The 141917-nt window shown below is 43.0% G+C and overlaps 6 protein-coding genes and 3 long non-coding RNA genes across 24 annotated transcripts in view; 7 read left to right on the top strand and 2 right to left on the bottom strand.

Moving 5' to 3' along the window:
• The window catches only part of MAL (mal, T cell differentiation protein), a 23038-nt gene extending 20964 nt beyond the window's left edge, over nucleotides 1-2074 (top strand). The window contains exon 4 of the mRNA XM_025453990.3: nucleotides 1502-2074. Coding sequence (XP_025309775.1) covers nucleotides 1502-1576 — 75 coding nt within the window. The 3' untranslated portion in view covers nucleotides 1577-2074. The remainder of the gene's footprint in view (nucleotides 1-1501) is intronic.
• A 24833-nt stretch (nucleotides 2075-26907) lies between these two features.
• MRPS5 (mitochondrial ribosomal protein S5) lies at nucleotides 26908-52729 on the bottom strand. Of its 2 annotated transcripts, none has more exons than XM_025454001.3 (12): nucleotides 52471-52729; nucleotides 49326-49406; nucleotides 47435-47572; nucleotides 43918-44043; nucleotides 42280-42513; nucleotides 40581-40615; nucleotides 37721-37811; nucleotides 34626-34672; nucleotides 33891-33948; nucleotides 33520-33582; nucleotides 30355-30491; nucleotides 26908-27281 (listed from the first exon to the last, which is right to left on the bottom strand). In XM_025454001.3, exons 1-12 carry the CDS (start codon nucleotides 52526-52528, stop codon nucleotides 27057-27059), a joined length of 1293 nt encoding a protein of 430 aa, XP_025309786.1. In that variant the 5' UTR covers nucleotides 52529-52729; the 3' UTR covers nucleotides 26908-27056. The 2 variants fall into 2 exon arrangements, with proteins under 2 accessions (XP_025309786.1, XP_025309787.1); XM_025454002.3 differs by lacking the exon at nucleotides 52471-52729 and adding an exon at nucleotides 52032-52239.
• On the top strand, nucleotides 31387-42206 carry LOC125752862 (uncharacterized). 2 transcript variants are annotated; one of them, XR_007403348.1, is made up of 3 exons: nucleotides 31387-31506; nucleotides 32474-32540; nucleotides 41931-42206. It is a non-coding gene; the product is annotated as an uncharacterized LOC125752862 (long non-coding RNA). The 2 variants fall into 2 exon arrangements; XR_007403349.1 differs by lacking the exon at nucleotides 31387-31506 and adding an exon at nucleotides 31514-31617.
• A 120-nt stretch (nucleotides 52730-52849) lies between the features above and the next one.
• On the top strand, nucleotides 52850-56864 carry LOC118351146 (uncharacterized). Its single transcript, XR_004806010.2, has 2 exons — nucleotides 52850-52983; nucleotides 53094-56864. It is a non-coding gene; the product is annotated as an uncharacterized LOC118351146 (long non-coding RNA).
• On the bottom strand, nucleotides 52975-73666 carry ZNF514 (zinc finger protein 514). 2 transcript variants are annotated; one of them, XM_049096166.1, is made up of 5 exons: nucleotides 73015-73666; nucleotides 71481-71569; nucleotides 67086-67212; nucleotides 66663-66746; nucleotides 52975-53235 (listed from the first exon to the last, which is right to left on the bottom strand). In XM_049096166.1, the coding sequence occupies exons 1-5, from the start codon at nucleotides 73061-73063 to the stop codon at nucleotides 53048-53050; spliced, it is 537 nt and encodes a 178-aa protein (XP_048952123.1). In that variant the 5' UTR covers nucleotides 73064-73666; the 3' UTR covers nucleotides 52975-53047. The 2 variants fall into 2 exon arrangements, with proteins under 2 accessions (XP_048952123.1, XP_025309777.3); XM_025453992.3 differs by lacking the exon at nucleotides 52975-53235 and adding an exon at nucleotides 61634-64298.
• Nucleotides 73667-73733: 67 nt separating this feature from the next.
• On the top strand, nucleotides 73734-74094 carry LOC112664431 (uncharacterized). The gene is made up of 2 exons (XR_003139708.1): nucleotides 73734-73848; nucleotides 73946-74094. It is a non-coding gene; the product is annotated as an uncharacterized LOC112664431 (long non-coding RNA).
• A 371-nt stretch (nucleotides 74095-74465) lies between these two features.
• LOC118351145 (zinc finger protein 2-like) lies at nucleotides 74466-96091 on the top strand. 6 transcript variants are annotated; one of them, XM_049096172.1, is made up of 6 exons: nucleotides 74466-74837; nucleotides 77950-78057; nucleotides 88928-88999; nucleotides 90280-90406; nucleotides 92313-92426; nucleotides 92912-96091. In XM_049096172.1, exons 3-6 carry the CDS (start codon nucleotides 88967-88969, stop codon nucleotides 93967-93969), a joined length of 1332 nt encoding a protein of 443 aa, XP_048952129.1. In that variant the 5' UTR covers nucleotides 74466-74837; nucleotides 77950-78057; nucleotides 88928-88966; the 3' UTR covers nucleotides 93970-96091. The 6 variants fall into 6 exon arrangements, with proteins under 6 accessions (XP_048952129.1, XP_048952128.1, XP_048952131.1 ...); XM_049096171.1 differs by having other exon boundaries at nucleotides 77942-78057; XM_049096174.1 differs by lacking the exons at nucleotides 74466-74837; nucleotides 77950-78057 and adding an exon at nucleotides 78250-79477 and having other exon boundaries at nucleotides 92963-96091.
• A 3550-nt stretch (nucleotides 96092-99641) lies between these two features.
• LOC118351144 (zinc finger protein 2-like) lies at nucleotides 99642-110559 on the top strand. Of its 4 annotated transcripts, none has more exons than XM_049096168.1 (6): nucleotides 99642-99747; nucleotides 102250-102608; nucleotides 104037-104121; nucleotides 105233-105359; nucleotides 107233-107346; nucleotides 108762-110559. In XM_049096168.1, the coding sequence occupies exons 3-6, from the start codon at nucleotides 104089-104091 to the stop codon at nucleotides 109817-109819; spliced, it is 1332 nt and encodes a 443-aa protein (XP_048952125.1). In that variant the 5' UTR covers nucleotides 99642-99747; nucleotides 102250-102608; nucleotides 104037-104088; the 3' UTR covers nucleotides 109820-110559. The 4 variants fall into 4 exon arrangements, with proteins under 4 accessions (XP_048952125.1, XP_048952126.1, XP_035556440.1 ...); XM_049096169.1 differs by having other exon boundaries at nucleotides 99687-99845; nucleotides 108762-109932; XM_035700547.2 differs by having other exon boundaries at nucleotides 99705-100751.
• On the top strand, nucleotides 105235-130965 carry LOC112664990 (zinc finger protein 501). Of its 5 annotated transcripts, XM_035700543.2 has the most exons (6): nucleotides 105235-105359; nucleotides 115786-116825; nucleotides 117620-117708; nucleotides 120998-121103; nucleotides 121597-121683; nucleotides 124517-130965. In XM_035700543.2, exons 2-6 carry the CDS (start codon nucleotides 116807-116809, stop codon nucleotides 125785-125787), a joined length of 1572 nt encoding a protein of 523 aa, XP_035556436.2. In that variant the 5' UTR covers nucleotides 105235-105359; nucleotides 115786-116806; the 3' UTR covers nucleotides 125788-130965. The 5 variants fall into 5 exon arrangements, with proteins under 5 accessions (XP_035556436.2, XP_048952122.1, XP_035556438.2 ...); XM_049096165.1 differs by lacking the exon at nucleotides 105235-105359 and having other exon boundaries at nucleotides 115786-115920; XM_035700545.2 differs by lacking the exon at nucleotides 105235-105359 and having other exon boundaries at nucleotides 115894-116825; nucleotides 117537-117708.
• The last annotated feature ends 10952 nt before the right edge of the window (nucleotides 130966-141917 follow it).

Genomic DNA, 141917 nt, shown 5'->3' with positions numbered 1-141917 from the left:
CAGCCAGGAAATGAGGAGGAACCTCAAGACCTTCTCCCTCACATTCCTGGCCTTTGGAAGCATCTGGCCTGCCTCTCCCCATCTCTGTGTTACTTAGTTGGAGCTGCCTCAAAAGCTAACTTTTCCCTCTATTCTTTGCTGGCAGCAGACAGTGTGTGCCAGAGGGATCCCGGGGATTGGTGGGAATTACTGAGGGCAGCTGGAAATTTCTACAGAAATCTGGAGTAACACGAATGGCAGCCATCATTATGGAGAGGGGATTCTGAAGACCCAAGGCTATGCATTCATGTCCCTGGCTCTTAGTGTCCCACTGTGCCATTGCTTGACCTCACTCGGAAAATAAGTGTTTCCTGTTACTGCCGGGGACATCTGAGGTGCTCTTGCCAAGGGTTCTCATTGGGTCTGGAATTCCCCAGACACTAAACTGCTCCCCTCTGACAGGGAGAGGTGTTCTTTTGGGGTGGGCCACTCATTCACATACAACTGTGCCTTTTAGACAGTGTTCAGGGGTTCCCAGATGAGTTCTCTTACATTTGTTATTAAATAACTCGGCTTACTCATCGCCTCTGGCCAATAAGGGTGAAGGGTTCGCCCATGTGTGGAGGCAGGGAGAGAGCAGGCACGATGACCGCTAGTGTTTATGGGCATTTTCAAGAGTCATGGAACCGTAGCTGCCCTAATGTTGTGCCTGGGTTGGAAACTCTTGACCTCACACCCAAGGTCACAAATCCAGGTGCAGATATTTGACGTGGGGACAGGAAAGCCTTCAGGGAGGCCAGCCACGCAGAGCAGGGTGGTAGGAATAGATGGTGCCCACATGAACACAACAAGTCAGGGACTTGACAGGGACAAAGTGACCATTTGCCCCATTTCCAGGGCCTTTGTTCCCAGCATCAAAACACCAACCGGATCTTTCCAACAGCTTTCTCAGTAAGCCCCCTTCCTTTTTGCAAAAGCTCCCATCCCTCCTCCCTGTTCCAGTCCCTCACTTCCTGTGAGCCTGGCACACCCTTGCCCATGCTTATGAAATTAAGATTCCTGGAGTAAAATTCTAGTAGGGATCTGAGGATGACCAGACAGCATCAAGACCTTAACCAGAGCCAGCAAACCCACATGTTCATATTCCCTTAGCCAAGGCCAGTGGAATCACAGCTGGTACACTCTAGCCTTAGTGGTGTGGGAGAAGGAAAATTTCCATTAAGAGCAGTATTATTTGAAGGGTCTCTGGGGGTCTCCATTTCTAGTTGGGTCACATCAGCACGATGACATGTGATGGCAGGTAGTTGACCTTGCACCCCACGTCCTATGCATCAGTAAGTCACCCAGAGCTCTGTGCTGAAAGCATTATGGGACCACAGAACAAATGTCTATGGGAATGACGAGAAGCAGCGGCGGCCCATACCCTTTCAGGCCATCGTCCCCAAACACCATGGGAGTGTGGACAGCCCACGCATTGCCCCCCCAATGCACCCCCATTAATTGTTGTTTATCTCGGTTTCAGGTGTTTTCATATGTGGCCACTCTGCTGTACGTGGTCCATGCAGTGTTTTCTTTAATCAGATGGAAGTCTTCATAAAGCAGCAGAACTTTTGCTGAAAACCCAGACGGTGTTAACTGATCAGCCTGCCTTCCAGCATAACATTTTAGAATGCACAAATACTCTCGATGGTGGAAAAAAGAAAACAAAAAAGCGATGCTCTGTTTCTTGTGGGTGTTATGTTTACTCTCCCATATACCTTCATGTCAGGGCTGGGGGCCTGTATGTTTAAACTCCAACCACTGAGCTGTCTTTCTAGAGCTGTTTCCTATTTGTGGAAGGGGGCTGTGGGGCTGGGAAATAGGGACTGTGCCCACGAAACAAAGATCCCCTGGTGACCCCTGGACCGGATCTTGAGAACTGTCTGTTGGACTTCCCACAAGCTCTTTTGAGTACCCATCCTGGGGCACGTTTCCAAGTCTTCATGGATAGTCTCCCTGTCCTGGGGAGTAAAGGTCACCCAACAAGTATCTGCAGATGTCCACAGTGGAAGATGATAAACCTTTGAAATACTTTATAAAATGCCTTTATGCTCAATACTTTTGTGGGGTGTTCTGGGGGTTTTGTTTTTAATTTCCTAGTTTCAGGGACTCCATCATTTCAGCCTACTTTCTGAGGAATCCTTTGCCTTATACTGAATCTCTAAAGGCAGCCATCAAATGGCAGTTCAGATGACAGCTGTGTATGCTTGGCCACCGCACTGCCGGAGAGCCCGTCACTGGGTATCCCACCCTCCCCAGCTACCAGGTGCAGCAGACAGCTTCACCCTTTCTGAAGACTCGCCAAGTACCAGCCTGGGGAACTCCTGTCTAATGCAGCACAGACCCCTACAATACAAAGGAATCTGTGTTCCATTAGAAAGTCCTAAACCCGGGAGCACCTGGGTGGCTCAGTTGGTTGAGCAGCCAACTCTTGATCTCAGCTCAGGTCTTGATCCCAGGGTCATGAGTTCAAGCCCCACATTGGGCTCCACACTGGGTGTGGCACCTACTTGTAAACAAAACAAAACAAAACAAAAAAACAAGTATTTAAGCCAAAAGAAAACAAGATGCAAAAGTTTCTTCTCCTTATGAAGCTGATCAGAAATCCTCTGGGCAATGTGCTTTGTGTTTTGTTCCAATTAGGGATATGGATAATAATAAACTGTTTTTGGAATTTCTCTGGGCCACTCCCAAGGAGGGCAAGGGGACTACTGAGGGAAGGGAAGTAAGAAGACAAGTGGTGAGTGCCATGTTTTAGGTGTAGGATGTCTGGATTGAAAGGAAAGGAGACAGGAAGGAGGGCACTCAGTTAGGAATCCTTAAAGCCTAGTTTCCATTTAAAAATGCTGCTTTGTCCCTTTGCTCAAAGAATTTAAAGATATTCCACAGGGGCACAGAATAGATACCTCAAAAACTGGTCACCTCCCAGCTATGGAGGTGTACAGCAGAGGCTAGCAGCCACATAGGGCAAAGATTCAAGCCTCAGGCAGAGGTTTAGCGAGTTGACATTTTACTCCCCAACCACCTTGGGGACCCCTGACTACATGGGGTCTCAGCAGTATTTTCAGGAGATCTGTTATTCCAGGGTAATTGTACCAGAAAAAGGTCACTGTTAGTGAGTCCACTTAAAATTTAAATAAAATTTCATAGCAAATTAGGGGCAAAATGTTTGAAAAAATACAAATTAGAAATCATTAGGAAATGGTAGGAAGTTTGTCATGTATTTAAAAAAATTTGCAGTCAGGTACTGATTGAGGGAAATAGGCTTTTTTTTTTTTTCAACAAAACTCCCTGATTGCGTGCTGGTGAGTCAGAAACATGATGCCAATGGTGGAGCATTTTTTGACCCCCATCGAAAAAGAGAAACCAAAAAAAAAAAAAAAAAGAAAAAGAGAAACCAAAGGCTTGGTTGAATTTCCCAAAGGTTCCTCAATGTTTTGGAATTTTAATCATTCTCTTTAAAGGAATTTTGATTTGTTCTTTCTTTTTCTCATTTTCAATTGCATATTGGTCTAACGATAAAAATCCTCGTTAGTCCAAGGCTTTGCAGATGATTCTATGACAGGACTTCCTCATTCCTCCCATCCTCAGTCTTTTTTTTTTTTTTTTTAATTTGCAGTTTCATCTGGCATTTGATTTGCATCCTGTTTTCATTGGATGTTAATGGATGGCTAGCTTCCAAAAATGCCGTCTCCTGGTCTTGCTTTTCTGTTCACCCAGACCCTCCTCTCCACCCCCTCCCGCCACCCTGGTCTAGTTTCTTCCCTCCAGCGTCTCACTGCTCAGCTCTTCTGCATCCTGCTGTTTAGGAAGTGTTTGCAAGGACAAGAGCTGGCTGTTGGGCAGGCCTTCCTGCTAAGGGCACTGATCCTCTGGAAACCCATAATGCCTGGGGAGGGGGCACTTAAGAAGTCTGCTGGGCAATAGCCGAATGGTCCTTGGACCCCACAGAATGAACACCGACTAAGCATCTGTTTTCCTGGGACTGTTGATCCCTGGAGATGTGGGATGATGTCTGCCCCCATAAAGCTTCTTGTGGTTGGCATGCCTCACCTCTTCGCCTCTGCGTCTTGAACAGGAGAGGTCCTTCTCTGGGGCATATCTTGGTTCCAGCCCAAGAGGAGATGGGACATTCCTTAGATACTTTCCGCTTGGTGTCCCTGATGGACCAAAGGTAAGGTAGCACCAACACCCTGAACATGACCACCCAGAGGACCACATTTGCATCTGTGTGGCCATTTGCCTCCCATTTCTGGAGCTCTTGCCTTGGGCCAGGCACTGCGTAAGCTCTGTACAGTGTATGTATATAGCCTCCTGTCATCCCCATGGTGGCCACAAGAGCTAGCTCATACTGTTGTTTTTACAGGAGAGGAAACAGGCCCACTCAGCTAGTGAAAACTAGAGCTGGGTTTCTGGCCAGCTCCTCCTGCTTACTGCTCTAGGGTCCCTAGACTGGTCCTCATGTGATCTGTCCTCCCACCTTTCAGGAGGCAACAATGAGACATGCCCTTGTGGTGCTCCTGATACCAGCAGGCAGGGGTCTTCCCTGGGACAGCTCAGACTACTAGCAGGGGTCTGCAGGAGGCCACATAGGGCTATACTGAAAGGGGCTGGTGGCTCTGAGCTGCAAAGTCACGACAGTGCCAGTCCAGGCAGACACCACGTTCCTCTTAGGAGCCTTCAGAGAGCCAAAGGCCCACCGGATCTAGTTGATCCTTTGTGGTTTCTTTGTTTTTGTTTTTTTAAAGATTTTATTTATTTATTCATGAGAGACACAGAGACAGAGGCAAAGAGAGAGAGGCAGGCTCCTTCTGGGGAGCCTGATGCAGGACTCGATCCCAGGACCCCAAGATCACATCCTGAGCCCAAGACAGATGCACAATCACTGAGCCACCCATGTGCCCCCCAGCTGATTCTTTGTAAAGAAGGTGAATAACTGGATGTTTTTAAGGTCCTGGAGTAAAGAGAACACCTCCATGGATCTGAGAAAAGATTAAGGAGCTGATTATCTGTGACGTGACTAAGAGCCAAAGCTTGCAGAACAGTCACCCCAAATATGTGGTGAGGGCATGCATCACGGGAGGGCAAACAGCAACAGACGTGTGTAGAGCAAATCCAACCAGAGCATTTTGGAGACTCTTGTCTGTGACTTCAATGGCTGTGGCATTCTCCTGGTGGCCTTCCCTGTGGGAGACAGGGTGGCCTAAGAGGGGTCATCTTAGGCCTAAGAGGGGAACCATCTGCATATGGTTCTCCTCTGCAAACCAACCCTTGACCACGCCCTCATTCTGCTCACTGTGGGTCCCCACTGCATCTGCCCTCCTCCTAGAGGGAAAGGACAGTTTATAGGAGCTGAGCTTCATCTACATTCCAGAACCAAACTCTAAAAAACACTTAGTATCAGAACCCTGGCAGCAGCCCACATGGGGGATTTCAGACCTCTTTATGCTGACCCTAAAGAGACAGCAAAGGGTTCGCACTGCCAGCCGAGAGCCAGAGCCAGCAGGCCTTCAGGGCCCATACAAGGGCCTGTTGTTCCGGGAATCACTCGGGGCCGGTTCGGGGGTCACAATGGGGCCTTTCAAGGGACAAAGCGCCTCTGGCCCAGCCAAGTGTCCCCTGCACACATGGACATCTGCCCGGGGCATTTAAAATAACATGATTTGGAAAAACAGATTTAAAGTGATGTTGCCTACTCTTTGCATCATTCAAGGCCTTTGTTCTGTCTCCGTCACACTTGGCCATGGCAGCCACAGTGCTGTGGGGCTGGGGGTAGATGCCAGGGCTCCCTCTCAGGTAACCCAGGGACAATCACTGTGCCAGGCTCTGTGGATTTGATACACACAGGGTGCTCAGCTTCCAGGGCTTCTTTCAGCCAATGCAAGGTCAACAAAAGCCTGCTAGGACAGACAGACACCCAGGGACATGAAGGGGAAGAAAACTTGCCAACCACACCAGTGCCCAGTGCTGCATAAGTCCTAACTTCCTCACATAATCCTCATGACAACTCTATGCGGTAGACACCATTAAATGGGGAATCTGGGGGCGCATAGAGGTTAAATGCCTTACCCAAGGCCACACAGCAAGTAAATGTGATCCCAGTTCCAGGGGGCTAGCTTCAAAGCCCCAAAGATACCTGTCATGTGCCACGTCTCACCATGATAGGGTCTCTGTCCCTCTGGGAGCAGGGAGCACAGACATGCCAAGCAAGTTCTTCACATCCCACAACACTGACAGATGATATAAGAAGGTTCCAACCTACACACAAGGCATGTGGGGGAAACAGCCAGAAGTCCAACCTGCCTGGGAGGTATGTCTGAGATGAGGGAGACTTTGTTAGGCAAAGATGGTAGGACGAGCTTTCCTGGGCAGAGCCAGGGTGGGGATCCAACCCAGGGCGGGTGGGGAAGGAGAGGTCTCAGGAGGTGATGAGGGCCTGCCTCTGAAGGTGAGGCAGCAGCCTGGCTTTTCTCCAAGGAGCACTGGTGGTAGACTGTGTGTTGGCAGATGTCCAAGTGGGAGATGCTGTGGGTCTGGACAGCAGCAGTGGGGTGGGCAGCCAGGCTGGGGCGGGGCGGGGTGGGGGGATAGATTTGACCAGGCTTTGGTGAGCCAAGAGCTGGTGGAGGGAGTGGTGGAGGGCTCCCCAAGCTAGCCCAAGTGTGTGGTCTCTCTCTCAACTTCATATTCCTTGCCCAAGGAAGTGCCAGCTGTGGTCACCATTATGGGAATGATGGGAAAGGTCTAGAATGATCCTGAAGTTTCTAACTTGGGCAGATGATGGTTGCTGGCTTTGTCTTTATTCTTTAACCACGTTCCTGACATCAGAAACTTGAATACTTTGCTTTCCCCCCACAGAACTGAACGTTTTATTAGCCATGACATAGTTTAAAATAGCCTGAGTGGCTCAGTCAGTTAAGCATCCAAGACTTGATTCCGGCTCAAGTCATGATCTCAGGGTCATGAGATCGAGCTCCGCATCCACCCCCAGCATGGAGTCTGCTTGGGATTCTCTCCCCCTCTGCTCCACTCCCTAAGCTTATACATGCACTCTTTCTTAAAAGAAAACAAAAACAAAAACCTGCATTTAGTAAACCAAACTTCAGTCCCTTGGAAGGAGGCCATTTCTTCTAGAGCCCTACTGACAACTACATGAAGTGCACCGTGAGGGCTGGAGAGGGTCACAGTCATCCAACCAGAGCCCTGGGTCCCGTCAGGTTCCTGGGCATGAGTAGCCAGGCCTGAGCCTGAAACCCCCATCCCCCTGGGTGCGGGCGGGACAGCAGTGCTAGGAAGGATCAGAGAAGTTGCAGGTGAAGAACAAGAGACCCCAAAGATCAAGAGACCCATTCAGCACCCAGCAAGTTAGTGCTGGAGCTGTCATTCAGCCTCAGGGCCCCAGGGTCCCTACCCTGTTAGCCACCTTCTCGTCTTTCTGCCCCTGCTGCCCTCCTGGTTCTCCTATTTTTATTAAGATGTAATTGTCATATAACATTGTACAGGTCTAAGGTGTACACCACAATGATTGAATCTGTGTATATATTGTAAAATGCTTATCACAATGAGTTTAATTAATATCCATTATTTCATGTAGTTACATTTTTTTCCTTGTGCTGAGATCTTTTAAGACTTACTCTCTAAGCCACTTTCAAATATACAGAGCGGTGTTGTTAGCTAGAGTCACCATGGTGTACATCACATCCCCCAAAGTTATTCTGTAACTGCAAGTTTGTGCTTTTGGACCACCAGCACCCAATTCTCCTGCCCCCTACCCCCTCACCATTTGCAACCACTAATCTCATCTGTTTCTATGTGCTTGTTGCGGGGTTTTTTTTTAGATTCCACACTTAAGTGAGATCACATGGTATTTGGCTTTCTATAACTTATTTCATTTAGCATAAGGAAGTCACTAACCCAGATATCAGGATCCCCCCTGCTCACAGCAGCAAAGACATGGAAACAACCTGGGTGTCTGTCATCAGACAAATGGGTTAAGAATGTGATACAGAAAGGAACATTATTCAGGGGCACCTGGGTGGTTCAGTGGTTGAGCGTCCGGCCTTTGGCTCAGGTCATGATCCTGGGGTCCTGGGACTGAGTCTTGCATCAGGCTCCTTGTGGGGAGCCTGCTTCTCCCTCTGCCTATGTCTCTGCCTCTCTCTTTCTGAGTCTTTCATGAATAAATAAAATCTTAAAAAAAAAAAAAACATTATTCATCCATAAAAAAAAAAAAAAATGGAAATCCTGCCTTTGCGACAACATGGATAGACCTCAAGGGCATTATGCCCTGCTCTTTGAAGATACCTCACTGCTTTCTGCCACTTGCACTGAGGTGAACAGAGAGGGGCTGAATTAGCAAACTGCACTGGTGACATGGCAAGGGGGTGGGGAGAGGAGCCAGTCCTGTGAGTGTGGGGGTAAATACCCAGGCTCCACAGCCCATGGGGAGACCCCGTGGCCTTCAGTTGCTGGTGTTAGAACTGATGACAACCCTGAGCATCACACAGGACACACATCCACCAATGGCTTGAGTGAGGGGCATGGTTGTCCCCAAACATCACTCACAAAGCACCTAGTACACTCTGTGTACATAGTCCTATGAATGTCAGCAACGATGATGATGAGAGTGATGATGGTGGCAACGATGCCATCCACCAGTCTGAACCTGCCGCATCCTCCAGGGCACTGTCCCCACACTCGGCTGGCTCCTGCTCCTGGGTATCCTGGCTACACACCCCCAGCCTCTGCTCCTTAAGCCTGAAAGCACCCCACTTCCCAGGCAGGATACCTGACCAGTTTCTCTGCAGAAACCTGTACCCATCCCCCACAGGATAGAATGAGGCCAGAGGGACCGAGGGCTTCTATGCAGCAACCAGGATGGAAAGTGGCCAAGGAAGGAGGGAGTGAACTGGCCCCGAGGGCCTCTCCGTACCTACCATCCAGACCAGGAAGTGATGGCCAGCAGGGGAAGCGCAAGTCCATCTCCATGGATCTCTCACATTTAAAAGCAGGGCTGGGGCCCCCAGTTTTGGCCTCTGCCCTGCTTTGTGTAAATAATAACCGGAACGCATACTGAGACAGCGTGCCCAAGGAGCAGGCCTCAACAGCCAGCTGCTTTGGCAGGGCCGCCCTGTCCTTCACCCCACTTCCCTGAGGCAGGCAGCTTCCTGGCCCCGCTGCTAATGGGGAAAACCATGTTGACCCTTTCAGGGGTGGCCCCACAGGGCGTCCTCTGGGCTCTGGTGCAGCCCCTCTCATCCCAGCTGTAAGGGAAGGGGCAGGGGTTTCTGGGCTCACTAGGCAGGAAGGTGAGGGGAGAGGAGTGATGGAGTGGCAGAGAAAGCTGCCCAGTGGTCATCACTGGCTGCCTGCCCCCGTCCTGCTAGCTTTGTCCCCTGCTGTGTTACATGTGGGTCCTCAGTGGAGCACATTCTCAGTGTGGGACTGACTGAAGCGAAGAGGTCCCCACATGTTCTTTGCTGTCCCGTCTCAACAATCCTATAGGTAGATGCTATGATCACGTCCATCGTGCAGACCAGGAAACAGGCTCTCGGACACAGAATAATGACCATCTGAATAGTGCCCAGGCTGCGCCCAGCCTTCAACCGTGGCAGGCCCACCCAGAGCCCAGGCAGAGATGGAGCTAGCCCTGCAGAAGTGTCACATGGACTAATGCATCTATGACAACCCCCTGCCTCCGTCCAGCACTGTCTCAACCACAACATCCACCCCCCAGGCCTGGCTGGACACAGGTTCTCAGCTGCCCTCCCTTTGTTTTTGGAGCTTAAAAGGGCTACTGCTCCAAAGGATGCTTGCACTTTAGCAGGAGACCCTTGCAAATCTGAGAGGAAGGTTTTAATGGTGCTGTGTCAGACACATAATCCCACTCTTGCACGTCCCAAATCTTTTCTACCAGTGAGGATGTTGCTCCTGCTGGAGTGAGAGACAACAACCCACCCTCCCAGTCTTGAGGAGCAATAAGAAGTCCCCAGCTTGCCTAAGTAAGCTCTATCCTCTTTAGGCCCAGATAAATTATTTCCCAGACAGCTGTGAGAAAGAACAGATGCGGCCGCAGAAGCCCTCAGGGGCTGAGAGCTGTCAGGTGGCCAGGAGAGGCGCAGGGGACAAGGATGGGTAAAGGATCCCCCCTTTCTTTCTTGGATGTGACCACATGGCAGACATGGGTTTGGCATTCTGCTTTCTACATGACCTTCATTCCCTCCAAGTCTCCACGTCAGCCCTGGGACCAAGGTCACCTGCCAGAGCACTCCCCTGCCCTCTGCCCAGAGGGTGGGTATCAGGGACCCTTCCTTCCTCCCTGGTCAAGGAGAAAGGGCTCTCCGTCTCCTGTCCTCCTACCCAGGGTGCTGAGAACACTCTGTGGTTTTCAGAGCTGCTGCGTCTGACCATCACCTCCCTGAGCAGGACCTCCACGTGCAATGGAGGCCCGTCCACAGCCTGAAACAATGTGATGCTCACATCTCTCCTCCAGCCCATTTCTGTCACTCCTTTCCAGCACAGTGAGAGACCTCATCTCCTACTTCCAAAAATTTTAAAGGAAGAAAAAGAAGAAGCCCATCAGAGAAACTTCCACATTGCCTGTCCTTTCTGGGCTCCTTCTTCCTGCCCCGTCCATCCTCCTCTATGAACCTACCTCCATCCTGCTGGCCACGTACAGCTCCTTCACCTGCGCAAGGCCAGCCTCTCCCACACTGCCAGACCCCACGCCTCCTCCCAGCATTCCCCACTCCTAACCTTCTGTGGCTGCTCTGCTCCCTGCTGGGGCTTCCACCTCTGCCCACACAAGCTCACATACCTGCCTCCTCTGAGACAACGCGAACACCAACAGGAAGCAGAAACAGATCAAGAAAGAAACAAGCAAAACTAAAATACAAGAAATTATCAACAACCCAAATGAAACCAAACCAAACCAAACCTGTCCAACAACTCTCCTCTGCCTCACAGCCAGATTTATGCAGGACGTGCCCCCTTGAGCATTCAGAGAGGACAAGTAAAATTATTTCACCAACTTTACTGAGGGATAATTTGGATATAATAAAATTACCCATTTTACACATACAATTTGACAAGTTTGACCAACATACACACCCGTGTAACAATTACCTTGATCAAAATATAGAACATGTTCCCCACATACAAAAGTCCCCTTATGCCCCTTTCAATCAATATCCCTACTGCTCCCACCGCTCGGCCCCAGGCAACACTCATCTGCTTTCTGTCTCTGTGGATGGACTTGTTATTTCTAGAGTTTCATATAAATAGAATCTTACAGATTGCACTCTTTTATACCTGGCTTCTTTTGCTCATCATGATATCTATGAAATTCACCCATGTTATTGAGTTTTAAGGAATTTATTCTTTTTTTATGGCGTTTTTTTCTAGTATTCCATTGTATGAATATGTCATAATTTGTTTACCCGTTCATCTGTCAATGGACATTCGGGTTGGTTCAGCTTGAGATAATATGAATAAAGCTTTGTCTTTGTGTGAACACGTTTTCTTTATTCTTGGTAAAAACCTAGTTGTTGGATAACTGGGTCATGTGGTCAGTGAATATTTAGGTTTATGGGAAAACCATTTTACTTTTCAAAATGGTTGCACTATTCTGCACTCCCACAGAAACTTATGAGTCCCAGTTCCTCCTCCCATTTCCCAATACTTGATATTAACAATCTTTTTAAATTGTAGTCATTCTGGGAGGTGAAATTTTAATATGCATTTTCCTAATAACTACTGATGTCAGACAATATTTCGTGAGCTTATTGGCCATTGTATATCTTCCTTTGTGAAGTGTATGTTGAAATCTTTTTCACATTTTCTATTGGGTTCTGTGTGTGAGAGATATATATTTGATTTTCATTTGCAGTATAGTATGTTCTATAAAGTCACCACAAACACTGACTTAACAAATACTGAGCTCCTGCTCTTACGGTAAATACAGGATTAATTTCTATGAGTCTCTGGTCACAGCATTTTTGTCATCTAACAAATACATAAACTTGTTTTTTTTTAAGATTTTATTTATTTATTCACAAGAGACAGAGAAAGAGGCAGAGACATAGGTAGAGGGAGAAGCAGGCTCCCTGCAGGGAACCCAATGCAGGACTCTGGGATCAGACCTGAGCCAAAGGCAGACACTCAACCACTGAGCCACTCAGGCACCCCCATAAACTTGTTTTATGTGTGTTTCTGTTTAAAGACATCTTATTTTATATATTTTGTCAGTTCATTAGCATTGAACTCATAGCCAACAGCATTATAATTTATTCCTGAAAGTCATCTAACACAGGGGTCCCTCGGTGGCACAGCTTGTTAAGCATCTGACTCTCGGTTTTGGCCCAGGTCCTGATCTTGGGACCAAGCTCTAGGCTGGCCATACCTTGAGTAGGGTCTGCTTGAGACTCCCCTTGCCTCTCCCCACCACCACCACCCCGGAGCTTTCTTGAACATGCTCTCTCTAAAATAAATTTTAAAAAATTTTTTTAAAGAAAAGAAAATAAATTATCTAACACATGTAATTTCTCTATAAGGTACATCACCCCTTTTTTGTATTGGCCAGCACTATAGTTGGCCACCATTTTGAAAAGCAAAATCACTAGCAAAACACATAACTGCAAGACACATGGCATAACACAGACCACAGAAAGGCCATCTGGTTACAGTACAAGGGCTGAAACAAGAAGCAGAGCATCTGCTTGGCAACCTCAGCCAGAATATGCACATCCAGAAACCCAAATTTTGTTGTCACAAGTATTGAATTCAGGGTTACAAATGAGTTTTAGTGAGTAGATGAAGTTGTGGTACAGAATCCACACTTAATGAAAAGTAACTATGTACAGTCAGAGGAATACAGGACCCAAGTTGGATACAAGACCTATGTTAAATGTATGTAGTGTCAATATTTGCTCCCAGCCTAGAGCATGTGTTTTGAAAAGCAGATTTTAATTTTATGAAGATGGTTTATCAATGTTTCTTTTTATCATTTGTGCTTTTTGTGTTTCTCAGACACATCAGTCTTTGCCTAACCCAAGGTCTTGAGATGTTCTCCTACATTACCTTCTAGGAGTTGTATTGAGCTAACTTTTATATTTCGGTTTATGATCCATTTTGAGTTAATTCTTGTGTTTAGCTTAAAGTAAGGTCAAGATTTTTTTCCCCATATGAATATCTAAGGGTTCCATTGCTGCATGTTGAAAAGACTATCCTTTTCCTCATCAGGGTATCTTGGAGGCTTTGTCAAAAATTAGTTGACCCTATATGCATAGGTCTATTTCTGGATTCTTTTGATGTGCCTTTGATCCATGTGTCTATCCTTTTGGCGATACCACGTTTTTTGTCATCGTACCTTTATAATAAGTCTTGAAGTCAGGTATTGTATGCTCCCTTTGGTATTCTTTTTCAAAATTGTTTGACTCTTCTATATCGTTCATATTTTCATATAAATTCCTTGTCAAATTCAGCAAAAAAGCCTGATGGGTCTATGATTGGGATTTCATTGAACCTACAACTTAATTTGGGGAAAACTGACACCTTAAGAGTATTGAGTCTTCTCATCTTTAAATGCGGTCTATTTTTAAATTTATTTAATCTCTTTAATTTCTCCTAGCAACCCTTTGTTTTCTAGATACATATCTTGCACATAGTGTTATTCATTTTCTTCCTTTTTGATGCTATTGCAAATGATAACAGTTTTCATTTTAATCTTAAAATATTTGGTGCTATATACAAAAATATATTTGATTTTTATGTATTGATCTTGTATGATCCTACTAAACACTTATTAGGTTTAGAAGTTTCTCATAGATTCCTTAGGATTTTATACCTATACAATCATATCATCTGCAAATAAAGACAGTTTTACTTTTTCCTTTTCAATCTAGATGCTTCTTATTTCTTTTACACTAGCCAGGACCTCTAGTACAATGTTGAATAAATGTGAGAAGAATGGGCATCTTTGTTTTTTTTTCCCAATCTAAGAGAGTATTTTGTGTTTCACTATTAAATATGTTTGTTGCAGGTTTTTCATAGATAGTCTTTATCAGGTTGAAGACATTCCTTTTATTCCTAATTTTCTCAGAGATTTTATCATGAAAGTTGCTGAATTTAGCCAAATTTTGTCAAATACTTTTTCTGTGTCTGTTGAGATAATCATATAGATTTTCTTCATTCTGTTAATATGGTAGATTGCGTTACCTGGTTTTCAAATGTTAAATCCATTTTGCATTCCTAAGATGAACTCCACTTGGTTATAATCTATTTTTAATGTTTTTATATAACAATAATATAACAATACATGTTACTGGATTCAACTTTGTAATATTTTACCAAATATTTTTGTGTCTTTGTTCATAAGGCTTATTGGTCTTTAGTTTTCTAGCATTGTAATGTATTTGTCTGATTTTCATATTACGGCAATGCTGACCCATAGAATGAGTTGGGAAGTTGTCCCTCCTTTTCCATTTTCTGAGTTTGCGTAGGATTGTCATTGTTTTATTCTTTAAATATTTGATTGAATTAATCTGGAGTTTTCTTTGAGATAGCACATATTAAAATGAAATCTAAAAGCTACTTGGGAGTTCTGAGTGCAAAGGTGGGCTTTCCTAGAGTGTTGCTGCAGGGTGATCTGGATGGGCTGTTTAGTAAAGGAATTTCTAATACCACTATCTAATAGTCTTTCCTCTTGCCTAGTCAGATTCCGCCAGAGCAGGCTAGTCTGCTTTCTGGCCCAAAGGGGATAGGCTGGGGGCCTGCCCTGTGGGACCCCAAAGGGGGAACATTCTTATTTTTAGACTCCTTCAGCCCAACCTCTAACAAGAGCTCTATGGCATGAACAGTTCCCAAGCCTGTTAAGGATTCAAAAGATGTTATAGATTGGATTGGTTCTAGGCTTTTCCTACTGCCTCCTCAGGATTCAGGGGTTTTTTTAGTCTGAAAAGCTAGCTACAGTCTATCTGATTTCCAGCTTCTAATTTTTTTTTCTTTCATTAGTCTTGTTGTTGTAGGCTTTGCCTTTCAAAAACCTGTACCATCATTTGAATAGTTTCAAGAAAGCATCAAAGTAGATATATATGTTTCATCTGCCATATTTACCTCCCAAAGAACTTGATTTTCTTTTCTTTATTTTTAAGATTTATTTATTCATTTGAGAGAGTATGTGTGCACGAGGGGGGGAGGGGCAGAGGGAGAGGTGGAATAGACTCCCCACTTAGTGGGAAGCCCCACACAGGGCTTGATCTCACTATTGTTGATATAACCCTGGAGCCATTGTTCTGGCAGCCTTCTCAACACCTTAACCCCATCGGTGACGATTTCTACTTCTCAGGGGAGTGGACAGAGAGAAAAATCAGACCCCATATTCTCAGGCAACTTTCACCAGTGTCTGTTAGGGCCCTTATAGGAAGAGAGCCTCCAGTAGCAATATCATGTAGTTCTACACACTTTCCTGGTCTGAACAGTCTTTGGAGATTGGGTTTATTGTTTAGTGAAGAGTTGCACACTTGAGGTCCTGAAAGACTATGGAGCCAAGCCAGACTATGATCCAGACTTGTGATTTCTGCTTTAAGAGATATAAACAACCATTTAGAACACCCCCACACCCATCTGCTCATGCCCTCAGTGCCTGGTTATGGACGGCAGCCAAACCCCTCTGTGTCCACCTGTAAAATAAGGGAGCCACCAGCTCCAGAGTCCAAGACATTCAGGCTCAGAAGAAATTGTACCCTTGATAGAAAGATGGTTGGGGTGAGCAACACATTCATTACTCTCCATTTCTTGGTGTCTTGAAAGTTCATCTCTCTGAGATCAAAGGAATCAAAGTAAAGATTCACCCAGAAAGAGGAATAATTGCCAATTTCAGCAGGGCCCAACACAGTAATGGTGTGATGTTCTTTGTACACCATAATTTACTGGGGATTTTGTTTTGGGGATGCATATGTGGGATTTACACAGTTTTCTTTTCATGCACTGCATGGACTAGGGGAGCTTTAAAAAAAATACAGTAAAGGATCCAAGCCCTGGAGTTTCTGACCCAGTTGCCCCAGGATGGAAACAGGGATCTGATTTATTTATTTATTTATTTATTTATTTATTTATGAGAGAGAAAGAGTGAGAGAGAACGGGAGAAGGGGCAGAGGGAGAGGGAAAGGGAGAGAGAATCCCAAGCAGATATCATGCTGAGCATGAAGCCCCACATGTGGCTCGATTTCATAACCACAAGATCATAACCTGAGCCAAAACCGAGTCACACTTAACCAACTGTGCCACCCAGGTGCCCCAGGAATCTGTATTTTTAAGAAGTTGCTTAGAGGATTCTTAAGGATAGCCGGGTTTGGGAACCACCAACCAGGAAAAGACTGGAAGTTCCTGGCCTCAGCCTCATCACCACCAAGACCTAGGGATTCCTGTAGGGTCATGGAGATCACACGGATACCACAGACCTTATAGCCTGATCTATCCAAAGTGAAGCAGGATTGTAAGTGTATATGTGTGTGCACACTGCTGAAGCCAGCTCTCTCTGGGAGAGGGGGGAACTCTGATTTCATAAACCTGTGGTCCCTGCCCAGAAAATCCTGGCAATTGTATCTGAGTGTCCATCTGTAGTGCAAACACTTATATACTCTTTAGTGCTATTTTTCAATATATGTAGATGTGTTTGTGGTACCTTCAATATAACATTATTTAAAAACACTGCTGAACTCAGAGTCTCCTTTTATAGGTTTCATTTTTCTCTATCAACAGTTACTAGAAGTGTACCTACTATTATATGTGTCTTGGGTAAGAAGCCAATCTGTGGTTTTTATTTTTTGTTTTTAAAATTTTAGTTAGGATCCTTATCCATGGAAAGACTGGGAAGTCCTAGGGAGAGGCCCCCTGGAACCAACAGTGTCCTTTGAGTTAACTGCAGCTGGGATGTTGCTGCCATGTCCACTGGGCAGGCAGTCACCACCCCCCACCCCGCCCACTCGGGTGACCAGCTGGCCCGGGTGCTCTCCCGGCCTTGAGTCATCCCAGTCTGTGACAGCGAGGGCTCCGTTAGAAAGGAGACTCGGGACCCGGGGGTAGAGTAGGTCATCTGACTATAGAATAGTAGTAGGGAGTGAGTGGGGAAGGCACTATGGCTGCCATCCAAGTGGACTCCTTCCCCCTTCCCTCCCCTGTTTCGGGCTGACTCTTAGATCCTAGGGGATTTCTCAGCCCTCCTAACTTTGAGTGCAAGAGTCTATATATTAATGGCCTCGAAAGCTTCTCTAAGGGCTACAGAGTCATCATGTATAAGCTCTCATTACCTAATCAACTTCTTGGCCCTTCCCAAGGTACAAAAAGCTTATAAATTCAGTGACCTGGTAAGTATCTGATTCACCGGCTTAAATCAGATGGTCACTGACACTCCCCCATGGCTCCCTGCCGAGAGGACATCAGACTTTGTTCCCGTGACCTCAAGGGCACAAAAACCCTGACAATGCCACCATCTTGAGAACACACAGGACATCTGAGGGGTGTGTGTGTGGTAAAAGACTGCATTATCCCGAACTATCTTGAAACGCCCTGTCCTCACAACATTTTCCCCAAACTCCATTCGGCCCAGTTGGGAAATTCTATTTAGTCCTGAGTAAATGCAATTTCTGAGAAATAAGCACTCCTACCTTCTCAAGGAAACCTGAGGGGTCCATTTATCTTGCTCTTGCCAACCAAGACAGGTATACCTGCTTTTTGAAAGTTTGCGTTAGACCACATTGCTTTTACGAAAGACCTACATCGGTACCTATTTGAGCCAACTGTGACAAACCCGAAGATGATTTTCTCTTATAAAAAAAGGCAAAAGGCAAAAATAGCCATTCAAAGTTTATTTTTCGGTGAGCCATCACAGAGGTTGCCTGTGCTCTGAGCAAGAGTGGCGCCGCCCAGCTCCTTCTCTGGGAACTACATTCAGCATCTCAGCCTCCAGCTGCTGAGCTTGGAATCTGGGCTTTATCCTGATTTATTTTGTACATACATTAGCAAGTTATGTCCTAAGGTATCAGAAAAGCCTAAGAGAGATTATTTTGGGGGTCTGGGAATGCTCAAAGTTCTTTCCATATAAATTAATGGTAATCACTTCTTCAAATTATGCCATTGTGGCTTACGAATTGTTTCATAGAAATGCTCTATTTTCCAATATCAGAGAAACCTGTCATCTTATTTTGCTAAAACTTTTGTGACAGAATGCTTAGAACTTTGCTCTTGTTCCCATTCTTAGAAGTGTTGCCATTTGTTCTTAGTGCCTCCACACCGCCCCACCCCCACCCCTGTAAAATCCTTTCCTGCTCTAGTGCTTTGAAGTAGTTTCTTTGCAAGCTGTCTTCCAACATAACAAGGAACTCCTCCAGGTTTTATTTCAACAGAGGGAAAGAAGGGACCGAATGGGCCCAGTGGTGGGAATGGTTTCTTGCTGCTGAAGGCTACCAGCTTTGGGGTAAGGGCTGCCAGTCTGAGGGCTTCCAGGATGGCTCTGGGTAGGAGAGAAGCCCTATCCAACCCGGGGAGCAGAGGGCAAGGGCCTCTAGAGGCCTGGTCACAGCCTACAGGCTGGGGGTAAACAGGAATAAAGCCACCAGGGCAGCAGGTAAGGACAGCTGGTGGTTGGAGAGAAAGCCTTGCTCCCCAGGAGAAGGCCAGAACCCAAAAGGGTATTGCCACCACAATCTGTGTGGCCTCTAGAAAGGGCAGGGCAGCATCCAGGCAGGAAGAGACTGCAGGTAGCAGGATTGCTGCTCACCAAGGTGACATCGGGAAGGGGTACAGCTGTGGGGTCTCCTCTGAAGACTGCTATGATCCCAGCACTAGCAAAGGGCTTAAGTGAGGTCAAACTGCCCTTTTAAAAGATAGAAGCACCTGGGTGGCTCAGTTGATTAAGTGTCCGACTTGATCTTAGCTTGTTGATTTCAGGGTCCTGAGTTCAATTCCCTCATTTGGCTCCATGCTGGGTGTGGAGCCTATATTATATTTAAAGAAAAGACAGAGGAGGCATCAAGAGGTTTCCTGAGAGCCATAAAGAACATGACTCATGGGCTTGTATTTGCCTTGGAAGAATGCCCTTAAGCCATGCTGATGGCAATCTCCCCTACTCTTGATGTGTCCTCTGGCATCTGCTCCAAGAGATTTCTCCTAGGTCCTGGCCTCAGGAGGCAGAGAAAACATATGCTGGGTCTCTGTCCTGGGCCCCAAGGATGACATTCTCTGAAGAGAGTTTAACATCAGTTTTGGTGAGTTGAATCCCTATGGAATTAGGGTTCACACTTGTGCATTTTTAAGATGAAATCTTATCCTGATTATTTAGTTATATTTGCAATGTCCTTAAAGAATCTTCTGGTCGGGGCAGCCCAGGTGGCTCAGCCGTTTAGCACTGCCTTCAGCCCAGGGCCTGGTCCTGGAGACCTGGGATCGAGTCCCACGTCAGGCTCCCTGCATGGCGCCTGCTTCTCCCTCTGCCTGTGTCTCTGCCTCTGTGTGTGTGTGTCTCTCATGAATAAATAAATTAAAAAAATTTTTTTAAAGAATCTTCTGGTCGATGTTTACTAGACATGAATTGAGCTGATCTCCAGGGACATGATGAGACAAAAATAATACAGCCTTGCTGTGTGGGCCCTCTATGGACACTCAGGAAGCAGGGGCAGCTTTCTTCCCAAGGAGTCACCAACTGCCAAGGAGGAACCTTTTAAGCTAAGGGCTTATACCTAGCTAGTTGCTCAGGCAGATGCCATGATTGAGTGTCCTATGGATGTGTCCATCTCCTGTGCCAGGGGACTGTGACGTCACATTGTGCCCCAGTATCAGGGTCTGTCTCCAGTGACCTCACTGAGGTCGTAGTTCTCAGCCCCAGCTAGTGATTACTTGGTCCATCCCCTGCTTTATAGATGCGGACACTGAGGCCTGAGGAGGCTAGAGCAGCCCCAGGCCATATGGCTGTCTTTTTGTTATTCATTCATTGAACACATGACAGGGGTTGAAGAAGCCAGTTTCCCATGACTTGAACAAGAAAAGACTTTTCTCTTCTGCTCTTTAGTCTGTAGGGTCTCTCTTTGAGACACATCAAAGAAAGACCCTTCTGAAGCTTTCCAATGCCACCCAATCCCTGTGTCCTGCTCTGCCTGAATGTGAAGCTCATGTGTTTTCTTCTGCTGAAGATGGCATAGAGGGGATCCCTGGGTGGTGCAGCGGTTTAGCACCTGCCTTTGGCCCAGGGCGCGATCCTGGAGACCCGGGATCGAATCCCACGTCAGGCTCCCGGTGCATGGAGCCTGCTTCTCCCTCTGCCTATGTCTCTGCCTCTCTCTCTCTCTCTCTCTCTCTCTCTGTGTGACTCAAATAAATAAATGAATGAATAAATGAATAAATACAAATTGAAGATGGCATAGAACAGCCACAGTCAGCAAGGTTCTGTGCCTCTCACCAACACGCCACCCCCTTGGAAGTCACTGCCTCATGCAGCTCACCCTGGCAGGGGTGGGTGCCCCCTACATGTGGGTGCCCCCAGCTTCAATCTTTCTTGAAATCCTGGTATCTAACCCGGTTCAGGCATGGGGGTGGTGTTCCCAAAGGAAACTGCGAGGCTTCCTGCCTCACTCCCCCGTTCAAGGCGTGGTGCGCGGCGGGGGCGTCTAGATGGGCACAGAACAGTCCCTAAACTACCGGGGGGGGGGGGGGGCACGGGACGGGGGCCTTCCTGGTGAAAAGAACAAAGTCTCCTTCCTGCACGTAGAGTCCAGGGGCCCAGCCCGAGGGGAAGTAGCAGGCCCGCGGCCTGCCTGCCGGAGGGGGTGGGGACACTGCCGAGGCTGGAGCTGGTGCCCGCGGTGACCCAGGGGCGGCGCGCCCCGTCCTGCGCAGCTCCCAGGCCGCGGCCAGGCTGTCCCACGGCCCGGGGAGCCCGGAGCCCACGTCCTGGGGCGCCGCCCGCCCACAGCGGCCCGCCCAGAGCCGGGACCCCCCCACCCCGCGGGCCACCCAACCCCGCCGGCCCCTACGGCCTCCCGCTGAGGCTTCGCACTAACCCACTCCCGGCCCCCTGCGGGTGCTCACCTGCGGTTCCTCAGTTTGGAGGCCCCCCCCTCCCGACACCGAAATATCTGAAGGTCTGGAAGCACCGATTCATGCTAAGAAAAAGGCAGGGGCGCACCTGGTCATTGCTCCCAAATATGCTCAGAGGGAGGCACTTTCTGCCCAGCGTCCAGCTCTCTCACTTGCCAGCAAGTGTTGCCTTTTTCTGGAAACAGGAGGCCTTAGAAGCAGCAGCGCTGGACTGGAGAGAGGAGCTGGTCTCACCTGGGTACCTTACCTGGGTGAGGTACCAGGAGTGTGCCAAATAGAGGGTTCCCCTCCCAGGGCTGCCACTTGTCTGTTGTAGCCCACAGGCCACCGCTCTCCTCTGTGGACCTGGCTCACCTGTTCCCTTCCCTCTGATACGGGCCCTGGGCTGCACGGGCAGGCTGTGTAGATTTTATAAGCAGCATTCATGTCACTCCTCATTTTTAGAAAGCTGAGACTGGGAGCTGCAGGTACATAAAGTGACTGAGCGACATGACTGATGTCACACAGCAGGTTGGCGGACTGAGCTATAATCCCCAGATCCCACGTGCTTCCTGCAGCTGCCCACTCCCCCACCTTGACTTATGCTTTGGGTTTGTGAACCTTAGTTTGAATGCAGTGATCTGCAGCTGAAAGAAATTTGAATATCCTCATGAGAGGAAGAGGGGCAAATATGAGTCCCTCAGGATGGTATTTGTAGTACAAATCTGGAAGTTTAACCTGAATCTTGTTGCTAGTAGGTGTTTATATTCCCGCTCCCCTGGGGATCCCACCTGTATCATTGCAAATTGGAATGATTTATCTACATAGTAAACAAGCATTTCTAACTACAAAATATTTCTTCGAGAGAGCAGAGATGCATTTCTACTAGAATCATCAACTTCTACATTGTAGTAGGTGCTGCCTCACTGGGTAAAGGGAACAGGGACTATTTGGGGGAGTTCTCTCTGCCCCCTGGTGGTTGTCAGTGTAACTCCCACCCTTCCCCACCCTCTCCTATTGTTGGTTTACTTAAAAATAGAAACTACCCAATCTGAACAACAGAGAGTAAACAAACAGACTATAAACAGAGTCTCAGAGACTTGTGGGAATATAACAAAGACCTAACGTTTATGTCATCAATGTCCCAGTAGTATGTGGGTGAAGTTGAAAAAATATCCAAAGAAATAAAATAATAATACAACCCACGGAACAGGAGAAAAATTTTGCAAGTCATATATCTGATAGGAGGCTTGTATCTAGACTCTGTAAAGAACTATTCCACTCAATAAAGACACAAATAACCCAATTATTTTATCTTATTTATTTTTAAACGACTTCATTTATTCATGAGAGACACAGAGAGAGAGAGGCAGAGGGACACAGGCAGAGGGACAAGCCGACTCCATGCAGGGAGCCCGATGCGGGATCGGGTCTCCAGGATCGCGCCCTGGGCCAAAGGCAGACGCCAAACCGCTGCGCCACCCAGGGATCCCCATAACCCAATTTTTTTATTTTTATTTTTTTATTTTTTTTATTTTTTTTTTTATTTATTTATGATAGTCACAGAGAGAGAGAGAGAGAGGCAGAGACACAGGCAGAGGGAGAAGCAGGCTCCATGCACTGGGAGCCTGATGTGGGATTCGATCCCGGGTCTCCAGGATCACGCCCTGGGCCAAAGGCAGGCGCCAAACCGCTGCGCCACCCAGGGATCCCAACCCAATTTTTTTAAATGCACAAAGGATCTGAATAGACATTGCTCCAAAGAATATAAACAATGGCCAAAAAGCTCATCAAAAGATGCTCAACACTGGAGGGTATTATGCTGAGTGAAGTAAGTCAGTCGGAGAAGGACAAACATTATATGTTCTCATTCATTTGGGGAATATAAATAATAGTGAAAGGGAAAAGAAGGGAAGGGGGAAGAAATGTGTGGGAAATATCAGAAAGGGAGACAGAACGTAAAGACTGCTAACTCTGGGAAACGAACTAGGGGTGGTAGAAGGGGAGGAGGGCGGGGGGTGGGAGTGAATGGGTGACGGGCACTGGGTGTTATTCTGTATGTTAGTAAATTGAACACCAATAAAAAAATAAAAAATAAAAAAAATAAAAAAAATAAAATAAAAAAAAAAAGATGCTCAACATCCTTAACCATTAGGGAAATGCAAATCAAAACCATAATGAGGGGATGCCTGGGTGGCTCAGCAGTCGAGCGCCTGCCTTTGGCCCAGGGTGTGATCCAGAGTCTCAGAATCGAGTCCCACATCGGGCTCCCTGAATAGAGCCTGCTTCTCTCTCTGTCTCTCATGAATAAATAAAATCTTTAAAAAAAAAACCACAATGAGATACCACTTTATATCTACTAGGATAACTATCACCAAAGATAGGATGAATATTGGCAAAGATGTAGAGAAACACTTATACGTCACTGGTGGGAATGTAAAGGGTGAAGCCATAGTGGAAAACAGTTTAGCAGTTCCTCAGAGTTAGGCATAGAATCATGATATGACCAGCAATTCCACTCTTAGGTATATACCCCAAAGAAAACATTGGCCTACACAAAATTCCTCTCCATTGTACAAGAACGTTCATAGCAGGGACACCTGGCTGGCCTCAGTCAGAAAAGCATGCAACTCTTGATCTTGGGGTTGTGGGTTCAAGCCCCATGTTGGGTATAGAGTTTACTTAAAAAGAAAATCTTTTTAAAAATGTTCATAGTAGCATTCATAATAGCTAAAAATTAGAAACAACTCAAATGCCTATCAACTGCTGAATGGATAAATAAAAAAGTGGTATAGCTATACAAGGAAGAATTTTTTGGCGATAAAATGAAATGGGGTACTGGATGCATGTACATGAATGAATCTTGAAAACATTATGCAGTTCAGAAACACCAGTTACGAAAGACCATATATTGTGTGATTGCACCTAGGTGAAATGTCCAGAATAGGCAAATCCATAGAGTAGATCAGTGGTTGCCCCAGGCTGGAGGGAGGGGGTGTGGGAAGGTGCTGCTAATGGTTATAGAGCATCTTGTGGTGATTAAAAGTTCTTAGATTGTGGCAATGATCGCACAACTGTGTGAATAAACTAGAAATTACTAAACTGTTAAGAGAAAATTTAAAAAGAAGAAATTATAGGAGAAAATTTTCCAAGTTTGGCAAAAGACAGATAAACCTATAGATTCAAGGTGAGCAATCTCCCCCCAAAAAAAATAAACTGAAAGAAATCTATACCAAGACATATCATAATCAGACTGCAGAAAACTAAAGACAAAGAAAAGTTCTTGAAAGCATGGAGAGAAAAACACCTTGTCTGTAAGGGGAAACCATTCAAAGGAAAACAGATTGTCATCAGAAACCAGAGAGGCCAGAAGTGGCACATTAGTCAAGTGCTGAGAGAAAGAACTGTCAGACTGACACTAACACCTGGCCTCAGGACCTACTTTGAAAGCACAAGCAGAACTATAGTTGTTTTAGTTGCGTTATTAACTTAGCTCCACATTATTTTGTTCCCTGCCTAATTAATTCCCTAACCTAATTAATGGTAGTGTTGGTCTTGACGTATCTGATCATACCAGGTCCCAAATAGTACCTCATTGTCCAGAATGCTCACTTCCAGATTGTTTCAAACTCCCCAACCCCCACCCCAACTCAAGGTTTCTAGAAACTCCTTACCCTCCTCTCCTGCATGTAAGCTGTCCCTAGGCTCAACAGGGCAAGGTTGCTTTGGGAATGATCCCCTGCCTTTTCATCTGATAATAAAGCTTTCTTTGCTTCAAAACCAGTGTCTCAGACATTGGCTTACTGTGCATTGAGGATACAGACAAGTTTGAGTATGGCAACAAATCTGGCAAAATTATTCTTTAGGAATGAAAAATAAAGACATTCTCATTGAAGGAAAACTAAGAATTTGTTAGCTAAAGGAAATTCTTGAAGCAGGAAGGAAATGTGTGCGATAATAGATTTATTTACTTATTTATTATAGAAGACATATAGAGAGAGAACAGAAAATGTGTAAAAATAAATAAAATGTGTTCCTGGCACAGAGATCCTAAGACTATTGTAATTTCTGAAGTGATAAGAGCACTGGCAGCATGTTTTATACTAACAGTTGGTCTTTGACTCCAGTTCCTGACAGTTCATTAAATCCCTTGGAATTTCCTAGGTGATAGCAATGTTTTTTGTTCTAATGAGGTGACTCGTTTTTTTGTTTGTTTGTTTTTTTAATGAGGTGACTCTTGATGGGCTCCTGGCTAGGGTCTGGTCACCAGAAAGACCAAGTCATGATTAGAAGCTTGGAATTTTCAGCCTCTCCCCTCATTTTCCAGAGAGGGGAGGGGGGCTGGAAATGGACCTAATGATCATGCCTATGTGGTAAAGCCGCCATAAAAATCCCAATAGCACAGGGTTCTGGGAGCTTTCAGGCTGGTGAACACATGGAGGTGCTGAGACTGCGCACCCTTTCCCACATACCTTGCCCTAGGCATCCCTTCCATCTGGATGTTCGTCTGGATCTTTTATCATATCCTTTTATGATAAACTGGTAAATACCAAGTAAACCGTTTTCCTGTGTTATGTGAGCTTCCCTGGCAAATTAATCAACCTGGTGGAGGTGTTGTGGGAACCTCTGATTTATAGCTGATCACTCAGAAGCCCACCTGACAACCCATCTGCAACTGGCATCTAAAGTAGGGCAAGGGCAATCTTGTGAGACTGAGCCCTTGACTGGTAGCACCTGACCCTACCATCAGGTAAACAATGTCAGAGCTGTGTTATACTGCAGGACACCCAGACTGCCTGTGGGAGGAAAACCCGCAAAGTCTGCGTTCAGAAGCATGGTGAGTATGGCAGTGAAGGGGACAGGCTGGAGAACTAGGTGTTTCCCTACTCCAAATGGTAACAGAAAGACTCCTGGAAGGTCAGGAAAGAAGGAAAAAAAAAACTGAAAGAACAAAAATACGGGTAGGGGTGCCTGGCTGGCTCAGTTGGTGGAGCGTGTGACTCTTGACCTCGGGGTCATGAGTTAGAGCCCTATATTGGGGGTAGAGTTTATTTAAAAAATAAATAGAAGTGCCTGGGCGGCTCAGTCGGTTAAGTGTCTGACTATTAACCTCAGCTCAGGTCTCGATCTGAGGGTCATGAGTTCAGGCCCTGCTTTGGGTTCCACGTTGGGTGTAAAGCCAAGTCAAAAAAAAAAAAGAAGAAGAAGAAGAAAATAATGAAAAATAAATAAAAATTTAAAATATGGATAAACACAACTTTTTTTTTCTTCTTGAGTCTTCCATAACATGTTTGATGGTTGAAGCAAAAAGTGAAATATCTAACATGGTTCTAAATGCAGATAGAGGAAATTCTGAAACAATTACAAAAACTGGGTTTAAAGGGAGGTAAGTTTCTACACTTCAAACAGGTAAAATATCAACACTAGTAGACAAGTGATGAGTGACATACGCATAATGTAATACCTAGACCAACAACTAAAACAGCCACACAAAGAGGTTTAAAAAGAGAATTTCTAGAGTCAAAAACAGGGTTTGCCTGTTTTCCTTTACTTTCTAGCTGTGTGACTGTAGTAAAGTACTTAATTGCTCTGTCAAATGAAGTTAATAACATTCATTTTGGACAAATCAAAGTTAATATTTATTAGTTATAATTATTATAGCAATTATTATTTTGCATATTATTTTTTACTGGGTCAGGCTATAAGCTCTGTCTTCCTAATTCATGGACTTTTGCTAGTTTAAATGAATATTTAAAGTAGTCTTGAAAATATGTATGTACCGTTCCTATCACAGTTCCTGGTATATACCACATGCTCAATAAATTAAAGCTATAGTTATTTATTATTTGTAAATAAAGAAGGTTAGCCTTTCCTTTAGAAAGAGAGTGACATTCCAAAATGTGAGGGGCTGAGTCTCTCCAGGTGCTGGACAGCACCAGCTACTACTGCAGCAGTACAAGGCCAGGGGAAGCTCAGGTGGCAGCTCTCTTCAAATTTGACCACACTGAGCGCTTCATTCCCTGCGCAGCCCTCACTTCTTCCCAGTCAAGTTTGATGTCTGGAACCTCATCCTCTAGCTCTGGGTCCTTTCTCAAGGCTCCCTGGGGGGAGGCAACCACGATGGGCAGAGGGCCACATTCTTCCCGGAATTCTACGACATGTAGACTCTTCTTATCAGCCAGTTGTTGATGGGTTTCCTGGAAAGACCAAATCGGTAATGGCAGGTTAGGTCTATGAGACACAACTGTAAGTTAAAGGACAGGCACTTCCATGTACCACTTGGGGGACCTAACATTTCAGTCAATTCTGGGTGATATATTTTGCAGCTAAACCATGGTGACCTCGGGATCCCTGGGTGGCGCAGCGGTTTGGCGCCTGCCTTTGGCCCAGGGCACGATCCTGGAGACCCGGGATCGAATCCCACGTCGGGCTCCCGGTGCATGGAGCCTGCTTCTCCCTCTGCCTGTGTCTCTGCCTCTCTCTCTCTCTCTATCATAAATAAATAAATTAAAAAAATAAAATAAAATAAAATATAAACCATGGTGACCTAGGGAGGCTGGTATCAGCTCCCAACTCTCGACTGGAATGGAGGAAGGGCCTTGGGCTCTGGTCTCTTGCTTTCCAAACCCCCCAACTCTGTGCCATGCTGTGCCCAAAACTGAACTTGAATCTCATCAAGCCCCTAGCTCTAGCTACTATTTTACAGTACAGTATAGGGAAAGAAGATGTTAAGGATCCATGGGTATTTAGCAGCAGACTGTGAAGCTACAGGGCAGACACCCAGTTCCTTTTAAAAAAAAAAAAAGAAGAAGAAGAAAACAGAAAGAGGGAAACCTACAGATTAGAAGTGACCTAAAAGACATGGCTAGAATTTATAATGTATTGACCTTTTCTGCAATCTAACTCAAATGAATTATGTAAAAAAAAAAAAAACCTAACGAATGCATTTCTATGAACACTACCTAGGTAACTGGTGATACTGCAGTGTTATTAATTTTTAGGTATAGGGGTACCTGGGTGGCCCAGTGGTTGACCGTCTTGCCTTTGGCTCAGGTCATGATCCCAGGGTTCTGGGATCAAGTCCCACATCAGGCTCCCCAAAGGGAGCCTGCTTCTCCCTCTGCCTATGTCTCTGCTTCTCTCTGTGTATCTCTCATGAATAAATAAAATCTTTAAAAAAAAATTTTTTTAGGTATAATAATACCAGGGGGGTATTTTTTAGTCCTTATCTTTTAGAAATACATACTGAAATATTTATGAGTGATATAAAGTAATGTCTGCGACCTGGTTCAAAATGACTGGACTTCATGGGGAAGGCACTGAGAGACAAAGGCGGGCCACAAGCTCCTAACTGCTGACACTGGGTGAGAGGGCCATGGGGACTGATTACAGACAGTAGCCACAGAATTCTAGAAAAAGGCAAATAAATTTAGTAGATGGTTTATGGTACATTAAAATACTGGGTATGTCCAACCTGTTTCCAGACTTTATGGCCATCTTGTCCTAGTCTAATTCTATATAAGTTTGAAATTAGAAAAGAGATGAGTTATTTAAAAAACAAAATAAGGTAATTTAAATTGGTGAGTCTTACAATCAATAGTTTGTTGCTTAAACTGGTGACATTTCTTTTCGAGTGGCACATGAAATAATGCAACATTTTATTTATCTTATCTCTATGCTCAGTGTGGGCCAATGCAAGGCTCGACCTCATGACCCTGAGATCATGACCTGAGCTGAAACTGAGTCAGTCGCTTAACTGACTGAGCCACCCAGGTACCCCAAATAATGCAACATTTTATAGTTGATGGAAAATTTTAGAAGAGATAAAACATGGTAATCACAGAAAATTCAAAGTACTAACATAAAACAAAAATATTACAGGGGTGCCTGGGTGGCTCAGTCTATTAAGCATCGTCCTTCAGCTTAGGTTATGATCCCGAGGTCCCGGGATCAAGTGCCACATTGGGGTCCCTGCTCATCAGAGAGCCTGTATCTTCCTCTGCCCCTCCCACCTGTGTGTGTGCACTTTCTCTCTTAAATAAATAAAATCTTTAAAAAACAAATGAACAAATAAAAAACATTACATAAAAGAACAAGTCTACTTGATTTAGAAGTGTTTTTGAAGCATATTTTAGATAGTACCAACACACATGCGCGTGCACGCACACACACACACATACACACACACACAGTTTTCAAAAAGGATCTTTTAACCAAAGCTTTTCTTCTAAATTAATTTTCCTACTTTACACAGAGACATGTATATTCCACGAACTACTTTATTCAAAACCAGCTTTCTTGGTGACAGGAAGACTATCAAAATGGAGTCTCTTGAACCTGGCTGTCTTTTCTGCTCATCCAGCTAAGGTCTACCCATTCCTTCAAAGAACAGGCCATCCCTCGGAGCAGGTAAGAGGGCAGCCCAGGAGGAGGGGCTTCTTTGCTGTGGAATAGATCAATTGTGCACCTAGCCCAGGCTGAGGGGGGCAGGTTGGGTGACAGCCCAGGGCTCTCATCTCTGCAGAAAAATAACTTGGCATATGAATGTTCATAGTTCCTACTGGCTCAGGTGTCCATCTGAATGACCTATGCAGGTAACGTGAAAACTACCTGTGCTTCTCCCAAAGACAGTGCTCTTGAGTAAAGGCTTTACTCTAGTCCCAACTAAAAGGACTAAATTAGGAAACAGCCTTTCTCTTTCTACTTTATATTTCTATACTGTTAGAGTTGTAGAACAAGCATATTAATTCTTTTCATAATAAAACACAGATTATAATTACTGGGTTTTATAAATACTTAATTTCAAAACTTTAAAACACCCATGAAGATTTTCTTAAAAAAAAGATTTTATTTATTTTTTTGAGAGTCACAGAGAGAAAGAAAGAAAAGAAAAGAAAAGAAAGAGAGAGAGAGAGAGAGAGAAAGAGCACGCAAGCAGGGGGAGGAGCAGAGGGAGGAGCAGAGGGAGAAGCAGACTCCCTGCTGAGTAAGAAGCCCTATAGGGGATCGTGACCTGAGTAGAAGGCAAACGCTTAACTGACTGAGCCACTCAGGTACCCCTCCATGAAGTATCTTTTAAGGGTAATTTTCATGAACTAACTCTCCAGTTGTATTAACTAAACAGATGCAGCCACAGGCAGCAAAGAATGGCCAAGTCCTCAGGCAGCATCAGGACAGCAATTCCAAGAGGCTCCCAGGACATCACAGTCTAAATGCACACAATTGAAACACAAACAAGAACTTCTGTTTCAGAGCCCAGGGAAGGATTACCTGGTGGGAGAGCCCATGGAAGAGGCCCCGTGTGAGGTTGAGCATGTTGACAGACCCAGAAACCTTGGCATACATGTCTTTGATGCCAATGAGCCGGCAGATGGTGATGATGGCCCGATGGCAGCGGAGGCCGTAGCCTAGAAAAGGAAAAACACAGTCCCCCTGCTGTCTTTCATGCAGTTTTGGGCTCTGGGTTTAGGAGGCCTTGGTTCACATTCTGGCTTCATTGCTTCCCTGGACAACTTACTTCCATAATGACACTGATTTAACTGAGAGGTTATAAAGACTGAAGAAATAATACACATAAATTTCTTAAGCATATGGGCAAAAAAAGAGATATTATAAAGATTAAAAGAAATGCTTTATAACATGCCCGAGTTGGCTAAGATTAGAGGCACACACCTGTTTTCACCCTCCTCAATTGCTCAGTTGCACTTAGAAGAGATACCTACTACCTCTTCCTCTCTTGGCTTTGGTAACACACCCTCTCTCCCATTCCCCCCAAACACAGCATCTTAATTTTCAGGAACTTAATGGAATTTGCTTCTCTGATCTTTCCCTTCAGTAGAATGTGGGCTCTGTGAGGGCTATGATATTATTTGTTTCTATTGCATCCCCAGACCCTAGATCAGTCCCAGCAAACGTAGGTAGCAATGAGAGAAAGGCACCCCAAGTTTAGACTCTTATCATTTTGATTAGCCAGACGTGGAACTCCGTACACAAGTCCCTGCTTTAAGGCAGAAGAGCTACTCTAGAAATCGAATGTTACTGGCTTTCTGATTTCCAATTCTTAATGACAATTCAATACATATATATATATAAACTATATCTGGATACAAGCACCTCACACAAAACTGTCCCTTCTACTTGAAAGAGCCAATTAAATGTGGACCCCATAGCTATGCCAGATTATGTGAAAGCTAGGGACCACAGAGGATAGCTAAGACAAACAACAACAGGGTGGTTTTTCTGTGTGTGGAGGAGTTATATACACAGAACATGTATCCATGTGTGAACAAACATAGGCATGCATAAATGTGTATATATGCACACACACCTGGAAACTGGTGCCCATGCAAGGAGGTGCAAGGCAGATCCTTGGAAGGTTCTAGAAGACAGACTAACCTGCTACTGCTCAACGGATGATCCTAGGTAAGAGCCTCTCTTCCCCTCCACACCTACTTAGCAGAGCTGATGATGAGCATCCAAGGGAAAGCATACATTCCACACAGCCCCTGGACCATACTCTACACTCCCCAAATGGTATCCAGTTTTGTACGTATACAAATATCCATGTAACAGTGGTCACAGTCCTGTGGTAATTATTTGGATATACTTTGGTCGTGAAGACAACCAGGCAGGCACCATACCCAAGCTCCTTGTTTGATGAAAGCTAAATTTGTGTGTGTGTGTATGCGCGGTGTGATACGGGAAGCGCTTGGCAGTGCTGTGTGAAGCATTAAACACCATGCTGCAGCCAAGGAAGAAGCTTCCCATGGTTAAATAAGTTTGGGAATGCTGCCTTCTCTATCCCCTTTGGGAGATTCAAATTGCACAGTAGCGGATTAAAGACTTTGACAATCATGAAGAGGTATAGCCATCTTTTTTAGTTTCCATAATTGCTTTCCCACATGGTACTCTTTTTTTTGGAGTTCATACCTATTAAGATCTCCTCACAGAAATAGTGATGCACAGAAATGTAGTTTAGGAACTGCCATCTCTAATGTATCATACTGTTTTAGCTTCAAGATCAGAATATTTAACCTCAATGCACAGGGAATGGGTTCAACTATAGAGAAACTTGACAGGGAAGATTTAAAAAAGGCAACTTTGGCAATTAATTAAAATCAAAGCCATGTTTCAAAAATCTTTCAGATTTTTGTGTCTATACCAACACTGTTCAACAGAAATATGACATGTTATAAATGTAAGCCATATATGGAATTTTAAACTTTCTCATTGATGTTTTAAAAAAAGAGGCAAAATTAATTTTAGTAAGATCTTTTATTAACCTAATATCCCTAAAATACTATCATTCAACATGTAACAAATTTGAGATATTTTACTTTTTTTTTCATACTGAACCTTTCAAATCTGGTGTGTACTTGACATTTGGCAGATCTCAGCAGCCGCATTTCAAGGGCTCGCAGTTACCATGGGAATAGTGCAAGTCAAAACCTTGATGTGTAAGTGCCCAACTAAATACTTTTTCTAATAATAAAATAAAGGTTTTTATGAGGCATATGATGATTATTACTTTAAAGCAGAAGGCAAGTTTTCTTGGTGCACAATTAGTACTGAATTTGATGTTTTATCTTCCTGATTTATTTCCACAGACTAGAAACTCTGACGTGGAAAATTTAGATGTTTTATCGTTTTCTGATCCAAACTTTTAAAGATATACTTAGAGTATCACTGTTACTATAGAACACAGACTAAACACAAATCAAAGTACTCAAAAATTCTATATCTAGAGTCTCTGGGCATGACTGCCCTAGCTCTGTGACCTTGAACTCTGCCTGCCGGCCTGCTCTTCCACAGGACAGAAAGGTCCACCTCGGCATCCCCATAACTTAGCATAGCACCCAGCTCACAGAAGATGTTCAATTGATACTTGACAATGTAAGTAAATGACTGGAACTGAAGAGACTATAAGAGTCTACCAACTAATAGCATCAATAATTCTCGAGGACAGGCAGCCCGGGTGGCTCAATGGTTTAGCGCCACCTTAGGCCCAGAGTGAGTCTGGAGACCCAGGATCGAGTACCACGTTGGGCTCCCTGCATGGAGCCTGCTTCTTCCTCTGCCTGTGTCTCTGCCTCTCTCTGTGTCTCTCATGAATAAATAAATAAAATCTTTAAAAAAAAAATACTCAAGGAGGAACTAATGTTCCCACTCATCCAAACCCAATGACTCACTCAGTTGCTATTTCCTATTCTGAGTGTGCTCTTACCACCTAGAATTCACCCCGGAACATGCCTGTGTTCATGGGAGTAGGTTGACTTTTTCTCTCTCTGAGAGCATCAGCCTTCTTAAATCTAATGTAGGCCTGTCCATTTCGGTGTTTCCAAAATGCGTTCGATACATGTGATCAAAAATAGAAGACAGGATGGTATTGTGAGAATTTCTCTGCTTTAACAAATTATTAGAGTATTTTTTGTTTACCTCTGGGTTGTTTCTTCATCTTGATATGCGTCCTTTTAAATCTTAAAGAAATATCGTGGAATACTGAAGAGTAAAAACATAAACATAAGAAGGAATCAGATGTGTAGCTTTAAATATCCTTGCAAATACCACAATGCAACTAATACTACCCTAAACAGGTAGCACACATTGGCCAAGGATAAGTGACAAAACTCTGATTTCACTCATTACTAACCTTCTCAGAGGAGAAAATCTGTTTCTGTATTTTATATAATTATTTATTCCAGAACATGGTAACCAGCAGAGAAACACAAAAGTAGCCATAGAGCTATACTGCCACATTTCATGTAACAAGTGTAATCCTGCAAATTTTACAAGAGATTAGCACTCACTTGTATGGTCTTCGTATCGTTCTATATAATGCAAATAGTGAACTGCTCTGTTCTTTGCCTGAAACAAAGGAGGAAAATATTTTTCTTAAATCTATTGTTGGAATTTACATTTTCTTGGAGATTTAAAAAAAATACCTTCCATGAAATATTGTATTACCGAAAATTTCACACTTAAACAAAAATTTCATTATCTACTTCTAAAAGCTAAGGATTTGAGCAGCCTGGGTGGCTCAGCAGTTTAGCGCCACCTTCGGCTCAGGGCCTAATCCTGGAGACCTGGGATTGAGTCCCACATCAGGCTCCTGGCATGGAGCCTGCTTCTCCCTCTGCCTGTGTCTCTGCCTCTCTTTCTCTCTGTGTGTCTCATCAATAAATAAATAACATCTTTAAAAAAAATAAATAAATAAAAATAAAAGCTAAGGATTTAATTTTAAAAATTTATAAAAACATCAGTCTCACATGTAAAAAATAATAAAAATAATTCTTTAGTATCTTTGAACATCCTGCCAGGGTGTTCAACCTTTTCAGCTGTCTCATGCTTTTGGTAAACAATCACCAGTCTGCAAAGATGATGCAAAAGAAAACAGGTGCTAAGCCTACTTTTGGGGAGAGCTAAGCAACTTCTGACAGGAACCCTCAGGATAGGATTCTTATTTTTATTATTATTATTTTTTTGTAGTCCTAATGGTGCCTAGCACACTGATCTTTTACTATCAAAAAAAGAAATGTACATACTTTTCTGAAAGCATCCATCCGGTCAGTGGCTTTCCCAACGGCAAAACCTTAAAAAAAAAAAAAAGAGTAAAACTATAAAAAGGGGCATAAATTTGGCACACAATGTCTTTAACCACAATTCAACTGTCAGTTCCTATAATATTTCACAGCATTTCATTTATCTTCTGCTCACAGAAAACCTGTTATCCAAACAAATGATAAAATATGAGGCTACAGAGGGGCGCCAGGCTGGCTCAGTTGGAGAAGCATGCAACTCCTAATCTCAGGGTTGTGAGTTCAAGCCCCACACTGGGTTGTAGGGATTTCTTAAATAAATAAAACTTAAAACAAAAACAAAAACATGAGGCTATACAGATTTGCTTATCTGTTTTGGGACATTTTGAAAAGATTACATTTGAAAGTATGAAATCCAAGGTTAGGTTTGTAACACAACCTTTTATAAATCTCTAGATAAAACTAAATATATTCAAACAAAACTAATCATGCTCTAAATTAATAAAATAAACAGTTTTGAACATTTAAAAAATAGATTAAAATAACCAGAAAGGTTGGGAAAAAATATTCATTGCTATAGAGTAAAACCACGACTTCAATGGAACTTCCAAATGCAATTCAGATTTCAATTAACCAGGAAATAAAATCAACAATTCTTTTTTTTTTTTAAGATTTTATTTATTTGTTCATGAGAGACACACACAGAGACAGAGGCAGAGACACAGGCAGAGGGAGAAGCAGGTTCTATGCAGGGAGCCTGATATGGGACTTGATCCTGGGACTCCAGGATCACGCCCTAGGCCGAAGGCAGGCGCCAAACCGCTGACCCAGGGATCCCCAAAATCAACAATTCTTAAATTTGTGAATGCTTAATCCTATGAAATGAGATTTATCACAATTTAACAGAAATGCTGCCATTATTTGCAATCACATTATTTACTTTGAATAATGCATTTTATTTTTAAGCTATATATAGGAAAGTAATATAAAGCAACACTGCTCCAAGAGATAGATATGCCAGACATCTGACAACCTGGGACAAAAAGGGCTATGGATTTTAGTTCCTAGTTTAAGATTTTAAAAAAATATTCATTTCATTTATTTGACAGAGACAGTGAGAGCAAGAGCATAAGCAGAGGGAAGGGCAGGCAAAAGGAGAAGCAGGCAGCCTAATGCAGGACTCGATCCCAGGATCCTGGGATCATGACGTGAACTAAAGGCAGACCAGCAGACCCTTAATCGACTGAGCCACTCAGGCACCCCTAATTCCCTGTTTAAGGGAAACAAGTTAAGCCACATATGCCTTAGAGAAAAATACAAGTGGACTTATTTATCATCTTCAAATGAAAGCTTTCTAAATAAGACACAAAACTAGAAGTGATACAAGACTGATAAAGTTGCTACATGTGGACTCCTGGGTGGCTCAGTCAGTTAAGTATCCAACTCTTGATTTCAACTCAGGTCATGATCTCAGGGTAGTAAAATTAAGCCCTGTGTTGGACTTTACACTGGGCATGAAGCCTGCTTAAGATTCTCTCTCTCCCTTTCCCTTTGCCCCTCTCCCTCTTGTTCTCATTCTCTCTTTCTCTCTCTCACACACACACAAACAAGTTGCTATATAAAGGTTTAAAACTTCTGTGGATTTAAAACTTCTGTGTAGAAAAAAATTAAGATCTATGTCAAATATAGGTTAGACAAAGGGCTAATGTCCTTATCTTAGAAAGAGCTTATATACTATTAGTAAAGAAAAGAACTATCGCCTAATAGGAAAATGGGTAAAACATGTAAACTAACAGATCTCAAAAAGGAAATCATAATGGCCAAAAAACATGTAAAATAGTGCCCAAACTCTCATCATTAAAGAAATGCAAATCAAAACTAAGAGATATGCTTGACAATCAGTGTGGTTTGACAATACCCAGGGCTGGCAGGGATGTATTGGTAGGGAAGAACATAAACTGGCACAACCTTTATAGAAGGCAATCTGGAAATACTTACTTAACTTAAATACATTTAAATTGCATATAACTTCGAGGTAGTAATTTCACTGCAAGAAGCTTCCCCCATTGGTATACTTGGAAAATTACCACAAATTACATACACAAGAAGCTGTTTTTATAAATGGGGAAAAAATGGGAATAACATAAACATTCACCAACAGGGGAAAGATTACAACAATCATGTTTCTCCACATAATCGAACACTGCAGTCAGTACAAAGAATGAGGGGAAATCTGTCTGTGCTACTACAGGAAGATCTCTGGGTATAATACTAAGCCAGGAAAGCCAGGTACAAAATTATGGATACACTCTGCTCCCTTTGTGTAAATATTTTTAAAAGGTAAATGGTGATATATAAATATAGAATTTCTGAAAGATACAAAAGTAACTGTTAAGAGTGGTTTCTTTGGGCAACATCCTGTCATATAGATGACTTGTTCTGAAAGTGTCAGTTTGGATTTAAATAGGCAGTTTTCCAGTTTTCTTTCCCTTACACATCCATGTATATACTTCAAAACCAGACGTTCACTGGGGAAATGTTACAGAAAAATATAAAAAGAAAATTTAAATGACTCAAAGCCCTATGGATGAAACATTAATTTTTTCAGTGTATATCCTTCTAGTCTTTTCTTTGCATGGAAAAATACTTAGGTAAAAAAACAAAAATTGGGATTATATTATACAATCTTCTGTGAAGTTTTTTTGGTTATTTTTACTTAGCATTATTCTGTAATTTTCCATTATTCTTTAATGGCCATAGACTATTACAATGTGTGGCTATAACTATGTCCCTATTGTTGAACATCCAGTGGCTTTCCCCCCCTAATTTTGTACTATTATATATAATACAGCAGTGTTTTAAGCCTCTTAAAATATCCATTGTTCTCACAGGAAAAGACAGATAGAGGAAGATCGGTTTCTTTTTTTTGTCTAAGGGATTTTATGGATTTATCACAAGATTTGTAGACCCAAACCAACCAAAAGGCTTAATCTGTACAAAGAGTCTGGACAGCAGCAAGAAGCCACGGACTCCAGAGCCGAGCCCAGACCACACCTGCCCCTGCCTCCACCACCAGCACTATGCATATCACACCCACTCACCTGCAGCTCCTCTACCATTCCCCACAGCAACCAGGACACGGACTGATTTCTTTCTTCCCTCTTTTGCTGTCATATTGAATACATTTCTTACCTAAAAGACAAAATGTTTCATATATATTACACGTTAAGAAAATTCCGGGGGCATCTGGCTGGCTCAGTTACTAGAGCATGTGACTCTTGATCTTGGGGTTAAATTCAAGCCCCACTTTGGGTGTGGAGATTACTTTAAAAATTAAAAAAAGAAAAAAAGGAAAAGAAAATTCTGAAGTAAGGAACAGGAGTGATCTATTTTCACACATATACCTCCATGGTGAGTAGCTACATCAACCTCCAAGTTATGAGCACCAAGAACAAACTTTCTCAAGGAAATCTCTCTGAACTATTTCTCCAGTGATAAAATGAAAATAAGACTTTCCCTGCCTATTTTATAAGGTAGTTAGAAGGTTGGACTGAGATAACTTTTGAAGGGATTTGAAACTCAATATATACTATTTTAATGAATTTCACAGAGGAAGAGAGTTGCTGATTAAACTTTGAAATAGGGGCACCTGGGTGGCTCTGGTTAAGTAGCTGTCTTTGGCTCAGATAATGATCTCAGGGTCCTGGGATCCAGCCCCATAGTGGGCACCCTGCTTATTAGCAGGGAGCCTGCATCTCCCTCTCCATAGGTCTGCCACTCCCTCTGTGCTCTCTGTGAAATAAAGAAATAAAATCTTTTAAAAAATAATAAAAATAAAAAAATAAACTTTGAAAGAAGTTAAAACTGTTGATAACATATCCCAATTATCAGAGATGTTAAAATATGAAAAAATGTGGATCTTAGAAATGAATAAAAATGCAGTACATAAAAAGAATTAGCATAGGACTCGATCTCTCTGCCAAGGATTAGGCTCACCTGATAATATAAAATTTGGAAATCCCTGATTATGATCTATAGGAAAATCTGTTTTATCTTGTGTCCTTTTTCTGTTTTTTTTTTTTGTTTTTTTTTTTTTTTGGTGTATTTAAAAGGCCAGGAATTATGAAACTGTTACCTTTAACTGCTTACATGGCAAGTCCTTTCCCATAAAGTAAGGTTAAAGGAAAAGGGAGCTCGAGTCCACGCCCATGAATACCCTTACAGGAACTCATCCACGTACACAAGAATTCTTCAAAGGGATTAACTTCCAAAAGGTATAAACTGGGACCCAAAGACATAAAATACTCGTGAACCTTTTTTTTTTTTTTTAAGATTTCATTCATTTATTCATGAGAGATACAGAGAGAGAAGCAGAGATATAGGCAGTGGGAGAAGAAGGCTCCTCGCAGGGAGCTCGATGTGGGACTCAATCCCTGACTGGGATCACGCCCTGAGCCAAAGGCAGACACTCAACCGCTGAGCTACCAGCGTCCCTCGCAAACATATTTTAAATTACTGATAATAATGAAACAATATACATACTGGATCACAAAATCAGTAAGTGGTTTTCCACATGGTCAAGTATGTGGTACTAGCCCAAAGGGAAGCTCTTTTAAGAAGTATCCTGGGGGATCCCTGGGTGGCGCAGCGGTTTGGCGCCTGCCTTTGGCCCAGGGCGCGATCCTGGAGACCCGGGATCGAATCCCACATCGGGCTCCCGGTGCATGGAGCCTGCTTCTCCCTCTGCCTGTGTCTCTGCCTCTCTCTCTCTAGCTGTGTCTCTATGAATAAATAAATAAAATCTTTAAAAAAAAAAAAAAAAAAAGAAGTATCCTGGGAAGAATGATTGAAATTTATCTGATAACAGCTTTCAGTTAAAGGACCTACAAACAACCTAGCAGATTATTTCCTCATCAAAAGCTAGGCATTCACAGCACCTCCAAACTTTCTTTCCCTGGTACATGGTTCCTCCCCTTTGCTCCCTGAACCAAGTGCCAGGTATAGCTTGTTTAGAATTCAAGGACAGGGGTGCCTGGGTGGCTTAGAGGTTGAGCATCTGCCTTTGGCTCAGGTCATGATCCCAGGATCCTGGGATCGAGTCCCACATCGATCTCCTCATGGGGAGCCTGCTTCTGCTTCTACCTCTGCCTATGTCTCTGTTCTGTCTCTCATGAATAATAAAATCTTTAAAAAAAAAAAAAAAGAATTCAAGGATAGATTGCTAATTCTACTTTAGCGTTAGAGGGAGGATTTTAACAGTAATCTCCAAATTCTGTTCTTTTTTTTTTTTTTAAGATCTTATTTATTTATTTATTCATGAGAGACACAGACAGAGAGAGAGAGAGAGAGAGAGAGAGAGAAAGGCAGAGACACCGGCAGAGGGAGAAGCAGGCTCCATTCAGGGAGCCTGACGTGGGACTTGATCCCGGGGTCTCCATGATCAGGCCCTGGGCTGAAGGCTGCACTAAACCGCTGAGCCACCCAGGCTGTCCCAAACTCTGTTCTTTATACCACTGAGATCGCCTTGTCATGAGACTAACTGGTAGCCCCCCAAAAGGGCAGCAGTCAGGAGAGCCAATATCAAGTAACTGAAATAAAAATTTCATTATTTCCTTATCCAAGTCAGCTCTGTGTCTCAGAAAAAGTCATGCATCAAAGGCTTTTTCTTGGGGGTGCCTGGAGGGCACAGTCAGTGAAGTCAGTTGATTTCGGCTCAAGTCATGATCTCAGGGTTGTGAGATTGAGCCCTGCACTGGGCTTTATGCTGGGTGTGGAGACTGCTTGAGATTCTCTACCTCTCTTTCCCACCCCTGCCCCTGCCTGTACCCATGTACTGTCTCTCTCTCAAAAAAAAAAAAAAAAAAAAAAGACTTTTTCTCATGGTTCCTCTTGTGCTATTCCCACTCTCCCCACCCCAACTTCTCCAAAGGCTCAACTGAGTATTTAATTCAGCATGCCTACCTCAAGTATCCTGGTATCAAAATCATCATATGTTTCTGGAGAGAGAAAAGAAGCAGGCATACAGATAAATGTGTCTACACAGTTAATGCATGAAAGCATTTTTCAACACCAGCACCATCACTGATTTTCAAGAGAGAATCTCAGATCTTTTAGTGCCACTCCCAAGACCACGCCCTGGTCCTCCATCACCACCTGAGACTGCTCCAGCATTAAATTAATAAACTCAGCCACCATCTCGACTGCAACATCCTACCCCTCCAGGTCTCTCACTCAACCATTTGAATAGTGTTGGTTCCTGGAACTCCCCAGCACCTCCAGACTCTTGACCACTATTTTCCCTTCCCTCTAAGCTCCTCTGGTCTTCAAAGCCTCTGCCACTCAGCTAAGACATCACAAGCAATCAATCACTTCCACCTCAACTCCTTACCCTCTTCTCTCTCTACCATACTATCCAGTCCAGAATCAATGCAACTGTCTGGCCACACCTGGCCTGTTAGGAAGTGATGGAGAGAAGTCAAAGCATAGTACACATGTAGACCACTAATTATTCATGGTCTCCAACACAATCAAGTCCTCCCTGCTGCCCACTGGCCTTTAATGTCCTTTTAGGTCTCTTTCCACTCACCACAGCAGCCATTTCAAACAATCTCTGTGTTCTTTTATTTTCATTAACTTTTTCCTACAGAAAATTTCAATCATAAAAAATGAGAAGAGCAAAATTAAATCTTACATAGCCATTAGCCAGCTTCAACAATAATCAACTCATAGCCAATCTTCTTTTCTCTAAACTCTAATTCCTACTCCATTGGATGCTCATCAGTGCCCCATCCTACTTTCAGCAGATGGCCCACCTCTTCCTCATAGACTAACTGAAGCCACCAGACAGATACCACTCACATCACATCCCCAGCACACACACAACAGCACAGGCTCCCCTGATTCCGTAGTCACAAGTTAATCCATTTATCCAAACTGGATCTGGGCCCTCCTTAGGGATTTAGTTTAGGGATTTTTTTCTCTCCATTTTTTCTCTCCAACCCATACCTTCAACCTCTCAACTGAACCATTTTGCTCCATTCTAAGCACGTTCACCTGAATCTCTCCATCTCAACTTCTCCTCTCCTCTTTAAGCCAAACCTGAGAAAGTAGCCAAACTCTTATTTCTTCATCTCCTACTCATTGACAAGAGTGAATTTTTCAGATTTTACTTCTTTACATATTAGGGGTGGGGCTCAGGTAGAGGACTTTGTTTTCTAATTTGGTCTAATAAGTACTATCAATTTTAATTTCATGTATGCTTTTATAAGGCTGAATGACAACTATCTGGTTTATCTTCTGTTATCAAAACAGCATTTCCAAGCTATGTTGCTCCATAGGTACCCAATGACACTGCGTTTGGGGAACTGCATCCTACAGGTGGCTTGCATAGATCCGAAATGCATACTGGCACATTCAAGAGGAGTAAGGATGCCAAAAACCAGTACTTTGTATCCTGTGTGTGAAATACTTCTTGGTTATGGGCCTCTAATGTTCCATAAAATACAACTGAGTAATAATGTGAAGTTACCTCAATGATGTTCAAATCCTTTTTTGGAAAAAGGCAATCTAAACAGATAAGTAAATAAAATCCTCTTAAGGAATTCTAGAACTACAAGTACTCTCTCTGTCACAAAGGGAAGCCACACCAGGACTCTGCTACCTCCACTGGGACCAGGGTCAGGGGGGCCAAGACTGACGCCTCCCCATGTGTTTCCACTCCATCCTCGCTCCCGTTTAATCTTCATCTTCCTCTTCCGGTCCCACTCTTCCCTCTGCTGGATCATATCAGCCTCCACCTTTTCCTGCTCTTCCTTGCTTCTTTGAGCAATGGTCTGCATAGCTCCCTCTTTCATAAGAGGGACATTCAGACCAGGCCATAGGAAGCCATGACGTCCTAAAGGTTTAAAAACATACATTAATAAGAATTTTTAAAAATCATCCATTTCTTAAATGTTAAAATGGCAGGCAATGGGGTACAGATAATGGCACTACTGGACAGAGCTTAAGCTAACGATCACTTGGCAGGCCAAGTGGCACTGTCTATTAAAATTTTAAGTGTATCTACTCCATAACTAGTAATTCCACTTCATGATGTTACCTAGAGACAAACTTCTATACATGTATGAGGCCTCAGTGTGCTTGGACAAGGAGGTCCACTGAACTGTTATTTGTAAAGGCAAAGAATGGAAACAATCTACATATACAGCAGTATTGGACTGGTTAAATGAACTCTGGCATCTTCAATCCATGAAATATTCTGCACTAAACTGAAAGAATAAGGTAACTATATAGATTCTGATGCGGAACAATTTCCAACACATTATTTAGTGCAAAAAAGCAAACTATAAAACAGTACATACCATATAATTTAATTTTTTTAAAGAAAAATATATTTAAGGTACTTATGTATATAAAAACATTAAAAAACATCAGCAGAAAACATATCAAAATGAGATCCACGCCTTCCTTGGGGGCAGCTACTAGAATGGGAGGAGATAGAAGGGGCATCAAGGGGACTTTAGATTTCTCTATAATCTTTGAATTTTTTACTAAGAAGGTACATATATATGATTGTTATAACTTTTAAAAATGTTAAAAAATAAAATAAGATACAAGGCAAGTCATTGGAGAAAAACATTTAAATAGACAAGCAAGTGCAGCAAAAGGTGTTTTCTTTATGCCGGGAAGCCTACTACTATCAGGGATAATTTGTGAGCAACCATAGCACAAAATATCAATTCAAGTACATTGCACTATTTTCACTCTTCAAAAAACACAAGTATAAACAATCATGTGTTCCAGGTATTGGGAAATTAAGGCCCAGGGACCAAACCCTGCCCCCTACTTGTTTTGTGAAGTTTTGCTGGAACACAGCTATCCTGGTTTGATCACGTATTATCCAGGACTATTTGTGTGCTCCCACAGCAGAGTTGAATAGTTGGAAGAGTCCATGTGTCTCATAAAAGCTAAAAATATTTACCATCTAACACTTTACAGAGAAAGCTTGCCAACTCTCTCAATGAATCATAAGCTCCCCAAGGGCTATGAGATGAACACAGAAGATGTAACACGAGGACACTTAAGTCTTGTTGAATGAATAACTAAATGAATTCCTTTCTATGAGATTTCCTTCCTCCAGAATCATGACACATTAAGTGAGCCATTTGGTTGAACTCTAAAACTGCAGACCCCAATGCCCTTCATGAGAAATGTATGAGGTTTCTAGACCATAGAAACCTCTACAAAACTGGGAGGGAAACCTTAAAAAGCATATTAGCTTTTTTATAAATAAGCTTACCTTCACCAATGATCTGACCCCTATTCAAATCCTTTTTTCTCTTTTTCTTAGATCTTTTGCCTCTTCCTTTTCTTGCTCCTGCTCCAGTCTCTGCTAAAGCGCCTTTCCAAAGCTCATCTGCCGTCACTGTAATAAAACAGGTTTTTGGCTTTTTTAATTACCAAGCAATGATCTATGATCCCCTACTGAATAAAAAAGGCCAGAAGAAGCTAGCCTCACTTGTATCACTGTGGTGATGAAGGCAAAACTAAATCACTGTTTGTATATATATCACATGATTACAGGCAGACAGCCCAAGAGAGGATTCTACTATTTTCAAAGCATGTGGGCTCCCTCTACAAAAGACGGCCAATATTTAAATCTAATTTACCTGTAGTCTGTTTCCCAGACATGTTATCAACTATGTTACATGTCTATTCCCTGCTCTCTTGCCACCATTGTAACCACAAGATAATCATCAATACCTATCCTTCTTTAACACAAGTTTATTAGCCCAACCAATCAACATTTCAATCTGAACCCATAAATCTTAATATTTTGGGTTATTTGCTCTATTCTTCTATGAATCTAAATGCCTGTGTATTCTTCAAAATAAGATGCCCAAAGTCATCTTTAACCCTAAAATCTAATCAATAGGTCAGAAAGAATGAGTACGTAGGGGTCTGATAATTAATACTTGCATGGAGTGTATATATTCTTAAATCACCCTTGTCTTTTACTTTATGTATAGACCCTGACACTGCTGATTTATTTCCATTTGTGAATTTCTAGGATCCCTAAATCTTTTTCTACCATACATTTCAATCAGTATTTTCCCCTTTGTTTTTGTGGAATATTCAGATCCTTTACTTTTGATGCTACTGAATTTTACTGATCTAGCTACATCATTTATTAGATTTAGTTCTATCTTCTCAAGGACTTCCAGTCTTTCACAATCAGTCTTTCACCAACTGATTTTACAATCATAGATTCCGTCCCATTACCAACTGTAATGAAGAATGAGAGCCACACAAATGTTATAGTCATCAAAACTCTAAGATACAGTTATCTACATGCCTGAAAAACTAAATATATTCTGGAAGACATATGAGCATCTTCATTCCCTCATGCTTAGAGTTTAAAAGTTCTTGCCACCTAGGTGTCTCAGTTTGCTTTAGATAAAACTGAAATTATACTACACATACAATTTTGCATCCTTTTGTTTTTAACATATTACACTGAGCCTTATCTCATATTTTTACTATTATTCATGAATGTAATTTTTTAAGTTGAATTAAGCTGTTTGACAGAGATTTTACTATTTTAACATCAGAACATACTGGTCTAAGATTCTAATTAACCTGGGATGCCTGGGTGGCTCAGCGGTTGAGCGTCTGCCTTTGGCTCAGGGCATGATCCTGGAGTCCTGGGATGGAGTCCCTCCTCAAGTTTCCTGCATGGAACCTGCTTCTCCCTTTGCCTATGTCTCTGCCTCTCTCTGTGTCTCTCATGAATAAATAAATAAAATTTAAAAAAAAAGATTCTAATTAACCTAAAATGTTATTTAGAATAAATTTATTATTTCAATTCCTTCTGTTATTTCTGGAAGAACTTAGGTAGATTAATGCATATACCGGTTAACTAACATAGTTAGGTAAAATAAATTTCATGGTTTTACACACACACACACACACACACACACACAAAATCCACCATCACATCCAATTTGATACACGGAACTACTTCTATCTTAATCATGCCTAATAAACTGCTTGCTAAATTGGATCAAAGGGATTTAAATGAGATCCTCCATGGCAGAGGGATAGATTTACAAGTATAATGTTAAATACTCTTAAGAAATCTTAATGAGTTTTGATAAATTATGTTTATTTTTTGGAGGAGATTTACAAAATCAAAAACTTTCCTATTGAAAAAGCATAAACTAGCTCAACGCTAATTTCAATTGAGTTCATTTTCTTAAAGTTAACCTTAGTATGACTTGGGAGCAATAAACTCATAAAGGTTCAGAGTCCTATAACTGGAGAAGAATGTAGGCTAAGAGAGTCACAGGCAGGTGTGAACAACAGTGCAGGGAGAGGGGTTTCAGAGGACAAGGGGCACTTCTATAACAAGAAGAGTTAGAGAAAAGGACTTTTAGGGCAGGGAAAAAACTACAGACAGTCCCTGACTTATGACAGTTTGACAGGATTTTTTAACTTTACGATGGTGCAAAAGTGATATATATTCAGCAGAAACTATACTTCGAACTTTCATTTTTGATCTGTTCCTCTCTTTTCTTTTTGCACCAAAATCCACAGATACAACGGAGTCTGTGTTACTTGTAATCCCTCTACTTTCTGGTTCTCTTTTCTGCATTGCTACACAAATGATCTAGTTACTATGAGACTTCCAATTTGAAGTGATCTGTACCTACACAATGAAATACACTAGGGCATAATACTGCACTGGAGGCATCTATGTACTGACATGGGAAAATGTATAATGCACTGACAGCTACATGAAAAAAGTAGGCAACTAGTGTTTCAGGGTAGTAGAATTACAGGTGATTTTCTGTATTTATGTAATAATCTAAAGCAAATTGGCTTTGTAATCCTAATTTCTTTCTTTTTTAAAAAACAGAAACTTTTAAGTAATCTCTATACCCAGTGTGGGGCTCAAACTCACAACCCCAAGATCAAAAATTACATGCTCCACAAATGAGCTAACCAGGCACCCTAATTCTAATTTCTTTTAATTTGCTTAATGCTGAGTTGTGAAATCAATCTCCATTTATTACAAGCTTATTTCAGTTGAGACTTGACTATTTCAAGTACAAGTAGTGTTAGCAAAACAATGTCTACATAAAATTAACACTTCCTGATCTGCACTATCTCCTCAACTAAAGTGCACCTGAAAACAGACTTTGAAAATATATACATATATATATTAAAAAATATATAAGATTTATGTATATATAAAATATATATATACACATATATATAAGATTTATGTAAGATACTACACACACACACACACACACACATATATATTAAGATTTTATTTACTTATTCATGAGAGACACACAGAGAGAGGCAGAGACACAGGCAGAGGGAGAAGCAGGGTCCCTGTAGGGAGCCTGATGTGGAACTCGATCCCAGGACCCTGAGATCATGCCCTGAGTCGAAGGCAGATGTTCAACCGCTGAGTGACCCAGGGATCCCAACTTTGAATATATTCTTGTTGTGAATCTCAATTTGCAGGGATTTGGGCCACAATTCAATTACTCTTTAGGTCTCAGGCGCCCCAAGTAAGGGAATTAAAATAAACCAGTGTTTCCCAAAGTACAGTACAAATATAGCTGGCAGTATATGAGATAATTCTAGGAGGTACACTAGGGTATTTTATTTTACTAGCACATCATAAACTAATTTCTAAAGTGTTAATTCATTAAAGGAAGAAGAAAAAGAAGAAAAATTAAGATAACAAAAGATTATTTTCCTGTTTCATGAAATGGCAAGTTTGTGGCCAGTCTACGTACATTTAGTGAAGAAACTATAGGATCTGTACTGTTGACCCATCAAATTACTGGAAGAAGAAATACAGCATTGTGTCTGTAGTGCACGGGTCAAGCTGATGAAATGATGGTTGTTTCTGGTTCCTGGATATGACAAAGGGCCTGTAGGTAGATGGAATAAAACTCTTTGAGTTAGATGCTCCAAGCCTGTGGAAAAAATATTGCCAGCAGCAAATATTTAACCATTACTGATGCAAATAAGTCACTAAAATCCTGAATTTTTAAAAGTCGTATTTTGAGGATAGTCTTTCTTTAGAAACTAAAGCAAAACTTCAGACTACAGACATAACTGCCTATCCTAGACAGTTCATCCACACAACAGATGTAGCTGTCTAAAGAAAGTAGTCTGTCCTGACATGGATCGCCATGATGCTATGCAGCTATGTTGCCCTTTTGACCCCAGGATCAGCACTGTCTACTCTGGGCAAATGGCGACCTCTGCTGTGTGCAACAGGCAATGTACCTGTGTGGAAAGACCTAAATGGCCTGGTTCGAAGAGCAAGGTGTTGAACAGTAGAGCACCCTACCCTTCATGTTGACAAAAACAAGGAGGGAACATGAATATACTTTATAGACTAATTTCAGAAGCATATTCAAGAAATTGGTCACAGCGGTTGCCTCTGAGGAAGAAAACTGATATATCTGTGGTTTGTAGGAAAGATTTGCTTTTTTGGTTTTTTTAGAATTTTTCTAACCATATGCATGTCAAATGTCACACAAAAAAACGTTTTTAAACAGCCATGTCTTAGAGGCTGCCATTTGACCAATCCCATGGATGGAGGTGTCTTGCAAGGGAGACGGCGGGATGACAGTAATCAGGGACTCCAGGAAATGGGATTATTGATCACAAAAACTGTACATACTCCAGCTTTGTATTTCAATGGAGGATTTAGTCACCATGGAAGTGTGGAGGAGGGTTAAAACAGCTCTCAAGAGAATAAAGTTTATTGAAGGGCCCTGGGCTTGAACAGAGAGCCAAAGTTAAAGCAGCTATTTTCACATCTCTGAGAAGTGAGGCCAGTCTCTGGCCTTCCTCACAGAAGCCTTCTGCAGGCCCTCCATCAGCTCAGATAGGGGACACTACTCACAGTAGAGGGCAGAGTCAGGAGTTTATGAATGAAAGAATGAATGAATCCAACTAGTAAGTGAACAAATAAAGGGAAGAGCTCGGGTCATCCCACTCTTCAGGACCCCCTCAAGCAAGGCATGAAGGCATCTCAACAAGTGGGGTTAACAAGACAAAAAAAGAAAGTTAAAACTAAAAGTAAAGCCTCAGCACACAGAGTTCCAGAAGGTCAAGGACACAATGAGATTTCAATTCTGCCCTAACCATAGGAAAAGGCATTTCACTGACGACAAGCACAACATTGGCTCAGCAAAGGTTGGCTTCCTTCCCTTCTGGAGAGTGACTGAACAGAGGGCCCCGCACTCTGTTGGTGTAGGAACAAAGGCCTCTGCAAAGACACGGCATTACCAGAAGGCATTACAGTATCCAGAAAGCTCTGGACCCAGCCCTGCCATTTACTAGCTGTGCAGTCTTGAGGGAGTCACTTAGCCTCTCAGAGACTCACTCCATCATCTGCAAAATGGAAATGAATCTCATAAAAACTGGTGAGAATTAACCAATATAACATGTTACAAGCCTGACACACAGTAATTACTCCAAAAATCGTAGTTATTATTTTTTTAAAGCCTTGTACTATAACAACTATAATCATAAATAATTTGAAAGCCATTCTAGACCTTATGCGTTTCCATTATATAGAATGTGCTTTGTACATTTACATTTACACATATATAAAGTACTCTGGCATTGGATCCTGTAAGTAAAGACAGTTGGATAAATGAATCTCACCATTGTTGAGAACAGTCTTCAATGCCAAAACGGAAGCTGTTGGATAGGTGTTTAGGTAAAGCTGCCTGGACCATATGTGACCTGTAAGTTTTAAAAAATTCTTTTAAGATAGATTTCTACATTAAAAGGAACATTTTTAACACCCAAAGAATATTAATACCTATAGAATAAAAGAACCAAGAGAAGCAAATGAGTAACTTCCAGGTCCTACAACGACTTGTAGTAGGTAACACCACATATTCTCCTTCGTGCTCGTGTTAACATCTAACCAGTTACCAGGTCCTAGAAACTGTCCCCAAAATCTATCAGCTGCACCCTCTCCCAGTGTCTAATTATCCCTTCTTCACTGAGGCACCATCCCTCAGTCACAAGGTAACAATGGGCCCTTAGCAGGTCTTGCTACCCTGCCTCTCATTCCCCACCTGTTGTCACACAGGCCTTCCTAACAAGTCTGGTCACTTCCCAGGCCCATTTTATCATTCTTTGGCTCCCTATTATCTGCAGAACAAAGTCAAAACTCCTTAACATGGCCTACGGGACTGCAATGTGGCCTCCAACCTTCCACATTAGCCTCATCTGTCACCACTGTCCCCTCCACCCTCTCTATACCAGACTTATAGTCATTCTTGAACACTCTTTGCTCTTCAATCCCTTTGTGTCTCTGACATGTTCTCTGGAAACATCACCTCTGGGTGAAGGCTCCCTTTTTCCCACAGTGCCCTCCCACCAAGCACTCTGCTCTCCTCCCTCCGCTGAAACCCCAGCAGCGCCAGGCTGTAACCATACTGGGTGCCACTTCACATGGAACAGTGCTTCCCAACAGGATGACAACATTTACTGGTAACTGATTTTTGAAAAGGATACCAAGACAAATCAGTGAGGAAAGAATAATCTTTTCCAGAAATGGTACTGGGACAACTGAATATCCACATGCAAAAGAATGAAGTTAGAGCCCTACTTCATACCATATATAAAAATCAACTAAAAAAAAAAAATCAACTCAAAAATGGATCAAAGACCTAAAGGTAAGAGGAAAAACTATAAAACTCTTAGAAAAGATCCTAAGGGGGGATCCCTGGGTGGCCCAGCGGTTTGGCGCCTGCCTTTGGCCCAGGGCGCGATCCTGGAGACCCGGGATCGAATCCCACATCGGGCTTCCGGTGCATGGAGCCTGCTTCTCCCTCTGCCTATGTCTCTGCCTCTCTCTCTCTCTCTGTGACTATCATAAATAAATAAAAATTAAAAAAAAAAAAAAAAGAAAAGATCCTAAGGGTAAATCATCATGACCTTGAATTTGGCTATGGTTTCTTAGATATACAAAAGCATAAGAAACAAAAATTAAATAGATAAATCAGACTTCACCAAAATTTAAAACTTCTGTGCCTCAGGGGACACTATATTCAGAGAGTGAAAAGACAACACACAGATTGAAAGAAAATTTTTGCAAATCAAATAGAATGTGATTTGTATCTAGAATATATAAATAACTCTAACAATTCACTAATAAAAAGACAATCCAATGTAGAAACAGGTAAAGATTTGAATAGACATTTCTCCAAGGAGTATTTACAAGTGGACAAACCACCACCAAAAAAGATGTTCATAAGCCATTAGGGAAATGCAAATCAAAACCACCAACTGAAATCACTTCACACCCATTAGGGTGACTATAATTAAAAAGACAGATAATAACAAAGGTTGACAAGAATGTAAATAAGAACCCTCATGCTCTGCTGGTGGGGATGTAAAATGCTGCAGCTACATCAGGAAACAGTCTAGCCATTCCTCAAAAAGTTAAACATGGAACTACCATTTGATCCAGTAATTCCACCCCCAGGTCTACACACAAGGGAAGCAAAAACATTACACACAAATATTTATAGCAACATCAGGCCTAATAGCCAAAAGGCTGTTATAATATGCCTTTGAGGCACATTATAACATGCTCAAAAATATTTGAGCCAAATATTCATCAACTGATAAATGGATAAACATGATGAGTATGTACATGCAACAGAAATTCAACCATAAGAAATGAAGTACTGATACATGCTCCAACATGAACGAATCTTGACAACCTTATGCTAAGTGAAAGAAGCCAATCACAAAAGACTACATAGTATATGAATTATACAGAACATGTAAACTATAGAGTTTAGAGGGTGCCCAGAGCTGGAGGCAATGGGGAACAAAGAGCATACTTTTGGGGTGATGAAAATGTCCTAACAATTGATTATATGGCTATGGTTGTATAGCTTTGCGAATATACTAAAAACTATTGAATTGTACACTTTAAAAGGTTAACTGTATAGTGTTTAAATTACATCCTAATAAAGCTGCTACCAAAAAAAGTCAGTAATACACCAGAAAATGGGAGAAAAACACGCTCTGGAGCCAGGTGATATGGATACAAAAAACCTGACCCTCTCCAAGTTACAAAAAAAAAAAAAAAGAAAAACTTCGGTTTTTAGAGGTTTTGGGGTTTTGGGGTTTCGGAATTACGAATGCTGAGTTGTGGATTTACAATGAAATAGAGCGAAGAAAAAGGGCGAGTTGCTCATGAAGCACAGGCGGCAGAGCTTCCGCTACAGAATACAGCAGAGTGCATGCCCCTCCGCGGGCTGCAAACCAACAAAGCGGGGAGAGGACAACTGAACAGCAAAAGCACGGCCACTGAAAACATTTCTTTACAATAATGACACTGACCAGCCTGGGATCTAATTTCACTCGACTCCAGCCGGAGGGCTGCCTCCACCTGCCTCGCTTGAACCCCACATCGACATCACCAGATGAACGGCCGTCGCGCCCGCGGGACGGCGATGCTTGCTTCCCCGCTCCCCGCGCCTCTGAGCCGAAGCACGCTCCAGCCGTTTGGTGGACGGGAAAGGAGCCCTGCACGGCGTCCAGTCCACCCTCACTTTACAGACCGGGAACCCCGCGACTCCGAGAAGTCACAGGGGCGCGCAAGGTCTGGCACAGCGGCTCTGCCACGGACGGGAGCCGCGCCGGATGGGCCCAGGGGCCGCGCGTCCCGGCGCTTCCCTCCGCCGGCGCACCTGCGGCCCGCGGACGATGCCCGGGAACGATGCCCGGGGACGATGCCCGCGCCCGCTCCGAGCCCCTGTCCCGGCACCCCGGCTCTCACCCGCCGGCACGCCGCACAGCGCAGGGAGGCGTCCCGCAGCGCGCACCGCCGCCGCCATGCTGGAGCCCGGAGCTCGCCTCCGGCAGGGCCGCCTTCTCCACCGCCTGCCGCGACTGCAACTCCCGAACGGGGGGCCGCAGCCTGTGGCTGAATTCCCGGAGGGTCGCGCCGCTGCGCAGACTGCGGGGGGGGAGTCTCTCTACCGGCAACGGGATAGAACGAGTCCGGCGCAGCGGCGGACAGCCGCGCTGGGGTCCTTGCGTCAGGACCCGGGGGCGGGGCTGGCGGTTCGCGTCCTCGGCCGGGAGGCGGAGACCGGAAGCAAGAGGCGGCGGACGCGTGCGTGCGGTCGGGTCCTCGGTACCCGCGGGAGCCGCGGCCGCGGACCGTGCGCCGCAAGCGCGAGGTACAGACCAGCCCGAGAAGGGTCTGCGGGAACCTACAAGGGGTGATGTCTCGAGGAGGTTTGGAGTGGGCAGACGTGGAGTCTAAAGCTGTTCCTACCCAACTCCCGTAAAGCTCTGAAGTCTCTTAGATTTATTAAGGACGGCAGGTACCTGGCATTTCACACGCGCGCTTACGTATTCTTGTGATTCTCACGTTTGGTCACATTCATATCCCAGACCCACGCTGTGGTGTTTGCGCCCGTCCTGCTCCTCGTGGCTTCGTAGCGTCTGCTCTGGGGCTGCCCAGATGACCGGCGTATGTGGACCGAGAAGAGATACCGACTTCGTGTAAGAAGCTGGTCTTCCTGCTCAGCCAGACCTCCGATTTTCAAATTTAGCATAAAAATATTTTAACATGCAGAAAAAAAAAAAAAAAGAGTGACACGTTAGATTCCAAAAATTAAGGTTGACACGGTCGCTTCATCTACTCTTTTCTTTTTCTTTGCTGAATTAGACAACCTGTTTCACTCTTGTTTTATAATGCATCCCATTTTTAGTAGACTTAACATACCAAGTTGGCTACATTAAGAGAGGTTGTTCACACTCAGCACTGGCAGGTATTTGGGTAAGAGGCGCTTAAACAGTGGATTGAAGAGGGAGAATTACTGCTCATTTAAAAATTTTTAAAAATTAAAATTAAAAAATTTTTTAAAAATCATAGATGACAGGATTCCTGCAAAGATGGTCCCGACAATTCCTTCTCTGCCTCTAACTTACGTGTTATCACTCTCATCAAGAAGTGAAGTTTATGGGGAGCCTGGGTGGCACATTGGGTTAAACATCCAACTCTTTTTTTTTTTTTTTTTTTTTTTTAACATCCAACTCTTGATTTCAGCTCAGGTCGTGGTCTCAGGGTCTTTTTGTTTGTTTGTTTTTAAGATTTTATTTTATTTTTTTTAATTCATGAGAGACACAGAGAGAGAGGCAGAGACACAGGCAGAGGGAGAAGCAGGCTCCCTGTGGCAAGCCTGATGCAGAACTGGATCCCAGGACCCCAGGATCACAACCTGAGCCAAAGGCAAACACTCAACCACTGAGCCACCCAGATGTCCCTGATCTCAGGGTCTTTAGATGGAGCCCTTTGTTGTGCTCTGCACTCAGGACGGAGTCTGCTTAAGGCTCCCTGTCCCTCTGCCCCTCTCTGCCTCTAAACATAAGTAAATTAATCTTCAAGAAAAAAAAAAGTGAAGTTTATTCCCCCTTTCTTGATTGTCCTTATTACTTGAGCTTTGATCAACAGAAAGTGGTGGAAGGCCTCATCAGACTTGAAGAGGCAGAAGAGAGCATCAGTGAACTAGAAGATAGAGCAATAAAAATTATACAGTCCAAAGAACAGAGAGAGAAAAAATTAGAAAAATGGAGCTTCATGAACATTCCAATACACATCTAATGGGAGTCTGAGAAGGCAGAAAAAAATATATATGAAGACTGCATTGGAAAGTTAGTAGTGTTTCTAGGACTTTCAGCAAGGCCCAAAGAGGACTGGCAGCTTCCACTTTCATCCCCTCTGTATCCAGCTACCATGTAAAGAGATGTAGTTCAGCCTAGCCAAGTTGACTTTTTTTTTTTTTTAAGATTTTATTTATTTATTCACAAGACAGAGGCAGAGACACAGGCAGAGGGAGAAGCAGGCTCCATGCAGGGAGCCTGATGTGGGACTTGATCCCAGAACTCCAGGATCATGCCCTGGGCCGAAGGCAGACGCTAAACCGCTGAGCCACCCAGGGATCCCCCAAGTTGACGTTTTAAAGCCATCACAGTCCATCCCATGTCAACTTGACACACATTTTACAGGAACTATTATAAAAAAACTCTATATGGCATTATCCCTTACTCAAAAACTATGTTGTCCTTACCATACATAATATTCTGGAAAGGCTGTAAGAACTAATGGCATCTTTAACTTAAAATTAGCAAAACTTGGGGTGCCTGGGTGGCTCAGTCAGTTAAGCACCTGCCTTCAGCTCAAGTCATGATCTTAGGGTCCTGGGGTCAAGTCCCACATTGGGCTCCCTGCTCAGTGTGGAGCCTGCTTCTCGTCTCTCCTTCCCTCTTCCCCTCCTCCCCCACTCATACTCCCTCTCGCTCTCTCTCAAATAAATAAATAAACTCCATAAAATAAATGCCTAAATTAAAAAAATAGCAAAACTTTTAGAAACCCTTTGGCAACCCAGCCAAACGTAGTCCTTATGGCCAGAAACCCTTATTATGTGGATCACTCCCTTGGAGATAGAACAGTTATTCCCCTAAAAACTGATAACTGGAAAGTCCATTTATTTAGAGGTTCCACTTCCAACACTCTACCCTGCTGCATGCAGACATGGCAAAATATTGCAGGAGAATCATACCCAGTCTTAGCATCAACAGGTTAAGGCCACCTTCTCATAGCATCTTCCTAAATAGCCTCTTTATGATCTTCAGCCATGAGATTTTATCTACAGGAAGAGACATCAGAGAAAACTGCTCTTGAGGGGATCCCTGGGTGGCTCAGCGGTTTAGCGCCTGCCTTTGGCCCAGGGCGCGATCCTGGAATCCTGGGATCGAGTCCACAACAGGTTCCCGGCATTGAGCCTGCTTCTCCCTCCTCTTGTGTTTCTGCCTCTCTCTCTCTCTCTTTCTCTCTCTGTCTCTCTGTCTCTCTCTTTCTATCATAAATAAGTAAATCTTTTTAAAAAAATGCTCTTGAACCTCATTGTATGGGACTTTATCAGGTACTGTCAACAAAAATACAGCAGTGGAACTTCAGGGAGTTAATTCTTCAGTATATATTTCACAACTAAAAAAGGAATTATTCAGAAAGTAGATGTAATACAACTGGAAGCCTACTCCACTAGAGGACTTCAAACAGGATTCTCCAAGACACTCTAGAAGCACCTGATCTTCAGAAGTATATCTCTAACCAAAGACTTCTGGAATAAGTAGGTGACCACAGATAATAAGTAGCTTCTGCCCAAGATGTCAGACCAAGATTTCTGTCAGTCCTGTCTTTTTTTTTCTGCTTGCTCATATTTTTCTTATTCCTATAGATACATGGTTTTCTGCTTGCTCATATTTTTCTCATTCCTACAAATACGTGGTTGTTATCCACCCATAATGGTCCTTTCTTCTGTTTTCTGTCCTCTTTACTATAATTAGTTCAGAACATATTCATTCTGCCATTCTTAAATTATCCTAAATGGTAAGCACTACTCTGTCTTAGCTGCTGAATATGCCATCCATTGCCAGGTCACCAGTGTGTGTGTGTGTGTATGAAAGCAATTCTGGTCTCATCAAATGAGACTATAGGGAATTATAGTCAATGGTTTTTCCACTTGTACCTACAGGGACAAATGATCTTAAATCAACCTGTGACTACTAGAGTCCCTGTCTCCCATAAAATACTAGTTATTACACTCTAATGATCAGACCACAGGTAACTATAAATTTGAATTTGACAGCCTTTCTGAATATCTTGACCTCAGCCAAAGACTCCTCTTTGAGAATGAATTCAAAACAAGCAGCTTGGGTAGCCGGGGTGGCTCAGCAGTTTGATGCCACCTTCAGCCCAGGGCGTGGTCCTGGAGACCTGGGATCGAGTCCTGCGTAGGCTCCCTGTATGGAGCCTGCTTCTCCCTCTGCCTGTGTCTCTGCTTCTCTCTGTGTGTCTCTCATGAATAAATGAAGAAAATCTTTAAAAAACAAAACAAGCAGCTGACACCCCCCAGGTGTCTCTGCACTCCTGATGTGCTTTCCCAGACATACCTCGCTCCTTTCATTTAAAGAAGCCCCATTCTTCCAGTTGCTAGGGCCATCTAGATCCACCCTAGACTCCTCTAAAACCCTTCGTGTAAACAACCAAGAAATACTGTCATCTCCCAATTTAAAAAAAAAAAAAAAAATTCTAGCATCTGACAGTGTCTTACCACCTGTTTCCACCCTCTGGCCCAAACCACCAGCATCCCTTACTAGACACCACAAATGGCCTCTTAACTGGTCTTCTTGCATTTGCCCTCGTCTTTTTTGTTTGTTTGTTTGTTTGTTTGTTTGTTTGTTTGTTTTTTTGGCTACTCAGCACAGAACCCGATAAATCAGTCCATGCAGCTTTATAGTATAATGGGTCAGTTACTTATCATTTACAGGAATCCAAATAGGTAACAGAGCTAATATAAAGCTTTGGTCCCAATCTCATGTCATGAACAACATGTTTCCCCTTGACTTTTATGTGTCCCTACTAAATTCTACCTCCTTTGCAGCCAGGACAACTGCCTTGTTTTTCTCAGACTAAAACCTAATGCAGTTTAGGAATAGTATCCTGAGATCTGTCTATGTACAGAAATCCCTTGTACAGATTTCCTAACTGTAAATCACCAATGCTGGAATTTCTAACTCAGGAGCTCCATAATGAGGAGCTTGATTATTCAGGCACTCTGGTGAATTGCTAACTCACAGTATTTCCAATGGAAGGAAATAAAAAAACTTTAAGAGACCTATAACTGATTCTGGCAGATGTTATTAATGTTATTAATAATATGTTATTAATAATATCACCTCTTTCCCCCAAAAAATAATATCACCTCTTCACTACATAGAAGATCTGTTGTCTGCCTTATTTTTACTGGCACAAGTAGTTACAGGCAATTTCACTGCTCTAAACTTTTCATTGATTAATCATGATGGTATCTGTACCATGGCTATAATTTCTTGCTATTCTTAGATGCATGAAACAGGCATGGTAGCACAGTCTGCAGAGTGCCTTAAAACATTACTTGACTCAATGCTTTTGCACAGCTGCTCTCTTATTACATGATTGCTGTGATGATACAACAACAAAAATATCTTAAGATACAGTTTATATGAAGACAACTGAACAATCCCCAAGTTGTGAAGATCTGAATGTCTAGTGTCTCTGAATTGTCTAACCTCTCTCAAGCAAGAGAATGACCAAAGAGGAGGAGCTGAGGGACTAAATATACCAATGGACACACCGGATAAGACAACAGAACTCTGACACATACCTCTGCCAACCAGCCTGAAAGGCAAACCACAGCCTCTACAGCAGTCAGCTCAGAACAGCCAGAACTTGGTCAATGACTGCGAGTTCTATTTTGTTTGCCCCCCACTTTCAACTTAGGACCAACCGTAGAAAGCCAAATAAGTTTCCCAAACCAATCACATAAGATGTTCGCTCCTAGTTAACTGACCTCCAGCTTTCCCATGCCAACAACCTCCAATCAGGGCGTACCTGAAGCTTTCTTCTCATTACAAAGCATTCTTACTTTCTGTATGCCTCTGGATCTCTGCCAAATGCAGGTGATAGTAGCTGATCCTTTGCTATAACAAGCTCTGAATAAATAGCCTTTGTGTTCTCATTTGAGTGGGCTTCACTTATTTTCACAAGTACAGAGCCCTTCATCTTACAGAGAAGGCTGATACCGGAGAGTTATGGATGTGGCCTCACACCCAATTGGCTTTGCAGTATTTGGGTCTCAAGAAACAGATTCCTGGTCATCTGTCAATATACATCATATTCTTTTTCCTTAATAACAGAATCCCCCAAATTTTAACTGGGCTCTTTGCTGCCCAAAGACCAATTTCTGGCCTCCCTTGCCATCAGCTGTGGTCCTAAGTCTAAGTTCTTGCCAGTGGTCGATAAGTAGAGGAATATCTCAAGTGTAGTCTTCATGTTTATGATTTATTTGAATACTAATTGAAGAATTGAGGCTATGGAGAAAAAGGAACCCTCTTGCGCTGATGGTGGGAATGCAAACAGGTGCAGCTGATGGGAGAACAATGGGAAAAGAATGTAGATAAAATTAAGTCCCCTTACAACGTACAGCCCATTGACAAATACTTGGATGAAAAGAAAAAAATAATTGAAGAAGCATTTTCACATTGTCTTAAGTGTGTGCTGTGTCATAAAGAACTTGGCTGGTCTTTGTCCTTAGTTCCTGGAGTTAACTAACTCCTAAACCCATGTTATTTCCTCAGTGATAAGAGTATCTTTATTATTCATAGTGGGTCTCTGGGACCACACCTGATAGTTCATGCTAATGAGAACTTTTGGTTGCCCCTAGTTTATGATAATTAGGTGATTGAGGATGGGGGCTGGCCAAGTCAGAACAATCTTGTGATTAGAGGGTTGGGATTTTGAGCCATGTGATATCAGCCTGACCTCCAGGGAGGGAAGAGGCCCTGAAGATTGTGTTCAACTCTGGTCAACCAGCTATGACAACAGAATGAAACCCCAGTGAAAACTTTGGGCTATGAAGCTCAGGTGAACCTCTCTAGATGTCAGTACTCTGCAGTTACATATTGATATGCCAGCAGGTGATGTGTTCCTGGGAAAGATGAAAGCTTCACATTTGAGATGCTCCCAGACCTCAATCTATGTGCCTCTTCCTTAGGTTGATTTTGATTTCTATCTTTTTGCTATAATAAAATTATCATAATAAATATAGCCCTTTCCTGGTTCTGAGATTTGCTCTAGAGAATTATCAAACCTGAAGGGCTGGTGGGAACTCCCAAGTTTGTAGCCAGCTGGTCAGAAGAGTAGCCTAGGGACCCTCAAATTTGTGGTTGGTATCTGAAGTGAGAGCAATCTTGTGGGGTACTCTATCTTTAACCTGTGAAGTTTGGCCTAATTCTGAGTAGTTGATATAAGAAGTCATTCTAGTGCTACAAAATAAAATAGCAACGAGTTTTTATGTATACACATACCAACCCACCCCCAAAAGATGGAACAATGCCAATCTATATTTGAATTTGAAAAATAATTATAAGAAGCAACACTATTTTTGTAAGAAAATATTTAATTGGTAGTTTTCTAGAAGGAAAGTTTTTCATCTAGTACAAAAGTATGAAGTCAGGAGCACCTGGCTGGCTCAGTCAGAAGAGCATGCGACTCTTGATCTTGGAGTCATGAATTCAAGCCCCATGTTGGGTGTAGAGATTACTTAAATAATATTTTTTTAATGTGATATATCTGTACAGTAAAATATTTTGTTTTAAAGTGTGAATTCAGGGTACCCCAGGTGGCTCAGCGGTTTAGCGCTGCCTTCAGCCCAGGGCGTGATCCTGGAGACCTGGGATTGAGTCCCATGTCGGGCTCCCTGCATGGAGCCTGCTTCTCCCTCTGCCTGTGTCTCTGCCTCTCTCTGTGTGTCTCTGGTGAATAAATAAATAAATCTTAAAGTGTGAATTCAGTCAGAAGCAGTGAGTAAATGTAGGCAATACAAATTTTTCAACTTAACACATGGTTAGTAAGCACCTACTGTGTGCTCATTTGAGAGGAAGTATGAGAAATTATCTGAAGCAGCTAATGTTTCAGGAGACAAGAAAGTGGCAAGCTGATAAATGATTCAAATAGATCAAGACAGTAATAAAAACTATCCCAACACATCTTTCATTTTTAAAAACTTTAAGCAAACACAAGTGCTTTTACAATTGCAAGTCAGTAAGATAATGACTTCACAGTAGTGTTCAAGAGAATTCTTCCCTGGGGCATCTGGGTGGTTCAGTCAGTTCAGCGTCTGCCCTCAGCTGATGATCCCAGGGTCGTGGGATCAAGCCCCACATCTGCTTCTGTGCTCAGCACGGAGTCTGCTTGTCCCAAGTCTACTTGTCCCTCTCCCTCAGCCCCTCCCCTGACTCACGTTCTCTCTTAGGTAAAGAAAATCTTTAAAGAAAAAAAAAATGAGAATTCTTCCCTGATGAGAGGGTGTTTGAACAGGGTTCTGACTGCCTATTAGGCTTTAGAGAAGTGGAGAGGGCATTCCAGGCTGGTGGAACAGGCAGGGGACTATGAAGGCATGTTTGAGGTATGGCAAGCAAGTTCGTCTGTAATAGAGGTTCTTGTCAGGAGCAACAAGAGGTTAAGGCAGAGTGAAGAGGACATTAAATACCAAAGTGAGGAGTGGGAATTTATCTTGTGGGCAGTACAAAGACTTTCAGATGGAGAAGTCAGTGCACACTGATAAGAATAGTTACCACCACAAAGATAACAAGAGGGGTGACACCTGGGTGGCTCAGCGGTTGAGTGTCTGCCTTTGGCTCAGGGCGTGATCCCAGAGTCCCGAGATCAAGTCCCGCATCAGGCTTCCTGCATGGCGCCTGCTTCTCCCTCTGCCTGTGTCTCTTATGAATAAATAAAATATTAAAAAAAAAAAAGATAACAAGAGGGACAGATGTTAAGCAAAGACCAACTACAAAGTTTCAGGTATCCGGGTATATAAAGTGACTTAGGTTGGGATTAGAAAAGGGCACTGGGAGAAAAGGTAAGTCAACTAAGCTATTACTAATGTAATTACATTTGCTATTTCTCTCCTGTACACCTTGGCTTTCTGGGAAGAAATTCCCATGATTTCTAGGTTCCTAGACTGGCATTTTGATTTCAGCTGTCCAGATGCCTCCTGTTTATCCTATCTGCCTGCACCCCTCTGCATTAGCCAACTTGTGGGGCCCCTAGATTCTCCCAGTCTTCATGGACCACTTTGAACCGATTCCCTGAAGTCTGGCTCAGCTTCCTCATGTGGATTTAAAATGCTTGAGGGACTGTCTTTAGTATAAACTAATATTTTTAGTCAAGACTCTTCTGCTCTATGCTAGCTCCTACTCTTGGCCTCTCCTCATAAATTTCAGATGCAACATGATATAAACTTGAGACCCAGTAAGCTTAGGGTTAACTACTACAGAAAATAAAGACACACAGATGGCTTGAAGTAACAGACAAGATAGGAAAAGTAGTTTAGCAATAGTTGGTGTATCTGTGTATTTGATATTTTATGAAAACACTTTTACTGAGGTGTAATTTACATACCATAAATTTTACCCATTTTGTGTGCACAATTCAATGATTTTGTTCAACCATCACCATAAACCAGTTTTAGGACATTTGCATTACCCCAGTAAGATTCTTTATAACATCTGCATTTACTCCCAGTTGCTTCTCCCAGCACCAGGCAACCACTAATCTATTTTGCCTCTGAGGATTTTGCCATTTCAGGACATTTCCTATAAATGGAACTATGCAATACATGGTGTCTGGTATCTGGCTTTCACTAAGAATAATGTTTTTGAAGTTTTTATTCTTTTACACATATTTTAATGATTTTAATGTTTAAAAAGATTTCATTTAATTTCAAAAATTCCAAATCTCACAGCATAAAGATTTAATAAAAATTGTCTTTTGGTCAAACTTTAAAAATACCACTCCATTGCCTCTTAGAGGTAACATTTAGTGCATGGGGTTTTGTACAGAAGACCTTAAGTCTCTCAATCTCAAAACCACAGCTGTGAACCAGAAGGAAAGAGGCCCAGCCCAGTGCATGGTATTTTCAGATGTTTTCTTAGCCCTAAAATAGGGTGGAGCTGCATCACTGGTGGCTCTCCATCTTGTTCAGCCTCCATTCTCTTCACCCACACAATAACACCTCTGCTCCCATCAGTAACAGGATGGGGAGGTGAAGCACAGTGCAGTTATAGAGAGCCTCCACCAGGCAAAAAATCACCAAATTAGTTGATTTCTCAGATTCCTTTCAGCTCTTGTTTTATGAATCTCAAGTCTGAAAGGAACTTCCCCCACATTTGTTAAGTTCCCAGGGTTTCTCTTTGGAGTAAAGTCTTAGTGTATGCTGAAGCCTGAACTATACTAGCGGGTTTTCCCAGTTTCACCAAATTCAGAGTCACTCTAGTGCACATTCTCTGATGTGCAGAGTGAATGGAACATATGCCAATGGCTTTTCCACATGCAATACATTCCCAGGGTTTCTAGCAGGGTGAGTTCACTGATATTTATAAAGGAAAGAGATTTGGCTGAAGTCTCTCCCACATTCATCATTTCCATAGTGTTTTTTTTTTCTCAAGAATAAATTGTCTGATGTTTATTAAGAGATGAGCTCTACTAGAAGGCCTTCCCACACTTATTGCTTTCAAAGGGCTTCTCTTTTGTATGTGTTCTTGGTGCTTAGAGAAGTATCACAGATGGCTTTTATCACACTTGCAGTCTCTCTCCAGTTTGAGTTACATGATATTTATTTATTTATTTATTTATTTACTTACTTACTTACTGAATAAAATGTGACTGAAGGCTGTGTCATACTCATTGCACTGATAAGGTTTCTCTTGCCAGTAGAAACTGTCTGATGTTGAATAATGTGTGTCCCCTGACAAAAGCCTTTCCAAATCAGTCACATCTACTTGACTTCTCACCAATATGGCTTCTCTGAAAGCCCACCTTCTCTCTTGACATCAATAGAGCTTCTCTTTAGCATGTACTGTCTGATGTTGAATAAGACATGTTTTTCTTTTTTTTAAGACATGTTTTTCAACCAAAAGTCTTCCCACATACATCACACATGCAAGATCTCCCTCCAGTGTGTCATGTGAGTAATGTGTGCACTCCAGCTTCCTACATTCACTGAATTTATATGGCTTTTTTTCCAGCATGACTTTTCTGATGTTTAATAAGAGATGCAGTATGAGCAAAGGCTCTCCCACATTCATTACATTTGTAGGGTTTCTCTCCAGTATGAAATCTATAATGTTGAGTGAGAGAGGAACTCTGGCTGAAGGCTCTCCCACATTTATTACATTGGTAAGGTTTCTCTCCAGTATGAAATCTATAATGTACGATGAGAGATGAGCTCTGGCTGAACGTTCGCCCACATTCCCTGCATTCATAGGGCTTTTCTCCAGTGTGAGTTCTCTGATGTTTAATAAGGGATGAAGTATGACCAAAGGCTCTCCCACACTCATTACATTTGTAAGGTTTCTCTCCAGTATGAAATCTATAATGTAGAACAAGAGATGAACTCTGGCTGAAGGCTCTCCCACATTCACTGCATTCATAGGGCTTTTCTCCAGTATGAGTTCTCTGATGTTTAATAAGGGATGAAATATGACCAAAGGCTCTTCCACATTCACTGCATTCATAGGGCTTTTCTCCAGTGTGACATCTCTGATGGCGCCTAAGTTCTGATTGGAAATGGAAAGACTTCCCACATTCATTACATTTACAAGGTTTCTTCCCTGGATGGGTTCTTGGGGAGTTATTTCTCCCTGAAGTCTGTCTGAATTCTGTATCACTTTTATAGGATCCTTCTCTTATAAGAACACTGTGTTGATTAGCAAAGACTGATCTTAAGCCTAAACTTCTCCCAAGTTCACTCCATTCATGATCTGTCCTTAGGGTAGTAGATTTGTGAGTGATTGATATTTCTTTCAGATGGGTCTCCTGGTCTTTTGGATGTATCTCTAATTGGTCATCATGACCACGGGTTGCTTTCAGTTGGCAGAAGCAGAGTTCATCTCTGATATGTTTTTCCACTGGTGTTGTCTGGAGTAAATCTTCTTTGGAAATTCCCTGATTTAGTACTGATTCTTTGACTTTAGGCTTTTTCTCCCAGTCTGAGGGGGAAAAAAAAACAAAAACAAAAAAACCCCAACATTTTAGCATTACTTATTCCATGTGCCCAGAGGAAGTCCTATAATGGATGTAAGATAATAAAGTTTTAAAATAATATCTGAGACATACACAGTTTCTTTCAAAAATAGTATATGTCCAAAGAAGGTTTTGAAGTTATCAAGAAGTGATAAGCAAGTGAATGGAGATTAGGAAAATCTGAAAAAACAGTGTTTGGATTCCAGTACATAAGGTAAATCCAAAGATCATAAAGATGAGAAGATGGTAGGAAGATGTTCTCCACAAAGTCCCCTCAGCACCTCAGTAATATATTGTATTACTGTATATAATTAAGATAGGCAGAATAATTCTCCCTCAAAGACATCCATGCCCTAATCCCAAGAACTTGTAAATATGTTACTTTACATGATAAAAGGGACTTTGCAGATGTGATTAAGGGCCCACACCTTTAGATGGGGAGATTATCCTGGATTATTCAGTGGGCTCAATCTAATTACATAAATCCTTAAAATCAGAGAACATTTCCTGGCTGGGTCAGAGAGATGTGGTGTGAGAAGGATTCAGCCCACCACTTCTGGCTTTGAAGGTGGAGGAAGGGCATCAATGAGCCAAGGAATGTAGCAGTCTCTAGAAGCTGGAAACATTCCTCAGTCTGCAGCCAACAAGAAAACAAGGATCTCAGTTTCACAACTGCAAGAAATTGCTTCTGCCAACAATTCAAATGAGCAGAAAACAGATTCTCCCCTAGCCACTCCAGAAAGGAAAACACCTCTTACTGACATCTTATGTGAGATCCATGTGAGATCCATGTCAGACTTCTGACCTATGAACTGTTAATAAACTTGTATTGTTTAAAGTCATTGTATTAGTTTGTTTCAGCAACAGTAGAAAACTAGTACAATAATAACACTTCTGGGATGCCTGGGTGGCTCAGCAGTTTAGTGCCTGCCTTCGGCCTAGGGCATGATCTTGAAGTCCCAGGATCGAGTCCTGTGTCAGGCTCCCTGCATGGGGCCTGCTTCTCCGTCTGCCTGTGTCTCTGCCTCTCTCTTTCTCTCTCTCATGAATAAATAAATCTTTTTTTAAAAATAACACTTCTGAAGAGGTAAATGACTAGTGATGCCAGATTCTAAGTCAGTAGGTCTTATGTGACCCCTGGAAATCTGGATGTTCAAGAAGCTCCCTGAGAGATTCTGAAACAGCCATGTTTGTAGAGCACTGTCAGCAGACATATTTATCTTAAGACTAGATGAACAGGTCATACCCTTGTTCCCATTCTGGATCAAAAAGATCAAGAAAATATTCATGAGGCAGGAATCAGCAAGTTCCCTCTCTGTCCTCTCTTCTAGGCTCCTTTAATGAGGCCCAGCCTGGGGGCACCTGGGTGGCTCAGATGGTTAAGTGTCTGCCTTGGGCTCAGGTCATGATCTCCAGGTCCAGGAATCAAGCTCCACATCAGGCTCCCAGCTCAATGGGGAGACTCCTCCTCCCCCCACCCTGCCCCCCTTGCCATTCCCCCTGATTGTGGTCTGTTTCTCTCTCTCTCTCTCTCTCTCTCTCAAATGAATAAATAAAATCTTAAAAAAATAATAAAAATAATTCTTAAAAAATGAGGCCCAGCCTGTGCTCCCAGGATTTGAGCACTGAGATTTACCTCTGATCCAGGGCTATGATTCTACCTCAGAGATAGACATTGGCACAGACTGTCACCTTCCTCCAGTGTGCTTGAACTACACATGGCAGGTGGGTCCAGAATTCTGCTCCAAGAGGTGAGACCTGTCAAGTACTCTCAAGTCACCTAGGAATGCATGGTCTCAAAGAAATGACAACAGACAGCAGGGAGTAATCTTTGTTCCTGGAACCAGCTCTGTTGAAGCTCAGCTTAATCAAACTTGAAGGTCTTCACCTTGATCTTGACATCCACCTGTCTGTCCTTGCCTATAACTCTTTAATATATAGGCCACTCAGCTGCACTGTTTGGTCTTTCACTCTCTTAACCCTGCTGATACAGGATAGCCTGGCCATTTACAACTGTCAGTCCTTAGATTCCATCCAACATTACCCATGTGACATCTAGTGATGCTGAGTGGCTCCAAGAACCCAGAAGGGGTGGGCAGAGATAGGTATCAAAGAAAGCATAAATGCTAGAGAAGAAAATGAACATCTCTTCTTCTGACACCAGATATAATTACAAAAGCTGAAGAGTATTTAAAATACTGCAGTGGAGGGCTCCTGACAAGTGGCCTCACCTCAAAGGAGAGCCCCCTGACCCCCAAGGGCTCAGGAAAACTTCTCGCCCATGGCTGGTTCTTACTATGTGTGATACTGCTTAGGTCTCACTCACTCACCTGTTGAGATTTCTCCCTCTAACACACAGGGCTCTTTCCCTTCCTCCAACTGGGAGATCACATATGGTTTAGACACTGGAAGCCCTGACGGTAGAAAAAGAAAAGGACCATGACTGCATATGTTAGAGGCCAAGGGTTTGGCCCTAGGTCTTTCTGGGGGAGAAATACTGTAGGTGTGGAGAGTCTCCAAAGAATAGGCATTGTAAAACATTAGGAGCAGAATCATGAAACTTATTACAATTTCATATGGAACAGGACCTTTCTTAGGCATGAGGACCCCAAAGACAGTGTAAATGTCTGATTCCATAACCCCAGGGCAAAACTCAGCCAAGAGGCCTAGAAACTCCAAGTTTTTAAACACCAATGAAATAAAGATGGCAGGCCTAATGGGCAGACATTGGGCTTTGGAGGAGCCGAGCTCACCCAGAGAGGCCAGGTTCTTGAAGTTCTCCAGCATCACTTCACTGTACAGGTCCTTCTGAGCAGGGTCCAGCTGCCCCCATTCCCACTGGGTGAATTCCACAGCTACATCCTCGAATGTCATCAGATCCTGAAACATAGAAAACACCCTTGGACCCTTAGGGAGTGCACTAACAGCCCTGAGGAGAAGAGAGGGTGGTGTCTGAGTAGAACCTTAGGATGTACAAGGGATTCCAAGAGTTCCTAGCTATCCCAATGCCCCATTTTGGGTTTTGTCATCTCAAAAATATTTTAAGCTGCTCTAGGGATTGTATTGTCCTTACTATTTGGTATTCTATCCAATGCACACTTTTGTCAATATCATGGTGCTTAGAAATAGAATTAGGACCTCAAGGGAATCTGGCCTGTAGAAACATTCTGCTTAGGTAAGGGAAATAAATGCAATCCATTTTCAACAGGTTTTACTCTCAAATTAGTTGCATTTAATTAGAATCAACTAGAAGGAACAGACTAATACGTTTTTCATTCTTTAAAAAAAAAATTATCTACTTATTTGTGAGAGCATGTGAGTGAGTGTGGGAGGGGCAGAGGGAGAGGGACAGAGAAACTCCAGCAGGCTCCTCACTGAGCTTGGAGCCTGACATGAGGCTCAATCCCAAGACCCTGAGATCATGACCTGAGCCCAAACCAAGAGTCTGATACTTAACCAACTGGGCCACCTAGGGGCCCGTTTTGCATTCTCAAATGCACTAGAATCAGCAGTCTCCTGTTTTTGAAACATGTGACCTATAATTTTAATGACAATTTTACTAAGTCCAAATCAAATAATTTGGGATTTATAATTTATCACCCCCTCCCACTAGTACAGGCACACAGTTCAGCAGAAGTATATCAAGTGGCCTTATAATAAATCAGTTAAGCCTTTTGTGAGTTGGATTACCATGAATCCTCTCCCCCAAAGCCTATTCACTTTTTAATTCCTACTCATTCAGTTCCTGAATGTGCAAAATTGACAGTGAGACCCTGGATCCCAGGTCCCCATAAGGTACAACTATTCTGGGGGTCCCAGCCAGAACTATCCTGTCATCATCTAACAGCAATTAGAACACGTCCCAGTTGATTTACACTGTATAATAATCCACATATCTGAACTAAAATGCAGATAAATGAAGGCAGTATAAATTTACTTTTTCCAAAATATGTTTAGAAATCAAATCCCATTTAGGCATTGATTCCATTGGATAAGTCAAAGTAAAATTTTACATTAACACGAAAGTCTGTCCAAAATATAAAATATGGAAAACTCACTACTATTTGTTCAAAATAGTCACTGGCTCTCCCTACAGGATTGAGTTCCCAGCCCCACTGACCTAGTGGTATTCAAATAATCTGCTTTCCCAAATGGAATGTAAAACATGTAATGCAGGCAAGATATAAACCTTTGTTCGTATAAGTCTTTGAGGATTTGCTGTTATACAGCATAACTAGCCTAAAGTGACTCATTAAAAAACTGGTACTCAATATAGGGTTCCACCATAACAAAAACCCTAGAACATGTGACTTTGGCTTCAGGGCCGGGTAGTAAAGAAACTTATTGGTGAGATGGCAGCCCATGTAATTTGGTGGTGGAATGTGTGCTAAAACAGTTGTCTGCAATAACTGGAAAGATGGACAACATAAGCATGAACTTGTGATGTTTAAGAAGAGGCTAGGACATCAGTAGTGTGAGTTGCTTGTTATTGACAGAATTTGACAAAATACTACAAGAGAAAGAAATGAGCTCAAGAGTTTACCAGTTTGACAAAAATAAAAAAGGAAAGCAAAAGAAAGTGTCCAGAAATTTCAAGACTTGCAGAGTTAGAGATTTAACCAATTATCGTTTCCAATTGGTCAAAGGCAACATAGATAGGGCTTTTGCATGACAAAAGATTATTAAAATTCAACCTAAGGGAAGAACCAAATCATGAGTGTGGTAGTCAAACCTTTTGTTTAAATCTCTGAATAATTTCAGATAGCTCCCAAGAAATCCCTTTCAGGGCAACTAAATTGCTTAGTGACTAAGAATGGTTGTCCCGAGATAACACCCAAGTTCCATAATTAAGCCTAAAGGAGCATATTAAAAAAAAGAACTCTGGGTTAAACTGTTGACATATAGAAATGATAGAAAACAAATAGATTAAAAGCTGATTACAGTTCAAGAGTTACACTGAAAGTCCGTGACTTGAGAAAATTCTTGGGCCATCAACCTACTCAGGCAGGATGAAAAACCTGCTTAGCCCTCAAGTGACATTATTCTCCAAAATCATTTCATTGACCAAGGAGGATACTACAAAAGGAACTTGGGAGCAGAGCCAAGAGCTAAGGGGAACACTGGACTGAGGAGCTCCACCTAGGAAGGAGAACCAGAACTTAACCAAAAGACTTCCCAATCCTGAGATCAGTGGGGCTCACCAAGTCTGCCAAGTGGAATTTCATAGTTGCTATGGACCTGAGATTGCTGGGCTACCCCCATGCTTCCCCATTCTGAATAGGGATGCTTATTATGATTATCCTATCTCCATTGTTCCACTGTACATTGAATATATGGATTGAGGCAATTTGTCCTTTAAGCTCATTGTCTCCAGATCCAAAGGAGAAACATCCAGACCTGAAGGTGAGGCCATCACACCATCCAGGACTTTGATCTTGATGCTCCTACTAGTTAACTAAATGGAGTTTTGGGTTATCTTGAGGAGAGAATTTGTGTGGAGGAAGGGAAGTGAATATTTGTAAGAAAACAGACCGTATTAGACTAATTATGTGTTCAAAATATTCACTGCCCCTCCTCTGGCACCCCTCACTATGGGAGGCTTATACCTCCCACTTCAATGATGTTAGTTAGGCTTGTCACATGACTTGCTTCAGCCAAAGGGTTGTGGGCAGAAGCAACACCTGCCCCTTCTGGGCAGAAGCCAGAACCACTTCCTGGTTCTGACATTGCACTTTTCCCTGCCACATAACATATCCCAGCACAGGGTTGATCTTTCAGCCTTAATCCCAGAGCAAAGAGGGTTGGAGCAATCACAGCTCATCCACTACTGATATGTAACATAAAGAAGAAATACACCTTTGTTACTATGAGCCATTGAGGTCTACAGGCCATTGTTATTACCACATAACTAAATTAAGCTGATAAAACTCTGAATCTCTACATTGAGGCCAAAGAGGTTTAAACTCTATTTATTACTCTACTAGTTATTTGTAAGAATTCCCTATTGGTGGGGGTTCCCCTACTGGCTAGAAGATTAAACTCAAGTGTCTATCCTTAAGCTAGAATACATAAACTACCATATTGTGTGCTAGGAAACAACGCAGGCTGGCATCCACAGCCCTCCACTTGGTTCTCCAGCCTACTACAGCCAAATTTGAATCCACTTCGGAATCAGTCACCATTACCTCCTCTACTTCCATCACAGCTGAAGCTGACAAGGACTAAGCAGTTACTATTTGCCGGAAGACTCCAGCAAAAATATGAGGTAATTGCATTATTGAGTGGTTAAGATCTTAGAGCCAGACAACCTGGATCTGAAACTAGGATGCCTTTCTTATGAGCTAGATAACCATGAACAAGTTACTTTATCTCTCTGCGCCTTAATTTTCTTGGTTACCTCTCTGTGCCTAAGTTGCCACTCTTCAAAATGAGAATGTTTGAAAGATGAAATGAGGCAGTATAAGTAAGTTGTGTAGAGTAGTTCCTGATACATATTTGGTTCTGAGTACATAATGGCTATTGCTGTTTTTATCACTATCATTAATGTGATTACCATCCTCATTCTACAGTTGGCAAAAACAATGCATGGAGAAGTTAGGTGAGTCTCCCAGCCAGGAAGTAGTGAGTTAAGTCTATTTCCTCACTAATCCAGGAAGATAACATTGGAACAAGGACACAGCCTCCATACCTTCAGACCTCCTTGTCCCCTCTTCTCCATAAGCCTTCCCCCAACCTCTCCAACACAGGGTTATTCTTTCACTAAACCTTGAAGGAAAGGCCTATCTGTGCCACTCCTCTCCGTCATTAACCACAGATATCCTTACTGTGACTGGGGCTGCATCCTGAGCACCAGAGTCCTCCCCTTTCTGTGGTAGTGACACATTTTCAAGGCCAAGGATCTCTCACATTACTTGGTACTCACTGCAGTGCTCATGACAGAAATAAATCACAGGATCTGACTGCATACTGAGCAGAGGGGAAAGGGTTCTGGAAAGGGATGGGGAGGCCAGCATCCACCTTGATGAGCTCAGCCTCCTGCAGAGCAGGAATTGGGGTCAGTCTGGCGAACAAAGAGGCCTCAGAGAAAAGGAGGCAAAGACATCCATAGTTCAGTAATTTGAGGAAAAATGAAGAGAACCCCAACTCACCTGGGGCCTGGCTTTCAGGAATAAACTGGTTGTTCCCTTTTCTCCTGGGTATCTCTCTGGAGGAAGAGCAGGGTCCTGAGAAGGGAGAACTAGGAAGGCGAAAGGAGCATAAGGAAGGCTAACCCTATGGCCTTTGCAGCTCCCAGACTCCCCAGGCTGGAGATCCCTGAAGAGTCAATGTGTCACCTCCATGGTTCTGGGGACAGAGCTGGGTTAAAGGGAACTGAGGGGCAGCTTCTAGCTATCCCACACAAGGGAGAAGTACACAACACTCCACTCCCCTGTCCAAAGGCCACAGCAGGCTGCAAGTAACTGAAGTATCACTATAGTCTGGCCACTCCATTGGATAGTTGTTTACTGGGCATCCAACATATAGGTCCTCTACTAGGCCTTTTTAAAACATAAACATGGAGAAGACTTTCAAGGAACTTTAAATCTAGCCTGCCGTGTAAGACAGGTTAAGAATACAAGACAAGGCCCAAGGCACAGCCAGAGAGGGATATAGACTTTAAGGAAAAGAAGTTACACCTTTCCCCTTATCCTTGGGAGCCCAGGTCAAAGGTCAACTCTTCCTGAGTTCCCAAGCACCAGTAGGTCTCTGTAAGCACATTTTGCAAGTCCTTCTATGATAGAGTTTTGTTTCATACTGTTTTTAAAGCCTGAATACAAACAACTAACCCCAGCCATACCAGAGTAGTGATTATAGCTAACAAAAACAGAAGCATGGAAGTGGCAGGCAACATAGTATAATCTAGGTCAGCACTTCTCAAACTTTAATGTGTGTACGGATTCCTGAGGATCTCATTAAACAGACTCTCATTCAGTGGATGTGTACGGCCTGAGAGTCTGCATCTTTAAAGAGTTTCGAGATGATTCCTGTGCTGATGGTCTACAGAACACAGAGCATAAAGGAATACATGGGGGGTGGTAGTCTCTAAGATGTGGCCCAGTTCTTTTGGCCAGTCTTGCGACCTTGACACTGTGTGAAGAATGAAAAATCAAATTAAAATGCCCATTTGATGAAGGACAGGAGATTCTAAATTTACAAAGGAATGGCTTAAAACCTCCTGGGTCACCTGGTTTGCCCGGTCCCTAATACTAATGAAAGGGTGTCTAGAGGAGGTACCCCCCATGTACACTGCTAATCTCCTACGCAGCTGAGCTAGCAGAACTAGAGGAATCTCACTACTTATTGAAGCAATAAAGGAAATGATGGCGAGGCTCTAAATGGCCCCGCTGCCATCTGATCTCTGGCCAAGGGCCACTCCCTCACAGCCTCCTCTCCCACCCTCCCTGCTCTCTGGCCTTTGGAAAGTCTTCCGTGGCCATGGAAGACTGGCCTCTACCACAGTGTCTGGACACTGGGACTTCATGCTCCTGGCCCTGAAAAATCAGGAAATACCACAGGGAAGGCGGCTGCAGCCTCTGCCCCATCAGTGGGTTCCCCGGCCTCTCCCTAGGGTCGCCCTGCGCCTCGGCCCGCTACTAACTCCCCAGAAGGGCTTCTGGCCCTCTGCACCCTCGAGAGCCAAACCTGATGCAGTGGAGTCCATAGCTGGGGCTAAGGGGCGACGTCCTTTCATTAGGTCCAAATCTCTGTCCTGTGGCCTCAGCCCTTCGGTTCGGGGAGCAGAGAGCAAGCTGGGTGACACCGGGCATTCCCACTGCGCGCGGAGACGTCCAGCCCACCCGCGGGGACCAGAGCAGGGCAGCCAAAGCCGGACGCCCGGGCGGGGCGGTTCCCCGCTTTCGGGCGCGCGCTCAGACCCTCACGACCCGGGCCCGGGCCCGCTGGCCCCGCTCGGCCGCCCGTCTCCTCGGGACCAGGCTCTGGGACCCCGTTCCCACGCGGACCCACACCCACAGTGACGACCACACCACCAGCGACCTCGGGGCCCAGTGCTCCTCCGCGGCCCTAGGACAACCGGGATTCAGGGGAGAGCCTCCCTGGGCAAGGACCGGCCCTGCAACTCTGTCCCGCAGCTCCAGGCCTCCACAGCCCCTGCAGGCGGGCAGGCGGGCAGGCGGGCAGGCGGAGGGGCTCTCCCAACGCCGTCACGGACTGGGGCGCCGTGCCCAGCACAGGCCTGCCCGCCCCAAGGCGCGGAGCCCACAAAATGTGGAGCCCACCGCGGCCGCGGTACCGACCCAACACCCGTCCCGCGCCTGCGCAGACGCGCCGCCGCGCGGAGGTCAGAGGAGGGAGGGACGGCGGGGCGGGGCGGGCGGGCGGGGCGGGGCGGGGCGGGGCGGGGCGAGCGCGCCTGCGCCCTGGAGCCCGAGCGCCGGGTTTCGGGCGCTGGGTCCCGGCGTCCCTGGGAGCTGCTGTGCTCCCACCCCCCTCTAGGAACTGGGAGCAGCCCCTATGGTAGGCTCCGTAGCGGGGTTTGGGGCTGTCCAGCCAGAAGCCACTGGAAATTTTTAAAAAGAAGCCTGGGCCCTACCTGATTTGTACTGATTTCCAGGAGGTTCCCCGGGCATAATTCTTACCGGCTGCGCAAGAGATACTGAACGGCTCATCGCTAGCTACGAAGTGCTGTTATACAGGCTGTCCCGTGCCTCTCCGCCTTTTTCCCACCGCCCCAAGTTCTCGAATAAAGGACCATGGACTCCTTCCTGCTCCAGAAATGAGTATCGTTTAGGACTTGAAAGAAATGTAGAGACGGTCTGAATATTAAAACAACGGCTCCCCGGTGGCAGTCCTCGGCCAGAGAAGGGACCTGTGGGGACTGAGAGTGGTTTATTGTAGACCCTATCTAGGGGTTCAGGGACAACCCTTTAAATCAGGGCAAAACCTCCCATCTTCCCATCTTGCTTTCAATCTCTGTGTCACTTTTTGCCGGCACTATAGTGGTACACATGGCCAGGATGGCACAGCAAGTGCCCAACAAGAAAGCCCTCTTCCTCTGGGGTGGGGAGGGAGCTCCTGAACCTGGCGGGGGGCGGGGGGGGAGGGAAGGTGGCGGGGGCGTCTGCCAGGAAACCATGGCTGGCCCAGGAATTTCTGTTCTCCTTTGGACTCTGGAATTAAAAAGGTGAAGAGATGGACAAATGAGAGGAAAAAAATTCATCTCATTGGTAGCTTAGCAGGACTAGATAGAAATAGAACTGCTTCAGATTAACTTGAGGGGTGCCACCTGTCCCTGACAGGCCTTTTGGCATTGGCCTGCTGCAGAATCTGAAATTTTGGTCCTCAAATTTAGGACAGAGCTTGAACCAAGGCCTGTGTCACGATACACATTTGTTACCCAGGGGAGTTAATCAATAGCTTAACAGGGATGTCCCTTCTTCCATAGTGCTCTGGTGTGCCACTTGATGTCAACTACTTTCAGAGTAGCTCTGGTCCCCAGCAACCTGGTAAGTTTGTACATTACCCCAACATTCCCTTTTGCTGCTCCTTTGCAATCAAACATTCCTCCCATTCCAACCCTTGTGACCACTGCTCTGTTCTGTCCCTAGAGTTTTGCCTTTTCCGGAATGTCATATAAATAGGATTATACAGTATGTAACCTTTTGAGAGTGGCTTTTATACCTCAGTATTAAGACCTTGAGATCTGTGTTTTCATGGGGATCAAGAGTTCATCCCTTTGTACTCGAGTCCAGCTGTCCTGTAAGGAAGGCTGTCCTAAGGAACTATAGAGCACATCTATTTACATGCTATATACCAGAACACTTGCCCACATTTAGCTGCAGAGAAACGTACTTTAAACATGTGCCCAGCTAAAATTCTATTACCATGGAAGATGGAGAGAAAAAATGGGAAACAACAAAGTTTAGGAATAATATTGATAAACTGTAGTTTACCCAGAGGAAGAACAGGTAGCAAGAACATCTCTAAATCAAATTAGCCTGAAGGAGATGGCTTACCCAATTTTAAGAACTAATTATAAAAAACAAAAATGTGAAAGGTCCTTTTGGTTTTTTTTTTTAAGCTTTTTATTTACTCATGGGGGACACACAGAGAGAAGCAGAGACATAGGAAGAGGGAGAAGCAGGCTCCTCAAGGGGAGCCTGATGTGGGGACTTGATCCTAGAACTCCCAGACCACGCCCAGAACCACCCAGGCATCCCTGAAAGGTCCTTTTGTAAGACAAAACTGAAGCACAGATTTTTCTACAGGTCCTCTGTGTGCTCAGACATCCCTCATCACACAACCTCCAACTTTCCTGGGTTGGGAGCCCCATGGTAAAAACAGAAACGTGTTCACAATTAAGCCTCAGGTATATGGAGTCATTGAGGGTGGACTAAAGATGCCCAGTGGTGGCCATTTTGAAAAAAAGTATTACAAAAACAAAAACGTAGACATAGAAAGCCATTCCAATCTGGAATCAGACTTGGGTATGAAAAGAAGCAGTGTTTTTCAGGTATAGTGTGAAATTGTGCCTATTTCTCTCCCACCCTATCACCCAGCTTCTGATGATACACATGCACTCCAGGAAAGAAAGCTAGTAGTAGTAACTAAACAATATTACTACTAAGTAGCCAAACCTCTTTTCTAGAAGAGTAACCATCTCCTCCCCCTTAGAATGAGTGACAAAAATTACCACTAAGGGCCATGCTATTCTTCTAAGGTAGCCCCTCTAAAAAGGCCCCATGACATAAAGGGGTGATGCTTTCTTCTGTGAGAGAGGTAGGTAGGTGGATAGATATTGGAAGGATGTAGATCTGAACAAAGAATACCAGTTAGCAGCAGCTATGAAGAGATGCTTAGAGAAATAAGGCCAAAAGGTGTCCAAGAAGAGTCTTACAACTGCAAGAGGTGGCCTAGGAAGAGCAAAGATTGCTGGTAGAAGCAACTTAGGAAGTAATACAGGCAAGCAGAACTGTGAGGCAGAGGAGTATTGGTTGAAATAGGGACACTGCAAAGCTACTAGCCAGAGTCCCTAATTACAAGCAATCCATCTTTTTTTTTTTTTCATTCCACTCCATCCCTACTTCTCATAGAGAAACATCCATAAAAGGGGGAAGGCTGAAATCCTATGTGGCAAGTTTGTTTTAATGGTTACAGATTCTTTGACACACAGTCATGGGTATATGGTGTCTTCCTTTGAATCTGGCCAAGCTTGTAACTGCTTCAACCAATAGTGTACAACCAATAGTGTACAAGTGACACTACTGATTTTCAAGGCTAGGTCCTAAAAGGCCAAGGGGCTTCTATTTTGCTCACTGAGGTACTCTCTTGGAGCACTGAGCAGCCATATACCCTGCCTGATTACCCTGAAACCATCTACTGTGAGGTAGTCCAAGAACAAAGAGAAACTACAAGTAGAAACTCTGGCCCATGGTCCCAACTGAGCCCAGCCACGGCTGCCAATTCAGGTACCAGACACGAATGGAGAAGCCTATTTAAGTCCTCCTAACTGAGGGTCCAGAAATCATAAAATGGTGAAGCAGAAGCAAGCCATTGCTGCTGAGCCCTGTCCAAATTCCTGACCCACAGAATCTATTAGCATGATACACAAGTTTTAAGCTACTAAGTTCGGAGTAGTTTGTTACATAGCAGCAGATAGCCATAACATCCTGAAGTTTGTCAGAGCTCACAGCTGGTGGGCCTAGCAGAAATCTGTTTTACTCTAGACTTGGTGGGTAAATGTTGTTTCTTGGTTAGTTGGTATCCATATATCCTTCCTCTTTTACACCAATCAGTTGAAATTTTTGGAGCATCTTGGTGATTCAGTCAGGGTCCTAGGACAGAGCCCTGTATCAGGCTCCCTGCTCGGTGGAGACCCTGCTTCTCCCTTTCCCTCTGCTGCTCCCCCTGCTTAGGCTCTATCAAATAAATAATTAATTTTAAAAAATAAATTCTCTTAAACTTTCCAGCAACATGACAGATTGGATACCTTGAATAACTCTCCTAATTGAAAACACTAAATATGCTGAAAAGTTCTAGAACACCTTTATAAACACACTGGTGGTCAAGCACAGAAGTGAGGAATTTGCAGATTTAAAAAAAAAAAATTGAGAGCCAGAACTCTGAGAAGTGAGCAGGGAAGCAAATCTTTTACATTGCTAAACCCTGGAGAACTTAAGTTTCCACGCTGACAGCTACTTGGGTGAGCAAAGATAAGAGATAAAGCCTACAGCTTCACCAAGGGTGGGGAATTCTAGAGGGAACTCGTCGAGGACCCCCAAATTTCCATTCGTGGTATCAGGCTAAATAAATTAATAACAACAAAACACCACACAGGAGGAACAGCAGGAAAATATATCAGTCTCAGACATCTTACCTTTAATCAAGTCCTAATTCTGGAAGGTCCAAACCCTTACTACAGTATAAGACTGTCCCTAATCCAGCCCCCAGTTATGGTTGTCAGCCCCTAAATATCCACTGGCAACTCATCTTGCTATTAATTCTCCCCACTTTTATCCTCTAGTCTTTATCTTTGCAGTACTAATCTCTCTGCATTGATTGAACTTCTCTTTCTTCTTCTTCTTTTTAAATTTTGTTTATTTATTTGGAGGGGGACAGAGAGGCAGAGGCACAGAGAATCCCAACTTGGGCCTCCACCTCAGAACCCTGAGATCATGACCGGAACCCAAATCAGGAGTCGGAAGCTTAACCACCTGAGCCACCCAGGTACCCCTTATTTCTTCTTAATAAAGTACATACCCTTTTTTAAGTGCGCCAGTAGCGTCCTATAATTGGTCTTTTTCAAGTGTAGGAGTTATAGGCCTTTTTCAACTTTCTCAGCCATAGTTGATTGCTTCCTGGTTGTTCTTGCATGGTGTCTTAGAGGTGATATATAGAACACACTGCATTGTGTTGTAATACTTTTACATTCTTTTTTTTAAATTTTTTTATTTATTTATGATAGTCACACAGAGAGAGAGAGAGAGAGGCAGAGACACAGGTAGAGGGAGAAGCAGGCTCCATGCACCGGGAGCCCTACGTGGGATTCGATCCTGACGTGGGATTGGATCGAGCCCTGGGCCAAAGGCAGGCGCCAAACCGCTGCGCCACCCAGGGATCCCTACTTTTACGTTCTGTTTTTTCCTTTGGACCATGAGTTCATTGGGGGCAGTAACTGTGTCTTACTGGTATTTGTAACAATGCTTTATCTATAGTAGGCATTTTAGTTTGTTTTTTTTCAGTGAAAATGTGGACTTTCACTACTAGATCCGAAGTAGGATTTTATCATATTCGTGTAATCTCCAGTGTTTTCTGAAGCGCTAGCTCAGTGGTTCTTAGCTTTAGCTGCACTTTAGAATCACTTGAAGATCTTTGTAAACTCTCGTTCCTCAGACTGGACTCCAGGTATCAATATGCCCAAAGCTCTTCGGGTGATTCCGACATGCAGCCAAGGATGAGAATCCCTACGATGTCTCCGACTAGGGCCCTTCCAGCAGTAGCAGGAAGACAGGCTGGAGTGCGCTCACACTGTCCGGAGTCTGTCCAGGTGAACACACGTGTATCCTGGGCGCTCCTCTTCCCGCACAAAAATGTGCGCATACCGTGTCTCAGGCCCAGCCTCGTCCTCAAAACCAAAATCTGTGTGTCTCCAGCCCAAATTTCAGAACCAAGTCCCCGAAAGTGTACAAGCTGAAGCAGAAACAAGCCTCTTTGAAGCGCCAGGGGACTCGTCCTCGGTCTTCCGGGCGGTGAAAACCAAGGCTAGGGACCGGCCCCATAGGTCAGACACATTTCCTTCCGACGGCCCTTCCATCGGAGGCCTGGAGGGGACGTGACATCACACGTAGGCGGTACACCCAGGGTCCCATAAATCTCCCAGGCATCAAACGTTCCCTCGCCCAGCTACAGCAACTGGGACACCACCACCGACCAGGTCTAAAGCGGACTCTTTCCCAGGAGCGTGCGCTTGCGCAGAACTTCTTACGTCATATTGGAGCGCGCCGACCGCTAAGACTTCTGGGGAATGGAGTCCCTGTGAGAAGGCCAAACATTGGGAGCGCGGACGTCAGAGCCTGTGCGCAGGCGCATTGCTTTCCCGACCTGAAGAGGCGCCGTCTTCCTGGGTCCCGAGCACTCTGTGCCGGAGGTGAGGGCTGCTGGCGTTTGTCTTCGAGATGCGGAGTGAGCGCAGCGGCCGAGAGAAGGGGACACTGAGAACTTGGGGGAGGTGCTGTAGAATGGGGGACGCGAGCGGAGGCAGGCTGCAGGAGAGAGAGTGAGAGTGTGTGTGTGTGCGTGTGTGTGTGTGTACACGTCCCAGCTCCGAGAAGTGCAGACAGAAAGTTGCCGCTCGCCCGCTGTGTGTGCGTGTGTTCCGTGGAGTGTGGGCACTGTTACGAGTGGTCTTTCAGTATACACTCACTATATGCTAGATCCCAACTTTCAGATTGGAAGTTTAGATTCCTCCTCCGCTCCTCTCGTCCTCGTCCCCGTAATGGGTGTTTAATAAATATGAGTGGAATTGACACTAAATCTGTGGGGCAGCCCACTGCGTCTCCCTCCCTCTTTCTCAGAAAGCGTCTCAGAGTGTCTCGCTTAGCTCCCTCCCTTGGGCGTCCTTACGAGGCCCTCATTTAAGGGTAGATAACATTTTTTAGACCTCCTCGTTGAACATTTTATTTAATTTTTTTTTTCATTTTATTTAATTTTAACCATGGCAGTTCAACTTTAAAGCTGGTTGGAATCCATTGTTGACACCGAGGGTTGTTACTTAGTTTTAGCTTATTGACAAGTTTAATTCTAGAAGTAACTACGTCTCTAAAGATATCCGTGGTTTAAAATAAAGGGGGGTTGGGGATATTCCTGAATTGAGCCTGAGATGCAGTCCTTTTAAGATCTTGGTTTGACATATTTGGTTATCCATTAAACCAATAATTAAAGCTACCTTAATGCCTAATGTGTCTGTTTCAGCTGTCAACATCATGCACAATCTTTTCTTAGCTCAGAGGAACAAGGGGTAAAACGAATGTTTTAATATCACTCTTTAGTTGCATCCTCTTGATGAGGTTGGGCCTTTCATGTAGGAGGCAGGATTTTTTAAAATTTTTTTTATTTATTTATGATAGTCACACACACAGAGAGAGAGAGAGAGAGAGAGAGAGAGAGGCAGAGACATAAGCAGAGGGAGAAGCAGGCTCCATGCACCGGGAGCCCGATATGGGATTCGATCCCGGGTCTCCAGGATCACGCCCTGGGCCAAAGGCAGGCGCCAAACTGCTGCGCCACCCAGGGATCCCCGGAGGCAGGATTTTTTTAAAAAAGATTTTATATAATAAAGATAAGCAGAGGGAGAAGCAGGCTCCCTCTGGGGAGGCTGATGTGGGATTTTCTATCCTAGGACCCTGGGATCACAACCTGAGCCAAAGGCAGATGCTCAACCACTGAGCCACCCAGGTGCCCCGAGGAGGCAGGATTTGAGGAAAACAAAAACAAAACAGGAAATAAGTAGCAAAGCATTAGGCAGATTTGAGAGGGAGCTGATTTTAACTGAAGTGTCAAGAAGTAGTGGGCAACAAGGGTGGAGAAAAGTACACCGGCATGAGGACACAGAGGATCAGGACAAAATACAATAAGCAGCATGGATTGTATAGTTCCAATCTGGAGACTGACAGGAATAAAACTATTTGGGGACAGTAATTCTAGAGGTCACATACAGGACTAGAGAAAAGAAGGGACTAACTCGTGGCAGAGAGCCAGCTAGGAATGTAAAGTTAGTCCTTCATACCTGAAGTATGGTGTCAGAATACCATACTAGGGTAGGGAAGGATAAAAATGATAATGCAGAGTAAGGTCGGAAGGACCTGGTAACTAACTAGATTTGGAAGGAAAGAGAGTAAGGTAAAAGTTTGAGTTGGGGCATCTGGGAAGATAATAGAACATCTCACAGAAATGTACAACTAGGGAGAGGGGTTAATTGGGGGATTTGCATAGGGGAAGATGTTTTGAGGTGCTAGCAGAATGCCTAAATCAAAATTTGCAGTCACTTGGAAATGCAAGCTGAGTTTGGAACAGGTACTGGGACTAGACTGGGAAGCATTTCTGTAGAGGTAGACAATGGAGCACCAGGTAGATGGACTGTCTGAAGAAAAGCAAGAAGAACATTGTTATAAAGACTGAGCATTGGACAGCATCCGAGTTTCCAGGACAAGACCGGGGAAAAGAGACACAGGGATGTGGTTTTATTGGTAGGAAGAAAGTCAGGCTGGTGCAGTATCATAGCAGCTACAGGAACCACTTAGAGAAGCAGGAACTTGTCAGAACCATCAAAAGCTGCAGAGAAATAAAGAGAAAAGGACTATCGTAATTAGAGATAAAAATGCATTGGTAATTTTTGAGGATGCAGTTTTGGGGTGGCAAAAGCAGAATAATGGAGTCAGAAAGAGGAGGTGGAATTGATAGGTATGTGTTACCAAGAAGTTTGATCATGAAAAGGAGAAGCTAAAATGAAAACCCTTGCTAGAGACAGGCCGTGGGATGCAGTGAAGATAGTTTCAGATAGATGAGGGTCATGTATGTTGGAAGATGTGGGAAAAAAAAGCTACTGGTGAGGTGGAAGATGGTGGAGAAAGAAAGACTGTATTATGCAAGGAGCAGATTCTGAGAGGCTACAGTAGTCAAAAAGGAAGTAGGACACAGAGGACACTCAGGGAAAGACCTGGAGACAGACAGTTCTGTTTCTTTGTGCTCACACTCCATGCTAACCTTGCATATAGCGGGTACTTAGAGATATTTGTTGAATAACACAATGAATGAGTGGATGCATGTGGGTTGGTGTTGGGCAGTAGAAAGGAAAGCAATTTTCATTTATTAAACAGACCATAAGATAAATCCTTTACATTAACTGCCTCATTTACTATTTATAACTACTCTGTGAAGTATGTATTGAACAACTGGAGGTCCACTTTAAGCTTAAGTGATCTGCCCACGCCTTCACAGTTAATAATTAAATGCCTGTGGAATGCTTTTTTTTTTACCACACAGACCTGTCTCCTTTGGAACTCACTCTTGTGAGTGCTCTGCCCAAATTGGAGGGTAGCCATGGAGGTTTGGAACAGCTACAGAACAAGGATGGGAACAGTAAAAGCTTTCTAGGCAAGGACTCATTTGAAGATCTAGAATAAGATTTGAAGACTTTTTTCCTCCAGAAATACTCCTGAGAGCTAGGACTAGGACAAGATAAAACATAAGTGATTCCATTTGAATTTGGTGGATTTGGGGAGCCTTGGGTATCACTCAGAGCCTCCTGAAGTGACTGCCAGGGGAGGGAAGTCAGCCTGGCAGGGAGCCCATGGATAATGAGCACCTTGGGAATATCCACTGGTTACGTAATGGTTGGGGAGCTTTTATGCTCACCACTGTTTGTAATTTGTTCAATGCTCACTTTATGAAGTCATAAACTAATAAAGCTTTGAAAATTGTCTAAGGATTTAAACATTGAGCAGTTTCAACTACAATTTCAGATGTAATTCAACTGATTTGTTTGAAAAGCTCAGATGCTTTAGACAACATATTCAAATACTTTGATTCCAAAGTTATTACTACACTTACACCTACTCTAAAACAGCAACAACACATTGTAATTAATATTTTCATTATTTCTACCTTCCTAAAATTATAACATTATTTTAAGCTAATGCTAACCGGTAGCATATTATTTTATATGCTTTATTTGTCTTCTATTTAAGAATCACAGTAACTGTATGAGATGGGTACTTTCATTATTCTAATTTTACAGATAAACTGAGAAAAGGTGAGAAACTTGCCTAAGATCATGCAGGTAGTAAGAGGCAGAGCTGGAATTCTATTTCAGGCAGTCTGCCAGAGTCTGTATATCTAATGATTATACTCTCCTGTATCTCTAAATTCTAATTTTGACATCTAACTGGGGCCCAAGAGTAATGTTTTAAGGCCCTCCTGGAAATGGAGGAATCTTGACAAGCAAAGGAAAGAATACTGTCTTAACACAGCTTGCATGCTACTGATGATATTTGTTTCTATTTGTGTATATATCACCCTGCCTCTTCCTAAAAGGATTCAAATCTCAATTTCTCCTCAGGTCAAAATTTTTATTTTATAGTTATACTAAGCATGTTTTTTCCAGTAAGTTTTTTTTTCAAGGCTTTTACCTTTTGCATAGGTTTTAAACATTTTTGCAACCTGATATTCACCCTCAAGGTAGTATTCTTTTAAAGTTCTGCTTGGCCAGTGTTCAATAACCCATTGTCCCATAAATATGTATTGATCTGGTCTTTTGGTGTTTTTGAAAACTGCACCTTATTAGTATCTTATAACTAATAAGATGAGATAGTGGGCTCCTATCTCCTAAGGGAGGAAGAATTAAGTCTGCATGGTTACTTTGCCTCTTTAGAATCTGAGGTTGATTCAGTATTGGGGCACATGCTCTTTTTTCTTCCTCACCCCAGTACTGATGTGTCTGTTTGGGGTTTGTAGTTCCTGATTCTAGGATTACATGGTTTATCCCCATTCTCTAGGTTTCTTTTTTCATGTTTAGGTGAATTTATACAAGTACATATCCTAAGGATACTTTGTGAATAGTCATACAATTAAGAGGAAAAAAACCAAAGTACTTATTTATATTACTAAAGGCAGTAAACCTTGCTCTCTTTGTACTACCACTTTTAAATATATTAATTTTTCTAGTTTGAGTATGGAACTCATGGTCTTTCAGAATTCAGACTATTTCATTTAGCAGTAATACTTTTTACAACTTGGCCAGTGGAAACCACAGTCATTTGATTTTCTCCTATCCAAAGGTGAGGGAACAGCTCAAATTCTAAATATTCCAAACTGTACTCATTAGCTTTCCTTCCAAACCTTCTTCTTCTCTCTTTCTCATCTCCATGAATGGTACCATTGTGCACACTGTTGTTCAGTTGAGTGACCTGGAAGACTTCCTTGCCTTTCTCATTACCTTCATCCTCCACTTGCAGCCAGTCTGTTGTCTCTTCTTCTGTCCTGACACTAGTTCCCCTTGTGTCCATTTCTGCTGGTACTACTTCTGTTCAGTTTTGCATCATTTTTCTTTTTTTAATTATGAGATTCCTCATTGGTCTGCCCCACTTCCATTCTTGCCCTCCTCTAGTCCCATTCTGCTACAGCTACCCAGAGTGGCATGGCTGCCTGTGTTGGAGGGCCCCAAGATCACCCATGTTAAGGGAAGGACGTGGAGCTCAGCCTATAGTTGCACTCATGGCTGAGATTATGACCAGGATCTTGCAAGGATGCACAGCTAGGTCATAAGGGGAAGAGACAGGTAGAGTCTAGAGGAATCCTTATGGAGGCTTTCTTGTTCTCTCTTCCAGCCATGAGGGGTCATACTGAACCATCTTCTCCAGCAGTGCAACAACATGCATGTGATATTCTAGCTCACAAAAGCTCATTAGAGACTCAGAGACCAATTTTTTTTTTTTTAATTGAGGGCTGGTCAGGTAGGCAGCCTTTGCATAACATACCAAAATTCCAGATCCTCTAGCAGGAAAGCAAGTGTTCAGCATAAAGCACATTGTTTGCTCAAATAGTTCAGGCATAGTGGACCATCCCTCTCTCTTAGATAACCCTCCCAAAACTGAAGTTCCCAGACCCTAGCCAAGGGTCAGTCTCACAAGTAGATCCTTCTAAGAATACCAGTCTTGGGTCTGCTATAACTTTTCTATATCCCCTTTCCTTCCTATTATTTTTCCTGTAAAGTAAATACATACTTATAGAAACAAAAATCAGGATATAAAGAATTATAAGAAATAAAATAAAACCACTTATAATGCCACCACTCAAATTCCACTTATATTTTAGTATATATTCTTTCAGTCTCTTTTCTATATATATGTGTATACATAAATAAGTGATTTTAAGTGTGCATTCTTCACTTAATATTTGTGAATTTGTTTAGAAAAAAAATTTTTTTAAGATTTTATTTATTTATTCATGAGAGACACAGAGAGAGAGAGGGGCAGAGACACAGGCAGAGGGAGAAACAGGCTCCATGCAGGGAGCCCGACATGGGACTCGATCCCGGGCCTCCAGGATCACACCCTGGGCTGAAGGCAGCGCTAAACCACTGAGCCACCCAGGCTGCCCTAGAAAAAAATTTTTTAACAAACAAAACATCACAGACAAAGTTGAACTCTCCTGGTTATCTGACCCAATCCCATATTGGGATAACTCACAATTTAGTGCTTATTGTCCCATACAGATTTTTGTAGATACTATTTACCTATTTTTAAGGTTTTTTTAAAAAGATTTTATTATTTATTCATAAGAGACAGAGAGAGGGAGAGAGAGAGAGAGAGAGAGAGAGAGAGAGAGAGAGAGAGGCAGAGACATAGAGTGAGAAGCAGGCTCCATGCAGGAAGCCCAATGTGGTGGGACTTGATTCTGGGACTCCCAGATCATGCCCTGAGCTGAAGGCAAACACTCAACTGCTGAGCCACCCAGGCATCCCAGGTTGTTGTTGTTGTTGTGTTTTTTTTTTTTTTTTAATTCAAGATTTATTTATTTGAAAGAGAGAGGGGTGTGAGCTTGGTTGGGAGGGGCAGAGGAAGAGAAAGAATCTCAAGGAGACTCCCCACTGAGCACAGAGCCTGACTTGGGGCTCGATCTCACAACCCTGAGATCATGACCTGAGCTGAAATCAAGAGTCAGGGGCTTAATCAGTTGAACCATACAGGTACCCTGATCTGTTTCTAAGTTTTATATAGATATTACACAGTAATTCTAAAACTTTCTTATTTTTGCTCAGTAATTATATTTTTGTGATTTATTATTAACATAAGGCTCTACTTCACTCATCTTAATATATAATATTCCAATACACATATTCACACACATGAAATAAAAATGTATCCTTCTGATGAACATTTAAGTCATTTGCAGTTTATCACTAGTGATTGTTTACTCAGTGATTCGTAATGCCAGCTCAGTTGTATATCAGGTTTCCCTACATGCTTGGATATGTTTGGGGATTTTTTTAGTCTAGTCTATTGGTCTGTTATCTGTGTGGCTATTTTCTTATGAAAATAAAAATCACATTATAGCATAGAGGTTAAAAACTGATTGACAGACCTGGGTTCAAATTCTACCTCAACTTCTTAAAAAGCCTTAATTTTCCTAATCTGTAAGATAGTACCTACCTTATTGATTTATGAAGGTGGAATTAAATTATCCTTTAAAAGAGTGCTTAGTTCGTGTGTCTAGGTGGCTTAATTGATTAAGCATTTCACTCTTGATTTTGGCTCAGGTCATGATCCGAGTCGTGGGATCGAGCCCCAAGTAGGGCTCCCTGCTCAGTGGGGAGTCTGCTTTTCCCTCTTCCTCTGCCCCTCCCCCTGCTTGTGTGCTCTCTTTCTTAAATAATTTTTTTTTTTTTAAAGTGCTTAGCGCAGTGCCTGGTAAATAGCAAATGCTCAATAAATGCTAGTTATCATTAACATGATGTTAAATGGTATTACAGTGCATGTATGGGCTAGGCCACAAATTATTTACTCGTATCTCCTGTTCTAGAAACTTAGGATATTTCAAATTCTTCCTGTACTGTAAGGATTAGTAAGATAATAAATGTAAATGTAGCACTCAATAAAGGTTAGTGTTAATGATGACTAAGGATGGATATATATATATCCTCACTTATTTCCTTAGGACAAATTCCTAGTAGAAATTTACTGAGCCAAAGAATATGTGTATTCCAAGCCCCTTTATACAGATTGCAATGATCTTTCTAAAACACAAATCTGATGATAGCACTTCCATATTTAAATCCCTCAGTGATCTCCATGCCTGTGGTCCCTCTTCCATGTATGGGACCATACAAAGCTGTCTTTGATCTAGCTGGTCTCTGTCTACTTCCCCACAGCACTGCTCACAGTCTAGACCTCTGCCATTCTAAACTAGCTAAAGTTGTTAATCTTTTCCATGTAACGACCTGCCTCCTCGTTTTTGAAAAACTTGGTGTATTTTTCCTGCCTAGAATGTTCCACCTCCTCCCCCAAATCAAAACTTACCTTATAGGGACAACTAGGTAGCTCAGCAGTTGAGCATCTGCCTTTGGCTCAGGTCATGACCCCAGGGTCCTGGGATGAGTCCCACTCTGCAGGGAGCCTGCTTCTCCCTCTGCCTATGTCTCTGCCTCTCTCTGTGTATCTCTCATAAATAAATAAATAAAATCTTTAAAAAAATTAAAAACTTACCTTACATCCCACTTCCTCCAAGAAACATACAACCTCCTATCTGGGTGAGCAAGCCTCTGAAGGGCTCTCATAGTCTGTTGCGCGTATCTCTTTATAGTACATATCACGTGACATGTTATTTGGGTTACTTGTTTTTCCTGTGTTCTAAGCTATAAGCTTTTGGAGGGCAAGGACAGTGTCCTATGGTTTTTGTGTTTGTTATAAATCATTGGTGCTAAAAAAGTGTTGGTTGGATAGTTGAATAAATATATCCCCCTTGACTGCAGGAGAGTAATCAGTGAGCCACCTCTTTTCCTTATTTTTCCTGGAATCACATTTCCCTTCCCATTCATGAATCCCAGAAATGCTTGACTTAACTGTGTTTAATTAGACTCTTGACTGTGGGAAACTGAGACCTACTCAGCTAACTCAGTTGAGTAAAGGAGGTTTAATAATAGGATTCACACAAAGCCTAAGAGCGTTAGAGTGTTAATGGAAATCAAAGAATAAATAAGGCTAGTCTAAATGCAGATTGGAGCCCACGGTGGTACTGCATGAATTAAAGGACTCAATGCCACTAAAAACTCTTAGGGCTTCACTACTAATGTGACCAGGCTCTTCTTCCCCCTGCCTGTGACTAGTCTGTGTCATGCCTCCCACATGTTCATGGGTTTTGTTTCCTTTGGCTCCCCTGATCCTCATAGAGGATCCTCCATCATAATATCTTTTCCACTCATCACCCACCTGTTGTACCGACATTTCTTAGTTCACATTCACCTTCTCAAGCTAGATCACATTTCAGTCTACTGGCCAGCCTGTGCATTGCCTTCCTGTGGCCTAAGTTAGTGTGGCTCCGGGAGGAGACACAGCATCATGTGGAAAAAAACGTAGCTTCTCTGTTAGTACAGGGTTGCAAATGGGGTATTTTTTCTTTAAAGAGGCTATGGGTATTTACTTGACATGTCTTTTCCATATAGTCATTTGTAAAATTTCTTAGGTTTTTCATCTGGTAACCATCAGGGCAATATTGAATGTGAGTTCATAAATCAGAATAAGCTTAATATGTTCTTGATTCCCAGGAACAGAACTTTTCCTCTGGGATCATGGTAAAACATGCTATTCAGGACCCTACTGTGTCCTGAATAGCAATATCTGTGGCCTTTCACTCCAGTTGTGGGTTGGGTTGGGGTTACTCTCGCGCTTGCTTTGCTTTGCCTTCCCTTTTTGTAGGGTATTAAGAAAGAATGAGTATATAACTCACATATTTGGAGATTTCTTGTTTTATGGTTCAGAAAACTACAAACCAAGACTGGCCTTTCTCATACCGTCATTCTCATCCCACACCTCTTCCTCATTAGGACTCTGCCCTTTTCTACAAGGAGAGCACGTAGGAGGGAATGGCTGCTGTGTCTCCGACTGCCAGATTCCAGGTGAGGTAGACTTTGTGTTTCTGAAATACTCTGTTAGTCTCCAGAATATAACCACTTTTCTCTCTTTATGCTGGAGTTTCTTCAATCAAACCTAACCAGGTGAATGAAGGACTCCATAGAGAATGTGTCTTTCCCATTTGATTTGTGGAATACTTCAGTGACCTTTTCTTGCCTTGAATGTGTGCCCATCACCTTGTCACCAGGCACACAGCTACTGTGGCCTTTGCTCTGAGAGATTTTGCCTAAAAAATGGTGGTACAGGTAGGCTCGGATGGCTTAGGGAACAGTTCTAGTCCTGACTTCCATTCAGTGCATCCATCTGAGAGCAGACCCCAAGTATTCCAGGAACTGTTGGGTTAGGCTGGAGAATATGACACTTGCTATAGAGCACCTCAGTGAAATAGTAGAGTCCTGAAGAGAAATGAATGTGGGTGGAGACATGTGGCTTGCCTCATTCTTGCCCAGGGACACAGAGTCTTGAATTCTATGCTCTGGCTTAGAACTTCAGCAAGCACACTGGAGATTCATCTGGAGTTTTAGGATTGGGAAAAGATGCAATCTTATACAGTCACAAAGCATTAGCATGAAATGAGGGGATCATAATCTCATCAATACCATCATTTTAAGGATTTGTAAAAAAAAAAAAAACAAACCCAGATAATTGGTGGAATTTGAATAAGGTTATAGATTACAGTATAATATCAGTGCTATTTTCTTGACTTTTATAATTATACTGTGATTATACAAGAGAATATCCTTGTTCAGATAGAAGCAAATGTGGAGGGAACCCTGGGTGGCGCAGCGGTTTAGCGCCTGCCTTTGGCCCAGGACGCGATCCTGGAGACCCGGGATCAAATCCCACATCGGGCTCCCGGTGCATGGAGCCTGCTTCTCCCTCTGCCTATGTCTCTCTGCCTCTCTCTCTCTCTGTGTGACTATCATAAATAAATAAAAATTTTTTTAAAAAGAAGCAAATGTGGAAAATGTTAACATTTGGGGAAGCTGAATGAAGGGTACATAGGCATTCTTTGTTCCATTCTTGCAAATTTTCTGTAAGTATGAAAAAGAGCCCCTGAAACTCACAGGCTCAGCTGTGACTAGAAGAGTTAATGCCAAGAACTTCATGCCTCAGAGAATTATGCCACTTTCCCCCAGTACTTCAAAGCTCTATTTCAAAACCCTCTCTCCACAACCTCAGGGCTGTCATCTTTAGAACTGTTTTATCTGGTCCATGTAAAGAGAAGGGCTATGAGTAAGGGGCAATGTGATTGTGTTTCCAGGAATCAGTGACATTTGAGGATGTGGCCGTGATTTTTACAGATGAAGAGTGGAGGCATCTGGTCCCTATTCAGAGGGACCTCTACAAGGAGGTGATGCTGGAAAACTATAAGAGCATTGTCTCATTGGGTAAGGAGAGCTTTCCATAAGAAGTTAGACTCTGTACTGTGTTAAGGGGCGGGGAGGCTGAGGGGCCAATAAAGGATACCTCTTTTCCCACCTGAGTTCTGAAGCACTGGAAGACAAGATAGAAGAGTAGAAGGAGGGATGCCTGGGTGGCTCAGTGATTGAGCATCTGCCTTTGGCTCAGGGCATGATCCCAGGGTCCTGGTCCTACATCAGGACTTGATCCCAGGACCTTGATACACAGGGAACCTGCTTCTCCCTCTGCCTATGTCTCTGACTCTCTCTCTGTGTCTCTCATGAATAAATAATTTTTTTTTTAAAAGGAAGAGTAGAAGGATATGGCTTAGGTGTACAACAACTGTGGGCTTCTCAATCCTGAACCCCAGCATTGGACAGACTTACTTCCTGAGCCATAGGCAGATTGTACAACCGTGGCCTTTCTTGCTCAGCAGCCTGTCCCTACAATACAGTTTGTCCTTCCTCCAGAGTGGGAGGGGGGAGGGCAGACATTAGAAACTGAGTTACATATGCCCAGTTCCTCCCCTAGCTCATCAGTCAGGTAACTTACTCAGCAGCAGCCAGAGGACTAAGGGTACCATCTTGTTAGAGAAAATTTCTCCTCAGAGAAGCAGGGAGGGAGAAATATTTCCCTTTAAAAAGAGGGCTGTATGGGTATAGAAATACAGGGCTATAACTGAGAGTAGGTCATTAGAAATGTGTTTGATTTTGAATATTTGGGAAAGAGAAATATTTTCTAATTGAGCCCAAGGATCACCTGTCTGGTTGTATGCTGATTATCTGCTGACAAATCAGCCACATGCATTGCCTCCCTGTGGCTTCTTGTTTCTGATTCTAGGAATTCTATTTTCCCCAATATTTCATCCCACCAAAGCCTGTGACAAAGGCTCAGCAATCTCCCTTAATGCTCCCTGAACATTCTATACTGTTTTTCCAATTTGGCCTATTTAAATTCTTGACCTGCTTGGTATAAAATCTATAGTGTGATTCCTTTGACTGTCACCTGCTGCTTCTTTTACACTACTTCTAGGATGGGTTCTATTTCTTTAAACAATCAAATATGGATAGATTCACTGTAGAAATTTGTCTCAAGAAAATCATAGGATTAGCAGCCCCTGATATACAAAAGCGTTCATCACATGATTGTTTGTTAATAGCAAAAACAAGTAAAAACAGTCTGAATGTCTGTCGGCAGGAGATTAAATTAAGATTATTCCATACAATTAACATCATGTAGCCATTAAAGTGGTGAGGTAGATCTGTACTAATTGAAATAAAAAATATTTTCCGTTTATTATTATGTGAAAAAAATCAAGTTTACAAATCAACATTATTTTATAGCCCAGATTTTAACAGAATGTATGTATAGATATTTTTCAGTTTCAAAATTAATAGAAAAAATGCATACAAAGTACAAAAGGTGATTTTTCTTTTTATTTCTACTTACCTTTAATTTTCCTACAATGAACATGACCTACTTGTTTAAATAAAAGCTTAATATTGAAGGGTAAACCAACAAATAAAATTATACATTTTTACTCAAGATGATCTGTTTTCACTCTTACTTCCCTGAGCCAAGGATTCTTTCCCCCCATTCCACCAGTGCTAAAGCCAGAACATCCCATTCTCTTCAGTGGGGAGGATAAACACATTAATTCATATGATTTTATCAATGTTCTGACCAAGTGCTACTTGTTCCTTTTTAGAGCCTCAGTCTTGATCTCCATTCTGAGCTCCCTGCATTCTTTTGCATTACTTTGTACTCTGCGCTCCTGGTGTGCGCCCTCTGCCTTTCCATTTTCTCTCAGAAAAATGTAGAGGCCGGGTTTAAGCTTTGGGATAGTTGAGTATTTTCATCCCATATCTGGCTTGTTTCTTTCTCCCTGAGCAGGACTTCCAGTTCCTTGTCCTGAAGTCATTTTTCAGTTGAAGAGAGGGGATGAGCCTTGGATAGTTGATCTTCATGGATCCGAGGAGAGAGAATGTCCAGAGAATATCTCTCTAGGTAATTTTGTGTGAACAGGGCAGGGCAGAATTTTGTTTTGTGGTTGTCATTTGGGTGTGTGGGAGGGAGGATTGGGTACCATGTTTTTCTCACACTCACATCTTCTGCTCTAGAGTTTATTCTCTGTCACCCACCAGCTTTCCTTTTTTTCTCCATACTTGAAAGTGTTACTCATCTTTATCCACCAAATGTTTATTATTCTCTCTGATATGTCATGTTGCAAAAAAAGAAAAAAAAAAGATCTCTCATGTTGCCCATTCACACTTTGATATTCCTCTTCCCTACTATCACCCCCCAACACTTAGCATATGCTTCTAATTATACTGGCCATACTTTCAATGGAAAGTCTTCTCTCTTCTGAGCTGTCCACTATCAGCTCTATTCTAGACTGTTCCCAGCATGTATAACCACCTGTGGGAGCAAGCGGGGCAGTCACCATGCACTACTTTTCAGATTTATTGTAACATGTCTTCTTTCTGCTGTAGTATTTTCTAGCCCAGGAGAGAAACTACATCTATATTTTCTGTCCGTTCCAGACTGGGAGACTAAGCCTGAGATTCACGGTACTTCAGATAAAGAAAAATCAGAAGGCACAGTGAGGGGGAAGCTTGAAGGAGAAGTTCCTGTGTGCCCTAAATTTGAAGTTCATGCACTAGAGAGTGAGTCGGAAGCAGGGAAGGAGAGCTCTGCAGTGCAGACTTGCAAGAAGTCCCTTTCCCAGAAGGAAAACTTGCAACAAGAGTCCACCCCTCTCAAGAAAAGTCTTACTAAAGGGAGAGACCAGGAATGCAGCAACTGTGGGAAGACCTTTTTTGACCACTCATCCCTTATCCGCCACCAGAGGACTCACACAGGTGAGAAGCCCTATGACTGTCATGAGTGTGGGAAAGCCTTCAGTCACAGGAGCAGTCTCAGTAGACATCTGATGTCACACACTGGGGAGAGCCCCTATGAATGCAACGCATGTGGGAAGGCTTTTTTCGACCGGTCGTCCCTAACTGTCCATCAGCGAATTCATACCGGAGAGAAGCCCTTTAAATGCAGTGAATGTGGAAAAGCCTTCTTTGACCGTTCGTCCCTTACTCGACACCAGAGAATCCACACTGGGGAAAGCCCTTACGAATGTAATCAATGTGGGAAAGCCTTTAGCCAGAAAAGTATTCTTACTCGCCATCAGCTCATCCACACTGGCAGGAAGCCTTATGAATGTAATGAGTGTGGGAAAGCCTTCTATGGTGTCTCATCACTGAATAGGCATCAGAAAGCTCACACTGGAGAGCCTCGCTATCAGTGCAGTGAGTGTGGGAAAGCTTTCTTTGACCGCTCATCCCTTACACAGCATCAGAAGATTCACACTGGAGACAAGCCATATGAGTGCACCGAATGTGGAAAAGCCTTTAGCCAGAGATGCCGGCTTACACGACATCAGAGAGTGCATACGGGAGAGAAACCCTTTGAATGCAGCGTGTGTGGGAAAGTGTTCAGTTCTAAATCGTCCGTTATTCAACATCAACGGCGTTATGCCAAACAAGGAATAGACTGAGTGGGGCGAAACCTTTAGTCAAAGGACCTCCATAGAAACTCAAGATAGGTCTTCCCCATCATAAGCAAATCCATCATGTGAGCATTCTTCCTATTCTGGCTTCTACTCTCCTTTTGCATTTCTGCTACCACAATGTGAATAAACGTTCTCCACCTACCATGTTATAGAACTGATGTGGGATGCCAGAAATTAGGATGTGACTCTGAGGGGTCGACACTTTGCAGAAGTTTGTCAGACAACAAGATAAACAGTAGGAGGTGATCCTCAGACATGCCTCTTGTCTGAGGCCCGAGATACCATTGCACTTTAATAACTGGAGGCTCGAAGAGGAGGGAAGGCAAAATTAGAGCAGCACTATTGTTTCCAGAAAAGTTCTTTTTATAGCTGCATCCCTTTTTCCAGGGGCTTTTTTGGGCACCAACCTTGTTCTTTGTGTCCCACCTTTTAGGTCCCTACTACTACTACTACTACTACTACTACTACTACTAGCTAACTAGCACTTATTGAGCGCTTATTATGGGGTAAGCACTCAGCAGAGAGTTTGGCAAAGAATAGATTGTTTGGTTCTCTCACCAACCCTATGAAGTAGAAGTACGTACTGTTACCATCCTTGTTTTACAGACGAGCAAACTGAAGTTTAGATGTATTAAATAATCTGCCCAAAGTGACACAGCTAGTAAAAGGTGAAGCCAATCCTTGAATACAAGTCTACCTTCAAAGTCTTTTCTCTTAACCTTTATGCTGTATGATTTGTTTAATAATTTATGTACATGTATGATCTCCTCAACTAGATTGTAAGAACTCGGAGGCATGACTTATGTGTCTTTGTAGCTCACACAGTGCCTTGCACATAATAGGTGCTCAATAAATATTTATCTGCATTCATGACTTTTCTACCTAACAAGCTCTCTTTATATAAAACACCTTTTAGATGTATATCCTTTCTCTGAATTTGCAGTCTAGCCTACACCTTTATCCTCTCAGGCTCCCATTACTGTGACAGTCATTTCCTTTTTTTTTTTTTTTTTTTAAGATTTTATTTATTCATGAGAGACACAGAGAGTCAGAGACACAGGCAGAGGGAGGAGCAGGCTCCATGCAGGGAGCCAGATGTGGGACTCGATCCCAGGTCTCCAGGATCAGGCCCTGGGCTGAAGGCGCTGCTAAACCACTGAGGCACTGGGCTGCCGGTGACAGTTATTTCCTAATTGGAATTCGTCCCTCTTCATTATTGAATAGGGGTATGCTAAGCTACAGTGCCATAATAAGTAACCCCCCAACTGAAGATTCATGTCTCCCATAAAATCTGATGTGAGTCAATCTATCGTACTCCATCCTTATCATTTAGAACATGTTGCCTCTAAGGTTATCATGAAAGAGAAAGCTAGAAGATATTTTAGGATATTTTTAAGGGCCATCATGTCTGTCCACATCTCACAAACCAGAACCCAGCACCAGAGGCTAGGAAAGCAAACAAGCAATATTTGGTTAACATCAACAACTCTGTCACAAATTACATTTTGCACATTACTAACATTTTGCACATTACTGTTAGACCAGTCTTTCTAAATAATCCCTTCCTGCTCATCATTGCCTTACCCAAGACCTAAAATAGCTCCCTATTTAATGAAAGCTTCTCTGAATATTTCAGGTCTGCCTTGATGTGATTCCATCTCATTGAACTTTTAAGTTCTGACCTTCAAACCTCTTCTATACCCTGGGCCCAGCCCTATGTTTTTATTTTATTAAAGGTCAGGCACTAGGCACCTTTGACTCTAGGCATCTGCATTCCCTACCTAGTTGCTTGAGGTGAAGCCTGGAAGAGGACGATTCTGAAAGGCTGTCTGGAACTTAGCTCACCCTGCATGAATCCCAGTGGACCAAGATGCATTTCTCCTGGGAGTTAAGAGTCAGATTCAAGGAGCTGGATTGCCAAACAGACCTCTCCCCAGCCTACTAACGACTTTTCTTAAAGCAGATGAGTGGCAGGGAAGACTTTTCACATGTGGACTCTTGAAGCAACTTGAGGAAAAACACTTCAGAAAGTGCAGAATCTATCAGAGTGGATAATATCTGGTCTTATTTAATAAGTTAAGTAGGAAATAAAAGGGACTATGACAAACTTTTGACTGGTGATTCTATCTGAGAGTTCTGAATCTTTAATTTATTCCCTTTTTAAAGGTAAATTGAGGATCAAGTATTGCCCTAAGCTATTTTGCCATTGTCAGCACGAGGAGACTAGAACAAATTCAGAATACTGATGGACTTTGGAGCATAGTGATAAATGAAACAGAATGGGGACATAAATTCTATAGTTTCCCTTTGTTCCCTTTTTAAATTTGGTGATCTACAAAGCACTTTTTTAAAATGTGAAGTACTGTTCCACCTCTTACTAAAAATTCTAAGGGAAGGGCCATTTTACATTTTAACTGATATCTTTCAATAGGGCATACAGTACCGAACTTCAATTTTGAGGTTTTAGCTTCACCAAATGATCATTAGTAGTATCAAATCTTGGAATCAGGAATTGGTCAAACTGGAAGTATGCCATATTTTTAAAATTGAAAATGAAACTGGTGGAATTAGTTTTAATAATTCATTCAATAAATATTTGAATTTAATTCAAATATTTAAAATTTTCACTCCATGTTATTTCAACATGTAATCAATATTTAAATTATTGAAACATCCTTTTTAATTTTTTTAAATTTTATTTATTCATGAGAAACACACAGGCAGAGACATAGGCAGAGCAAGAAGCAGGCTCCCCGTGGGGAGCCCAATGTGGGACTCAATCCAGGACCCCAGGATCAAGACCAGCCAAAGGCAGATGCTCAACCACTGAGCCATCCAGGCACCCCCCTACATCCTTTTTTAAAAAACGAAATATTCAACCACTTTGTATTTAGAGCACATCTCAAATTCAGACTAGCCACATTTCAAGTGCTCAGTAGCCACCTGTGGCCAGAGGCTACTGTATCAAACACAGATTTGGATAGCCATCAGGAGATTTTAGAGGGAAAAGATAAAGGGGTTATTCTGATCATTGGAGATGTTGGAGGGATGCTTGCTTCTGTCCATGTGGCAAGCACGCTGCACCTGTAGAAGGCAGTCTTCTGCTTTCAGTAGGTCAAGTGGGATCCAAGTCCTGGAAGTCTCTTGTTACCATCCCTCAGACACATTTTTAACAGATCTCAAAACAGCTGCTTTGATCTCTGTGTACCTGACTCCTTTGTTCCGAGTTGGATCTTTTGTTATCTCAATTGGGGAAGAGATTTTACTTAGGAACCTCTAACAACCCAATCCGGATATGGAGGAGGAAATACCTAGGTTTGCCAGTTAGTGAAAAATAAGATACTTTGTGTGATCATTTCACCTTTTTCTCAGCAGGATATGAGAATCCATTATGATCTGGAGGGAGGGGGGTGTTCTATTAGAATGGCAAAGCATGAATGGGTGCTGGCAATAGACGTACCCAGTAGAAATCACTGGAGCTCCCCCACCACTCCAAAATTGTCAATATAAAACAGTGAGGAAAATTATAGCCATGATGATAAAGTTGGAGGACCTGGGAGTGATTCATCCCACCATTTCCTTTCCAGTTCCTTGATTTGCTAGTCAAAAAGCTAGATACTAAAAAAAAAAAAAAAAAAAAAAAAAAAAAAAGCTAGATACTAGAAGTTAACTATCTCTGATATTACAGAAAATCTAATGAAGTGAAGTCACTGTGGCTAGTTCTGTGCTTTGCCTTGTTTCTATTTTGGAAGATAGCTATAAAGTGCTCTTTGATATGTAGCCACTGATCTAGTTAACACATTCTTTTCTATACCCATTAAGTTGATCCACCAATAGCAGTGTAAATTTAACGTAACTGAACATACTAGCAATTTACTTTTATTGGTCTGCCACTGAGATATTTATTTTGTTTGCATTATACCATAATTTGATAAAGCAAGATTTAAATAATTAAAATACTGAAGTTACTCATTACACTAATGACAGTAGCTGTTAAAAAGAGAAGGAGTAAAAGCCAAGAAACAATATGTAATCAAGTTGGTCACTGCCTTGGGCAACTGAGGCTCAATCCCACTGGGACCTGGGGAGTCCTGTTGAATAAGCCTCAGAATTGTCTGCTTTGAAGTGGGGAGCATTTGTCTACTGGCCCCATTGGTTAAGTGTTGCTGCATGAACACCAACGGTTTCTGTAGTCATTCTCTGTGGCGTAATCAAAAACTAACACTAGGGAGGAAAGTGACAAGTATGGGGTACAACTGAAGCAAGGGCTTATCTGATTACGTTTGTGCAAAAGATGGCTGAGGTAAAGTTTAGGCCAAGAGAATATAAGGTAGTGCACCCAAGGTGTTTGGTATGAGGGTAGAGAGTGAGCTCATTTGAAATTGAGCTTGAAATGCTTGTGAAATATCCAGACATACATATCTGAAATATCCAGAATGTTCTGTGGGCAGACTGAAGCTGAAGAGTGATCTCAGATATATGGATGGTATCTGAAACCATAGGAGTGGTGGGAAATAGCTTATGAAGGTGTGTGTAGGAAGAGACTAGGATCTAGGATAGGTCCTTGAAGAACACTGAGATTTAACAGGAATGAAGAGAGGAAGAGCCCATAAAAGGAGAATGAATAGAAGACAGGGAGGTAAGAGAAACATTAGGTGAGAACAGGGTCAAAGGAAAGACTTTGAAGAAATAGAATAAAAACCATTCAATGTCGCCAAGTGGTCAAGAGGTCATTCGCCTTTTCACGAAGATTGCATGGAAGGCAAAGGAGGAAAACTTTGCCCTTCTGAAGCAGAAGCCAAAGCAAAGGCTTTGGAGGCTGAGGCCAATAAAGCAGTGCTGAAAGGCGCCCACAGTCACACACACACAAAAAGATGGCATCTACATTCTGATGGCCCAAGACACTGCCTCTCGGAAGGTAGTCCAAATATCCTCCAAAAAAGCTCCCCCAGGAGAAACAGGTTGACCTCTATGCCGTCATCAAATTCCCCGTGACTATGGTGTCAGGCATGAAGAAATATTAACTGATATAATTGCAAAGCCCAAGTGTAGCCCTTGTTTATTGTTATAATTGGAAAGGGCAGTAGAATGGACATTTTTTTTAAAAAGGCAAATTTGTATACTTAATTACGGGCAAATATGGTAAGTGAGGGAGAAGGTGAAGTAGCAGATGCCTGAGGAGCACAGGCTGAACTAGACAGAAAGCTGCCTAAGAAGAGAGGGGCCCGCAGTAGGGAGTCGGCCTAGGGCAGGTGAACAGGCCCAGGAGACAGCTTTGGTTCTTCACTCCTCTGCTTCCCTTCATTTAAAAAAAGAAAAAAAAATTAACAGACTTATTCATGAGAGACACAGAGAGAGTAGCAGAGACACAGGCACAGGCAGAGGGAGAAGCAGGCTCCACGCAGGGACCCCGACATGGGACTCGATCCTGGGTCTCCAGGACCACACCCTGGGCCAAAGGCGGCGCTAAACCTCTGGGCCACCCGGGCTGCCCTCCCTTCATTTTTCCTACAAATGTCTCCTAGCCCTTTTGCACTTGATCTTAGCCGAAAGGCCGAGAAGCGATCCCTACCACCTTTTGAATGACGCATTCAAGAACCGGATTGGTACCCCAGGGGGCGGGACCTCCGAGAAGGGGCTGGGCCTCAGGGTTTCCGCTGCGCCCGCGGCCTTCTGGGAGTCGTAGTTTCCGAGGGCACTTCGCGCAGGCGCTCTGTGGTCCTTGCGCCTTGTGGGGCCGCTGCGAGCCGGCTGGCACCCAAGGTGAGGACCACGGGTCGGGCGTGGTGAGAGCGGCGGCCGAGGGAGGGAGGTGTTGAAGGAAGGGCAGACAAGGAAGGAGGGATGCGAGGCGCAGTGAGGTGAGGGTGGAATCGCAATGGGGGTGTTTCGAACTATCCCTGGCTCCGCCCCGAACCATCCTTGACCTTGATCCGACCTCCTGCGGGGCAGGGATGGAGGCGCCCGCTGCATTCCCTGCGGGACTCCGGGTGATGACGTGGCCGCGAGGTGAAGTGAGATGTCGGTAGCCTGGTCCCGGAGCGTGAAATGACGTGCCCTGGGGTGCGCAGGGCCGCGCTCCGCAGGGCGTGTTCCCCGGCAGAATGGCGCATTTCCTCCCCTCTCCTTCCTTCCGAAGCCGTGCGGTCCTTCCCCTGCTTACCCGGGCTAGGGGTTCAGTACCCCAGGAGTGAACTGACTCCGCTGAAACCTGCTGGTCCGTCTTTCCCGGAAAGCACTCAGCGGCTCATTTCTCTGTTCCCTGGGCCGGGTCCAGGGGTTTCAACGTCTTCCACCAGGCTTGTTGGAGCTGCCCAGCGGCGCTCCCTCTTCTGAGTACTGCTTTCCAACACCAACCAGACTTCGTGCAAAACTTGGTATTTCAATTAATCAGATACTTCTTGAGTACTATATGAGTACTATATGCTTTGAAGAAAGCAAGATTTGATTCCCAAGATTTACTGCCTACTTGGAAGGATAAAGATATAAAGATACTTATATACTGGGTGATTGAATCAGAAATCTGAGAGTTCAAAGAAGATAAAGACCCCGACTCTTTGTTTCATGATGTGGGTCCATTTGGTTGTAGATTGGAAAAGAGTTTCTAGGCTTGGCTGGAAACATCCTTAGCTTATTTTAATGACATTGGTGGGCATCTTAAGGTTAATATCCCCTTTTGGTTCTGAGTCATAGAACCAATGAAGATGGATGAAGACAGGATGCCCTGTCTGCTCTATACTCCCAGGACTCCAAAGAGCACTTAAGAGGTGAGGTCTAGTAGCAGAACATGAACAATGAAACCTCAGGTGAGGAAGATGGAAGCTTGCCTTTGCTACCTGTCTTAGGTCTTCTTGGGTTGCAAATTACCAAAGCCCTGCACAAACTAGTATGAGGGGGATTCATTTTGAGGATACTTGGTTAGGTCACAGAGCCCCAAAGAAAAGACTACAGGTGTGTAAACGAACTGGGGATGGAACAAATTCAAGACTCTCTCTTAATCCCTTGCTTCTGCTTCTGTATGTATTTAAGTTTTATATTTCCCTGTCACTGGTGACTGGCTTTTTCGGCTCTCAGATTGTATGACAAAATGTGACTCTCGAGGTCTCCCAAGTTTTCATGCCCTCAAGTGGAGCCTCATGAGAAGAGATGGACTTCTTTTTCTTGGTTCCACTTCCAAAATTTCATGGGAAGGACTAGTTGGTTCAGATGCCCATCAGTTTAGGCCAGGAAATAGAGTCAGTTACTATTGTATGGATGTGGGTAAAGCAATTTCCTTGAAAAGTGTGAAGTGTTGGCAGAGTTCAAGAGACAGAACAATAGCTGCAGCTTGCTGCCTGTCACTCACCTTGAAATATGACTACATATTCCTTCTCTAAGAACTACTCTCCTTTTGCTCCTTGGAAATGGCTGAGTGGGCAAGAGGTGGAAACATGATCTAAGGTCATTGATCTCTCAATGGCTAGCAACCAATATGTTCTTGAGAATTCTAAGCAGGAGACACAGAAGCATTGGCCAGTTAATTGTGGGTGTGAGATCCATAAGCCCTGGAGGGCTGGGAGTTAAAGACCTCATTGAACCTTCTCTGTACAGAGGAGAATGTTCTGAAACATTCTCTTGGGGGATGAAGAGATATAAGACCCATCTAGCCCTTGATGGCTTTAGAAAGCACCCTTTGTTCTAGCACCATTCTCCTTTGTGGTCACCTCCTAGCACATGTCCGATGGCCTGCATACATAGAAATTATAAGCATAATTTTGCTCTTGGCCATTCTAAATGTCCACTGTGGCACATCCAGGTTCTCTATGTAGAGATCTTAAGAGCAAGAGAGAAAGATGTACAGGACCATCATTATCCTTCAGTATCCACCAGAGTATACAAGTCTATTAATGAAAATAATAAAATCTAATTGGTAGTGGATCACAACCATAATTAGAATCCAGAAGATGGTGCCAAATGTGACTTATCCTACTGGATTGTGTGGATTGTATTACATAGATCAGCCTCAGACGAGCATTGATAGGTCCCTTTACCCTCTTTCTTTTTCTACTCTTCTGCCCTCCCTAGTGGTACTGACTCCATCTTGCAACAGCCTTTGTAATAAAACCCTGACAGGATGCTGTTCTAGCATTCTCCATTGGCAACCTTGGGGAGACCATTGTTCCTGGCTCCTCTCCTGGAAGGGTTTTTCAGACTTCTCTGAATAAAACTTCTGTTAGATGAAGGAATCTTTCTCATGAGAATATTATTACCTCTTATGTCTTCCAGGTACTGTTATATCACAGACTGTCTCCCTATCAGGCCCAGAGATGAGTACGACTAGAGACTCTTCATCCTATTCCAGATGTATAGTTACTCTGTGGAGTCTGCCTTCACTTTCTGATATTTGAGTGCTGACAGCTTTTTCCACTTGTGTCCCACACCTGGACAATCTGATAAGGAAGCCTGAATGCTCTCTTCCTGGGCATTGGCAAGAGATTCACATCACACAGACCCCTTCCTGTGGGCATGTAGGAATGCTCACCCTGGCCCTAACCACAATAAAAACACAGTCTCCTTTCCTCACTCAAGCCATTTGGGATCTGCTTAAGGGGCTTGCCCTGATCTCTCCAAAAGACCTCAATTATGTAAGTAATAAACCCTTTCATATACTTGGTCTGTGTTTGTGTGTATGGCATCATCATTCTCAGTATTGGAACCAAAATTGGGGTGGGGCCTGTCTGCCTCTGCCGGTGACAATACCCTCTTGGACACCCTAGCTCTCTAGCTAATCCTTTACTTCCCATGGTCTTCTGTGATGCCAGCCAATGCTGTAGGGGCAGTGGTCAATCAGGCCATCCTGGTTGGTCTTGCTGCCCTTCTTCTCTTGCTAGAGAAGCAAATGTATTCAGACATGGACTCACCATTGAATAGCTGGGTGTCATTCTGTGCATAACCTCCTAGTTCTGTAGAAACAAAAAATGACTGACAGGGGTGCTTGGCTCAGTTGGAAGAATGTACAACTCTTGAGTGTAGGGTTGTGAGTTCAGGCCCCATATTGATGTGGAAATAAATAAATAAACTAAACAATGGCTCTAACAACAACAACAACAACAAAATGAACCTAAATAAACTGGCTGGAATTTCTAGCATCTGGTGTCTGACTCTGTTTCTGGGTTGAATAAGATTCAGTCACTTTATTGAACCTGTACTTGGGACCTTTGGCAATCAGGAAGGAGTTAGGACAGGAAGCCAGTGTTCTTTAGATCCTGGTAGGGGCCACAAATGTCATGAGTCCTAGATGCTGTTTAATTATAGTATCCTTATAATGCCCCTTGTACCCTAAAAATAACACCTGAGCTGTCTTGAAAGTATTTCTCATCCTTAGAACTAAATAAAACTTGACTAATACAGTAATACAGTAATTTGCTTTTACTTTTTTTATTCCTGCTCGTAAAGGCTTCATAGTAGCCTTACAAAAAAATGTTCGTATAAACAATCTCCTGGTCATCGTGAATTTGAAAGTCAAATTGAGTTATTTATTAAATGGCTTATTTATGTCAAAATACTACAGAACACAATCCTTATAGACTTATTAAATGGGGTAAAAATCAACTTCATTGTAAACTATTTGATTTTTATTAGGTTTCTGATGTGGGTTCTGTTCCCAGGAAGCTGCTAACTCAGGAACAGAGTTGTGGCAATATCCATAATTTCCATGCCCTGGGAAAGGGTGAATTTACTTCTAGACTTGCTTTGTTCTTTGTAGAGTATTGAGAGTGAGGGCTGTTTCATACCTAATTGATATGTAGAGATTTTTTTTTAAGATTTTATTTATTTATTCATGAGAGACACAGAGAGAGAGAGAGAGGCAGAGACACAGGCAGAGGGAGAAGCAGGCTCCATGCAGGGAGCCTGATGTGGAACTCGATCCCGGGACTCCAGGATCACGCCCTGGGCCAAAGGCAGGCGCCAAACCGCAGAGCCACCCAGGGATCCCCCAATATGTAGAGATTTTTAGTCTGGGTCAGACAACTACAAAATGGAATTGGCCTCTTTTATGTTTCCTTCTCTAGCTTAGCCAACTCTGGCCTGGGCCTTTTCCAAGAGAACATAGAAGAGGAAAGAATGGCAGCTGTGCCCCTAACAGCCAGATGGCAGGTGAGTTGGCCTTCTCTTCAGTCCAGAGGTTCTTTGCCATCCTTGGAGATTGGTCCTGTTATGGTAGAAGTTGGGCTCTGTAGAGATGACTAGTACTTTTTCTATCTTCAGATTCTCTTCTTTCTCACCATACAACACAATTGTAGGGATCTTCTGAATGGCCCTTCATAAAGCCTTGGTGACCAGCCCCATCATGTGTTTTGTAATGATTGGGGAGCAGAGGATTGGGGCAGCTATGCCCTTAGCAATGAGCTCAGGGAGTGCTTAGAGAACTTTCATGAGAATATAAAAATTCTGAATCATCTAGTCTGGTATATTCTATTCTTTTCAAAGGGATACCATATTTTTTATCTTTTTTTCTCCAGTTTTAGTTCTTAAATGTATCTTCTGCTCCTCATATACTTATCAGAGATCTTCCCTTGACTTAAGGATCAGTTGTTCAGCTGAAATCTCATGGATCCATGAATATTAGAGCAGGAAGGGAATTTAAAGATCATCTAATTCTTTAATTTTGTAATTTAAAAAATTGAGGCTAATAACAGTATCCCTGAAGTTTAGAGGCTCTGCCATGGATACGATGACATGAGGTCATCACCAAGAGTTTCATGCCTCAGGTCACAGACCTATAGTTCTTTTTATTTTTATTTTTTTAAGATTTTGTTTATTTGAGAGAGAGAGGAAAAAAAAATTAATCACAAGCCGTGGGGAGGGCAGAGGGAGAGAAAGAGCCTGACTTGGGCTCCAGTCCCAGGACCCAGAGATCATGACCTGAGCCTAAGGCAGACTCTAACTGACTGAGCCACCCAGGTACCCCATCTTCTTTTTTTTTTTAATTAGTCTCCACACCCAGTGTGCAGCCCAACATGGGGCTTGAACTCATAATCCTGAGATCAAGACCTGAGATGAGATCAAGAGCCAAACACCTAACTCACTGAGCCACTCAAGGTGCCCCTAGGACCTGTACCTCTTATGCAAAATATCCAGTGCCCTTACATCATTAAAACCATTTCTTTCCTATTCTATGTGTCTTCCGGTGCTGTATTATTTTGTCTTCCTTGGTGAGACATAAAAGAAGACCTATAGATGAGTAAGAACATGTTTGTCTTTTCAGAAGTCTCTTAAATTTAAGGATGTGGCTGTGAAGTTTTCAAAGGATGAGTGGAAGCAACTGGTCCCTGCTCAGAGGGCCCTTTACAGGGAAGTGATGCTGGAGAACTATCAGGATTTTGTTTCTTTGGGTAAGCGTGACTTTCTGCAGTTACTCAGAATCTGCCATTGTGTGTGTGTGTGTGTGTGTGTGTGTGTGTGTGTGTGTGTGTGTGTAAAGAAGATGGCCCTTCTTTTCTTACGGGGGCAGACTTGTACACCTTTGGATAGATCCCCAGGAAGGGTATGAATCGTTTGTGAGTTCATTTGCCTTTTATTGTTTGTATTTAACTAATGACTGTCAACACTGTCAGTAAATGGCCATTTTGATCTGGATAGAGTCTGTAGGATAAGTGAAATTTGGTCTGAGACCCTAGCTTTAAGCAAAAATTTTTATTATATAAAATGGAAAATGCCCCTTTCCTGGGAATTGCCATAAGACAAAATTAGATAAATGTTTCTCTGTTTTTATCTAAAATTGTGAAACAATGGAAACAATGCAGGCACTTGGTAATAGGGATCTAGGTAAATGAATCATTATATATCCATAATGGACTACAGTATAGTATGGGCCTTAACCATGAATGATATTTATAGAGTTAGAAAGATACTAATGATATATTATTAAATAATAAAAGCAGGATATGAAATGATTGGAACCTGAGTACATTTTTTTTTTTTTTTGAACCTGAGTACATTTACAACGTATATCTGTATGCATAGAAAAAGTCTGGATCCTAGAGACCCGGGATTGAATCCCATGTCGGGCTCCCGGTGCATGGAGCCTGCTTCTCCCTCTACCTATGTCTGCCTCTCTCTCTCTCTCTCTCTCTCTCTCTCTGTGTGACTATCATAAATAAATAAAAAATTAAAAAAAAAAGATTAAAAAAAAAAAGAAAAAGTCTGGAAAACTACAAAGAAGGAGACATTTTTAAAGACACAGTGATGAACACCAAATTTAGTATAATGGTTACCTCATGGGGGGAAAAGGGAGGGCATTGGGGAGGGGCTTCAATTTACTGTTAATGTTTATTTTTTAAGTCAGATGGTGGTTTGTAGATATTTGAGTCTTTATGCCTTTTGTATGTCTTAAACATTTAATAATGCATTTAAAAACTAAATATAGAAAATTTATGTATGTTATTATATAAATTTATTTATATATGACATTTATAAATGACACTACTTTAGGGATGCCTGGGTAGCTCAGTGGTTGAGCATCTGCCTTTGGCTCAGGGTGTGAGGCCAGGGTCCTGGGATCAAGTACCACATTGGGCTCCCCCTAAGAAGCCTTCTCCCTCTGCCTATGTCTCCGCCCCTTTCTCTGTGTCTCTCATGAATAAATAAATAAATATTTTTTAAAAATAAAAATAAATATCACTGCTTTAAATCATTAAAAGCCAAAGGTATTATAATTTATCTTTTTAAAGATTTATAAAAAATTATTAGTGTTTTCAGTTTTAAATGTTTAATATTAACTGCATCTAAATTAAATAATATTTCTTAAACTGTTCCAGTTTGATTTATAGTTGCATCAAATTCAGTATAATTGCACAGAAGTATAATTAAGGGATACAAATCTATTATTATTTTTAAAAACCACAAAAGAAAATGGGGTAGCTTCTTCACCTTCGTCCCTTGAGATGCAGAACCTTCTCCATATTTCACTTCTCTAAGCTAAGAATTTTCCTTCAACTCACAAGAATACTAGTTCCATTTGAGTAGGTTCCTAGATCAGAGAAGAATTCATGAACTACTTCAATAGATCTAATTTGGATTTTCTAGAAAGTCAGTATTGACTTCCCTTCAGAGAATGAGAATTAGCATCTTATGTTAGAAATGAGCATATGTTTTTTGGATACTTCCATTTTCCTCCCTAGAGAGAAAGGGGATTTTATTACACCCTAGGAGGGTTGTGAATTTCTATCCCAAACAGCCATTTCTCATTTTGTCCTTTGGGAGCAGGACTTCTAGTTCCTAAACCTGATGTGATTTTCCAGTTGAAGAGAGGTGAAGAGCCATGGAATTTTGATTTTCAGGAAGATGAAGAAAGAGAAGTCCCAGCAAACACTTTTCTAGGTATGTGTGAACTGGGCAGATGGGATTTTGCTGGACAGTTCACTTAGAGACCACACCTTGGGATGGTCATAGGCCTGTGGAGATGGTCACTGCCCTACTGGGCCTTGGTTTGGAGAACTTATGCCCAGATAGCCACGTGGCTTTCTTGTCGCCTTTTTCAGGTTTTTGCTTAAATATGCTGTCTTCTCAGTCAGGCCTGCCCTGACAACCCTGTCTGTAAATTGAACTCTCTCCACCTCTTTCCTCCTCCCCAGCCCTGTGCTACCTAGCTCTCTTCTCAGGACTGTCTTCCTAACATACTATATTTTTACTTCTTTATTTTGTTTAGTGTTTGTCCATACCTACCCTGATTAAAATGTAAACTCCATCAGAGGTTTTATGTTGTTTACTACTGGATCCCCAATGTTTAGAACAGTACCTGGTACATAGCACATCCTCAGGTATTTGTCAGATGAATGAATGTTTAGAACAGTACCTGGTACATAGCACATCCTCAGGTATTTGTCAGATGAATGAACAGGTAGCAAGATCCTACCTGTTGGAGGTTTTCGTTGGGGGAAGTAAGACAGAGGGTTGAGAACAGTACCTGGTACATAGCACATCCTCAGGTATTTGTCAGATGAATGAACAAGTAGCAAGATCCTACCTGTTGGAGGTTTTCGTTGGGGGAAGTAAGACAGAGGGTTGAGAACCTTATTTGTATTTAACTCTGATAACACTTTTTAATCTTTCCTAGTTACCTTTTACCATATCTCTTTCCTCTTCCTTTAAAAACCATTGTAATTTACAGTTTACTTTCTCAGGTCCTGGCAGGTCTTCCTACTTAAACTCTCTGCTGTTTACACTCATTGACATGTAATAAACTGCCTAATCATTTCTTTGTGTATCTCCTGTTTTTCTGCATGTCTCCTTCCCTGAAATGCTCTTCTTTTGGCTGTTTGCATGGTTAACATATCTCTCAGAACTCAGCTTAAATGACACTTCTAGATGGCCATTCTTGAATTTTCCCTCTAAAGAAGACCCCACTGCAACTTCCATTCACTGGACTTACCACCATCTATTATATTTTGTTTGTCTACTCTTTGTCTTCTGTCATGTAGAATATAAGCATCATGGGGGCAGGGACCATGTCTCTCTTGTTCAGTAGAGTCCCAGAGACTTCTACTGTGCCTAGCACTTTGTAGGCACCTAATAAACATCTAATAATGAATAACGAAAACTTGTTTAGTGGCCTAAGTGTGCACCTTCCACTTCTCTTCTCTGTTACTCTGCCATTTTTCTGTGATGTTTTTCTTTCGAGGGGTTACCAATAAACCAGGCAGGATCTTATATTCATTCTATTCTTAACACAGATAATGTATTCTTTTTTACTCACATTAAGACCCAGTTATATCTGTAATTTCTATTTGTTTTAGACCAGAATGCTAGACTTGAGAGCCAGAACTCAACTCAAAGGCAGGATGTTTCTAAAAAAGCAAAGTCACAAAAGACATTAACGGAAAAACTCAGAAAAGGTGGTCCTCTGGGTCCTGTACTTGGCCCAGAAAATCTCAAGGGCACCAGGAAAGAACATCTTTCAGGGAAGACTTTGAAGAAATCCTCCCCCAAGGAGGAGGACACGCAAAGATCCACTCCTGCCAAGAAAACCAACAAGAAGGGGAAAAACTTTGAATGCACTGTATGTGGTAAGACCTTATATAACCACTTATCCCTCACTCGTCATCAAAGGACACACACTGGCGAGAAGCCCTATAACTGTCAAGAATGTGGGAAAGCCTTCAGCTATAGGAGTAGCCTTAAGAAACACCTGATGTCTCACACTGGGAAGAGTCCCTTTGAGTGCAATGAATGTGAGAAAACTTTCTATGACCGGCTGACCCTTACTGAACACCAGCGAACTCATACCGGAGAGAAGCCCTTTAAATGTCACGAATGTGGCAAGGCTTTCTTTGTCCGCTCATCTTTTACTCGCCATCAGAGAATTCATACTGGAGAAAGTCCTTACAAGTGTACAGAATGTGGGAAATCCTTTACCCAGAAAAGCATCCTCGCTCGTCACAAGCTCACTCACACTGGAGAGCGGCCTTATGAATGCAAGGGGTGTGGCAAAGCCCTGTTTGACCGCTCCTCCCTCATTCGCCACCGGAGAGCCCACACAGGAGAGACTCCTTTTGAATGTAATGAGTGTGGGAAGGTTTTCTTTGATCGCTCATCCCTTAATCAGCATCAGAAAATTCATAATGGAGACAAGCCCTATAAATGCAATGAATGTGGGAAAGCCTTCCTTCAGAAGAGACCACTTACACAGCATCAGAGAGTACACACTGGGGAGAAGCCCTATGAATGCAGTGTGTGTGGGAAGGTGTTCAGTTGCAAGTCCTCTATCATCCAACATCAGCGACGTTATGCCAGGCAGGCTTCAGAGTATCATAGAGGTGCTTCAGGCCAGCAAGGGACTCCCATAGAGACGTAAGATGCTTTTGCTCAAGATAATGAAGATTTTTGTTTGAGTACCTTCTAACTACTGCTTATTCTCATGCCTCCATTTGGTATTAGAGTCTCAATAAATAGTCTCAATGGACCATGCCATAGACTTCCCTGGGATGCCTCATACTTAATATAATACTCCGAGGATCCCCAGATTGGTCAGAAGCTCTCCAATCAATATGTTTTGTAAGTGTTTGAAGGGGACCCTAAGATAAGCATCATATATTTGTATTTATTTATTTACTTATTTATTTACTTATAATTTTTTTTTTATTTCTAGATTGCACAATAGGAACAGGAACTATTTCATATCTGTCCACTGTTGTGTCCCCCGTGTGGTACCTGCCACTTATTACATATTTTCTCAATGAATGAATACCTGTCTAGTCATAAGAACTTGAGTCCCCAATCAAAAGCACTTTCTAGAGCTAGAAACTTGAATAAGAAAATTAACATGAAGTTAATATGTATGTAGGACTCTAAATACCTTCACTATAATTGTGCTATTAGCTCTTAATCCACTCTTGGACGTTTCTAGAGCCCTAGTTTGGGTATGCTCTGTTCTTCACTCAGGATCCTTAGTTTCCCTGAGCTTTGTCTCTTCTGCCCTCTAACCTGAACTTTGACCTCTAGTAGACTAACCTATTACCCTTGTTTCTAGGTTAGTGGTTGCGTTTTTGTGTTATATTTGTTGAATCTCATTAATAACTAAAATTCCTTATCCTGGCTCTGCCATTCCATCTATACCGTGAACACAACACCTTCCCTTTCTCATATGTTTTCACATAAAACTGTTGAAGGGAAAAATATTCACACTGAAAGTTGAAAGTCCAAATGCAAGCCAGCTGTAGCCACGACAGCTGGGTAGGGTTCCAGGCTGAAGAAGTCAGCCACAGTGAACCAGGAGATGGGGCTATATCTATCTCAAAGAATAGCTCAAAGCCAAAGTTAATACCATAGCTCATCCAGGGGTAGTCATCCTTCGGTGCAAAAGCAGCAGACATGAGGATGCAACTGAGAGCCAGGCCACCACATCCTATTAGACATGATATCCTCCTTGCCAGAGCATCAGTATCTGTGAAACCAAAATGCATACTGTCCTATCTACAACTACACAGAGGAGATATAGATTGGCTTCCTCACACCTACCTCTTGAGAATTCCTTCAGTAATAAAGCAGTAATTCCACAAAGCAGCCTATAGAACATGAGTACCTAGATGAGAAGGAAGAAAGGTTCCTCACTTCTAGGTGTTTTTTTTTTTTTAAAGCACAGTTATTTTCATTTCTTGTACCATATTGGTATTACAATGGATGAAGGTAGAGAATTAGCGTGGCATACTCTTCTTTTATCTTGTTAATGGACAGGAATCTGGAACCTTGGGCAGGAAAAATGGAGTTAGAGTACAGACCTGTAGCAGAGACCACAAAAAAAATCAGTCCCTGTGATGATCAAAGATCTGACCCCTTGTATGATGCCCAGCCTATCAAACATGCCATAGGTATCGTGTAAAGATGTAGCTTCTTTTCCATCACACATGCATATAAAGCCTGTGCCACGTCTGCAAAAGAGGCAATTGACTAAATATCCCAGGATCAGTAGTTCAACTTATTAAGCCAATTTAAAGACCCTCATGATTAAGTAACTTGCAAAAGCCAGTGTTGAGACTAAGCATTGACTAATGCTTACTGTGGCAGAAGCTATTAGTTGCCTAACTTGTAGTCATACTTCTTTTCTTTCTTAGTAAGAAATCCAAGTCTCTTCTGAGTAACAGTGCTCAACTATATTGCTCAGCCTCTCTTATAGTGAGGTATGGCTAGTCAGGCTAATGAAATACCAATATATCAAATGTCAAGCCAATAGTATGTTGATATATCAAATAGTAGGCAAATGATATGTTGGTACAATTGGAATTTGTTCAATAGGACTTTTGGAAAGTTGCCTTAAAAGGGAGGGCCAGGGCAGACCTGGTGGCTCAGCAGTTTAGCGCCGCCTTCAGTCCAGGGCGCGATCCTGGAGACCCGGGATCAAGTCCCACATCAGGCTTCCTGCATGGAGCCTGCTTCTCCCTCTCTCTGCCTGTGTCTCTGCCTCTTTCACTTTCTCTCTCTCTCTGTGTCTCTCATGAATAAATAAAAAATCTTAAAAAAAAGGGGGGGGCCAGTTAAGAAACCTCCTTTTGCCTTTGCCCTTCCCTTTTCTACCTGGAATGTGGATTTAGTGGCTGGAATTCCAGCAGCCATTTTGTGACTTTGAGGATTTTTTTTTCTTTTTTTTTTTTGGTGGTGACTTTGAGGATCTAAGCCATGCCTGAAGAATAGGAAAGGAGAAAAATAGAAGATCTCTGATTCCTTGATGATCTTATGGAGATTCCACACCAGCTCTGGACTGCCTATTTCTGATCTTGCATGAGAGAATAAACCCTTATATATTTAATCACTGTATTCACAGCCAAATGAAATTCCTATTAGAGTTGATGGACAAAGAGAAGCAGAAGGAATTTATCTGATCAAGTTCCTCCTGTTTCCCTCAATCTTTCAGGTTGCTTCATCCAGCCATTTAGGGAGGTCAAATCCCACAGTCCATTGTGTGACACTTCAGCAAGCCTGGAAGTGGTGCAAGGAACCAGAAACTTGAGCTGTGCAGTTGTTTGGCCTGTGGCAAGCAAGGGGGAGAGACTGCCACTCCCAGGCAGTTAACTGCCCAGCTTTGATTGAAGATGGTGCAGTCAAATGTGAATGGGTTCATAGGTTCAGGCAGCTGAGGTGGAACAAAGCACTAAGGGTATGTGCAGAGGCCCAAAGGTAAAACATGACTTGACTAGGCATATACTCATGCCCAATTTATTGCCTTTGCTGTTTATTTCACTCCAAGTTTGATTGCCTGTCTCAAGTATGCCTTCCTTTCTCCCTATTTGAGACCTGTAGCACCTCTCTCTTCTGTTGAATCTCATGTCCTTGAGACCTCCATGTGTTTGCCATCCAAATCCTACCTTCACATTTTCAGTTTTGCTTTCTTCCATGATGACTAACGGATTCCTTGTTTATCTCTCCACCTATCAACTTCAACCTCAAAGAAGATGGCCTTTCAAGGCACTGTAGCTTCTTTAGGAATGCAAAGACGCTTTCCTTTTTTTTTTTTAAGATTTTATTTATTTATTTATTTAAATTTTTATTTATTTATGATAGTCACACAGAGAGAGAGAGAGAGAGAGAGAGGCAGAGACACAGGCAGAGGGAGAAGCAGGCTCCATGCACCAGGAGCCTGACATGGGATTCGATCCCGGGTCTCCAGGATCGCGCCCTGGGCCAAAGGCAGGCTCCAAACCGCTGCGCCACCCAGGGATCCCGAGATTTTATTTATTTATTCATGAGAGACACACAGAGAGAGGGGGCAGAGACACAGGCAGAGGGAGAAGCAGGTTCCATGCAGGGAGCCTGATGTGGGACTTGATCCTGGGACTCCTGGATCACGTCCTGGGCAGAAGGCAGGTGCTATACTGCTGAGCCACCCAGGCGTCCCTAAAGATGCTTTCTTGGTGGGATGTTGTGGCAAACACGAAGACCGACTAGAAGGAAACAGAAACCCTCACTAAATTTAGGAAAACCCTTAATAGACAATGGGGACTCATTGGGGACCAGTGGATTTTTATCTTAAAGGGCTCCAAATCCACTCTACTGTGGAACACCAATTTATGTGCTGGTTGTGTTCAGGGCTACATTATTTCTAAAGTAGAGCCTCTGTAAATAAACGTAGGGTTATGAAGGAAGTCCAGGTTTTCCAAAAGCACACAAATGAAAACCGAGAAAAGCAATTAGAGCAATATTAGTTTTAGGCATTTACATCTTCTCTACAAGTATAGAGAAGAGTATACTCAATTATTGATCATCTAAGTAGCAGTAAATACTCTAGGATACTCCTCCCATAGAGCTTAATCTGTGGTGTACATGTTGGAGACACTCAATAAGCAAAATTAATGATATGTTAGAGATAAGTGCTATGGAAAAAAAATAAGTGGTCAGCAAAGGCTTCACAAAGAAAGGCTTCGAGGAAGTCCAAGAGCAAGCCATGTGGATACCTGGAGGGTATCTACCCAGGATGTCTATCTAGCCAGGGGAACAAGCACAGAGGCTCCATATTGGAAGCATGCTTCTTTCCATTGAAAAATGACAGGCCAGTGTGGCTGCAGTAGAATAAATGAAGGGAAAGTGGTAGAAGATGAGATCAGAGAGTTTGTGTGTGTGTGGATAGTGCGGATAGGACGTAGAGGGCAAGAGTAGGAGTGAGACCCATTAGCAGGCATTTGCAGTGATCCGGAAAGAGAGGTTGGGTGCTTAGACCAGGAAGGCAGCAGTAGAGGTGGTGAGACGTGGTCAGATTTTGCATATATTTTGAAAGTACAGCCAGCAGGATTTGTAGAGGAACTAGATGTGAGTTGCAAGATAAAGAGAATGATGACTCCAAGGTGTTTGAGCAACCAGAAGGATGATCTGCCATTTACTGAAGTAGGGAAAACTGCAGGATAAAGAATTATGGCATTGGGGAAGGAAGGGCATCAAAATTTCAGTTTTAAACATCCCATATAGGAGATACTTATTAAACATCCAAGTAAAGAGGCTGGGGAGAGAGCTCAAGTTCAGAGAAGAAGCCCATGTTAGAGATACAAATTGGGAGTTGATCACATTTGGATGCTATTTAGAACATCTAGACTGAACAATATTATTAAGAAGTGTTCACAGAAAAAAAAGAGTGGCCCAAGCATTGAAGCACAGGACATTCCAACATTTAGTTGATTCCCAATTGAGCAGCTTCAGCATCCCTTGGGAACTTGTGAGAGATGGAAATTCTCAGGTCCTACCGCAGAATCCTGAATAAGGGTGGAATTCAACACTGTGTTTTAAGAAGCCTTCCAGGTGATTCTGATCATTGGTAGTTTGAGAATCGCTAGGTTAGAAGCTGGGGAGAAGAGAGTAGAGACTGGGAATGACCAGGAGGAAAAACAGTTTTTCCAGGAGGAGGGAGTAGTCAGTTTTATTAACTGCTGGTGATAGGTAAAGTGAGAGCAAGACAGAACTGACCATTGGTTTGATAACAAAAGAAGGAGGATTTCTGTGATGGGGTTGGTTAACAAAAGGAAGGTATTCCCACGTGTTCAGACAAGTCAACTAGTGGTGCCTTTGTTTTAAATTTATTTGAGAGACAGAGCATGAGCAGAGGGAGGAGGCAGACTCCCTTCTGAGTGGGGTGCTTGATGTGGGGCTGGATCCCAGGAACTTGAAATCATGACCCGAGCCAAAGGCAGACTCTTAACCCACTGAGCCACCAGCCACACCTGGTGGTGCCTTTCATATGCAAGTTTTTCAAATAAACTGCCCACTCCGTGGCTCTTGCTAATGGAGGGGAGGAGGTGGGGGGGGGGAGGCTCCTCCCACCTGTCCTTTGAGCTGGTATGGCTGTGTTCTCTATTACATGCCCTCTCTCCTCTCAGCCCTAGCTAATCGGACCAAAAGCAGCCAACCTTATAAACCAGTTAGGAAATAAGTGTAACTATCTGTATAGCAGAAACCCAGTGTAATAGTAGCTTATATAAAATAGAAGTTTACATCTCTCACATTAAAGCTCAAGCTCTGTTCCACCAAATTGTCAGGGGCTCAGTTCCTTCTACGATTTTGGTTTGTCATTCCTTGGTTGTTAACCTTAGCCATGTAGTTCATGAAAAGTTGTGTTCTGGCCAGCATGGAGGAGCCTTCCTTGTCCCTTTTAAGAATCACTTTACTCTCATTTCTCTGGCCAGAAGTAGGGCTCATAAGAAATGTAAGCTTTACTCTAGGAAGGTTTAGGGCTACCTAAAAGTTGAAAATGCTATTAGAGAAAGGACAAATGGACATTGTGGCTTATACCCAAACAGGGGCAGTTAGGCTAATTTGACTTTCTTTCTTGGGAATTTGAACTAGAGACAAAACTGGCTACTTTATTGAGGGAAGATACTTGAGAACGTGCACCATCCTGAAGATACGCCCAATCCCAGCTGGCAGCTCCTCGAACTTCTCTGGAGCCTTGGGAGACTTTCATGTTCCAGTCGCCTTGAGGTCAGCGGTACCAGTTATTAACTAATAACTTCTTGGGGACCTGTGTCTGGGTTGAGGTGATGTCCAGGACTGAGATTGCACTTTTCATTATTCTGAGATGCAGCCTGGAAAGCTACTATAGCCTCTGTCCCCGCCACAATGGAAGGCGCAGAAGGGAAGCGATGGGGGCGGGGTGAGCATCCTTTGGGATGCAGGCGCCTCCCCTCCGAGGGAGCACGGCAGGTAAGGAGGGCATCCTGGGTAGGTGGGGGGTGCCGCCCAGCCCCCGGCCCGTCAGCCTCAGGGCAGTGAATGTCCCAGGCGAGTCGGAGTTTAGCGCGGCCGCGTACATCTTCTGGGCCGGGCCCCGAGTCGGCATCGAGGAAGGGGCGGCCTTTCGAGCAACCAGCAAGGGGTGTTCTGAGGGGCTCAACGCTCTTGAAGACCCAGTAACCGCGCGGCGCCGCGGGATCGTCAGCCCCCCGTGGGGAGGGCCACCTGGCCCGCGTCCCGCGGAGTCCTCTGGGAAGCGGCGTCCGGTGACGTGAGCCGCGCCCCGCGGAGGGTTCTGGGAGCTGTAGTTCAGCCTCGAGTTCGGGCCGGCGCAACTTGGCCCGGCTGACTCCTAGGTACCTTTGTCGCCGGGCCGGCGCTTGCTGCGCGTCGTGCGGGAGGTCGAGCCCGGTGTCGAGGAGGGCCGGGCGCGGGTCCTTCCAAGTCTGAGCGGCCGGAAGAAGGGCGGCGGGAGGACCCCCGGGTGGCGCCAGGCTGCTCTGCGAGGGTCGCGCGCGCGTTCCCGGGCCTCCCGCGTGCAGCCGAGCGGTGGACCCCCGGGGTTCCGCGCGCGTTCGCTGCACCCTTCTCGCGCTGCAGTCGTCACCCGCGCGGGCCGGGGGAGGGAGTCGCCATGGAGCCTGGGGGCAGAGGTGAGAATTTCGGAGGGATGCGGCCGCAGAACCTGCTGGAGAGAAAAAAAGGGGAAAGGCTGCCCTCTGGCTGGGGCAGGCTCTGGAAGGAGAAGCATCACGTCTCTGGGAGACGACAGCCCTTTCTAACTGGTTGGTCTCAGGTTGGGATTTTGAGGTACAGCCCTGCTGGTCTTTAGGATGATGTATGCCTCCCTTGCCCCCCAAAATCACCAAATCCAGCAATTAGGCTTTTGATAATGACTTCGTTTTGTCTGCACAGGAACCCCGTCAGGTGGTGGAAGGAGATTGCTATACCCATTTGGTAGGTGGGGAAAGTGAGGATTCCAGAAGTCACAATTTGTTTAGAATTCTGGAGTTTTTTCCCTATAAGACCCATCGCTTTTCTAAGAATGGAGTATTGTATATGAAAAGCCGGTGTTCAAAAAGAATTTAACTAGTCTTCTTTCATCCTGTGAGCGTGGAATAGAACAAGAATGAATCATTACGTGAGGCACAGATGGACACACGGAAAGACTTTGAATATTACTTTGACTCTCACTCAGATGAGAGATAGAAATATGTATTTATGTGCCCAGATTTTCATAGCAGAGTCCTACTAGAGTTTAAGGGCAGAGGAGGATAGGAGGAATGGGAGGCAACGATCATACTTGTCTTGATTCAGGGATGTTGTGGGATTGTCCCCTGATTTCCTGTGTTGACTTTTCTTAGGTGACAAGTAGCTGCGTATGGCAGTTTCTGCAAGTTTACTGCAAGGCAAGAGTAATCATCATGGCTCCTGTCTCCACTTGTAGGGTTACTTTCTGAGGACTCAGACCTTCTCTATGCTGGAAACCCAAAAGAAAATGGCATGACCACTGTGCTGCTGACCCCCACACCCCAGGTAAGTTTAATTTCTTCTTTTTTTCCTTTTTGTTCTCAGAACAGAAATCCGGTTTCTTCCATTGTTATGGAGTTGCTCAGCTCTGATTCCTAGACCACTGATAAAATGATGAGTGATGAACTGACAGTAAATGCTCCTTACAGAAATTTCCCTCCAATGTTACTTTGCAATTCACTTAGTGCTCAATTCACTCTTACTAGCTCTTCAGTGCTGTCATTGGTCTCATAGTCAGATGCAACATAATAAAAGCCAGTTTCCCTGCCTCACAGAATTTACTGAAGAAATAAGATAGAGATAAGGAGAATAGTTAATCAGCAAGAAGATATATATATATAAAGATGCATAAATAACTGGTGCAGACAAGTCATAAAAGGCCTTGGAGGGCAGCCCCGGTGGCTCAGTGGTTTAGCGCCGCCTTCAGTCCAGGACATAATCCTGGAGACCCGGGATCAAGTCCCACGTCAGGCTCCCTGCATGGAGTCTGCTCCTCCCTCCCTCTGTCTGTGTCTCTAACCCCCCCCTCCCCCCGCCGTGTCTCTCATGAATAAATAAATAAAATCTTAAAAGAAAGAAAGAAAGAAAGAAAGAAAAGGCCTTGGAAAAAGGTTTTCTATCCTCTAGAGTATTTGGGGAAAAAAATACTGGGATAAAAGCTGTACTTTGGAAAGTAAGAGAGAGTAGATAATTAGAGAATAGAATACAGGATTGTTCTAAGAGAGAGAAACTTCGTTTTTGGCAAAAAGCAAGTTGGAGGTCTTCCAGGGGTATGTGTGTCACCGTAGGGCGAGCTGGAATGTGGTAAGGGAACCTTAGGTGTGTTGTAGCCAGAGTGCAGAAAAACCTACACAAGGTCGTATTCCAAAGGTAAATAAAGCCCCAGGAAAGTCTGTAGAGGCCCAGCAAGATGAAAAATTCCTCTCTCTGATTGAAGGGAAATTAGTCAAGATGCTTCTTTAGGATCTGTCCTTAGATACTAGGGGAATGGCAGACTCTGTAGTAAAGGCACTGGGACTATTTGACACCTTCAGACCTGCCTCACAGTGCATAGGTCTGAAACGCTGGGGGTTCTGATTGGAAGTTGTAGATCTCTTTCAGAGGAAAGGGGAGAGAAAGTCAGTAGCCTCCACTGGACAGTTTCTGGTTGGTCTTTCTGTGTCTTCCAGGCCTAGCACATGCACACTGAGCAGCAGCTCCATAAACAAGTTTGATTGCTGAGGTTTTCTCAGGGAACTAAAGTCTGAAAGGAACTGCCAGTCTGTTACTAAAAGCATTATTTGTAAAGAGAGGAGACTGTACATACTGCATTGCTGTGTTGATTACTCCTGAGGCATATGGTCTTAAGGGACCATGAACTTAAATAAAAAGGGTAGTGATTTCATACTTCAAGTATTAAAATGAAGTGTTAACGTATGTGGAATTTAAGATACAAAACAGGAGCATAGGGGAAGGGAGGGAAAAATAAAACAAAACAAAATTAGAGAGGGAGACAAACTGTAAGAGACTCTTAATCCTAGGAAACAGACTGAGGGTTGCTGGAGGAGAGGAGGTTGGGGTAACGGGGTGATGGACATTAAGGAGGGCATGTGATATAATGAGTACTGGGTATTGTATAAGACTGATGACTCCCTAAACTCTACCTCTGAACTAATAGTATATTATATGTTAACTAATTGAATTTAAATTAATAAAAGATTCAACATAAAAAAATAAAGATTTAATTATTTTGAGCAGGGAATTTTCCAAGTAGGTAGTTCTCTTAACTTTATTTTATTATGTGAATTGTTTTACCATTTGGAGGGCTATATCATAAACACTAGAATGCTGACTACAAATAGAATGACCCAGGATATTCATATGTATGTTCAGGGAGCTATGGCAAAAGTGGAGGCTCAAAGAGAAACTAGACTCTTTATTTGCTAGCATCTTGGGGACTGGTCTGTTTTAATGTATCACAATTAATGTTGTACAAGACTTTTTTTGTATAGAATTAGAAAAATTGTTAGACATCTGTCTTATCAGCAGTAAATAGATTCAGCTACAGATTCAGAGGAGCATTACCCACTCTGCTCCCTTGCCCTGCATTTTAGTAGATAATCTGAACTTTGTACCTGTCACATAGACCCAGGTTAGGCTTGTACCCCTGCAATAACTGATAGCCTTCTCTTCCCTTCCCCACATCTATTCTCCTGCACACTTTTACAGAACACCCTGTTTAAACTTATTCCTACTAATTCTTTTTCTCATGTTCATTCATCTGTTTGAGAAATACTTAACAGTGTTCCTGCTCTGTGCCAGATAACTAGGGTTGCTTCAGTGAGCAGAATTAGACCTAGCCTCTGCTCTCATGATGCTTACCATCTAGTAGGAGAGACAGGCATTAATCACAAAGTCCCTTCAGTGTATGCACAACCCAAGAGAAATGGAACATGGTGCTATAACTCAGAGAGCCAGGAAAGGCTTTCCTGAGGAGGTAACAACACCTGAGCTGAGATCTGAAGTGTGAGTCAGATTAAAATAGCTGAAAGGATGGGGCAAGGGGAGAGCATTCAGGAACAGAAAGCAGCATGTATAAAGGGGTAAAAGGGAATGTGGCACACACTTCAAGCAGCAGAAAGGCAGCCACCCATTGGAGCGCAGGGAATGTGGAAGGAAGAGTGTATGGTATAGGGTAGAGAGGAGAGGGAACAGGGGGTGAAGAGAGGGGTGGGTGTCAGGCTGATCAGGGCCATTATGAGAAATAGCAAGAACACTCTGGGAACTTTTATAATTTGGGCTTGAGATACTGTTTTATAAATAAATCTACATTTGGTGACATGTACAGCAAACATCTTAATTTTTCATTTATATGGAACTGCTTTTATTCTCAAAGGAATACTAGAGAGAAAAATATTTCCTATTTCTTGAACTCCTTTTATTTTAAAACCATACCACAAAGAAAATAGTTCATAATTATATTTTCTCCCTTCCCCGTGTCTAAAAGGTAAGTATTTTTGTAGTTCTATAATTTAATTTACTGATACATAAACTAGTAACTTGGTACCTTCATGTTTTATAGTGGAGGTTCCTTCCTACTTGCAGGTTACATGCAGTTCTCATGCATGGAGGCAAGAAGCGAGTCTGGCTACAGATATGCCAGAGAATCTTACTGTTGGAAGGGGGACGGTAGAGGTCATTTTGTCTAATGTCCTCCTGTCCTTCCTGTCTTCCTTCTCTTATGCTCTCAGTTTGAGTCCTTCTCAGAGGCTCCTGGAAGATCCCTTGGTGAGCACTGGTGTGTTTGGTTTTTCAGGAGTCATTGGTGATCAGGGATATGGCTGAGGCTCTCACCCAGTGGGGGCAGCTGAACCCTCCTCAGGGAGATGTGCCTAAGAAGCATAGGAATCTGGTCTTGCTGGGTAAGGATGGCTTCCTCCCTCCCTTTGAACTTACCCAGTGTGATACTTTTGCTTTCTCAGTTCCTGGGAGCTCTGAGAATCAAAGATTCTTAATCACTTTGTAAGTCCTGAGACAGGCAATGTCTACTTTTGTTTCTGGATAAATACCTAACTCTCCCAGAGTTAGAGACGGACACCTTTTGAGTGTATTTTTCTAGGCGGCAACATCCTTCTTCTCTACTCCCTAAGGATGTTGAGACAAAGTTCTAGTGAAGACACCTCTTGAGAAATGGGTGCTTATTGTTTAAATAGAGAGAGGTAATAAACAAGTGACTTAGTTATTCTGCTCAAATAGACCCCATATCTATCTTCCTACCTGCTTCTGAGCACTTCTGAGGGAGAAATCTAGAATCGACCTCTCTCTTTCTTTCTCTTATACTGTCTTCCCTAATGACCAAGGAAATAACCCTGAATAAGCTCTTTACCAAACTAATTTTTCTTTTCCCATGAACAGGGCTTCCAATTTCCAAGCCTGATGTAATCTCTAAGTTGGAGTGTGGGGAGGAACTACAGAGAGAAGTCTCAAAAGCAACTCATTCAGGTGAGTGATGATGTAAAACCCAGATGGTCAGTGGGCATCAAATGGGTCAAAACATCTTTGAAGTGCTTGTGGAGGAGCCTTTCCAGATTTCACTAGACCTATGGAAAATTTAAAGTGAAGTCCCTTTCTCCCGTGTCACACTCCAGCTCTGTGGATGATTATCTGTTATAAATTCATACTTTAAAAAAAATTTTTTAGAAAGTAAATACTTTCTACCCTTTAAAACCAGTTCTTTTTTCCAAATAAGGTAAAATGAAGTCAACATTTCAGTATTTGTTAATAATATGCTTGGGTGTTAGTCTCTAAAACCAGGCTTTTTCATGTATGTTATTTTATCTCTGTAGGATAATGTGACTTTTTGTCTCAGACCAATGACTAAAAATTGGTCTCTGAGTTTCCCCTGCCTTCCTCTTTATCTTTTTTTTTTTTTTTTTTTAATTTTTATTTCTTTATGATAGTCACAGAGAGAGAGAGAGAGAGAGGGGCAGAGGGAGAAGCAGGCTCCATGCACTGGGAGCCCGACGTGGGATTCGATCCCGGGTCTCCAGGATCGCGCCCTGGGCCAAAGGCAGGCGCCAAACCGCTGCGCCACTCAGGGATCCCGCCTTCCTCTTTATCTAAGCAGAGGTAGCATAGAATAGTGGTTGAATGCAGACTTTGGAACCAGTCTGTGTTCAAAGCCAATCTCAATTACATCCTAGCTCTGTGAGCTTTAACCAGTGAATGTTCCTCTCTGTGACTTAAATTCCCCAACTGTAAAATGGGGATAATGATAGCACTTAACTCATAGGGTTGCTGTGAAGATCAAATTAAATAATCCAAGAGAAATGCCTAGAATGGTATCTGGCCAAATGCTAAGCAAGTGATAACTATTGATTAGGTCCTGGTAACTTCTTTTGAAAGATATTATAAATTTGACCTGATCATTTCTATCAAACTGGTTAGACTATCTGCTAATTATACTTTCCTTAGTCTTAACGTTGTCTAACTGAGGCAGCATACCACTGCTAGATTCCCCACTCTGCCAGTCTGTAGTCCTCTACCTGGTTTCAAGGCTTTTGTTACTACCTGCCTAACCACTTCACTTTCTTTATTCTCCAGCTTGAACCCTTAACACCAGATAGGTAGTCTCTTACTTTCCTTCATTAACTGTGTGTTCTCCATGAATTTTGGGGAATTTAATTCCTCCATTCCCCTTAGCTGAAAGTCTTTTGCCTTTAACTTCTTTCTACCCATTTCCCCTTTAAAATCTGAGGCACTGCCCTGATTATGATAGGTAGTTGAGAACGTTATATTGTACTGATTTATTTCATGTAGAGTCATGGTTAGAATGGATTTTTTTATTAAGCTTTTATATATTTGAGAGAGAAAAAGCATGAGTGAGGGTGAAGGGTAGAGGGAGAGGGACAAGCAGACTCCTTGCTAAGCAGGGAACCCAATGTGGGGCTCCATCCCAGGACCCTGGGATCATGACATGAGCTGAAGACAGACACTTAACTGACTGAGCTACCCAGGTGCTCCTGGAATGGGTATTAAAGAATGTTTAAGTTTGGAAATATTTAAACATTTTTTAGCATTTTTAGCTTTCCTCCCAAAATTCTTACTAGGAAACCTAGGATTTAGGACAGCTATCCTGACAGGTTGGGAACCAATCTGAGCATATAGGGACTTGACCTTCTTCTCCCTATATGCTGCTCTTTTGTTTTAAAGCTTCGTTCTGTTTAACTCTTTAAAGTTTGTTAGGTATGGGGGAATCAGAGGTGATCAGTTGCTTCCTTTTTTTATATTTTATTTTTTATCCTTTTTAAAGATTTATTTATTTGAGAGAGAGAGAGAGAGAGAGAGCGCGCAGAAGTTCAAGGGGCAGAGGAGAGGGAGAGAGAATCCCAAGCAGACTCATGCTCAGACCAATGTACTCAATCAGAGTACAGAGCCTGAGAGCCTGGAGCTCAGTCTCAACAACCCTGAGACCATGACCTGAGCCAAAAGCAAGAGTCAGATGCTTAACTGACTGAGCTACCCAGATTACTCACTCACAAAGCTTCTTAATCACTAAGCTTTATGATGATGTGAATTTTCTGATCTCTACTCAGAATACTAGCTTAGAGAATACGTGTCTCGAGATGCCTGGGTGGCTCAGTGGTTGAGCATCTGCCTTCAGCACAGGTCATGATTCCAGAGTCCTGGGATTGAATCTCTCATCAGGCGCCTTGCATGAAGCCTGCTTCTCCTGTCTCTGCCTCTCTCTGTGTTTCTCATGAATAAATTAAAAAAAAAAAAAAAAGAATCTGTGTCTCATCTTGAGACAATGGAACCAACAGAGATTTTCATTTAAGAATGATGATTTTGAAGGTGAGTCTGTTAGCAGTGATTGGGAAATCCTGAGATAGGGAAAGACTGATGGCAAGGAGCTCAACTAACAGTGGTCATTCTCAAGACCTGAAGTGCAGAAGCTCCAGTGAGGGGGCAAGAGTGGGCCATCCCTGAAAGACTACCTTTTTCTGTCTCTGCAGGTTTTTAAATCTCATCTGCCATTTTCCCGTATGACCTCTGCTTAGTCTTATTCTCTGTTATTCTTCCTCATCTCCTACCCTCCTGCATAGAAGAGTGAGTGCCTGCTCACTCTTTCCCTTTTGTGCAGTTGCACTTCTTTGCCAACTCATCTTTCTTTTCTCAAGTTCTCTCAAGATTAAAGCTGTTTTTGAGAGCTTTCAAGTTCCTGTGTTCCTTATAAGCATTTTTCATTTGTTTGGTTTTCATTATTTTCTTACCACAGCAATTATTTTTCTTTCCCATGTAGGACATGATACATGTGTACTTTTGTTTCTTTCAGACTGGGAGACAAGACCGGAAAGCCAAGAGCTAACTCCAGAGCAGGATATTTCTGAAGAAGAATCAGCCCCTGCGGTGTTAATAGAAAGATTTCCAAAGGAAAGTTCCAGTGAATGTGAGGATTCTTTAGAGAGTCAGCAGGAAAACCATGAAAAGCATTTAATACAGGAGGTTATCACTCAGAAGAAATCTTCTAGGGAGAGAAGTTACCAGTGTGATGAATTTGGGAGAAGTTTTAGTCAGAGGTCATTACTTACTCAGCAGCAAGGAGAGAGACTACATAACTGCGATTTGTTTAAAAAGAACTTAAAACAAAATTCAGATCTAATGAAGCACGAGAAAATTTGTGCAGAGAAGAAACCTTGGAAATGTAATGAGTGTGAGAAAGCCTTTAGTTACTACTCTGCTTTTGTCTTGCATCAGAGAATTCACACAGGAGAAAAGCCCTACGAATGTAACGAATGTGGTAAAGCTTTTAGCCAGAGCATACATCTTACTCTACACCAGAGAATTCATACCGGAGAGAAACCCTACGAATGTCATGAATGTGGAAAAGCCTTCAGTCACCGCTCTGCCCTTATTCGGCATCATATCATCCATACTGGAGAGAAGCCCTATGAATGCAATGAATGTGGGAAGGCCTTTAATCAGAGCTCATACCTCACTCAACATCAGCGAATTCATACTGGAGAGAAACCTTATGAGTGTAATGAATGTGGGAAGGCCTTTAGCCAAAGCACATTCCTTACCCAGCATCAGGTCATTCACACTGGAGAGAAACCCTATAAGTGTAATGAATGTGGGAAAGCCTTTAGTGATCGATCAGGCCTTATTCAGCATCAGAGAACTCATACTGGGGAGAGGCCTTATGAGTGTAATGAGTGTGGGAAAGCCTTTGGCTACTGTTCAGCCCTGACTCAACACCAGAGAACTCACACTGGGGAGAAACCCTATAAATGCAATGATTGTGCCAAAGCCTTCAGTGACCGCTCAGCCCTTATTCGTCATCAGAGAACACACACTGGAGAGAAACCATACAAGTGTAAGGACTGTGGAAAAGCTTTCAGCCAGAGCTCATCTCTTACAAAGCATCAGAAAACTCACACTGGAGAAAAGCCCTATAAGTGTAAGGAATGTGGAAAAGCTTTCAGCCAGAGTTCATCCCTTTCTCAACATCAGAAAACTCATGCTGGAGGGAAAACCAAAGAATACGGAAAAGCCTTTAGTGAGCATTCAGCATTTGGCCAGCAAAAGAGAATTCATACTGGATAAAGGCTATGTAAATATGGTACATTCAGAACATATTTATTTAATAATCACTAAGCGTGTGAGGGCTACAAAAGAATTTCAGAATGTGTTACAAAAAAAGATATTAGTTGAGAAGTCATTGCTGATACAGGACATAGCTTACTTAGAATGTGAAGGAGGGGTTTTACATTTTTTCAGTGCAGCAGAGGACTTTGAATTACCCTGGGGAAAGAGGAAGATTATTTCCAGCACCCTAAAGCATATGAAAGCTTCCAAATCCTTGTGAGAGAAATAGGGTGTGTGATGATGGAAAGAAGACATCTTGTCTGGGTTGGGTAGTCTCTTAATGCTAAGGAAATGAAGCTTGAAAGAAATGAGGGGTTCTTGAGGGAAATTGCAGAGGCAGAAATAAAAGATTGAGAATTCATGATGAGTTTGTCCAGGGTTGGGAGTAGAGGTGGAAGGGAAGGTGTCCTTAGTCTTAAGTCCAAGATGCTTAGGAGATAGGTGGAAAGGACCAAGAAAAAGAACTGGGAGAGTGAACTCAAGAGATGTTGATTGAGATAACTGCTCAAATGAGTGCTCCCAACTAGGGAAAATAGTAGACTTTTTAGTTGGTCAGGTACAAAGTCTCCACCCTGAAGCCAAGGAATGTTGACCTGGCAGTCCGCTTCTGCACTTTTTGTCTTGGAGACCTTGCTTACTGATTCCCAGCCTGCTAAGAATCCTGTTTAACTCCAGGGGTCAAGACTGACAGCCTACAAAGAGAACGCATAGAAGAGACCTTTGATGTTCTCAGTCTCATTTTAAGCTAGGTTACCTGAAAATGTGCTTATTTATAAAGATTTTACCTCAATCGTATATAGTTTGTACTTAGATTTATTCATAACCACAGTAAAATTAAGTTGTAGACCTGAGTTGACACCATACATTGGATTGTGAAAGATGTGAAAAGACTTTGAAATACTTACCTTTCACCATCTTTCTCTTGGGTAGAGGCACACGACAGCCTTGTATATATATATATTTTTTTTTTCATTGAGACTTTGAAGGTTGTTGCACACATTTTGCAGATCATGTTTTTAGTTTTCACAAGTTTGACGATGTGTCTGGATATGGATTTCTTTGAGTTTATCCTGTTTTCTCAGCTTCTTCAATCTGTAGGTTTATGTGTTTTGCCATATTTGGGCAATTTTTAGCCATTATTTCTTTGAACATATTCTCCAGCCCTCACTCCTTTCCTTCCAGGACTTTGATGACACACATGTTAGATCTTTGAATGTAGTTCCTGAGGCTCGCTGCTTCTATTTTTTTCTAGTATATATTATTTTTTATCTCAATCTGCTCAGGCTATCATAACAAAATAATGTAGAATGGGTGGCTCAAACAAAAAATAATTTCTCCCAATTTTAGGGGCTTGGAAGTTTAAGATCAAGATGTCAGCTTTGGCCTCTGATGAGGGTGCCCTTCCTGGGTTGCAAAAGGCCACCGTCTTGCTATGTCCTCATGGCCTTTTTTTTTTTTTTTTTTTTTTTTTTTTTTTGGTGTTTGCATGTGGAAAGAGAGCTCTCTCTTCTCTTTCCTATAAAGCTGCCAGTCCTATCTGGTAGGACCCCACCCTCATGATCTCATTTAACCTTTATTACCTTTGTGAAGCCCTGTGTCCAAATACAATCACATTGAGAGTTAGCACTTCAACATATGGATTTGGGGGGCACACAGTTCAGCCCATAGCGTTCTGCCCCTGACTCTCCCAAATTCATGTTCATGCAAAACCCATTTGGTCCATCCCGACAACCCCTCAAATCTGAACTCATCCCAGCATTGAATCTGAAGTCTTACCTAAATATCACATAAATCACATATGAATGAGGCTTGAGGTAGAATTTATCCTGAGGCAAAATTCTTGTTCAGCTGTGAACCTGTGAAACCAGATAAGTTATATGCTTCCATAATATGACTGTGGGACAGGCATTTGATAGATACTCTCATTCCAAAAGGGAGAAAGAGGAAAGAAGGAGTGAGGGGTCTCAAGCAAGTCCAAAACCCAGCAAGACAAATTCCATTAAATCTTAAGTCTTGAGAATGATTCTGTTTGGCTTGATGCCCCACATTACAGACCCACTGGTACAGCAATCTCACCACCAAGGCTCTGTTGGGCAGCCCTGCCTCCAGAACTTTGGATGGAGGTCAACCAGCCTATTGAAACTGAGGTGATGTCCCCACCTTTTGAAACAGGAGGCAGCCTGATGATCCTGACATTGACATTGACTTTGTTGAAGCATAGAGCACATTTGTATCTGAGTAGCTTTATTGTACAGTCCTGTAGGATATAAGAAGTCTGACAGTCTTCCTCCATTTGTTTAGTTTTTCTGTCCCTTGAGTCCCCACTGGCATGTTTCTGCTGGTGTAATCCCCTTTTTATTCCTGGCTTCTGTGGAGATGGCTGAACTTAATCATACCCATGAGTCACATCCATGATCTCTTTTTCAGGTGGTGGTTAAGCCACACCTTTAGTGTTCTTTATAGAACAAGCTTTCTCATACTTTGCAATATAGGTGGACAGAATTTTCCAAATCTCCCAAGTTCTGGGGTATGTTTGTTTGTTTTTCTTAACAATTCCTTCTTCAATTTCTCTGTCACCTCTCTCATTTTGTTATAAGCAGTAAGGAGGGCCCAAGCTGCACCTTCATCACTTTGCTTGGAAATCTCCCATGTTAAATGTCCACAGTTTCTTTGCTCACAAGTTCTACCTTCCACAAAACACTAGAACACCATTCAGCCGAGTTCTTTGCCACTTTACAACAGGGTTGCCTTACTTCCAGTTTCCAAACACGTTCCTCATTTCTGTCTGAGAACTCATCAGAATGGTCTTTGACATCCATATTTATAGCGTGCACCTCAAAAGTCTGCCAGCCTCTACCCAAAAGGTGCTTCCACATTTTTAGGTATTTGTTAGAGCAACGCCCTTCTTCTAGGTACCAAAATCTGTTCATCTGCTTGAAGGCACCATAACAAAATACTATAGACTGGAGGACTGAAACAACAGAAGTTAATTGCTCACCATTCTAGAGGCTGGGAAGGCCAAGATCAAGGTGCCAGCTGTCTTGGTTTCTGGTAAGAGGATTCTCTTCCTGCTTGTAGATGGCCACGTTCTTGCTGTGTCCTCACAATCCGTCCTCAGTGCATGTGTGTGGAGAGAATTCTCTCTTCCTCTTCTTACAAGGCTACCAATCCTATCAGCTTAAGACCCAATACTTATGACCTCATTTAACCTTAGTTACCTTCTAAAATCCCTCTCACTAAATACAGTCACAATGGCTAGGGCTTCCTTTTCTTTTTAATATTTTATTTATTTATTCATGAGAGATAGAGAGGCAGAGACACAGGCAGAGGGAGAAGCAGGCTCCATGCAGGGAACCCAACGTGGGACTCGATCCCGGGTCTCCAGGATCAGGCCCTAGACTGAAGGTGGCGCTAAACAGCTGAACTACCGGGGCTGCCCCAAGATGGTAAGGGCTTCCAACATGAATTGGCAGTGGTTAGGGGATGGTTGACACACAATTCCATCCATAGTAATTTTCTCTCTGTCACTCAAAGTTGGGTATTTTATATTGTTCTGTCTTCAACTTCACTGACTCTTTCCTTTGCCCCTTCCATTCTGATGTTGACTCCCATCATTGGGTTTTATTTCAGTTATATTTTCAGTTGCATTTGGTTCTCTGTATTCTATATACTGGAACTATTTTTAAAATTTGTGTCAAGCATGTTTGTCATTGCTCATTGAGGCATTTTTATGATGGCTATTTTAAAATCTTTATCAGTTAATTCTAACATCTGTGTCATTTCAGTGTTGACCTCCATAGGTTTTCTCATTCAGGTTGAGATTTTCCTGGTTCGGTGTGTGATGGTGATTTTCAGTTGAAATCTGAGCATTTTGAGTATTAATGTTATGAGATTCTGTGTCCAATTAAAGCTTCTGTGTGGCAGGCCTCCTCTAATACTGTTCTGTGGAGAAAGGATTGAGGGGATACTGCTTATTGCTGTAAGTTGGTGTTGGAAGTGCAAGTTCATCATTGGCCTCAACCAACACCTGGATAAAGGTCCTCACTACTGCCAGGAAGGGGTAGGAGTTACAATTCCTCACCAGGTCTCTACTGACATCACACTATCAAGGAAGGAGAGAGATGTCCCTGGGTAGGATTGGAAGCCTACTCTCCATATGGTCTCCAATGATACTGCCAACGTGGGATGGGGAAAGAGTTGGTTTGGAAAATTCTGTCCCTGACTTGACCCTCTCTGATGCCACTGTGGTGTGGGGGTGGAGCACTGAGGAGCCTCATTATGGACTGGTGAGCGTAGAATGTAGGCTCCCCACTTGGTCTTTGACTGGAGTAGGTTGGGTATTGTCTAAAAATTTTCTGTCTTGCTAGGCCACTTCTTTCCTCATTCTTTGTCCAAAAAGAATAGACTTTCTTGGGCCTTTTTTGTTTTGTTTGGTCTGAGCCCATTGGCATTTCTCAGTTGCTAGCTTCTTCAGAATCCAGTCTGGGATAGATGAGGCAAAAGGAAACACAAGGAACTCTGTGCTGTGTTGTTCTTCAGGTCCTGAGGTCCCCAGCCAGTCTGTATTCTCTCCACCTTTCAGAATCTTATGTTGTTTTATACAGAATGTGCATGATTTTTAGCTGTACTTTGAGAAATAGGGAAAAGCACTGCTACATATTTCCCATGACATCCTTTCATTTGACACCAAAATAGCAGGTCAAGTTGTCAAAGTTTTGTGGTGTACATAGGTCATTTGCAACCAGTTAGGATTAAGTACCAAGGGTAGCCCTGGTGGCGCAGCAGTTTAGCGCCGCCTGCAGCCCAGGGCGTGATCCTGGAGACCCTGGATGGAGTCCCACGTCAGGCTCTCTGCATGGAGCCTGCTTCTCCCTCTGCCTGTGTCTCTGCCTCTCTCTCTCTGTCTCTATGAGTAAATAAATAAAATCTTAAAAAAAAAAAAAAAGTACCAAGAGGAATGCTCACATGTTCCTCAAATTTAAGTTGCCAAGTTGGTAGGTAGAAACTACCAGGCTGCAAGGTTCATCTAGCTTTCAAGGAACTATAGTGTTTAAGTTGAGGAAATGCCAGTATTTAATTGCAGATTACAAATTTCAGCAGGAAAGATAGATGTGATTAAGAATATAAACATATAAACTATAGTGTTAATTTTTTTAATTTTTAAATTTAAATTTAAAATTTTAATTTTAATTTTTAAATTTAAATTTTAAATTTACATCTGTCTTTGTTCCAAGAGCATGTGAAAACCACTAGAGAATTGAATTCAGGGTTTTGGTGTGTGCTTTTTTTTCTATTACGTATTATCTATATGTAGATATGTTTATTTTAATTTCATGTATGACATAGGATATCATAGAGAACCAATAAAATAAAGAATGAAAATAATTGGGATTTGGGACAAATCACTTCATCCTTTTAAATCCATTTCCTCATTTATATATATATTTTTAAGTGTAATACCTCCTTCAGAGTGGCTAGATTATGTAGATAATGGTTGCAAAGTGGTTTGCAAACTATCAAGTGCTATATAACTATTAAGTATTGTTGATATAGTCCTTTATGAGCTGTTCATCATGTATGCTTTATGATGGTGTAGTCCAATAAAAATGGTGAATATAATGGAATGTGTCTTTTTGTATTTTTTTTAAAATAAGTTTTCTTGGACAGAAGTAAAATCTGTATCTTGAGATGATCTTATGGTTTTGTTTAATCTGTTAATGTGGATTTTCTAATGTCAAAGAACCCTTGCATCCTTCGGATCATCTAATTTAGTGATTTTTCCCACTTCTGAAAGAGTTTATTAGGGTTCTCCAGAAACACACAGAAACACACAACTGATAAGAATATATATATATATATTCTATTGGATAAACAATGATATTTATTATAAGAGATGGACTCATACATTTATGGAGACTAAAGTACCATGACCCTGTTGTCTACAAGCTGGGGACCCAGAAAAGCTGGTAGTGTAATTCCACCCCAGGTCCAAAAGCCTGAGAACCAAGAACACCTAGGGCAGAAGACCAATGTCTGAGCTCAGCGGTCAGGCAGGGAGACCCAATTCAATCCTTTGCCTTTTTGCTCTATTTAAGCCCATAGCATATTGGGTGATGCCCACCCACACTGAGGAGGGCACTCTGATTTTCTCAGTCCCTCAATTCAATCTTTTCTGGAAAACACCTTCACAGACCCAGAAATAATTTTTAACTAGATATTTGGACATTCTTGACCCTGTCAAATTGATGCATAAAATTAACCATCACACTAATACATTTTTACCAGTTAGTCTTCTACTTCTATTTGCCTTTCCCCCTTCTTTCTTGTTTTCTTTCAGATTGATTAATAAGTTTAATTTTTTCCTTTATAGGTTTGAAATGTATATGCTCTTTCTATTTTTTCATGGTTATTGGTAACATTTTAACAAGCTAAATTATATAAAAATATGTTTCACTGAAACTCTAAAATTAATCAATTTCATTATTGTTCCTACAAAGACATTAAAGACTTTAGAATGCTTTAACTGTAATCACTACTGTATCGGCTAGTTATTGCTGCATTGCAAACCAGTCTAAAATTTAGTGGATTTCTTTTTAAGATTTTATTTATTTATTTGAGAGAGACAGAGCACATGAGTAGGGCAGGACTGGGGGGTGGTGCAGAGGGAGAGGGAGAAGCAGATTCCTCCCTGAGTGCAGGTCTCCATGTGAGGCTCAGGACCCCAGGACCTTGAGATCATGACGTGAGTAGAAGACACTTAACAGCCACCCAGGCACCCCTAAAATTTAGTGGTTTAAAACAACAGCTATGAATCTGCAGGTCAGCTAGATGGTGCTACTGATCTGATCTCAGCTGGGATCGGTCATGTGTCTATAGTCAGGAGGTTTGGCTGTGGCTAGCTGGCAGAGGATGGCCTTGAATGGGATGGCTCTGCTCTTCTCTTTGCTCTTCCAGTGCACTAGCTCAGACATGCTCTCCTGGTGGCAGAGGTCCGAGAGAAGAAAGCATGCAAGGCCGTTTGAAGCCTCAGCTCAAAACTAGTGCACCCAGACTTTCATCACATTACATCAGCTGAAGCACGTCACAAGGCCAGCCTTGATTCAGAAGGTGGGGAAAGAGACTCCACCTCTGCATTAAAGGAGCTGTACAGTCACATCACAGAGGGTGTGGAGACAGGGAGGGGCAAAGAACTGGGTCAGTGTTTGGAATACACACATCACACTCCCTCCCCCTCCCCCACCTTAAGTATTGTAAAACGCTACCATTGTCCTTGTTTAGATTAACCCACATGTTTATCTCTATTCTTGCATTCCAGAAGACCTTCCTTCTGGAGGCACTTCCTTTCTTCCTGAATGACATCTTTTAGAGGTTACTCTGGTGAGGATCTGCTGATTGCAAAATGTCAGTTTTTGTTGACTGGTGTCTTTTATTTTTCCCTAATCCCTGATGTCTATTTTCACCAGGTAAAGAGTTCTAGACTAGCTGTTATTTTTCTCTCAGAACTTTAAAGATACTGTTCTACTTTAATCTGGCTTGGTTTTTCATGGTTTCATAACCATGAGTTATGAGCTTAAATTTTACTGACCTCACTATGTGGGAATATTGAAAAATGTATTGTGGGGTGTTTCTCCAGAAAAGAATTGAGTAACTCTTTTGTCAACAGAGATTTCCTGGACCATGCAGGAAATACTACCTAAAATGCCAAACCCTCCGGGGATAAGTCTGTAATTATGATTTACTGGGGGGAAATTACCCTATCCCCCAACTTCCATCACCAAGTATGAGGAGTGCTCAGATAAGTGTCCCTGTGAACTCCCCTTTTTGGTGGTTAGATTTATTTTCTGCCTCCTTTTCATGAAGGGTCTCAATCATATGTGGTGTCCTGGACTGAACTAACCACCCTCCTCTGGGCCAAGTCCTTGCCTCCTGGCCTCCAGTGGCTCTGGAATCCCAAGTTCCAGGTTGTCAAGATTGGCATGCAAGACAGGAAATTTCTGATTTCTTTTGTCTAGAAATTGAAGTATTTTAAGGGGAAGTGGGTGGCTCAGTCAGTTAAGCATCCAACTCTTGGTTTCAGCTCAGGTCAGGATGTCAGGATTGTGAGCTTGAGCCCTACATTGGGTTCCACACTCAGCAGAGAGTCTGCTTGGGGATTCTCTCCCTGTCCTTTGGCTCTCCCTCCTGCTCACTCACACTCTCTGGCTCTCTCTCAAATAAATAAAATGTGTGTGTGTGTGTTTTTTTTTTTAAGAAATGGCAGTATTTTATTAACTTGATTAATTTTACAATGAGACAATTGTTGCCACAATAACTGATACAGCAGGAAGGGAGCTCAGGATCCTGCCTCCCTCCCTTCCTTCTCCTTTTTCTTTTCCTCTAAGGCATTTGCTTTATCTTTGTCTATATACATTTTCCTTTGCTAAACTGTTTGAAACTAAATTGCCCACATTGTGGTGTTTCACCTTGATATCATATGTTTTGTAAGAGTATCTAACAGCTTGTACTTGCTCACCCTGTATGAGCAAGTACATTCTCCAACATAAGCACAATGCCATCATTCAAGGAATATAACATTTATTCAATAATATTCAATAATATCATCTAACATACAGCCAGTTTTAACTTACCCACACTTATTCCAAACTGTCATTTACAGCCCCACTGCCCAGTTTCCAATCAATGTTGGCATGTTGCACATTTGTCCTGCCTCTTTAGTCTTCTTCGGGATGGTCTTTCTACCTCTCTTTCATACCAGTAACATTTTGAGAAGCCCAGGCCAGTTGTTTTTGTCAAATGTCCCACAATCTGTGTTTTTTTTTATTACTTTCTCATGATTAGATTCATATTAAGCATATTTGGCAAGAAATCTACATAGACATTGTGTAATGCTCAAGTCACACCAAGAGACTCAAGATGCCATTTTGTACTGTTATTCCTAATGCTTAATTTGATTACGTTGTTTACATCTGATGCAGTGCAAATTCCTTCATTGTAATTAAATAGTCTCTTCTTTTGGACTTAATAAATTATCTATGAATACTTAGTTTCCCAACAACAACCTTCACCCAGTGTTTTTGGACTTCTTGATGATCCCTGCCTGAGTCAATTATTAGTGCTTACAAAATGGTATTTTTCTAATCCTACCATTCCTTCTACATCAAGTAGCTGGCAAAAAGAAGAGCTTTCCATCACCATCTCCCACTCTGTTTTTGTGGTATCACTATGGGTTCATAGACTTCTTTTTCTAATTTTATTTTAATTGAGGTTAAACATTCCTAAAGTGTATAAATCTTCAATATGCAATCTGATGAATTTTTACATATGCACAGACCCACTAACCACCAACAAGCTTTAGGTCAGGATACAGAACGTTTCCATTATCCCAAAGACTCCTCCTTGTCTCTTTCCAGTCAATCCACCCCACCCCACCTTATCTTCCCAGCCTTTCACCTTCCTGCCCCCCAAGGTAAGTACCGTTTTGGTTTCTATTTTCTTTAACTAGTTTTACCCATTCTTGATCATCATTTTAAAAATTCATAGAGTATGTACTTTTTTTGATCTGCCTTCCTCACTCCCCATTTTGTGTAATTCAATCATCTTGTGCGTGTCAGTAATTTGTCTTTTTTCGCTGATGGTATAGTATTCCACTGTATGAATATACGGCAGCTTGTTTATCCATCCTACTGTTGATGGATATTTGAGCTGTTTCCAGTTTGGGGCTGTTATAACTGTTATGCACATTCCTGGTAGGCATATGTTTTTCTCCAGAATATATATCTTCCTGGGTCATGGAACACACATCTGTTTAGAAGATAATGTCAAATGGTTTCCAAGACTTTAGCAATTTACAACACCTCTATCAGCAAAGTATGAGAGTTCCAGTTTTCAATGCCTTGTAACTTTAGTCTTTTAGATTTTAACTGCCTGGTTCGTGTGTAGTAATCTCTCGTGGTGGTTTTAATTTTCATTTTTCTGATAACTAATGATATTGATCACTCTTTGGAATGCTAGGTGATATTTGAATATCCTTTTAAAAAGTGACTAGTTAAGTCTATTATCCATTTAAAAGGATTCTTTTTGATTCATTTGTGGGAGTTCTTGATATGTTCTTGGCACAAGTCCTTTGTTAGATATCTGTATTGAGAATTTGATCTCCCATCATTTTGTGATGATGAAAGGGAGAAAGTGGGGGCCCTTCATGCTGGCCCCTCCATCCTTTCCTTTGAGTATGTCCTTTTTTGATAGAGAGAGAAAGAGAGGGAGTGCTTGTATGTGTGCAAAGGGGGGGAGGGGCAGAGGGAGAGGGAGAGAGGGAGAGAATCTTAAGCAGACTCCATGCTTAGCTCAGACGCAGATAATGGGCTCGATCTCACGACCCTGAGATCATGACCTGAGCCAAAATCAAGAGTTGGAAGCTTAACCAACTCAGCCACCCAGGCACCCCTAATATGTGGTGAGTTTTATGGAAACTAATGCTGACATAATAGTTTATATGAAGGTTTATTCTCCTGTTTTGCTGCTCATGTAGAATTAGACTCCTCCGAACTTTAGAAATGAAACACTGCAGGCAGGAAGGGAAAAATTCTACCACCGCATTGCAAAATAATTTGGCAGTTGCTTCTAAATATAAACATACACCTACCCATTGACCCAGAAAGCTGACTCCTGAATATTTGCCCAAGATATGAAAATATTTGTTCACAAAAACACTTACACAGAATTTTCCTAATACATAGTACTATTCTTGTAGCCAACACTGGATACAGCCCAGATGTCTGTCAGCAGCTTAAGAGAAAGACAAGGTATGGCATAATCACACAATGGCCTACTACTCCACAATAAGCAGAACAAGCTCCTGATATATGGATGAATTTCCAAAACATCATGTGGAATGAAAGAAGTCAGAACACTACAGTACAGATACTTGATTCTGTATATGTGATACTTGGAACTCTAGAAAAGATAAAACCGATCTTAAGTGACAAATTAGAAGAGTCACTGCCTCTTAGAGGAGGACTGCCGGGGAAGGGCAGGGAAATTTTCTAGGGTGATGAAGACACTCCTTACCTCAACTGGGGTATGGATTGCACACGTGCGTATCTGTTTATCAAAATAGTACAGCTAGAGGCATTCGGGTGGCTCAGGTGTCTCTGCCTCTCTCTGCCTGTGTCTCTGCCTCTCTCTCTGTGTCTCTCATGAATAAATAAATAAAATCTTTTTAAAAAGGTAGTTAAAGGACACCTGGTTAGCTCAGCGTTTTAGCGCCTGTCTTCTGTCCTGGAGTCCCGGGATCGAGTCCCACATCGGGCTCCTTCCATGGAGGCTGATTCTCCCTCTGCCTGTGTCTCTGCCTCTCTCTCTCTGTGTTTCTCATGAATAAATAAATAAAATCTTATTTTAAAAATGTAGTTAAGATGTATGCATGCAATGGATATAAAATTGTCTAAAGTGTGTGTGTGTGTGTGTGTGTGTGTGTGTGTATCATTCATGTCTCTGGGCTTAAAAAGAAAAAGAAATGGAAGGAAATGCTAATTTCCTGGAAAAGACTTAGAGTTAGCTGAGTAGATTGCATTAATTTAACTTCAGGGGAACACTTGGTGAAAGGGGGGAATAGGGCATCGGTAGTGCTGCCCAGCTTCAGTACACTGCTGTCCAAAGAGCTCTCGCCTCTGCTTGGTGCTTTTTGGGATTTATTGGCCTAAGAACTGCCCTGTAGTTCCCTTTGGCTTCACCAGGTGGCAGTGTTGCACCAGCCAGGCAGGTGCCTAGGAGGGGTCAGATCTTAGTGATACCCAGGCTCTCTGGAACCACTAAAGAGAACTGGTTTCCTTATGTGATCATCATAATCCACTTTTAAACAGATGATACTACTCATCTCGATTTCCTATTTCATTCTCCAGCCTCAGCTGAAAACAGCTTTTATCTTTTTTCCAAAAATCAGTATCTAGGGAGCAGATGTACCACCATGGCAGGTAATCAAGAGAATATACTTAAGGCCCTGTTGAAACCTGGGCTATAGAAGAGCTCCCCAAATACTGCGATGTAATCTCCCGGGTGGCTGACCTGTGGCATAGCCCCCTTGGAGGAGTTAGGAAAGTCTACATGATTTCCCTCCAAAGCTTCCTCCTTCATGGGCCACGCCACCGCCACCGTGATTCTCAATGTGCTAATGAGCCCCAGGCTCCACTGATAATTACTAACATTTGTTGAGCATTTGCCACATAGGCAAGAACTCTTTTAAGTGCTGAATATTCATGATGTCATTTCTGCCTTAGTGAGTAGGGACTATTAACACACCAATTTCCAAGTGAAGAGACAGATGAAAAGATGTTCTGTGATGTCCCAGTCCTAGTAAAAATGGAGCTGGGTGTGACCATGGCAGTGGGTCACCAGGGCTACACTAAGGAAGTGGACCTGGGCTCTCCTGGTCTGGCAGCCGAGTGAAACCATAGGAGACGTGTTTTGGCTGACATTTCCACGATGATATTTCCAGGATTGCTTGTCATCTCTTCAAAACTCCAGAGTGACCTCACCAATTCATTGTTTGTGGGTCTTAGTACATCCATGGATTTGCTGACATTTGATCCAGGACTTCCAGCTTGTTTGCTTCAAAAGAGAATAAGATGGCTGGTCTCTTTAGAAGCCTTGTCTGTTGGAAAAACAACGAGAGAAATAATTCTGTTTTCTCATCATTGCTTAGCACATCTTTGTACCCTGGTCCTTTCAATAGCCCCTACTAATTTAGGTTGGCTCCTTTTTTAAGTGAACAGAGTTGGAGAGATAGTCCTTCATTCATCCGTGCTTCCAGCATGGTGGTAGATATATAAAGGGGGCTCAGTGAATGTTTGTGGATTGAATGAATGGTCTTTTGAATTCTTGGCAAAATGCACCTGAAATTATTTTTAGCTCTAATTTCAGTTTGCCTCATTATGTGGGATGTTCTATTCTCTATTGGACTAATTGTTTTTGGGAAAATGCACTTTCCTACAGGGAAAAGGAAAATGCACTTTTACAGGAAAATGCACTTTTCCTACAACTTCAAGTCACATTCAGAGCCTCTGGTTTTAATTTTTGGAAGCACTCCTTTCTCCAGGGTTTCTCATAAGGACTCCAATTTATAAAACTTTGTTTCAGCTTTACACATGCACATACACACGGATTTTAAGTATTTCCCTTCCTTTTCAATACACATTTCCTCAGCTCCGGACAGGCTGCTCTAGCCGATACTTGTGGCCACCCTGTGCTCCTGCAGCCTGGACAGGATAGGAAGCCCAAAACACTGGCTTGTCATCTAGTCTCCCATTGGGTCAGGCATGGAAAGTTGTTGCCATAGAAATGACCAGAGGCCTCAGGATGGGGGAGCAGATCCTGACTGTGGTGGGGCGATGACTCTGACCCCTGCTTGTCAGTTGGGAAGAGGAAGCACCTTATGGAAGGTGCCCTGGAGAAGGTGTGGAGGGAGTCTTTGGGACCCCCCAAAATAGAGGCTTTGAGTTGAGGTTCCCTCTAGCTGTGCATGGAGGTGATACCTGAGACTGCTTGCCTGAGTGCCTTCTGGGTGGTTTGGTTCCAAGCAAGGCCTTCACACACAAAATCTAGGGAGTGTCCTATTGAGCCTGCCTTGAATTCTTCCAGTGATGTCTCACTTCTCAGAAATTCAGGTCCAGTGAAGTGAAAACAGAAACATAATTATACTACCAGAGGAGAGGTATGGCAGTGGAGACACGCCTTGGACCTACCCCCCACCCAGTATTGAGGTGGCCCCACTGGGTGGCGCAGGTGGAGGCTTAGCCACAGAGAACCACAGGAGGGCACATGAGTCCAGACAGAGCACATTCAATAGCAGAGGGAGAGAAGCATGACAGACTGGCATGTTGGGGTGGAAACAACTTCAAGGTGGCTGTGTCTGGGGATGGAGGGTATGGCAGATGTCACTGGAGAGAACAGTTGGTTGTGGGAGGATTGGCCAGTGAAGACGCTAGAAGGTGCCCGGTCCATATGGTGGCTGTATTTAGTTAGGATATTTAGATAGGATAGGTTACGTTTCAGGGACAGAGTAACTACAGCTCTCAGTGCGTAATCCAACAAGGAGTTATTTTTCACTCTGAGCCATGTGTGGTGCTGGCCAGGGTTCGAGTGTATGTGGGGGTGGGAGGGTGAGGGGTGTTGGGATTGGCAGCTCAGCTAAGGCCCAGGGATCCAGGCTGCGGGCGGCCACCATCCTGCTGCGCAGCTCCAGGGAGCAGAGAGCAGAGAGACCTGGACCTCACACCTGCTCTGCCATGCTTTAGCCAGGGGGTAACTCATTTTCCTTCGCCTTACAGCCCGGTGCCCAGGATTAGCCACATGGCCCCAACCCAACTACAAGGGACGCTGGGAAAGGCAGTCTTCCTCAGCCCGGGGAGAGGAGGCTGAAGCGGGGCGGGGTGAACACAAAACCCGGTCTTTGCCACAGCATTTAGCAATCGTGAGGGACAGGACTTTATTAGGGGGCACGAGAGGCCCTGAGGTATTTTAAGTAGAGGAGTGTGATGATTGGGGGTGTCACCTGTGAGCCTCCACGTTGGCGGCGGTGTTGCCCTGGGACAGGCAGTCCACCGCCCTCGGGGGGCGTGGGGGTGCCGAGGCCCGGGGCTGCTCTGTAGCGAGGCAGTGCTGCACAATCTCAAGGATTTTTCTGCCAGAGAGAACCAGAAGAGGGGATTCCAGCTGTGCCCACTCACTGACTAGAAGCAAAATCCATTTCTCTCTGCAAGTTTCCGGGGTGTTCTGGGCTACCTGAGGTCTACCCAAGAAGAGCTACCTGAGTTTTCTTGTCAGAACTGCAGTTCTGGAAAAAGGTGGAGTCTCGGAGCCTGGAGCCTGGAGCCTGGAGCGTCTGCCTCCAGCACACATGCCCGGATCCTGCTGTTTCTGGGGCTTTCCAGAGCTGCCTTCTCCTTCCTGCTGCGTGGCTCTGCCTTCCAGCCCTTGACTGCTGCTGTGGGCTGAGATTTGCATTCACCTGCCTGGGAAGAGGGGGGTATCTGCACTCACCTGGGTCTCACTTGTGACTCTAATTCCTGCTGTGCTCAGCCGCAGCCGCCCCTTACCAAACTTCTGGCCACCCGCTGGTCTGCCAACTCACTGATTCACACTGACTTTGAAGTAAGTCTGCATCTGGGCTCTGTGCTCCCTGCCTGGCCCCTGGCTGGGTCTAGGTCCTTGGTTCCAGCTTCTTCCCTCAGGGCTTCCCCTCCTGGCTCCATCCTGTGGACACTCACAATCCCTATACAGGTTACTTCTGAAGGGACTGACCTGCATTTGGGCCCAGTTCCTTCTTCACCCAGGTGTACCCCTGGCCTGGCCATCGAGGGGAGTCTGCTTCCTCAGATGGCAGTAATTTATCCTATGGGTCACCCCACTGGGCAGTGGCACTCCAGTAGCCCCTCCATCAAAGACATGATGTTCTCGGTCTCCTGAGTTTCATTCTCTGACCCTCTGTTTATATTTTCTTCAGTCCTCTATAATTTGGTCTTAGAATACTTTTATTGCTTTGGGACTAGGAGAATAGAACATACATGTGACATAATGCATTCCCTCGTAGGTTAAAAGTTCTTTCTGAACTGTGGTCTGAGAAAAAAGACACCTGTAGTCACATGCATTTGAGATACCCAGGGTGGCAGTAACAGCTGGATCAACCCAATGTCCTACTTCCCTTCTCCCTAAGCCACAGAACCCTGGCTTCCTTCCAGGAGGCAAATCGCCCGGCCCAAAGAGCATGCTTCCCAGCCTCCCTAGAGCTATGTGTGGCCTTATGATCAAGCCCTGGCCAATGAAATGTACATTGAAGGTCTAGGAGTGACTTCTGGGAAGGCTGCTTCAAAGAAGGTGCCTCAGGCAGAGGAATATCAACCCCTCCTGACCATACCCAGCCTAGAATGTGAATGTGATGGCTGGATCTCCAGCTGGATCTCCAGCCACCATCTGTTCCATGAAACAATCACAAGGTCAGAAAGTACTTTAGGGTAATGCAGTAGACAAAACACAGAAGGAGCCTGTGTTATTATTGCTTCATGGAACTTGCAGGTTAGCCCTGGATGGCCAGC

This window comes from Canis lupus, chromosome 17 (assembly GCF_003254725.2).
Source record: "Canis lupus dingo isolate Sandy chromosome 17, ASM325472v2, whole genome shotgun sequence".
Lineage (NCBI taxonomy): Eukaryota > Metazoa > Chordata > Mammalia > Carnivora > Canidae > Canis > Canis lupus.
The sequence above is the reverse complement of the archived record's forward strand: the minus strand, read 5'-3'. Positions and strand labels throughout refer to the sequence as shown.

Coding starts and splice junctions, on each gene's coding strand:
- MRPS5 (XM_025454001.3), bottom strand. CDS start 52,528: ATGGCGGCGGCGGTGCGCGCTGCGGGACGCCTCCCTGCGCTGTGCGGC. Junction 42,514..43,917: donor GGGTCAGATCATTGGTGAAG/GTAAGCTTATTT, acceptor TTAAACCTTTAG/GACGTCATGGCTTCCTATGG. Junction 40,616..42,279: donor TGACCCTGGTCCCAGTGGAG/GTAGCAGAGTCC, acceptor TTCTCTCTCCAG/AAACATATGATGATTTTGAT.
- ZNF514 (XM_025453992.3), bottom strand. CDS start 73,063: ATGAAAGGACGTCGCCCCTTAGCCCCAGCTATGGACTCCACTGCATCA. Junction 66,747..67,085: donor CAAGAACCTGGCCTCTCTGG/GTGAGCTCGGCT, acceptor TTCTACCGTCAG/GGCTTCCAGTGTCTAAACCA. Junction 64,299..66,662: donor AGAGGGAGAAATCTCAACAG/GTGAGTGAGTGA, acceptor TTTCCCCCTCAG/ACTGGGAGAAAAAGCCTAAA.
- LOC118351145 (XM_049096172.1), top strand. CDS start 88,967: ATGGCTGCTGTGTCTCCGACTGCCAGATTCCAG. Junction 90,407..92,312: donor TAAGAGCATTGTCTCATTGG/GTAAGGAGAGCT, acceptor CTCCCTGAGCAG/GACTTCCAGTTCCTTGTCCT. Junction 92,427..92,911: donor TCCAGAGAATATCTCTCTAG/GTAATTTTGTGT, acceptor TTTCTGCTGTAG/TATTTTCTAGCCCAGGAGAG.
- LOC118351144 (XM_049096168.1), top strand. CDS start 104,089: ATGGCAGCTGTGCCCCTAACAGCCAGATGGCAG. Junction 104,122..105,232: donor CCCTAACAGCCAGATGGCAG/GTGAGTTGGCCT, acceptor TTGTCTTTTCAG/AAGTCTCTTAAATTTAAGGA. Junction 107,347..108,761: donor CCCAGCAAACACTTTTCTAG/GTATGTGTGAAC, acceptor TATTTGTTTTAG/ACCAGAATGCTAGACTTGAG.
- LOC112664990 (XM_035700543.2), top strand. Junction 117,709..120,997: donor TGCTGACCCCCACACCCCAG/GTAAGTTTAATT, acceptor TTGGTTTTTCAG/GAGTCATTGGTGATCAGGGA. Junction 121,684..124,516: donor CTCAAAAGCAACTCATTCAG/GTGAGTGATGAT, acceptor TGTTTCTTTCAG/ACTGGGAGACAAGACCGGAA.